Source organism: Cervus canadensis, chromosome 10 (assembly GCF_019320065.1).
Source record: "Cervus canadensis isolate Bull #8, Minnesota chromosome 10, ASM1932006v1, whole genome shotgun sequence".
Classification (NCBI taxonomy): domain Eukaryota; kingdom Metazoa; phylum Chordata; class Mammalia; order Artiodactyla; family Cervidae; genus Cervus; species Cervus canadensis.
The window spans coordinates 63,128,084-63,234,286 of record NC_057395.1 but is presented as its reverse complement, the minus strand read 5'-3'; the positions used below and the strand labels follow the sequence as shown (position 1 = coordinate 63,234,286).

Here is a 106,203-nt window from a genome sequence, read left to right as displayed (position 1 = left end):
AAGTATACAGATGGCCAACAAGCACTTGAAAAGATATTAATATCATTAGTCGTTAAGGAAATGCAAATCAAAACCACAATGAGATACCACTTCATGCCCACTAGGACATGGTGTCTTAGTCTGTTTGGGCTGCTATAACAAGATACCACAAACTAATTTGAAGTTAGTTATGAATGAAAGTGTGGGAGAATTTTATTCATTTTTGGCAACATTGCCATGACTTTCAACTGAGTTTTGGTTAGGAATTTGCAGTGTGGTTTTTTCAGACGGTTCATAATCAGGAATGTCTTGAACGTGTGAAAAATGTAGCATTTTTATTGAAATAGTTCAAATTGTCCTTAAATGGACTGTTTTCATGCTACAAAAATTGGGAATGAGAAGGTGAAAATATAGGAAGAATGAATAGTGATATTGGGGGAAGTACTTAACATTAATTAGCAGACAATGGCTTTATTTGTGCCTCATTAAGAAGAACGGATTGGAGAAGGAAATGGCAACCCACTCCAGTATTCTTGCCTGGAGAATCCCAGGGATAGCAGAGCCTGGTGGGCTGCCGTCTATGGGATCGCATAGAGTTGGACACGACTGCAGTGACTTAGCAGCTGCAGCAGCAGCAAGAAGAAAGGGTAGGGACTTCCGTGGTGGCTCAGTGGTAAACAGTCCACTTGCCAGTGCAGGAGACGTGGATTGGATCCCTGGTCTGAGAAGATCCCACATGCCTTGGAGCAACTAAACCTGTGTGCCACAACTATTGAACCTGTGCTCTGGAGCCGGGAAGCTGCAACTACTGAGCCCTTGCGCCACAACCACTGAAGCCCGCATGCCCTAGAGCCGGTGCTCCACAAGAGAAGCCACTGCAATAAGAAGCCCTTTCACCGCATCTAGAGAGTAGCCCCCACTCTCTGCAGCTAGAGAAAAGCCCACACTTCAAGCAAGACCCAGCACAGCCAAAAAAAAAGGATAAGCTTAGTAAGACAGTGTTTTAAAAGACTATCAAATGTGCAAAACCAAAAGTGACATATACTAATGCATTATTTGTAATGATACTCTTGCCAATGAAAGCATCAATAAGCCAGCAATATTAAAAAGATACTTGGAAACATGACATGTTGAATCAGTCCCTTGAATATTTTCAAAAAAAGAAAAGTATATATAATATGATGGGACAGATTTTTCTAAGCCATGATGTAGCTATCAATGAGAAATCCTTATTATCATTGTATTGGATTGTATATTTGGTGCCAAAAGGGAAAACTGCTCACAAGGCTCCTGAAAAAATAAGAAACTGTTCTTCTGGTATATATATATTTTGCTTTTGTTTTTCTTCCAGTTTTATTGAGATATAAATTGACACACATGTAAATAATGATTTGATTTACATAACATTATGAAATGATTTTCACAGTAAGTTTAGTGAACATCCATCATCTCATATAGATACAAAATTAAATAGAAAAAAATGTTTCCTCATGATGAGAACTCTTATGATTTATTCTCTTAACTTTCATATATATAGCAGTATTATATTTATTATGTTGTACATTAAATCCCTAGTATCTATTTACCTTATAACTGAAAGTTAATACCTCTTGACTACTTTCATCCAATTCTCAGTCCCCTCCCCCTGCCTCTAGTAACCATATATCTGATCTCTTTTTCTGAATTTCTTTTTGAAGTACAACTGACCTGTGTACACTGTGTTAGTTTCTGTTACACAACATAGTAATTCGATATTTTTAGACATTGCAAAATGATTACCTCAATAAGTCTAGTTACAGTCTGTCCCTGTAAGAGACCTTACATAATTATTTATTTTATTAAAGAACTTACTTTGGCCTTGCTGCGCAGCATGCGGGCTCTTAGTTCCCGGACCAGGGATTGAACCTGTGTCTCCTGCATTTGAAGCACAACGTCTTAACCACTGGACTGCTGGGCAAGTCCCCGTAATTATTGGCTATATTCCCCACACTGGACATTTCATACCCTTGACTCATTTCTTTTGTAACTTGAATTCTGTAACTCTCAATCTCCTTCATCTCTTTACTCCCCCCATCCCTGAGTCTGCAACCACCTGTTTGTTCTCCATATCTATCATTGTTTCTGTTTTGTTATGTTCCTTTGTTTTGGTTTTTAGATTCCACATATAAGTAAAATCATAGAGCATTTTTCTTTCTCTGACTTACTTCACTTAGCATAATACCTTCTAGGTATTCATCCAAGTTGTCACAAATGGCAATATTTCATTCTTTTTTGTGGCTGAGTAATATATATTTGGGAAATTGATACCATAATTATATCGTATCTATAGTGTTTTCCATAGTGGCTGCACCAACTCACATTTCCACCAGTAGTGCAACAGGGTTCTCTTTTCACCACATCTTCACCTACGTTTGTTATCTGTTGTCTTTTTGATAATAGCCATCTGACAGGTGAGAGGTGATATCTCATTGTGGTTTTGATTTGTGTTTCCCTGTTGATCAGTGATGTTGAGCATCTTTTCATGTGCCTGTTGGCCATCTGTATGTCTTCTTTGGGAAAATGTCTATTTGGATCCTCTGCCTGTTTTTTTAATTGGGTTACTTAGGTTTTTTGTTTGTTTGTTTGTTTTGTTTTTGATGTTAAGTTGTGTAAATTCTTTGTCTCTTTTGGATATTAACCTCTTACTAGATATGAAATTTGCAAATACCTTCTCCCACTCAGTAGGTAGCCTTTTCGTTTTGTTGATGCTTTCCTTCCCTGTGCTAAAGGTTTTTAGTCTTCTGGTATATTTTTTGGTGTGTACTGTTTTTATGGTAAATCAATAAACATAGTCTTAGCAATAATATGATTTCTCCTTGAGTCTTTGCAGAATTTTAGAAGTAGTTAATTATGGTATCAATTTGGTGATCTAACTTGAGAAAGACAAGTTGGATATTGCACAATGCTTAGTTTATGCCTGAGATGAGTGGTAAGGCCATTTTAAGGAGGGTCTTGTTATGTATTTAGTTATTCTCCTCACACAAAACTGGATTAAAAATGTTTACAAAATTGACAAGTGCAATTTGGGTCAATATAAATTAGTCTGGAAAAGTTAAAATATGACAAAGGTATTTTAAAAATGTTAGCAGCATCTGAAAACAATGTTACTTGGCATACTCTTATAGGTTGTAAATCTTTGGAAAACAAATTTTGCTGAAATTCATGTGTATGTTGGGCAGAAACAGTGGAAGTTATTCATTTTATTAAAGGAAGTCAACAAAATAGCCAATTTTTGGAAAAAAATTCTTCAGGGATTAGAGGTGACCTACCACTTATTTTATCATATCAGAGTTAGTTGGTGGTCTTAAGGGAAAGTCCAAAGCACATTACAAGAATACAAGAATAAAATGCCTATTTTTCTGGCCAAAAAGCAATCTCATTTGGAAAATCTCTTCAAAGTTGTTTTTCTGGAATAACAATGTTGGCCTATTTGACTGATATATTTTTTAACGTTCTTAGTGAATTGAATTAGAAAGTTCTTGGGAAACCCAGTCCAACATTTCAAGCCTATCCAAGCATTTCAAATGATATTACTGCAATGGCAAGCAAAATTTCAATATATTAGGTTGGTGCAAAGGTAATTGCGGTTTTGCACTTTTGAACTTTGCTGTTTGGTATTAGAATACATTCTTAAATGTGGTTATGTTATACATCATTTTAATTGCATTTCTCACTTTATGTTTTTTTGCTAATGACATTACTTGCTGTTTATTTTATATTTATTTTGGACTATATAAATGATGTTAGACAAAAAGCAAATTTGAGCAATCTTTTTTATTCGAGTTCAAAATGGGTCATAAAGCAGTGGAGACAACTCGCTACATCAACAGTGGATTTGGCCCAGAAACTGCTAACAACTGTACAGTGCAGTGGTGGTTCAAGAAGTTTTGCAAAGGAGACAAGAGCCTTAAAGCTGAGGAGCGTGGTGGCCAGTCGTTGGAAATTGAGAACGACCAACTGACAGCAATCATTGAAGCTGATCCTCGTTATAATGATTTAAAATTCATGGTCTGAAACTGCAATTACTTCTGTACCAACCTAATACTTGCCACTGGTTCCATGGTTTTCAAGTGTGGCCCCTGGTGCAGAAGCAGCAGCATCACCAGATAACTTGTTACAAACGCAAACCCCTGGGCTCCACCCCAGAACTTCTGATTCAGAAAAGGGAGGGCCAGCAGTATGTTTTAACAAGCCTTCCAGCTGATTCCCAGGTGGTGCTAGTGGTAAAGAACCTGCCTACCAATACAGGAGAGGTAAGAGTTTGATCCCTGATTTGGGAATATCCTGGGCTTCCCTGGTGGCTCAGAGGTTAAAGCATCTGCCTCCAATGCTGGAGACCTAGGTTCGATCCCTGGGCTGGGAAGATCCCCTGGAGAAGGAAGAATCCCATTCCCCTATGGACGGAGGAGCCTGGTAGGCTACAGTCCACAGGGTCTCAAAAAGTCAGACACGACTGAGTGACTTCACTTTCTTTCTTTCTGGAGGAGGAAACGGCAACCCACTCCAGTAGTCTTGCCTGGAGAATCCCATGGACAGAAGAGCCTGGTGGGCTACAGTCCATAGGGTCACAAAGAAGTGGACACAACTGAAGCAACTTGGCCAGGTGATTCTGGTGTAAGCTTACGTTTCAGAACCAGGGTATTCGATGTCCCCATCATTGTTGCAACAAATCGATGAAACCTTATTAATGAAAGCAGCTCAAATTAAGTGAAATAAAATTAGAGATTTTCATTGCCCCTTATCTCTTATGGTTGGTATTAGTGTTATGCTGGCCTCACAATAACAGGGAATATTACTTCTTTATCTGGCTTTTGGAAGAAATTATATATTACTGGTATTATTTCTTCCTTAAAAGGTTGGTAGATTTCATAGCCATTTGGGGCTGAAGTTTTTGTGTGTGTGTGTGGTAAGGTTTTTAAATTATAGATTCAATTTCTTTAATAGTTATGGGGTTATTCCAATTTTCTATTACTTCTTGTGTCCATTTAGGTATAGATTTTTTTCCTAGGAATTCTATTCCATCTAAATTTTCAAATGTCTAGGCATCAAATTGTAATTATATCCTCTTATGAGTTTCTGAATGCTGAAGAATCTTTCAATTTTTGACACTAATTCCTGGTGGGAATTGATTCTGTTTTCTTCATAGGGGCTCTTCTAATTTGATTGATTGCTTTCTAGGATTGCAGCACAACAGTCAATCTGGGACTTCTTTTCCTTGTACTGAAGCTTTAAAAAAACAAACAGAAAAATGATGGGTTATGTAAGATGTAAATATTGGAGAAAGATGAGATATGGGTGTAAGGGAACTGTTTGTACTATTCTTGCAACTCTTTTTGTAAATCTAAAATTATTCCAAATTAAAATAATTTTTTTAAAGAACAGAAAAAAATGGTATTAATCGTCCACTATTCATCATTTCACTCAAGGACTTTGGGCTGTTTCTGAGACTCGAATTCACCAGAGAAGTCAAATTTGTCGCCTGTCAAGAAGTTCCCAAGAATTATAGGAAAGACTCAGAGGCAGTGGTTTTTACTTAGATTTTTTTCTTTCTTTCCAAAAGAGACCTTTTTTTTTTTTATTCTTTCCAAAAAGGAGTTTCAAAAAGGGATAATTATACAATTGCAGGAAATAAGGTTTTGAATGTCTTTTGAACTATATGTATGTTAGGAGGAGGGGAAGTAATCTTGTTACTTTATCCTTCTGTCAGATGCAGCCTACCAGGAAGTTGAAAGAAACCACAAGAACTAAGTATAGAACAATAGTAAAAATGTTGGTGAGCAAGGGTTAGGTTGTGAGAGTCTGACCAGAAATGCTTCCGGAGTTCTGAAAAGAGTAGGAACTTAGTCTTAAAGAAAATGTGGGATTTGCAGGAGTTGGGTCTTCTCATCCTTAGTAGGACAGGAGGTCTCTAAGGATCCGAGTCTGCCTGGAACATGGAGGGGATGTGGAAGAATGGTGGGAAACAGGGTGGGGTGGGGTGTGTGTGTGTGTGTGTGTGTGTGTGTGTGTGTGGCTCAGCTGTGTCAGACTCTTTGGAAGAATGATGGGAATCAGGGGTGTATGTGTATGTGTGTGTTACTGGCTCAGTTGTGTATGACTCTTTGCAACCCCATGGACTGCAGCCCACCAGGCTCCCCTGTCCATGGAACTCTCCAAGCAAGAATACTGGAGTAGGTTGCCATTTCCTTCTCCAGGAGATCTTCCGAACCCAGGGATGGATCCCGGGTCTCCCGCATTGCAGGTGGATTCTTTACCAGCTGAGCCACAAGGGAAGCCCCTTTGACAACAGAGGAAAGGTTAATTACTATCATCCTAGGGAAAAGGTTGGGCTTCCCAGGTGGCTCAGTGGTAAAGAATCCACCTGCCAGTGCAGGAGATGTGGGTTCGATCCCTAGGTTGCAAAGATCCCCTGGCGGAGAAAATGGCAACCCGCTCCAGTATTCTTGCCTGGGAAATCCCATGGACAGAGGAGCCTGGCAGGCTACAATCCACGGGGTCTCAAAAGAGTCAGACATGACTTAGCAATTAAAACAACAAGTTGGTGGGGGGAACAAGATAGCTTCAGTCTTAAGGCCACATATTACTTACTAATTACAAAGGTAAAAAAATCTACCTTTCCAATAAGATACTTGGCAAATACCACTTAGGCCAAGAGATCGACCTTGGCATCATTAATAATGGGATAAATTTATATTATTTCATCCTGATGTGAAGCAGTGGGAAAGATACCATCAACTATATAGTATTCTTGCTAGAAAATCTGAACCCTAATCAAGAAATCCAGATAGTAGGGCATTCAGCAAAATTGGCCCAGACCCTTAAAAACTGTCAGTGTCATGAAGACAGAACAAATGAGAGGACTCTTAGATATTAAAAGACACTAAAGAGACATGATATTCAAAAACAAGGCATGATCCTTGATTGAATCCTGTTGGGGGGTGGAGGGGGGAAGAGCCTATAGGACATCTTGGGGGCAATTGCAGACAATTGAATAGAAGGTGATATTATACAACATTAAATTTCTTAGATGTGATGGCGTCATAGTTATTAGAAGCAGGTCCGTATTCTTGGGAGATAATATGCTAAAGTATTGAGGTGTAGTATCATGATATCTATAATTTACTTTCAAATGGTTTGGGACAAGTGTGATGTGTATATGTGTGTGTGTGTGTATATATATATGTATATATATATATATGCAGATAGAGAAAAATAAAGATAAAATAATGTTAAAATTGATGAGTTTAAGCAAGCATATCTGAGTATTCATAGTGTTATTCTTTCAACTTTTCTGAAGATTTGAAAATTTCCCCCAAAAAACTGGAGGGAAAATAAAATACTGCAAATAAACTGCTTGGCCAATGGTAAATGCCCGCCCCGCCCCCCCCCCCCCCGAAAAGAAAAGGGTGGGTCTTACATAAGCATATAAGCTCCATAAGGGCAGAGACTTTGTTTCTTTTTTTTTTTTTTTTCATTTATTTTTATTAGTTGGAGGCTAATTACTTTACAATATTGTAGTGGTTTTTGTGATACATTGACTTGAATTAGCCATGGATTTACATGTGTTCCCCATCCCGATCCCCCCTCCCACCTCCCTCTCTACCCGCTCCCTCTGGGGCTTCCCAGTGCACCAGGCCCGAGCACTTGTCTCATGCATCCAACCTGGGCTGGTGATCGGTTTCACCCTAGATAATATACACGTTTCGATGCTCTTCTCTTGAAACATCCCACTGTTTCTTTTATTTAGCACTGTATCCCGAGCACCTATAATAGTGCCTGGCAAGTGAAACTACCCAGCAAACATTTTTTGAAACAAATCCTTGAAAAGTTGTACATTAGAAATGTAACGTGTAAAATATAATCATTGGAAATAACAGCAAAGGACGATAATATGAACAGCTGTTTCTATGGTCTGAATATAACAGTGCCAGTTGCTTTGATTAAAATGACTTTTCTATGTTGAAAAATTTTAAAAATTGCCCCAGAAAATCCATCTGTCCAGTTGAGTAATTCATTTACAAGAAGTGATAGTCTCTGAGTAGTATCAGCATGTTTGGTTCAACCATTTGGGATTAATGTGGGGGAGGGGTGGAAATTAGCCTGTTAAGAAGCTTCAGTTTTTCTAACACTGGCCCAAATTGACATCAACTGGGCTCTTTTGGAAGGGGTGGTAAAAGCCCCTCTGGTGGGATGGTGGGGCCCTCTGGTGGTGAAAGCCACTTGTCTGGTTTCTATGGAAAAGGCCAGCAGAAAAGAGATGAAGTGGAAGGAGTGCCTTTACCCAGAGGCTTCTGGAAACCTGGGGGTTCAATCTCTGGGTGGGAAGATTCCCCTGGAGGAGGAAATGGCAACACACTCCAGTACTCTTGCCTGGAAAATTTCCATCGACTAAGGAGCCTGGTAGGCTACCAGCGGTTCGCAAAGAGTTGAACAGGACTGAGCGACTTCACTTTCACTTTCTGGAAACCTATCTCCTTATTTCCTAGTTGGTAGTGACCTTGGGACTGAACTTGAAGTGATCATTTTTGACTCCGTGAATAGACACATTTGGGGAATGCCTGGGCCAGGCTGGGCTGAGGAATGTACAAATTTAGGAATGGACAGTGACATTTGTGGTTGGGTCACAGCTGAGATGGGAAGACTTGCCTCCAGCACGATGAGTGCCAAGGGAAACCTGAAGGGCCATTTGAACTGTAAGATCTGTCAGGATCCTGTCTCCCAGTTGTGACAAAGATGAGAGTATAGTCCACCATACCTATTGTTTGGTTTTCCTTGATTTTTGTAGGTGTTAATGCATCTGTTCATTAATTTACTGAGCCAATAAACATATTTGATCACCTACTACGTGTGAAGTTCTATTCTCTGTGCTGGGGATATAAATGCAGCAATGAGCAAAGACCAGAATTATCCTCTAGGCAGGGGTAGGGGTGCAGAAAGTGAAAAACCATGTCAGATCAAACAAGGCAGGTAATAAGATGCAGAGCCTAAGTAAGGAGTGCAAGTGCTGTTTTTATATGGATGTTAGGGAAGGTCTCTCCTTGAACAGAAACCTGGAGTACTTGAGAAAGCAAGCCATTCAGAAAGCTTCCTGGGGATGAGGAGTTTTGGCTGAGAGCACACTGTAAGTTCCTCACACTTTCTGGATACAGACTGTTCCTCAGAATATTCCTTGCCTTTTATGGTTGTTTATGCTGTCTTATGGGCTTCCCTGGTGGCCCAGAGGTTAAAGCGTCTGCCTGCAGTGCAGGAGACCCAGGTTCGATGCCTGAGGCGGGAAAATCCCCTGAAGAAGGAAATGGCAACCCACTCCAGTATTCTTGCCTGGAGAATCCCATGGACAGAGGAGCCTGGCAGCCAACAGTCCAAAGGGTCGAAAAGAGTTGGACACAAATGAGCGATTAACACTATAGTGTCTTATACAGAAGGCTTTAATGTTCTTACGGTCAAACTTGTCAACCTTTTCCTCATGTCAAACCCATGACTTCTGGGTTTTATGATTGAGAAGAACATTTTTACCCCCAAATCATAAAAGTAGTCCCATAGATTCACTTCTACTGTTTTTATACTTTGATTTTTAACATATATAATTTACATATCATAAATTTATGAGGTTTATAATTTACATACCAAAAAACTCACCCACTTTGAATGTACAGTCTAATGATTTGTAGCCAACTTATGGTTGTATAACCATTAGCACAATCCAGCTTTAAAACTGTACTTTGATTTCTTTACATACAGCTTTTAGTATGTCTGAGATTCATTTTAGCTTTTGGTGTAAAGTTCAACACCTAACTTTTTTTTTTTTCTTTCCCCATTGATTTGAAATGTTTCCCTTACCACATGCTAAACTTCCATGTATACCTGAATCTGATCTTGATCTCCTTGTTTCAGAGGTCACAAATAGGGTTTTATTTGGTCCATGGAGTTTTCAAAATTGGGTAATTTCACATAAAAATTCAGACTTTTGGCCTTTCTGGAAAAAACCAGACAATTTGGCAGCAACCTGCTGGAGGTGAGTAGAGCCCACTCCCTGCAGATGGGAATGAGGATGGTGACCACAATTCCAGTTTACCAGAAACAGTCTCTTTATATGCCTACTGTCCTATTGTAATTAATAGCTCCCTTTCATTCTTAAAAACGTTCTGGTCTGGGCAATAAATTATGAGTTACAATCTCCACCATTCCTTATTGCACCACACCCAGCATTCCTCTTTCATTTATGTTATTAATACAAGACCCCCTCCCAGGAAGAAAAAAGGCAAGGAGACGCCACGATCCTACCACAGAAGTTTGCCAAAACCATGATTATGTGGGCTCAGAGTAGAGTAAGAACATACTGGTGGGGAGAAATCAGGTTAAGTTTCCTCTGACAGTGAATATGATGTCGCAATTTAGCAACCATTTTCCCTTCCATTATTTCATTTAACTTCACAGCAACCTACCAAGTTACACAACTTACCCTACTGTGCGTCTGAGTAGGGATGTGCTGTCTTCCCCTGTAACTCGCATTCCAAACAGGGACCTAGGTATCTTCTCCGCTCACCACTGCTTTTCCAGGGACCGCTCGGTGCTGAGCGCAGAGCTGGCTCCAAGGAACTATGTGTTGGCTGAACAGGCTCCCAGGAACTACCGATTGAATGAACTCGGGAAAATGAGGCTCAGGGAGGTCCGTGGCGAGTCCCAGCAGAAAGAAGCAGGTGGGAATCAGAACAGGCGGCCTGATTCCTGGTCTGGAACCCAAGATCTTTTCCTAGTCATTTGATTGTAACCTCCCCAAATTGGCTAGAAATGAGAGACTGCGCACGCAGGGACTTGTCTTCGACCTCGAGGGACCTCAGTGAAATGCTGGACCGAGGGGCCAGGAGGACAAGTGGCGCAAGAAACGCCCCATCGCTCTCTCTCATCTGCCCGCCTGAGAGCAAGACTACATTTCCCAGCAGCCCCAGCGGCACGCACAGCCCCTGCCACGCGGCCTGCGCCTCCGCCGTCGGCCCACTGGGGGCGCTGCGGCGACCCCTCTGCCGCCCCGTAGAAATCTCCGCGGCCCCGGGGCCGCTTGCTTCCTGTTTGTCGGACGAGGAGACATGGCGGCGGCGCCGGCGGCTGCTGGGTCTGGGGCCGGCCGAGGGCGACGGGCGGCGGCAACGGTGGCGGCTTGGGGCGGATGGGGCGGCCGGCCACGGCCGGGTAACATTCTGCTGCAGCTGCGGCAGGGCCAGCTGACCGGCCGGGGCCTGGCCCGGGCCGTGCAGGTATGAAGCCGGCCCGGAGGGGCGGGGCGGGGTGGACCGGGCGGGAGCTGGCGGGGGGCCGGGGAAGAGGCCTTTCCAGGCCGCCGCAGTACGGGCCTGACCCCTCTTGGCCGGTCGCGGGGCCTCTCTGTAGGCTGTCCCGACGCTGTCAGCCGCGGAAGGGCAATGGGCAGCGGCAGGCTAGAGGCTCCGGGTTAGGGGCCGAGCCGGGCTGGGCTGCATCGGGCACTGATGGCGTGTACGAGTCCTGGGCCCAGCTCCTGGATCCTCCCTTCCTTGCGCCACGTCTGCACGTCTGGGGGACCCTGGGCGAGTTTGCTTTAGCCTCTACGGGCCGCGAGTTTCTCCGCGATGAACTGGGCGGTGGGTCATCTTTGCAGCCACCAAACGGTTCCCAAGTCATCATAAATGTCATTCTCTCGGAGAGGCCTTTCCTTGACATAACGCCTCCCCCCCTTCTAAAGTAGGTCCCCATTGTTAGTCAGTTACAGCCCGGAATTCGTTTCGTTCACATTACTTTCTTAGTCTCTAATTACATATTTCTTTGTTGTCTACTCTTTTTCTCGCCTGTATCTTACATTACGCTGAGCTCCAACGGGTGCAGGGACTGTATCTGTGTTGCGTGTGTAAAGCGTCATGGTTAACAACTAGGGTTCCGGAGTCAGGCCTGGATTCAGAACCCTGCTGTCTCTTGGTTGGGCAAGTTTACCTTTCTGTGCCTCAGTTTCCTCTTTTGTGAAATGGAGATGATAATTAGTAACCAACATGTTAAGGTGTTGTGAGGATCAAAGACAATTGTGTAAAGCGTTAAATGCGTTTCTGGTGTATAGTAAAAAGCTGAAGGATAATCAGTTAATATTAATGCAGTACTTGTTACCTAGCTTATGCTACGTGCCTATTATATGATTAGTTTTTTTTTTTTTTAATGAATGAAGAACACTGCTTTAGGGTAAATCAGGATGAATAAGACCAAGGTTGCTCGCTCCTCCCCTTCTCCCTCATCTTGTTCCCAGAACGTACCTTGTAAACACACCTGTAAAACATTAGCTTAACTTAAGGACAGCTATTGCATAAAGAAACTTTTTTTTTTGGTCAAATAAAGAAACTTTTAAGTATGTACAGGAAACTAATAAAGTGATTGCTGGAGTGGGAATTGGGTAGATGAGGGAGAGAATGAGAGAGAAATTTTTCATAGTAACTTAGTTTTGAGCCATTTTAATATTATATGGTTAAAAGGACATATATATGTGTGTTTGTATGGGTTACAGATGAAGAAGCAGTTCTGGGTGAGCAGTATTTTCCTTGCCGTAAGATAACCATGGATCAGCAACTTTTTCCCCTTTGCATTCTTCTCTATCTGCCTTAAGATCCTGGAAATACTTGCTCTGTCCTTTAACCCAAAGACTTACTGACCTAGGTAGGTAGGAACGGGCAGAAAGGGAACTCAACTCACCTTTATTGAGTACATACTTTGGATCAAGCATTGTGCAAGTTATACAGTGTCTTTATTTCATTCTCAAGTCTTTTTTTTTTTTTTTTTTTCATTCTCAAGTCTTTTGAATCAAGTGCCAGGACTCATCTCTTAACACCAATGAAGAAACTGAGGCTCAGAAAGATTAGGTAATTTGCTCCTAAGCACTCTTCTTGATAATCTTCGAGAGCAATAGAGAGCCACCAAAGTTCTTTAACTTAATGAATGAAAGAAAATTAAGTTCTTCACATTTAATTTGTACCCAATGCTGGATGACTTGGAATGGAAGGAGACTGGAGAAACTCATCGGATAGAAGGTGCTGGAATGTTCTTGAGCCCCATTTATAGTCTGTGGTAATAATTGATTACCACATTAATTACCGCCAGTAGTATGGTAATCAAGTTGTATACAGACAAGTGTGGGAGCTATTTCAGAGGTTAAGACGGAGGTTCCTTTCCAAAACTATAGTGAGGTGGGGATCTTCATGTTTCCAATGTGTCCCTTCTTAGTAACTTTCTTTGATCTCTTCCTTGCTCCACTGTTTTTCCTCCCCCACATTGCAGAGTAAATTATTTCCTCATGACACAGTGAGTATATTCTCTTATGGCCTGTGGAATACTTGGAAAGACCAGGTTAAAATTTTCTTCTTTGCGTTTTAAACACATGAGGTAAAGTTTACCATCTTATTCATTTTTAAGTGTGCGGTCAGTAAGGATTCACACTGTTGTGAAGCAGATCTCCAGAACTTTTTCATCTTGTAAATCTGAAACTTGAGCCATTAAACTACTCTTTTCCCCTTCTCATAGCCCCTGGTAACCACCGTTCTACTACTTTCTGTTTCCATGAATTTGATTACTTTAAATACCTCACGTAAGTGGAATCATGCTTTGTTTGTCTTTTTGTGCCTGGCTTATTTAACTTAATACAACGTCTTCAAGGTTCATCCGTGTTGTAGTATGTAACAGGAATTACTTGGGAAAAACCAGATTTTGAAGTAAGATGGACCTGTATTGAACCCTAGTTCTGTCATTATTGCTAGATTATATTATATAACCTCTCTTAACCTCAGTTTCATTATTTCTAAAATGGCAATGCTGTTGGGGGAGGAGTAAGTGGAATAATATATCTAAAAAGCTTGCCCAGTGTATGGCATATAGTAGATGCTCAGTAAATAGTTGTCATCAGCTCATAGATCTGAGACTGGGCCTCTTGAAAGACTGTGTTTTATTTTTTTATGTGTCTGCAGAGCCTGAAACAGCACCAGTTGTTTGACCCTCAGGACTAAGGAAATTTTTTGATTTGAAATGCTGTATATGAGAGCTTTGTCTTTCTCAGTGCTGTCTCTTTGTATATCCCACACAGTCCCATGGCTTTAAAGAGTTCTAGAGTCAGATTACTTAGATTTGAATTCCAGCTCTGGTACATACTTGCTGTGTGTCTTTGAACAAGTAGTTTAATCTCTTTTTGCCTCAGTTTCTTCATTTATAAAATAGAGATAATCATGGGCTCTAGCTTGGTAAGGCTGTGGTAAGCACCAAGAGCATTTATACATGTAAAGCACTTAAAATGGTGTCTAAAATATAGTGGGCACGCTATAAAGATTAGCAAGTATTGTTTTTAGCAAAACTATATTCTGATAGATCCTAAATCTGTATGTCCATCCTGGTTTCCCCCTTTAGTTCCAGTTGGATACATCCAAATACTTTCTCAGCATCTCCACACAGACATCTAATAGGCACCTCGAAAACTTAATATGGCAAATACAGCCCACAAACCTGATCTTCCTCAAGTCCCAAATGGAACTTGAGAGGAGCCTGGGCGAAGACTCCGGGCTGAATGATTTAAAATGGGCCTATCCTACTTGGATTTTAGTGTGCCTTATTTTCATCTCTCCCTTTCAGTTTGTCCTCTGTCAAGGTAATAAAATATGCTGGTATAATGCTTTAGTGTTTACAGAGCCTGTCCAGATTTATCAGCACATTTGATCCCTAAAACATATCAGATCTTACAATCTCTTGCCTAAAACCCTCTAGTGGCATCCCATGGCAGTTGGTATCAAATTCAGGTTCCTTCCCTGGGGTGCACAGGACCCTGCATGGTCAGTGGGAATTGCAGGAAAGGGATAGACTAGGCAAGCCAACTCAACAGGTCATGACCCACCACACCTAGAGATACCACTTCAGTTTGGAGATCTGATGACAGGCTGGGTTATGGCATCCTGTTCTGTTTCCCAAATTCCATTCATCACTTCCTTCATGATTATTGGTATATCTAAATTCTACTTGAGTGTTATTTGCTTCATATGTATCTTTTTAGATTGACCCCTCTTTTTAAAAAAAATTGTTTTTTCAGTTGGCACTGCCTCTTTCAGCCTCGTTCTAAGCATTAACATTTGAAATCTTGAGGTTCAAATCAAATACTGTCTTCTTTGCCTGTCAAGGATAATTTGATATTGAAACTCCCCCGGTAGGATAAATTCTTTTAATTAAAAATATGGATAATATTTAAACAGGTTTTTATATTCACAAACCTTAAAATTCACTTTTAATTATATTAAAACATAACAGATTCCATTAAAGTGGATGAAAGCATTCATTGGTTAATATTATCAGAATAATCTAACAATGTCTTTTATCTTCATTAATTAAAGGTATTTAATCTTAATTAATCTTTAAGAAGGCTATTTACTTGCATTTAATTTATTTCGAGGCATTTGATATCTTACACTTAGAACTAAACAAATAAAATACACATTTTATGTTTATGGAATTTAACATTTAATTATTTAAAAAGAAAAGCACTAAAGACAAAAATAAGTCAATAAAAACTGTAAATGTCTGGACGTGTCACATTTACTAAATAGGTTGACAGCTTAGGCAGCATGATGTAAGAGATTATCACTCCTATAAACTGTCAAACCACAAGTACTCCAAGAGAAAAAACCCATACAACACCTGCCAAAAATTCAGCTTTGAAGATGCCTGGATGGTGGCTCTTTTCATCATACTACTCAGATGTTCACAAGGAAAACAAAATCCATATGATTATTTTTAAATGAGAGTAAATGCCTTGTAAGACAAACTGGTAGTAGTAAAAGAAATTCCATGTGAAGTTGAATATTTTGAATATGATTTGGAGAATCTCTGGGTATCATGAACCTTGTAAAAAATAACAGCAGTGCCCCCATTTTTCACCCCAAGTTCCACCCCCTGCCAGGCAGTCACTGTCCACACTGGCTGTTTTCTTTTGCAGGTGAAGAGTCCAGGAAACAGGAAAGCCAATATTCTAAATGACATAAGGCTAATACTTGACTGTACAGTTTTAAAGAGTTCTCTTCCTCTCTTCTCTTCCTTTTGTAGAGGATTAGGGTTTAATTCACAGCACCCTGTGCCACACATTTGGTCTCCGTGATTCTCCTAATGTGGTTATGTCAGTTTTGGCCATTGGTATTTTCATTATGATGATAGTGATAAGATATAATTGTTTATGGCAGAGCCATATGTATGCAACAATTATATTCCATGTAATGTGTTTTTCTTAGTTAAAAGCTGCCCTTTCTTCCCCTACTTTTTCATTTGAGACCTGTGTATAGTAGAATTCACCCTTTCAGTGTATAGTTCTATAACTTTTGACAAACACATGCAGTTGTGTGACCACCACTGTAGTTAAGATTCAGAAAGTTCCCCTGTAGTAGTTGGTCCCTTCCCCACCACCATCCCTTGGCAACTGCTCATCTGTTGTCTATCCTATTATACTGTTTTACTGACTGTCACAGAAATGGAATCGTTCCATATATAGACTTTTGAGTCTGACTTATTTCACTATAATCATCCTTATAAAATTTGCTTTACTTTTTGTTACAATTTACTACCAAATTCTAAAGCTCCTACTTTTTTCTTTTAAAAAGAAATTCTTCTTGGAACCCTCTGGCCCGCTTCAGCTTGGATTAGTTACTTGCTAGAGTAGCTGAATTTTGGGGGTTTCCCTTTACCAAATTCAGGACATTTTATTTCTTTTTCTCATGTTTTGGAGCTCTGTTTTCTGAATCCTGTGTTCCTTTTTCTTGGAGTACATTCTCTAGTAGCCACCTAAGAAAGCATACTTTCTTTTAAGTTTGTATGTCTGAAAATGTCTTTTTTTCCTTGTACTTGAGTATTTAGTTCAGCTGGGTATATAATTCTAAGTTAGAAGTTATTTTCCCTTTAAGTTTTAATGGCATATTATTCCATTATCTTTAAGCATTTGGTGTAACTGTCTAAAGGTTCTGTTGTCATTCTCTGTCCTTTGTGCATGACCTATATTCCCACTCCTTACCTCCTAAGAGCTTTTAGGGTCGTCTCTCTTTCTGGTCTTCTGTAATTTTAGCTGTAATATGCATTGATGAAAGTCTTCTTATTCATTGTGGGTACACTTTGGTAAATGTACATTAAAATGTGTAACAACTGTAATGAAGTCATGTCTATCACCTGACTAAGCCCTCTGCAAAATGATTGCACTAAGTGTTCTCTTAGGATCTTCCTATTTTTAAAAGACATTTTCTCTCCTTTGAAGTTTGGGCTACGATTGCTTTGGAGAACTTCATGGAATAAGTAAGATGTGAGTTGGTTCTGAAGAATGAGTAGACTTTTAACAGTAGCATAGATATTTCTCAGGAACACCATTCAGAAAGTCCTCATAACTGGCCATTAGAAGACAGAACAGAAAGTGAAGTGCTCCTGTGGGAAATCGGTGGGAGATAAGTTTAGATATTTGGGATTAAGGTGGGGAACGTAACTAACATTTATTGAACGTCCACAGTGTGCCATTGTGCATATAGTTGGCTTTTTTTTTTTTTAAGTTTATTGTTAAATATTTGACCTTTAAAAAGCTGTAATAAGCAATACCAGTGTATTATCACAGTAAACATGTACCCATGGCCAAATTTGAGAAGTTATTAATATATTTAATGCCCCTTTCATGTCAGTCCCTCTCTGCCGGAGGTAACATTTGTTTTGAGGAAGTAACATATACACATGTACAAAAGGGAGAAAAGTAAGTCTGCCTCACAGATGGCCTACTACCGCCTCTACTATCAGCCTCCAGTTCTACTCCCAGATGCAACTCTGTTTATTGATTTCTTGTGGATCCCTCTATCTAAGCTTAGTAAACAAATATGTCTCTCTATTCTTCCTTACACAAGTGATACTGTACTATACATACTATTGTGTGGTATGTATACATACTATGTGCTTTTAGCTTTTTTCACTTAAAAATGTATTTTAGAGATCCTTCCATAATCAGTACATAAGATTATTTTATTTTAGGCATTTATAAAACTTTCTGTGTTGAAATGCACAAATAAAAATGCACAAAGATAAATGAACAGCTCAAAATTATCTGCTGTGTAGCAAATACAGCATTACCTCTGTACTCCTTACTAACCTCTCTCTCTGCACTTCTTCCCCTCAAATGAAATCGCTAGTCTAACTTCTAACTTTGCATTTAGTCATACTAGTTTTTATACTTCATACAGATAGCATCAGGGCTTCCCAGGTGGCACAGTGGTAGAGACTCTGCCTGCCAATCCAAGAGATGCAGGATCAATCCATGGGTTGGGAAGATTTCCTGGTGGAGGAAATGGCAACCCACTCTAGTATTCTTGCCTGGAAAATCCCATGGACAGAAGAGCCTGGTAGGCTATAGTCCATGAGGTCGCAAAGAGTTGGACACGCCTGAGCACACACATGCATACGTACATCCATACATAGAATCAAACGGTATGTACTAAGTCTGCCTTCTGCCTTTTTTCAGTCCACATTGTGAGATTCATCCGTGATGACAGGTAAAGCTGTAGTTCATTCATTTTCATTGCTATATAATATTAAACCACAGTTAATTTGTTGTAATTTTGATGAGTATTTGGGATCTTTCCTGTTTTTGGCGGTTTTGAATAATGTTTATGTGAACATTCTTGTACTTGTCTCTTGAAGCGTATCTGTGCAATTTCTTTGGGGTGTACTCTTAGACGTAGAGTTGCTAGGTTATAGGGTGTACATGGGTTTAGCATCAGCAGCTAAACAGTTTCCCAGATGGTTGTACTAATTTACAGTCCCACCAGCAGTGTATGCGAGCGAGTTCCTATTCCATGTTCTGACTAACCTGTGGGGTTGCCAGTCTTTTTAGTTTTAGTCATTCTAGTGTGTGAGAAGTGGCATCTCATGATTTCAGTGTGTTTCCCTCATGACTAGTGAAGTTAAGCATCTTTTCAGGAGTTTATTGGCCATTTGGACTTTCTGTCTTGTGGATTACCTGTCTAAATCTTTTACATATTTTTCTGGTGGGGTTTTTCATTTAAAATAAATTTTTATTTGAAGTTCTTTTTGTTTGCTGGATATGAGCCCTTTGTAGTTATATTTGGCAGATATCTTCTCTTATTTGGTGGCTTGCCTTTCTAGTCTCTCAAAAGATCTTTTGATAAACAGAAGTGCTTAATTTTAATGCCACTATTTTCCCTTATGGTTAGTGCTTTTTGTATTCTGTTTACTGAATCTTTACCTACTCTAAGGTCATGAAGATACTCTGCTTATCTTCTAGAAGCTTTACTGTTTTGCCTTTGCCATTGAAATATATGTTCTGCTTGGAATTTATTTTTGGGTGTGGTGTGAGCTTTTCATAGAGATATCAAGTTGACTAGTTATTTATTGAAAAGTCTTTTTTGCCCCTCCAGTGCTCTGTAGTGTTTGTTTCCACATCTGTTTCATGTCTGTTCTGTTCCTCTGTCTGATTTGTCCATTTACCCTTGTGCTAATATCACATTGTCTTATTTTCTGTAATTTTATGTGCTGATTTTGTTCATAGAATATTGAATCAGAAGAGCAGCTTCTCCTACTTTTCTTCAAGAATTCCTTGGCTTTTCTTGGTCCTTTGCCATTTCCATATACATTTTTGAGTGAGTGTGTACGTTTTTACAACAGAATTTTGATTGGGATTGCTTTCAGTCTGTTCAATGCAGCACACTCATTCTCTCCTTCCCTTACATCTCTTTTTCTCTGATTTAATCTTCCTTAATCTCTCTTGATGATATTTTATAGTTTTCTATGTAGTGGTCTTTGTTAGATTCATTCCTTGGCATTTGACGTGATTTGATGGTATCGTAAATAGCATTTTTAAAATCACGTTTTCTAACTGTAGCTGAAATATAAAAACAAGATTGGTTTGTGTATTGCTGCAGCATTTATATTGCCCTTGTATTTTAATACTTTAGATTATTTTGGATTGTGTATGTGTACAGTCATCTGCAAGTATATCTGCAAATGAAGCTTTTATTTTATCCCTTCCTATCTTACATCTTTTTTTTTCTTACCTAACTGCTGTTTGGGATGCTCCTGCACAGTGAATTGAAGTGGCATGTTACTGATCTAAGAGGTAGAGCCTTCAACATTTAACCATTAAGTATGATGTTTGTTGAATATTTTCCAATAAGAGTATCTGTAGATACTCTTATTAGTTCATTTCTTTTCTGAGTTTCTGTGTTGAATTCCATCAAAATGCTTTTTCTGCGTTGAGATGTTAATATAATTGTTTTCCTTTGTGTTATTAATATGATGAATTACACTGAGTAAACTTTTCAAATATTGAACCAAATCTGAATTTCTGCTTCAGAACGTCATCCTTTTTATAGATTGCTAAATTTGATTCCTAATTTTCTTATTAGGATTTTTTTCCTTCTGTGTTTATGAATGAGAATGGCCTATAATTTTCCTTTCACCAGGTTTTGGTATAAGTTTATCCTGGCCACTAGTCATAGTTTTAGTTGGACCCACAAATTTTGATCTGTAGTATTTTCATTGTCATTTATTTCAGAATATTTTCAAATTTCTCCTTGGATTTCTTCTTTGACCTATGCATTTTTAAGAGGTATATTTTTTAATTTATGAACATCAGGGTTTTATAATCTTTCTGTTACAGGTTTTAGGCTGATTGCACTGCAGTCAGAGAATATAGTTTGTGTTTTGATTCATTTAGATATGTATTGAAATTTGCTCCATGGCCCACCAACTGGGCATTTTGTAAATGTTCTGTGTACTTGCAAAGAATGTAGAGAGTGGCTGTTAAATGTAGTGTCCATTTCTGCAGTGAAGCCGTCTGGAATTTTCGTCAGTTCAGTTCAGTCGCTCAGTTGTGGCCGACTCTTTGGGACCTCATGGACTGCAGCACACCAGGCCTCCCTGTCCATCACCAACTCCTGGAGTTTACTCAGATTCATGTCCGTTGAGTCAGTGATGCCATCCAGCCATCTCATCAATATGGAGAATATTGCCATATTAGAAATATTAAGTCTTCCAGTCTCTGAGCTTGAATGGCTTTCCATTTATTTAGGCATTCTTTACTTTAATTTCTTTCAATGATGTTTTGTGTTTCATTGTACAGATCTTATATTTTGTTAAATTTATTCATAAGTATTCTTTTTGATGCTGTTACAAATGGGATTGTTTTCTTATTTTCACTTTTGGATTGTTGATTGCAGATGCGTAAAAATTCAGGTGATTTTTGTATATTGAAACCTTTTTGTATCCTGAAACCTTGCCAAGCTCATTTATTAGCTCTAAGTCTGTGTGTTGGTCTCCTTTGAAAAAAATGTCTGTTTAGGTCTTATGCCTGTTTTTAAATTGGATTGTTTACTATTTTTTCCTCTATTTTTTCTGTTGAAGTATAGTTGATTTATAACATCCTTAATGTTATGCTAATTTGTGCTAATTAGTTTTTTGTAGTTTTGATTTGAGTTGTGTGAGCTGTTTATATATTTTAGATATTAATCCCTTATTAGTTACATCATTTGCAAATATTTTCTATAATTCAGTAGGTTCTGCCTTTTCATTTTGTTGATGGCTTCCTTTGCTGTGCAAAGGCTTTTAAGTTTAATCAGGTCCCACTTGTTTTTGTTTCTTTTGCCTGAGGAGGCAGATACAGAAAACATACTGCTGTGATTTATGTCAGTGTTCTGCCTCTCTTCTCTTCTAAGAGTTTTTTGGTTTCTGGTCTTACATTTAGGTCTTCAATCTATTTTGAGTTTATTTTTTATATTGTGTGAAAAAATGTTCAAATTTCTTTTTTAAAAAATTTATTTAATTGAAGTATAGTTGATTTACAATGTTGTGTTACACATTTCATTGTTTTACATATAGCTGTACAGTTTTCCCAACACTGCTTATTAAAGAGGCTGTCTTTTCACTGTTTTTTTTGTTTTTGTTTTTTTTTTTAATATTTATTCATTTATTTGGCTGCACCAGGTCTTAGTTGCAGCATGTGGGATCTAGTTCCCTGACCAGGGATCAAACCTGGGCCCCCTGCATTGGGAGCTCAGAGTCTTAACCACTGGGCCAGCAGGGAAGTTCCTGTCTTTTCACTATTGTATATTCTTGTTGGTTTTGTTGTAAATTAATTGACCATAAGTGGTGGATTTATTTCTGGTCTTTCTGTTTTGTTCCATTGATCTATGTGTCTGCATCCATGTGCCAGTACTGTGCAGTTTTGGTTCCTGTAGTTCTGTAGTATAGTCTGAATCAGGGAGCGTGATACCACCAGCTTTGTTCTTTTTTTTTTCAGGATGGTTGTGGCAGTTCTGGATCTTTTGTGGTTCCATATACATTTTAGGAATTTGTTCTAGTTCTGTGAAAAATGCCATGGATATTTTGATAGGGATTGCATTAAATCTGTAGATTGCTTTGAGGGTATGGATGTTTTAACTAGTCTTCTAATACAAGACACAGGATATCTTTCCATTTCTATGTATCATCCTTAATTACTTCATTGTTTTACAGTTTTCAGAGTTTTACAGTTTCAGGAGGTTTTCACCTCCTTGATTAAGTTTATTTCTAGGTATTCTTTTAATGTCTTTGGTTTTGGTATCAGGGTAATACTAGCCTCATAGAATGAGTTGAGAAGTGTTCCTTCTTCTGTTTTTGGAAGAATTTATGAAGTATTTGCCGATTTCTCTTTAAATGTTCAATAGAGTTTACTAGTGAAGCATCTGAACTTGGGCTTCTCTTTATGGGTTGCTTCCTTCCTTCATCCCTCCCTCTTTTTCTTCCTTTTGTATTAAATCACTAATTTGATCTCTCTAATTGTTGTAGGTATATCACATTTTCTGTTTCTTCTTAAGTTAGTTTCTGTTATTTGTGTCCTTCTGAGAATTTATATGTTTCATCTAATTTATGTAAGTTTGTTGGCATACAGTTGCTCCTAGTATTTCCATGTAATCCTTTTTATCTCCTTAAAATTGGTAGTTGTTTCCTCTTTCATTCCTGAATATATAGTAATTTGAGTCAATGTAAGTTAGTCAGTGTAACTATTTTCAATATTGTTGGTCTTTTCAAAGAACCAAATTTGATTTTGTTGATTTTTTTTTCTGTTATTTTTCTTTTCTCTCTATCACTTATTTTTGCAAGGATCTTTTTAATTTCCTCATGCTTGCTTTGGGTTGGGTTTACTCCATTTCCCCCCTAGTTTCTCATGATAGAAGATAAGATAATCTGAGATTGCTCTCCTTTTTAATATAAATGTTTATAGCTATAAACTTGTAAGCACTGCTTTTGCTGAGTCCCATGAAACCATTGTAGTTTTCTGTCTTTATCCTTTCAAGGAAGGGAAAGGTGTTTTTGTTTTGTTTTGTTTTTTTTCATTGTTTTGGGTTTTGCCTTAATTTGAGTTTGCTTGAAGAGTATAACATTTCTGATAATCATTTAGACCTACAGAAATGGTAATTTCCTACGGCTCACCCTAATACAAATACTCAGAAACATTTCATTATCTTTCGTGACCCTTGAATTATTTTATGTTTACAATCTAAGAAAACGAGCTCAGGAAGAGTAATGGGACTTGTCCAAGATCAGAGTACTGATGTGCATCAGGATAGGCCAAGCTGTTACTGAAGACCTGCACGTCCTTTGTAAGCTGCAGTGAGCTTTTGATCTAATTGAGGGACAAGTCTACATGAAAATAATTCACTCCTGGCACCGATAATGCCATATTCCCAAAATAGACACTGCCATGATTAATGAACCTGTCATTAGACTAGGCTATTGCTCATGCCTTCCAACACTTACTGAGTCCCTGCTCTGTGCCTGGCGCTCTTTGCGAGAAAGAAGGTTTGCATAATAAACACAGCCTGGCACCTACTCTCTAGTGGGGCAGGGGTGGGCGGTGGTTAGGGCAAATGAACCAGCAATTATGGTACAGGATGATCAATGTTAGATAAGGTCCCAGACCCTCTTAGAAAGGAGAGAGAGGAAGTCCTATCAAGGAAATTTTCTGTTTTTTTGACTTGCATTTTGAAGGAGAAAGAACTTTCTAGGTAGAAAAGACAGGGAGCAGGGAAGGAGCTTTCCAGGTAGAAAAGACATCCAAAAATGTTCTGTGGCATAGAGTTCACCCTTGAACAACACAGGGGCTTAGTGCTGACGCTTCACAGTCAAAATTCTTGTATAACTTAAGAATCGGCCCTCTGTACCCACAGTTTCCCTGCACCTGCAGATTCAACCAGACATGGATTGTGTAGTACTGTAGTATTTACTATTGAAAAAGATTTCTCATGTAAGTGGACTCATGCAGTTCAAACCTGTATATATGTGTGTGTAAATTATTACCCCTCTTGCTCCCAACTTAGGTTTATTTTCTCCCCACACAGGTGGCATACCTATATACAGGTACACTAGAGCCATGTACAGGGGAGGAACACGTGCAAAGATGCATAGAGAGAGAACACATACATTTGGAGCCTAGCGTGTGCATTGGGCAAAGAAGAAGTTAAGAGAGGACAGCAGGTCATAGAATAGGAAGGGGGTGTATCATAAACAAGGAGCTGGACTTTGACCTTACAGGCTGTCGGGGAACTTTTGAAGGTTTCTAGAAAGACCTTTGACTTACTTGTCCTGGGTGGGATTGGGAGCCAGCTGCTCTCTTTTGCTGTGTGTGCTAGTGGTTCTTTCCTCACCAGTAATAGTTTCCTCTTTTTTTTTTTTTTTTCCCTTTGGACTTACAGTTCACTGAAACTTTTTTGATGGAACGGGACAAACAGTCCAAATGGAGTGGAATTCCGCAGCTGCTCCTTAAGCTGTATGCGACCAGCCACCTCCACAGTGACTTTGTTGAATGCCAGAACATCCTCAAGGTAACTGTTGGGGGCGTTGGAGGGGCTGCATTCGGGGCCTGCAGGTGATACTAGACATCTGGGTTATTCCCCTTCTTCAGTCTGCTTTTTAAAATAGCCTGTATTGAGTAAGCTGTAGAAAATTTGGGAAGTTAAGAAAAAGCACAAAGAAGAAAATAAAAATCACCTATAATCCCATCACCCAGAGATAATCACCATTAAGTTCCTGGTGTATATACTTCTGGGTTTTATTCACACTTGTTTTGTCCTAGTACTTGCCTAATTAAGCAGGCCTTGCTCTGGGATTGGGATACATTCTTTTTCAATGGGATTTAAAAGATCCCATTTTGGTGAGACTTCAAGGAAGTGGCCTTGTGGTTGTTGATAAGTATGACTGGCATCTGAAGGTGAAGGGACTTGGAAAGAGTGCAGAGACATCCAGGGCAGTTGTTCTCAATCTAAAGTGTGTATCAGAGTCATGTGGAAGCCTTGTTAACGGTGGGCCCTGCCAGTAGAATTTCTGATTTAGTAGGTCAAACTTCATATTGGGAAAGCAGGTCCAACTTTGAATTTAGATTACTGGCTCTAATGTAGCTAAAATCTATGCAAGTTATATTTGATCATAATAAAATATGTTTTTCAGATGTGAAGTTCTGTTTATTATCTTACATAAATCATTTTTTAAATACTAATAGGGCCAAATAAGTTTAATCTTTACCTTTCAGAAGAGATGTTTTATCTACACAACTTTTTTTGTAAATTGAAGATTATTCCCAAATAAAACTTTATAAAAAGATGTTTGTGTTCTTGATTTTCTCACAGTTTGATTTAGGATAGAAATAATTATAGTGTCTTATGCTTGCTTGAAAACATTTTGTGAAGAATTATACATTATTTCATTTGATTCCTGCAAAATCTCTGAGATATGAGGTAGATGAAAGAGGGAAATTAATCTCTGTGAGTGCTTGCTATCATTATTTCTTTATGCATTCAATGAAATTTACCATGGACCAGGCATATTTAATTTTTATGATAAAACTCTGTGAGATGAGTGGTATTAGTGGATTAGTCCAAAATACTTTGATTGCATGTAACAGTAACCCACCCAGATTAGCTAAAAAGATTCTTTATTGTGTCACATCTTCAGAAAGTGCAGATGTGAATTCAGGGGCCAAATAGAGTTAGGCAGTCTGTTTCTTTTCTTGACATCTGTGTGTGGCCTCGTATTCTTTCACAGAAGTAGGGCTGTTACCTGAAGAAGAGGAAAGGAGATACAGAGCAGGAAAATCCAGATGTCTTCTCCATTTCCTTTCTCAGTTGAGAAAACAGACTCAGCATAATCCACCCACCATCATATGGTTATCATTATGATGAGCCCAGATTTGTCCTACTCCTGAAACCAGCTTCCATTGTACTGTGTTGCCAGCAGAATTACATTATAGTTTTATAAATGAGAGAAATGAAACCCAGAGGAAGTAGTTCTCCCACTAATTATGTGACCTTGTACAACTTTGTAATTTTTGTTTTTTAACCTGTACAGTGGGTCAAACTATACTCACTTCATTGAATTATTTTAAGGATTAAATGTACTTAAGTATAGAAATCCGGTGCTTGTCATGTAATAGGTTATCTGTAAGAGAGAGTTCTGCTTTTTCTTAATGAGTGGTACTTGGACCAACATCAACATCACTTGGGTACTTATGATAAATGCACATTCTCAGGCTCCAGCCCAGACCTATTAAATCAGAAACTGCAGGTGGGACCCAGCAGTCTGGGTTTTAACATGTCCTTCAGATGATTGGATGCTCACCACTGTGTGAGAACTGCTGCTCTAATCCGGTGTGTCCCATCCTCCCTTGAGGTTCCTGAGAAGAGAGCATAATGAGCAGGAGTGTATTCTTCCTGCTCTTTCTCCTGTTTGACCCACAATAGGTATGCTTTCTTTTGTAAGCACAGACTCAGGAGCCAGACATCCTAGGTTTAAGTCCTGACTCTATCACATACCCTATTTGACATTGACAACTTCTTTGTGTCTTAGTTTCCTTATCTGTAAAATTGGGCCAATACATTACTGTTACATCACAGAGTTGTGAGGATTAAAAGAGGTAACATATGAAGAACCATGCCTGGTACATAATAAGCATTTAATAAGTTAGCTTCTACTATGATTACAACAACTTTTATCATATCAGCTTTTCTGTAAGTTGGCTTTTTTTTTTTTTTTGGTTCATTGTGGAGGCTGTCTTTGGCCTCATGGGAATTCAATTTGTGACTAAAATGCAAACTGTTCTTTTGGTGTCTGGTTTGTGTTGGATACTAAAACTCAATGTCTCGGTATCCCTTTTCACTAGGAAATTTCTCCTCTTCTCTCCATGGAGGCTATGGCATTTGTTACTGAAGAGAGGAAACTTACCCAAGAAACCACTTATCCAAATACTTATATTTTTGACTTGTTTGGAGGTGTTGATGTAAGTCATTGTTTATTATTACTACTGCTAATTTAATGGCTTGGGAACTTTTGAAATGGGAACTAGGAAGCGTTTTAGAATTTATAGCTAGCATTTCAGAATTTTCTCCTTTAGAAGCTCCATGGGATTCACCTGTGTTGAAGTACCATAGTTTTTACATTGAAAGAGTTTATTTATGTGAATTGATAATAATATCAACTTTTTTAAGGCACAGAGTTAATGTTTCCTAGTTCAGCTGTGATTACTAGTTTTTTTTTTTGTCCTTCCAGAGATGTAATATATATATATATGTGTGTGTGTGTGTAAATAGTTACCCTGACTGTCCCCACCTTAGGATTATATTCTCCCCATATAGAAGTAGCATATCATATATAGGTACCTTGCTTGCTTTTTTCGTGTAATTCTGTAACTTGGAGGTAGATTCATTTTAGTACGTGTAAATCTGCCTCATTATTATTAACAGCTATATAGTATTCCCTGGTATGATTTTACCATTATTTACCCAGGCCTTAGTTGATGGACATTTAGCTTTCTCAGCACCGTTCCTATCAAACAAGGTTGCAGTAAGTTTTTTGTACATGTGTGTACTGTATACTTTTAGGATCAAAGCATATGTCTTTTATTGTTTATAAACTTACCAATTTATGTACCTAAAAGACTTTATCAACTAACATCCCCAGTAACGAAGAAGAGTGTCTTTTTATCCACTCCATCACCAACACAGTGTGTTTATGTGTATTTTTATGGACTTTGTTATCGAGGTATAACCTGCATACAGTGAAGTATGTCAGTAACTACGAGAGGATAAATTCACCTTTGCCAAACCACGAAATAGAACATTACCAACACATAGTAGCCTCTTTCACTAAACAGTATGTTTTACGTATTTTAAATATTTGCTAAGCAGATATGAGAGAAATGATATTTCTTCATAGTTTTTAAAAATTTTATTGAGATATAGTTCACATCATATAATTTAATTATATGTTAGATTATTGAGATATAGTTATTATTAGAAGTTAGATTATTGAGATATAGTTCACATCACCCATTTAAAGTGTACAATTCAGTAGTTTTTAGTGTATTTGTCGATATGTGAAACCACCACCACAGTCACTCTAGAACATTTTTATCACCCAGAAAAGAAACTCCATATGTTTAAGCTATCACTCTCGCACTCCTCCAACCACCAGCCCCATCATAGGCAACTGTTACTCCACTTTGTCTTTATAGATAACCTTGTCTTGGACATTTCATATGAACAGAGTCACATAATATGTGATCTTTTGTTGTTGGTGTGTTTCACTTGGTTTAATGTTTTCAAGGTTCATCCCCATTATATCGTGAATGTTTCAGCACTTTTTTCTATTTTATGGTTGAATAATACTCTACTGTGTGAATATACCACATTTTGTATGTTCATTCGTCAGTGGACACTTGGGCTATTTCTACCTTTTGACTATTACAAATAATGCTGCTCTTAACATTTGTGTACAAGTTTGTGTGTAGAAATACCTTTTCATTAATCTTGGGTATATACCTAAAAGTGGGATAGATGGATCATATAGTAGCTCTTGTATTTAATTCTTTGAGGATTTGTCAGACTGTTTTCCAAAGCAGCCACACCATTTTACATACCCACCAGCAATGCACAAGGGTTCTAATTTTTCCACATCCTCTTCAGCACTGGCTATTCTCTCTGCTTTTGATTACAGCCATCCTACTGAGTGTGAAGTGTTACTTCATTGTGGTTTTGACCTGCATTTTCCTGTTGCCTAATGCTATTGAACATTATTTTATGTGCTTCTAGGTCATTTTTTTGTCTTCTTTGGAAAATATTGTTATTATGAATTCTAAGAATATGAGTTATGAATTATGCATAGTTTTAAAATTTTATATCTTTCTATGAGTGGAATTGAATATCTTTTCATGTGTTTATAAGTAATTCCTTTTTTTTTTTTTCCTATTTATTAAGCCCTTCTCTTATTGATTTTTGTGTTAGTTCAGGCTGCTATAGCAATATTCACAGATTGAGTGGTTTATGAACAACAGATTTATTTCTCAAAGTTCTAGAGGCTGGGAAGTCCAGGATCATGGCACTGGCAGATTTGGTGTCTCGTGAAGATCCTCTTCTGGGTTGCAAACTGCCAGCTTCTCCTGTGTCCACACATGATGAAGGGGCTAGGGAATCTCTCTGGAACCTCGTTCATAAGGTGTAATACCATTCATGGGTGCTCTGCCCTCATAACCTAATCACCACCCAAAGGCCCCACCTCCTAATGGCATCACATTGGGCATTAGGATTTAGCATGACTTTCAGGAGACACTAACGTGCAGATTATAGTAACTTGTAAGTACTCAGTTTTTAAAGATCCTTTGTCATAAGTGTTCTATTTTTTTCCCCTAGTTTAAATATTGAATTTTGACTTTGTTTATGGTACGTTTTAATGTGGAACTTTTTAGGTTTACTAAAAAGTAAAAGTTGTTTACTTTTTAGGTTGTCAAACTGATCAGTCTTTCCTTCCATGGGTTCAGAGTTTTTCTTTTCCCGTTGTTGAATTGTAAACTATGTCTTTATTTCCATCTAATATTTCAAAGTTTTTATCATGTATGATTAATTTTTGCACCACTTGAAATTCATTTTGATGTAATGAGTGAGGGTACTGGAATCCTGCTTCTTTTTTCTCAGATATCTGTCCTTTCCCCTGTCCCTGGGAACATGAGGGAGGCTTTCAGGGTGTTGTGGTTGTGTTGATCTGGGTGTTGATTGTGTTGGAATGAGATTCACTTTGTGAAAACTGGAGCTGTGTGTTTACAATTTATACTGTTAGCTCTGTTAGGTTGTTCAGTTCAGTTCAGTCACTCAGTCGGTTCCGACTCTTTGCGACCCCATGGACTGCAGCACACCAGGCCTCCCTGTCCATTACCAGCTCCCGGAGTTTACTCAAACTCATGTCCATTGAGTCGGTGATGCCATCCAACCATCTCATCCTCTGTCGTTCCCTTCTCCTCCCACCTTCAATCTTTCCCAGCATCAGGGTCTTTTCAAATGAGTCAGTTCTTCACATCAGGTGACTAAAGTATTGGAGTTTCAACTTCAACTTCAGTCCTTCCAATGAATATTCAGTCCTGATTTCCTTTAGGATGGACTGGTTGGATCTCCTTGCAGTCCAAGGGACTCTCAAGGGTCTTCTGCAACACCACAGTTCAAAAGCATCAATTCTTCAGCACTCAGCTTTCTTCATAGTCCAACTCTCACGTGCATACATGACTACTGGAGAAACCATAGCCTTGACTAGACGGACCTTTGTTGGCAAAGTAATGTCTCTGCTTTTTAATATGCTGTCTAGGTTGGTCATAACTTTGCTTCCAAGGAGCATGCGTCTTTTAATTTCATGGCTGCAGTCACCATCTGCAGTGATTTTGGAGCCCCCCAAAATAAAGTCTGCCACCGTTTCCCCATCTGTTTGCTATGAAGTGATGGGACCGGATATCATGATCTTAGTTTTCTGAATGTTGAGCTTTAAGCCAACTTTTCACTCTCCTCTTTCACTTTCATCAAGAGGCTCTTTAGTTCTTCCTCACTTTCTGCCATAAGGGTGGTGTCACCTGCATATCTGAGGTTATTGATATGTCTCCTGGCAGTCTTGATTCCAGCTTGTGCTTCATCTAGCCCAGCGTTTATCATGATGTATACTGCAGGGTGACAATATACAGCCTTGACGTACTCCTTTTCCTATTTGGAACCAGTCTGTTGTTCCATGTCCAGTTCTAACTGTTGCTTCCTGACCTGCATACAGGTTTCTCAAGAGGCAGTTCAGGTGGTCTGGTATTCCCATCTCTTTCAGAATTTTCCAGTTTATTGTGATCCACACAATCAAAGGCTTTGGCACAGTCAGCAAAGCAGAAATAGATGTTTTTCTGGAACTCTCTTGCTTTTTTGATGATCCAGTGGATGTTGGCAATTTCATCTCTGGTTCCTCTGCCTTTTCTAAAACCAGCTTGAAAATCTGGAGGTTCATGGTTCACGTATTGTTGAAGCCTGACTTGAAGAATTTTGAGCTAAAGAATTTGGAGCAAAGAATTACTTTGCTAGCGTGTGAGATGAGTGCAATTGTGTGGTAGTTTGAACATTCTTTGGCATTGCCTTTCTTTGGAACTGGAATGAAAACTGACCTTTTCCAGTCCTGTGGCCACTGCTGAGTTTTCCAAATTTGCTGGCATATTGAGTGCGGCACTTTCATAGCATCATCGTTCAGGATTTGAAATAGGTCAACTGGAATTCCATCACATCCACTAGCTTCGTTCATAGCAATGCTTCCTAAGGCCCACTTGACTTCACATTCCAGGATGTCTGGTTCTAGGTGAGTGATCAAACCATTGTGATTATCTGGGTTGTGAAGATCTTTTTTGTACAGTTCTTCTGTGTATTCTTGCCACCTCTTCTTAATATCTTCTGCTTCTGTTAGGTCCCTACCATTTCTGTCCTTTATTGAGCCCATCTTTGCATGAAATGTTCCCTTGGTATCTCTAATTTTCTTGAAGAGATCTCTAGTCTTTCCCATTCTATTGTTTTCTTATTTCTTTGCACGGATCACTGAAGAAGCCTTTCTTAGCTCTCCTTGCTATTCTTTGGAACTCTGCATTCAAATGGGTGTATCTTTCCTTTTCTCCTTTGCTTTTCACTTGTCTTCTTTTCTCAGCTATTTGTAAGGCCGCCTTACAAATAGACAGCCATTTTGCTTTTTTGCCTTTCTTTTTCTTGGGGATGGCCTCGATCCCAGTCTCCTGTACAATGTCACGAACCTCCGTCCATAGTTTATCAGGCACTCTGTCTATCAGATCTAGTCCCTTAAATCTATTTCTCACTTCCACTGTATAATCATAAAGGATTTGATTTAGGTCATACCTGAATGGTCTAGTAGTTTTACCTACTTTCTTCAATTTAAGTCTGAATTTGGCAATAAGGAGTTCATGATCTGAGCCACAGTAAGCTCCTGGTCTTGTTTTTGCTGACTGTATAGAGCTTCTCCATCTTTGGCTGCAAAGAATATTATCAGTCTGATTTCGATATTGGCCATCTGGTGATGTCTATGTGTAGGGTGTTCTCTTGTGTTGTTGGAAGAGGGTGTTTCCTATCATGTTATTACTTCAATTTGAAGAAACATTTCCTTTCCTTAAAGATGCCATTTTCCCCAAAGCAAAAATTGAGTGTTGAACATTTACATTCATAGCATGAGCCATAGACTGTATTCCTTTAACTGTTGCTCAGCATTCCCTCTTCAGCAATGCCAGTGGTCCTGTTGCATTTACTTACTGGCCAGTTTGAAGGGCCTTCACTTCTGAATCGTTCATCAAAGAATTTGCTTAATAGAAACCAGTGTGTTCCTGGGAGGAAAAATAAGATAGGAGTCTTTAGCCTGGCGTCTTATTTGCAGTGGGAACAAGGCTTTTCTGTTGCAGGTACATGTCCCATCTTAGGACATCTTCGGATCATTAGTTCTTGATTTTGTGGAGTTTTTCTTCCCTGCTTTGAGTTAGGTTAGCTTCTCTAAGAATCTCAGTCGGTTTACAGATAGAGGCTTTTGCTTGGATCATTTTGTTCTTCACTAACCATTATTTGGGTGCATTTCTTCTTGCTGAATTCTCTTGTCATCTTGCTTCTAAAAGTATCTTTCAAAGATCTTTATTTCTTCCTCTGCCAATCCCCAGAAAGGCTCCAAAGTAATTCCCTTTTCAACATGCTGCCTAATGCTTAGCTGAAGTGGAATGGTGGCTAGACCATTCCTCGTCAACTTGAACAAACCCCTAATGGAACTCTGGAAAGTGTATCCTAGAGTTCGTGAAGTTAGACACCTGTGGGATCAAGTAGGCATATAGTGAAACAGGCCCAAAGTAAGATGATCTGCATAAATTAAATGACTGCAGGGACTGAGATGAATTGGGGAGTGCATGCCTGCTTTTATGTGGAAATGACTTCCATTTCTGTTGACCTTTGCCCTCAGGGATGTAGGAAATCTAGATTCTTAAGTAGAATCACAACTTTTCAGAAGATATGAACCACATGAATTATGTCTGTGGGCCAGGTGTAATACATGCTTGGCATTCAGGGACTTTTAATTTGTTCATTGACATAGTACATCATCTATTAGAAGACAGTTTATTTTAAATATAATAATCTATGCAGGATAAGCTCCTCATACTTTGCTGGGATGACTGAAAAGCAGGGCATCTCTTTGAAAAGCTTTTGTGTAATATATCTCAAAATCTTAAAGATCGTTACCGGTTTTGCTCTGTTTGCATTTATGTGAATCTCTTCAGAAGACATAAGTCAAAATGAGATAAAGCTTTGTATACAAAAATGCTTAGTGTGGCATTACATATAATAGTTAAAAATATTCATCAGGAGGAAGGTAGTTTTTGTTTTCCATAAGGTCAGTGGTGATATCGTTGATATTCTCTGTTACTTTCTGTTCTCTGCTAAATTAGTTTCCATTCTAGAATCCTTATTATTTCTTTTCTTTTGCTTGCTTTGGGTTTGGCTTACACCTCTTTTTTCCAGTGAATTGAAGTAAAAGATGAGGCTATTGGTTTGAGATAATTCCTTTTTTTTTCTTTTAAGAGAAATTTTTTGCATTTTTACTGAAGTACAGTTGCTGTACAATGTTCTATAAGTTACAAATGTACAGCATAGTGATTCACAGTTTTTAAAGGTTATGCTCCATTTATAGTTATTATAAAATACTGGCTATCTTCCCCATGTTGTATCATACATTCGTGTAGCCTGTGTTACACTCAGTAGTTTGTACTTCCCCCACCTTTATCTTGCCCTTCCCCACAACTGGTAGCTACTAGTTTGTTCTCTGCATCTGTGAGTTTGCTTCTTTTTTTGCTATAGTCACTATTTTATTTTTTAGATTCCACATACAAGTGATATTCATATAGTATTTGTCTTTCTCTGTTTTATTTCATTTAGCATAATGTCCTCCAAGTCTGTTCATGTCGCTGCAAATGGCAAAATTTCGTTCTTTTTTTATAGATGAGTAGTATTCCTCTGTGTGTGTGTGTGTGTCTGTGTGTGTCTGTGTGTGTGTGTGTCTGTGTGTGTGTGTTCCATGTGTGCTTTAGTAGAACATGTATTTTGCTCTTGCTGGGCAGAATTTTATAGCTATCTGTTAGAGCTTATTGGTTTATCATATTCAGGTCTTCTATTTGGTGATACCTCATTTTCTATCCATTATTGAAGGTGGAGTATTGTATTGTCCAGCTACTGTTTTTGACATGTCTGTTTCCTTCATGTCAGTTTTTGCATCATGTATTTTGAGACTCTGTTATTAGATGCATATATGTTTATTATTGTTATATCTTTTCCAGTGGATTGACCCTTTTATCATTATAAACTCTTTCTTCGTTTCAACAAAATGGGTTTTTTTTTTTTCAGAATGAGTTTTTAAATTCATTTTTATTATAAACAGTTTAAACAGTTATGAAGTGAAAGTGTTAGTCACTCAGTCATGTCTGACTCTTTGTAATGTCATGAACTCCCACCAGGCTCCTTTGTCCATGGGACTCTCTAGGCAAGAATACTGGAGTGGGTCAGTATAAGTGTGGCATTATATAAGAATATAATGTGGCAGTATATAAGAATAATGGGGTGCACCATTCCCTTCTCAGGGGATCTTCCTGACTGAGGGATCAGACTTGGGTCTCCCACATTGCAGGCAGATTCTTTACTCTCTGAGCCACCAGGAAAGCCCTTAAACAGTTATATGTTGTATTAAAAGTATGTAAAATGATAAATGAATGCATATCCTCTCCAGCCCCCTATGGAAATCAGTATTAACAGTTTATGGTGTATATTTTGTGATTCTTTTTTATAAACTTGTGTTTATAAAAGAACATAAATATTCTAAAGCAAGAGTTGTCATTGTTATAATGTTCTACAGCTTTTAAAAAATTGAAGCCATATTGGATCCCAGAGGTTAACTAATCTAACATTCTTATCATTTGAAATGAGAGCTGAGACCACAGTGGGACTCTGACTTGCCCAAGTTGACATGGAGAGTAGGTGACTGAGATGTGACTAGAACCCAGGTTTCCTGACTCTTGGTACAGTGCTCATTTCCCTGAACTTCACTGCCTTCTCCCCGTGTTGGGAACGAAAGGGTCTTGCAGTACCATGACAGATATTTGGGCCATGAATTACCACAGCAAAGTTTATTTTATACGTTGTGCTTTGAATTTTGAAGGTTTTATCCTTTTTTTTTTTTTTAAATAGCTCCTTGTAGAAATTCTTATGAGGCCTACAATCTCTATTCGGGGACAGAAACTAAAAAGTAAGTATACTCGGCAGCCACTGGTGCTCATTTCCTAACCTGCTGTTGTGGTGATCCCCAGGAGTGTCTCTTCTTTCCCTTAACACTGAGGACTTGCCTTACATTCAGCTGTAGAACATTCTCTGCCTAACTGCTCTCTTTATTTTATACTCAGGAGAAAATACAAATCTGGTGCTTTAAAACAAAAAGTGTGAAAACTACTGGACTAAAAGAATTGCATCTTTGTAGTTTCTAACAGTCTTTGGGTTCAGCTTTTATGTTTTCTTTGCAAATTCTTATTTCTCATATCATTAATTGAGAGAGTAAGGAAAAAACTGGCAAGATCATTTATTTTATTTTTTTTAATTATTGTCTTGTTTTTGTTGTTATGAAGTTATTCATGCTCTTTGTAAAAAGTTCCGTTATTACCAGAATGTGAATGGTGAAAAGTCAGAGTGTTAAGGTAGTAGCACATAATTTCTTGAATTGGGTGGTGGGTATGTAGGTATTGTTCTATTATTAGTCTTTATAACTTACACATGTTGCAAATAATATGTTTAGGTAGTCCTTTTATAATTTTTAAAAAATCTGTAAGTACACTTACTTTGACATTAAAAGCCAGAGATCAGTTAACATTTGATGAATGTTTACTACAAACATCAATTTGGTTTTTTTTTAATGAGAAATTTTTCTTCCAAACAAAATCAGCATGACACAGTGTATATAAGGAAGGCCTTGTTTATATGTGCAGTAGCAGTTAAGAGGATTTATACTCATCTTTGATGTCATACCTTTGTATCCTGTCTAAATTGGTTCTTCATGTCCTTGGTCCTCGTAGCAAGTAGCATCTTGTAATTACCTGTTGGTGTACTTATTTATTCTCTGTTCCCCTCTAAATTTATAAGTTCCATGAGGCTTTGTCTTGTTTTTTTCCCTGCTAACCTCTGTATATTCTGTATCTGCTCCAGAGTAGATGCTGAATAAATATTTGATGAATGAGTGAATTCCAATTCCCTTTGAAAATGAAGGTCTAAAAGTACTGAAATACACTGATTTGATGTTCCAGCCTGCTCTGAAGTCATGAAGTAAACCAAAAAGCCCCTTAGGTTGAAAAGTGGTGGTGAGGGATGTAGGACATCTCCATTGTCTCAAGATTATGTCAGTTAGCCCTCTGGTCACTCTAGCTTGGCAGGGCTGGCCACTTGGATTGTGAAGGGAAGTCTAACATTTTAGAGTTTGTGGCAGCATGGGAATGAATGTAAACAGTTTTTAAAAATAAAAAAATGATGCCAAACAAAACACTTTATCTGTGATTCATACTCAGCTGTATTATCTCCTGCTTTTGAGGTCATGAAAATTTATTTTCCTTTTTGTTGTACTCTTCTGTTCCTGCTCACGGAGAGGTAACTAGTTCTTTGTTAGAGTCAGTAGGTTAGGGATTTAAAGCCTTTTATTTAGCACAAATAATAAAACAGAACACTTTGAGTCTGGAGTAAAAATGAATTCCTTGTTTGCTGCTAATAGAATTTTCAACGGAGATTTATAACAACAATTATGGTGCTGATACTTTAGTTTTAGTGGATTCTTATAATTCTGTTTTTGGAAATGTGTTTTAGGGAACCAGTTCAACACAAGCATAAAATTAAGGCTATATGTTACATTATTTATTTCTAGCCTACTTAAATAGCAAAATTTTTTTTAAAAGCTGGATATGATTTTAAGCAAGCTACAAAGGGAACATGGCTTATTAAGTGATAACACCACAACAGGTTAAAATTATGAAGACTGTGGAGCCTAATAAGCATAATAGTATATCAGACCAAAAAGCTGTATACAAATTGGTTAATAGGCTCTGATAGGCATCCTGAAACTCGGATAAATAAGGACTGGAAGGAGGTATGCTGAAAAGAAAAAAATCATTTTGGGATTATGAGGGAATAGTTCTTATGTTCAAAAATTTGATTCTGTTGTACTGTCTTTCCAATGAGAAAAATAACCAGCTGTTCCCCTTTCACTTTCAGTAAGTGATGAAATGTCCAAGGACTGTTTGAGCATCTTGTATAATACCTGTGTCTGTGTAAGTACCCCTGCCACTGGGACCTCATTTATTTCCCTACCACATCTGCAGTGCTTGAGGAAGGGAGATTTGAATGGGGGTGGTAGACATGACAGCTATCTTCACACATTGGAGAATTGGACTTATGGACTCATGTGTGTCTGAGAACCAGAACCAACAGGTAGAAATTGTGGGGTGGCAAAATTTCATAGTAATTGCTAAGAACCATGGCTGATTCAACAGCTACTGAACTCCTCTAGCCCTGGAGGAGTCCAAGCAGAGACTGAACAAATACTTGTTAAATGGATGCAAGCATTGGAAGAGTGTCTATGACCTTTTAGGATTTCTTTAAACTCTACTGTGCCTACTCCTTCATTTTTATTGTTAGAAAACAGAACAAGAACCAGAAGGCCCACCTTGTGTTGAGCAGGACACTCATCTAGGTTGATCACTGAGGGAGAAAAATGGTGACTGGAAGAAGCGGTTTGGTAAAGCGAGCATAGCACTTAGTGCTGGGAGTTTATTCGGGGTTCTGGCTCTTGTCTTCATGCTTATTCATTCTCCCTGTGCTTCAGTTTCATTTCTTAGTAGAGTGTGGCTAGTAATCATACTAATAACACCATAGGGTTATTGTGAGGATTAAATGAAATGATAGATGTGAAAGCACTTTGTAAAGCAATATACAGTGTTAATTTTTGTAAGACACAGTACCTGTCTTTTGGGAGCTTATATGGTAAACTATAAAAAGTGAATCATATACAACAAAAGGAAACAGATGCTGTTGTAGAAGTGAAACCTATATGCAGTGAAAAAGCACAAAGGAATATTTAATTTCATTTCATTGCTTTCCTCATTCAAAGAAAGATTTCAGGCATCTTGTTAGGAGCATGTAAAATGTACCAGGATCATTAATTTAGAAGCAGGTATCCAGGAATTGGGCTCAACATAAAATCATCTTTACCATGGATGGGGTACAAATTTGGGTTTAAGCTTCTTAGCAACCAACACAAATAGGGGAATATGTTTCAGTGCTTAACACAGTTAAGCATCTATTATAACAGTGTTCTGCAATAGAAATATAACACAAAACATTCAGGTTCTTTTTATTTTACCTTTAGGAATAATGTGTTTATTAGTTCAGGATTGATATCCTAAGGTAAAAATCAGCATCCAGAAAGATCTTGACAACATACATGATAGACCATTTGAATAAAAAGAATTAAACAGGGATAAGCTTTGGATATAACTATAAACATACAGGAAATAACAACTGAGGTCCTGAGCAAGAGAGGTATGTCTTAGGGACATACAAATGAAAATTAGTTTAGGAGCCTAATCTGTCAGTAAGTTCAGAGTTCAGAAGGATTCATCAAAGACTACTGTCACCAAAAAAGGCTAAAGCAAGCTTAGTCTACTGATCAGTTGAAATAAAATATTTAAAAGGAGTTACGCTCCTGTGTGTGACTCAGCAGTGGTGCCCTGCTTCCGCGGCCGTGCAGCTCTCCTCTGGGGCACTTCTTGCCAGACGTTTCCTCCCTCCTGTTCCCTCGGGCCATCTCTCTGTGGTAGGCCGCGGTCCTGGGGTCCTGGCCCCGGGACTGCTTTCCAGTCCCCACTCTCCAGCTTCCGGCCACCGTGCCCACCGGTTGACCCGCGTCCCAGTCCACACTTCAGGTGCATCTTAAAGACCATGGGTCCTTGGAAAAGTGATGGAGAAGGAGTACTGTCAGGCCAAAAAGGCACAAAGCAGATTTAAAGCTCCTTTGGGGACAAAGTTTTATGGAGTGAAACATATGTCATGGAAGAAGAAAATATAGTTCATGGAAGAAACTGAGACATTCTGTGACATTTTCCTCATTTGTGCAATAGTGCTCATTCATCCCTTCCAACACAGCAGGCCATCTTTTTATAGAAAAATTAGAATAATAGTATAGTTCAGTGGTACGTATCATTTACTGTTTACCTGGTTACATTTTAGGAACAATAAATTCATCAAAACTCTCAGCTGAATTAAAGTGGTTTTTGTTTTTGTTTTTCTACCCAAGTAACTCTAGAAATGCGGATCAAACTAGTTCATTTTTTCAAAGGGAAAATATGCCTTGTGGTTTATGATTAGCCACCTTAATTGCCTGTTGCATATACATTAGCTTGAACTTAGATATTTACTGTTAGTTATTGTTAGCAACACTTGTCCTTTTGTGAAACCAGTATCAGAAAACTTATACCCTTTAAGACATTCTTTATAAAATGTATAAGTTCTTCAGAAATATTTGAAAAGGAGTGTTACTGCATGCAGATAATCATAATTTTGAGTTTGCCTCTGTAGCCTACGAAAGCAAATTGTTTCATTTATTTTTTTAAATGCCCTTTGATGTTTCAAAACAAAAAGAAATTCTAATTCCATTGACTGACTTTAAAATCAGCCATAATCATTAGTCTTCAAAAGCATTTTGCACAGATTGGATGCCTGGATTCTAGAAGAAGGCATGTGCTGGTGGTGGTCTCCAAGCAGCACACAGCCCTTCCCAATACTCTCTTATTCTGTTTAGAACAATCATATCAGTTTCAGAAAAAAAGTATTCATTGTACATTAACCATTTAGAGGTCATTTAAATAACAAATGTATTGTAAAAGACATGGAGAATTTTAAAACTGAAGGTTCACACCTGTTTTTTCTTTTTTAAAAAGGAGTTATGTAATAAACCTGCACCTAACCTGCATTTTAATTTTTTTTTCCCAATTATTTTTATTAGTTGGAGGCTAATTACTTTACAATATTGTAGTGGTTTTTGCCGTACATTGACATGAATCAGCCATGGATTTACATGTGTTCCCCATCCTGAACCCCCCTCCGACCTCCCTCCCCATCCCATCCTTCTGGGTCATCCCAGTGCACCAGCCCCGAGCACTTGTCTCATGCATCCTGACCTGCCTTTTTAGTCACTGATTAGGCTGCGTATATTTTGTGTTTGCTTCTGTGTACCACATTTTAAAAAGTATAAAAATGTATTATACTGGTCTTTCAAGAATATTAGAGTATAATATAAAAACACTCCAAAAACAGATGAAATAACCCATCACTCAAGCATACTAGGTTGTTTTAAATATCCTCATAGCCAGTTTTTTCGAAAGTAAGAAGTAGGAAGAAATAGTTGAAGTTACTTTTAACAGTGTGTTTTATTTAGTACAGAGTATATCAAGAATACTATTCCAACATATAATCAACATGACTAATTATTAGTGAGATAACATGTAATCAGTATAAGTAATTATTAATGAGACATTCTTTTTTTTTTTCTAACTTTCAAAATCCAGTATGTTTTTTACTCTCACAGCACATCTCAGTTCAGACTAGCCACATTTCAAGTCCTCAGTAGTCACATGTAGCTAGTGGCACAGGTAGGCACAAACAGACCAATAAGATAAAAATAAGCTAATTGTTCAGGTAGTGCACAATTATTCTTATAACTAAAGCCAGTAAGAAATTGTTCTTATTAAAAAAAAGATGATGCATGTATGATGTAAAGACTCCATCATTCACAGCTTCCATGCTGTTAATAGTCTTATGGGGCAGTCTTACGAGAGTGTTTGTTAATAATGATACCTAATGTTAATGATACTCCAGTAGAACACAGTTCAGTTTTAATAAAGGGCAAGGAAGGGGAAGGAAAGACAGGGAAAGAAGGAAGAAAAAAAGAAAAGGAAAGAAAGAAAATGAAACAAAGAAAGGAAAGAGAAGAAAGAAGAAGAAACAAAAGCATAAAGAAGATAGGATGATATGGTCCAACCTTGTGCTGATCTGATTTACATCTAGGTTAGATGGAAACCTAGGGCTTTTAAAGTTGCAAACACCAGTGCCTCCAAGGATGAGGTAGAAAACAAGGTTTGCCTGTTTTGGAGTGGGAACTTGAGACTAACCTGGAGTAAGATTGTCCTGTCTAAAGACTTAAATTCAAAATTTAAAAGGTGCTGCTGGCCAAATAAAACTTGGCCTACTAGGTGCTGGCTTCTAGCGTTTGATTTAAATACTAGGCAGATACTAGGTTAAGAACCTATGATGGATATTATTTAAAAACTCCTCCCCAGAAAAAAATGCATTTGTACACAGTGTTTTATATATAGTTTTAGGAATTTAAGGTCTCAGCCACAATTCCTGGTATAGCATGGAATTGCTTTTCCAGTGTCTGGAGGGGATATTTTGCCCTTCATATTTTATTTTGTGGTTTTAACCTGTTCTGTCTTTTCTTCTCCCTTGATAGACGGAAGGGGTTACAAAGCGTTTGGCAGAAAAGAATGACTTTGTGATCTTCTTGTTTACACTGATGACGAGTAAGAAGACATTCTTACAAACAGCAACCCTCATTGAAGATATTTTGGGTGTTAAAAAGGTGAGCTGGGTTCTCTAACTGGTGCATGACCAGGTGGAGCAGAATGTCTCAGACAGTTGTATTCTTTTTTTTTCCTCCCCCCCGACAGTTGTATTCTTAAACATGAGTAATATACAAGAACTCTTTCAAAGAAGAGTTTTACCATATTCCTTATAAATACTTAAATATATTTATAAATATATAATATTTATTATAATATATGCTAACAGAATATCTTATGTAAACATATAAATACTTAAAGATATTTTAAAATACTTAAGTATATTTAAGTAACACAAAAAAATAATTTTTTTGTGTTACTTAAATATATTTGCTAGGTTATGCTCCTTATAACGGGTCTTAAGTGACTTTAAAACTTAAAACAGATTGAAATCAAACTAATTATAAAACTCAGAAGAACAAATTAATGTGAATTTAATGTGTTAGCTAATGTTACTTTGCTAAAATCAAATTGTCCCTTATTAATTATTATGATGCAGGATCTTTTTAGCATAGCTCTTCTGCTATATGCTGTGCAGGGACTCCGTTTTGCTATCACTTCTCTATATTTGAACTGTTGTGAAGCTTTCTTGTGGTGATGTTTGACTTTCACTTGTTATATTCACTTGTGATTTTTCTCATTAATCTTCAGCAGTTAGTTTTAATTGACACCAACATAGGAAATAACAAATATGAGCACTGAACTCCTGCTACTTTGTCTTAAGATGGACTTTCAAATGATCCAGAATATGCTTTAAAAAAAAAAGGCAAACTGTAATTGAAAGCACTAAATTAAAAACTTGTCATCAAGCACTCACAGACCTCCCCAGAACACATCTGTAGACATGTTAGAGAAGCACTGTGTTAGATTTTTGGCGTAATGCTTATTAGGACCTGGTTTTCTTCCCCCAGTCCGTGTCAGTTACAGTTGGCAGATTTCTTTCTTTTACTGAGGAGGTGGGAGTTAGCATTGCTCTTGGAGTTGCTGTTGCAGTGAAGAGAGCACCGTGTGCATTGTGGAGATCCCCGCTTTCACTCCTGTCATCCTGCTGCACTTTCCCCAGGCTCTGCTTGTCATTGCCCAGGCCAAAGATGCACAAGTGACCCATTGTCTGTAGGAACACACTGGAGATGTGTGCAGGTCCCAGACAGACCCTTTGTGCCCTTTGATGAAAAGGCTTTGTTATTTTTCCAATAATTGTATGTTCCAGTTTGTGAGAAGGGGCTTCCAAGGCGGAAACTCCAAACTCCCTGACAGTCTCAGCATGAGACTCTAGGATTGCTCCTTCATAACTTTGCCCCCTTGTCCGTCATGTGCTCTCGCCCCTCTCGTACTTTTCTGTTTTGCCAGAAATAGTGATGAGTTCTGCTAGATGTTAGTGCAGTTTGAAAGAATAGACACCGTAAAGAGAGTGGGAACACAAGCCACAAACTGGGAAAAGATATTTGCAACTCATTCAACTGACAAAAGATTGGTATTCCGAATTTATCATGAGGAATTCCCTGGTACTCCAGTGGTTGGAGACTCTGAGCTTCCACTTCAGGGGGCATGAGTTCAATGCCTGGTCAGGGAACAGATATCCCACATGCCTCGTGGCATGGCCAAACAACAAAAAAGACCAAAAGCAACAATAGAATTTATCGTGAATTCTTACACGTCAGCAGGGAAGAGACAAATGGCCCAGTAGAAAAATGGGCAGTGACAGGAACAAGCATTTTTCAGAAGAGAGACAAATGATCCATAAATATAAGAGAAGATGCTTAACTTCCATGAGAATGTGTATCACTGCAAACACATTACTGCGAACACCTTTTTGTATCAGTGGAGTAAACCTGTTTTGTTTTCTAGTTGAATATGTGCCTTCCCTGTAACCCAGCACCTACGGAAGCATTTCCTAGAGGACTGAGGCATTAGTATCGTGGCCTAGATCACCTGTAACGTATGTCCAGGCACACTTGTGGGGAAGCTTAATTCCAGGACAGTGATTCTTTTATTTATTTATTTTTGGCTACGCTAGGCCTTCATTGCTGTGCAGGCTTTCTCTAGTTGCAACGAGCAGGAGCTCCCCTGTAGTTGCAGTGCACAGGCTTCTCGTTGCATTGGCTTCTCGTTCTTGGAGCGTGGGCTCTAGGGCACACAGGCTTCAGTCGTTGCGGCACGTGGGCTCAGTAGTTGTGGCACAGGGGCTTAGTGCTCCATGGCATGTGGAATCTTCCTGGACCAGGGATCAAACCCATATCCCTCACATTGGCAGGGGGATTCTTAACCACTGGACCACTAGGGAAGTCCCCAGAACAGTGATTCCTAGAATTAAAATCACTAAATTGAAGCCACGAGGGTGTGAAATCAATTCAGTGGATCTACCAGCTAATAGAAAAGATCAAAATGTATTCTGTAAGGGTACTAAGTTTTTGTTTCATGTTTATACACATATTTATGCATTCACCTATGTATGTTTGCTAGGTTGTGATGGAAAATTTACTTTTTACTCTTGTATATTGTCAGAATGGTTTGGAAGCCACTGCTCCAGAAAAACTTCTGCACCTGTGCATCAAGAAACACATAAGAATGTTTATAGCATTATTGATTAAGAGCCTGAAATCAGGTTTCTCTGATCCATCAACAGGAAAATGGATAAATGTCCTCTATTCCCACAATGGGATATTATACAATGAATATTGCTATGAGCAGCAACATAGCCAAATCATAGAAATTATTAATAGAAGTCAGTCAAAAAAGATTGTCTATAGTATATCATTTTTACAAAGCTCAAAAATAGGCAAACTCAAATTATAGAAAACTTTTTTCACTGAAAAAACAATGAAATTCAGGATAGTGGCTACCTGTGGTAGAGAGACAGGGAAATGTGATAGGGAAGGCACACATAGCTGTTCACTTTGTTTTACTTTGTAGCATATATTATACCAAGTATTAAATAAAAATTAGAACCTAACCCAAAGAAGTGCAGCTGAAGAGTGGGAGGGCCTGGGGTGTAACCCACACCCTGAGTTAGCCAGCTCCAAGCTGAGAGCTGTGAGTCCCAGTTTTCAGTAACAATAGCCAACATTTATTGTTACTGTTGTTACTGAGAAGCAAAGGTGGAAGAAGTTGTTCCCAAATACCCCTCCACAGACAACCAGAAGTGGGAGTAGGATTCAGGAAGGCTTCTAGGAGTCATCCACTTGTTCAGTACATATTTATTGAGACCATCACTACCAGGTTCTATGCACTGAAGCTCTGGAAAGAAGGTGAGACACACCTCGCCTTCAAGACAGTGTCAGTTTATTTGGGAAATTAGATGCAAGAATAGAAAACTTCAAGTTCATGTGATACGTGCAGTGATAGAGAAATACCCAATCCAGTGAAAGATGAGTACATTTATGGGATGAGGGGTAACAGGTGTTATCTGAGGAATGTCAGAATGCTTCAAGGAGAGAAACTCGTGTGATGTATGTGCAACATTTCTGGCTATTAAGAAAGAAAAGAAATGAGAATATAACCAAATAACAAAAAGCATTTCATTAAACTCAGTACTCAATTCATGAGAAAAGCTAGGAGTAGAAAGAAAATTCCTTAACGTGATATTGACTATCTGTTAAAATTTACAGTAGACATCAAACTGAACCTGAAACTTTGGGAATACTTCTATTACAGGAAAAGGGGAGAATGTCTATCATTTACTCTTGATAATTGGTTACATAGGCAGGTACACAAGGAGACACCTGTGGGAATGTTCATTGCAAATTTAATAGTGAAAAATTATAGTCCAGTTTAACATACAAATATTTTAAAAGGAGAAAGATTGAATAAATTATAGGGTAAAACAGTGAGAAATGAATAAACCAGACTTACTTGTATCAATAAAGTTAAATTACATTGTTGACTGTGAAAAATAGGGTATAATATGTCAATCACACCGCATGCAGAACAAAATCATATATTTTTGTTTATTGAGGTATAATTATATTAGTTTCAGGTATACAGCTTAGTGATTCAAAATTTTTAAAAATTATACTCCGTTATAATTTATTTTAAGAATTTATTTGGCTGCATCCGGTCTTAGTTTTGGCACATGGGATCTTTTGTTGTGGCACGTGGACTCTCTGTGGCATGTAGGCTCAATGGTTGGCGGCATGCAGACTTAGTGACTCCTAGGCATGTGGGATCTTAGTTCCCTGACCAGGGATCAAACCCTCATCCCCTACATTGCAAGGAAGATTTTTAACCACTGGACCACCAGGAAAGTCCTTAGGTTATACTCCATTTAAAATTATAAAATACTGGCTGCATTCCCTGTGCTATATGATACAGCTTTGTAGCTTATTTTATACCTAGTAGGTTGTGAACAATAACATTTTTGTGGAAATATTTGTAAGTGTGAACATGTGTAGAAATAATAAATAGAGTTCAAAGTAATGGTTACCTTTGAGGGGAGAGAAGTGAAGGCAACTGGATAGGGACACACAGGGGCCTTCAGCTATATTTAAAATATTTTATGTCTTAAAAAGAGAACATCTGTGGCAGTTTCTCATTCATAAAACTTGAATGGTAGACTTTTTTTTTTTTTAAGCCAAAATGGGACATATGAGCAAAGGTAGAGAATACAAATAGTGGCGCTCAAAGGGTTTGATCCTCAAACCAAACCTGTGAGGTAGATTAGTTCCGTTTGACAAATGAGAAAACAAAGACTTAAGTTCCGTGACTTACTTAAGGTTGCACAGCTGCAAATTGCGGAGCTGGGATTTGAACCTAAGTGGTCTAGATACCAAGCTCCATTCTTGGGGGAATGCAGTGGAGCGGCACATTCAATCTCAAATGAACTGAGCATGGGAATTGTTTTGTTTGTGTCTTTTGTAGGAAATGATCCGACTAGATGAAGTCCCCAATCTGAGTTCCTTAGTATCCAATTTTGATCAGCAACAGCTTGCTAATTTCTGCCGGATTCTGGCTGTCACCATTTCAGAGATGGATACAGGGAATGATGACAAGCATACGCTTCTTGCCAAAAATGCTCAGCAGAAGAAGAGCTTGAGCTTGGGGCCTTCTGCAGCTGAAATTAACCAAGGTGAACTCTCTAAGTTGTCGGAATTTTTACATTGTAGCACTGAGATCCCTTCCTAAATCTTCTCTTTAAGTATTTCTAGAGATTTGACTCCCATGTGAGGGCTCCTTGGGTCCACTTAGAGTATGTAAAATTTGTGTGTATCTGTTCATTATTTTGGGAGACCAAGTCCATAGGCATCAGATTTTTTAATAGATCCAGAATTTCAAAAAAGTGAAGCACCATTATTTATCAAAATTAAAAGTACATATATCTTTTGTTCTGCTACACCTTTTCTGAGTCTTTATGCTATATGCAAAAAATCTTTGGTCATTACTTTGCTGACAAAGGTCTGTCTAGTCAAAGCTATGGTTTTTCAAGTAGTCATGTACGCGTGTGAGAGTTGGAGTATAAAGAAAGCTGAGCACCGAAGAAATGATGCTTTTGAACTGTGGTGTTGGTGAAGACTCTTGAGAGTCTCTTGGACTTCAAGGAGATCAAACCAGCCCATCCTAAAGGAAATCAGTCCTGAATATTCATTGGAAGGACTGATGCTAAAGCTGAAACTCCAATACTGCGGCCACCTGATGCAAAGAACTGACTCATTGGAAAAGACCCTGATGCTGGGAAAGACTGAAGGCAGGAGGAGAAGGGGTCGACAGAGGATGAGATGGTTAGATGGCATCACCGACTCAATGGACATGAGTTTGAGCAAGCTTTGGGAGTTGATGATGAACAGGGAAGCCTGGCATGCTACAGTCCATGGGGTCGCAAAGAGTCGGATATGATTGAGCAACTGAACTGATCCTGACTGATGCTATATGCTTCGTGTGTGTATATATATGTGTGTGTGTATGTGTCAGGGGAAGATCCCCTGGAGGAGGGCACAGCAGCCCACTCCAGTATTCTTGCCTGGAGAATCCCCAAGGACAGAGGAGCCTGGCGAGTCCATGGGGACTGTACACACACACACACACACACACACACACACACACAATCCCCATGGGCAGAGGAGCCTGGCGAGGAGCCTGACTGTACACACACACACACACACACACACACACACACACACACACACACACACACACACACACACACACACACAATCCCCATGGGCAGAGGAGCCTGGCGAGGAGCCTGACTGTACACACACACACACAATCAATCCCATGGGCAGAGGAGCCTGGCGAGGAGCCTGACTGTACACACACACACACACACACACACACACACACACACACACACACAACACAATCCCCATGGGCAGAGGAGGCCTGGCGAGGAGCCTGGACTGTACACAATCCCATGGGCGAGCGAAGCCTGACTGTACACACACACACACACACACACACACCACACACACACACAATCCCCATGGGCAGAGGAGCCTGGCGAGGAGCCTGACTGTACCACACACACACACACACCACAACACACCACCACACAACACACACACAATCCCCATGGGCAGAGGAGCCTGGCGAGGAGCCTGACTGTACACACCACACACACAACACACACACACACACAATCCCCATGGGCAGAGGAGCCTGGCGAGGAGCCTGACTGTACACACACACACACACACCACACACACACACACACACACACACACACACACACACACACACACACACAATCCCCATGGGCAGAGGAGCCTGGCGAGGAGCCTGACTGTACACACACACACACACACACACACACACACACACACACACACACACAATCCCCATGGGCAGAGGAGCCTGGCGAGGAGCCTGACTGTACACACACACACACACACACAAAGATATATACAGTCATACATTAGAGAGACTGGAAGTTCTCCAGTATCTGCAGCACTGTGATAAAACATACTGCAATAGAGTCACACAAACTTTTTAGTTTCCCAGTGCATATAAGGTTATGTTTACACTATACTTAGTTTACTAAGTGTGTAATAATAGCACTATATCTAAAAAAAAGTACATACTTTAAAATATTGCTTAAAGTGCTAGCCATCATCTGAGCCTTCAGAGAGTTATAATCTCTTTGCCTCAGTGTTGAGGGCTGCTAACTGATCAGGGTGGTGGTTGCTGAAGCTTGGGTAGCTGTGGCAGTTTCTTAAAATAAGACAGCAGTTTGCCACATGGATTGACTCTTTCATGAATGATTTCTCTGTAGCAGGCAAGGCTGTTTGTTAGCATTTGACTCATAGTAGAACTTACTTCAAAATTGGAGTCAGTCTTCTCAAACCCTGCTGTTGTTTTATGAACTAAGTTTATGTAATATTCTTAAATCCTTTGTCATTTCAGCAGTCTCTTTTTTTACTGAAGTATAGTTGATATACAATGTGTTAGTTTCTGCTTACAGCAAAGTGAATCGGTTATACATATACATACATCCACTTTTTTAAGAAATTCTTTCCCATATTGGTCATCACAGAATACTGAATAGCGTTCCCTGTGCTGTACAGAAGTTTCTCACTAGTTACCTATTTTATGTATAGCAGTGTGTGTATATCAATTCCAGTCTTCCAGTTTATCCCTCCCCCCCTTCCTCTTAGTAACTGTAAGTTTGTTTTCTCCATATATGACTCTATTTCTGTTTTGTAAATAAGTTTATTTGTACCTTTTTTTCCCCTTTAGATTCCACATATAAGGGGTATTATATGGCATTTATCTTTCTCTGGCTTACTTCACTCAGTATGACAATCTGTAGGTCCTTCTGTGTTGCTGCAAGTGGCATTATTTCATTTTCTATGGCTGAGTAATACTCCATTGTGTATATGTACCACATCTTTATCCATTCATCCATCAATGGACATTTGGGTTGCTTCCGTGTTCTGGCTATTATAAATAGTGCTGCGATGAATGTTGTGGTGTATGTATCTTTTTGAATGACGGTATTCTCCAGGTATATGCAGGGCTTCCCTTGTAGCTCAGTTGGTTAAGAATCTGCCTGTAGGGCAGGAGACCCGGGTTTGAATCCTGGGTTGGGAAGATACCCTGGAGAAGAAAATGGCAACCCTTTCCAGTATTCTTGCCTGGAGAATCCCATGGACAGAGGAGCCTGGCAGGCTACGGTCTGTGGGGTAGCAAGAGTTGAATAAGACTTAGTGACTAAGCCACCAGATATATGCCCAGGAGTGGGATTGCAGGATCCAACTGGTAGCTCTGTTTTTAGTTTCTTAAGGAAATAGAGGTATACATAATAGTCCACTTTGGCTACCATAACAGGATAGCACAGACTGAGGGGCTTGAACAACAGAAATGAGTTTTTCACAGTTTTGGAGGCTATAGGTCCAAGATGCAAGTACCATCAGCAGTGGTTTTGGTGAGGCCTCTCTTCCTGACTTGCAGATGGCCACCTTCTCAAGGTGTCCTCACTGTGACCTTCTCTCTGCACATGCACAGAGAGCTCTGGTGTCTCACCTTCTTAAATAAGGATACCATTCCTGTCAGATTAGGACCTCATTTTATGACCTCATTTAATTACCTCCCTAAAGACTCTGTCTCCAGATACAGTCATATTGTGGAGTAGGGCTTCAACACAAGAATTTGGGAGGGGGGGGGGGGGATACAGTTCATTCCGCTATAGTATGGAAGGCTAAAGTATGTAGGATGTTGCCAGAAAGTTTTTGTTTTGTTTCTAATCAACTGTGTCTGTGAAACAGTTTTCTTGACCAGCAAAATGATGATTATGCTATCTTCCTGCCCCTCAGTTAATAAAAATGTTAGAGCATTTTATAGGCTGCTCAGAAACTACCAATTATCTCTTCTGTTGATTCAGATGGGAACAAATGGATCCATCTGTGGGGGAAAAAAGTCTTTCAAATTTTAGTCAGATGTAAAGAAAGCCACAGGCCTGGCAATTATCAATTTATAGGTGACACCAAGATGAGAAGGGATAATTTACACAGCATACACGCTAGAATGGAATTCAGAATCCTCTCAGAGATCTGGAAAGCAGGGCCTCAACTGCAGCAGAAAAATTTACAGGAATATTTGGGAAATACTGATGTTTTAACAAATAGGAGAAACGAGGTTCTGTTTTTGCAGAAATTATTGGAAGTTGTGGATGTTTTAATTTTCAACTGGTTTAACATTAGCCAACAGTGTGTGTGGTAGCTACTGGTAAAGCTGTGAGAAGTACAAAGATTGTACAGTGCTGGGGTGCCAGTCCCCTGAGATTGTGATAAGTTGGTGAGTAAAATTAGGCCAGTGAGTTTTTTCTGAGAAGAGAATCCATAACTTGGATCAGCTTTCATCATCAGAGAATCCATAACATTCATCAAAGATGAGTGACTAGCAAAAGCTCAGGACCCTGTGGGGTGGGAATCAGTCTCAGAATCCTAAATACTGGGCAGGTCACATCTGAATAGCTGTGTTTAGTGTTCAGGGTGTATTTAGGAACTGCCTTCTGAGGAACAGCTAGGAAAACTGGAGCTGTTTACCTAGAGAAAGAAGGTGTGACTAAAAAATCCAGTGTTTTTGAAAATTTTCAAAATTAGAAGTTTTTAGAATTCAAACTCTTCCTTTTTTATTTTTTGTGGGGTGATATCTACAGTTTTGTCTTTGTTTTGTTTTTATTCACAAACTACAAGAGGAATAGCAGATATACAGCAGAAAGTTAGTTCTCCTCCCAGTGGTGACGTATTACCAGTTTCTCATCTGTCCCTCCAGAGAGAATCTGTGCTTGCCCAGTCACGGGGGTAGAGGAGGAAATGAAAGAAGACTGGCTCCTTCCTGTTTGTACTGATGATGATGTAAAATAAGCACCGTTCTGTCTCTGACTCTTTTCAGATAACTTTATCTTGCAAAGCATCCCATTCCAGTACATGTAGAATTACCTGATTCCTTCTTACAAGTGGATAGCCAGTGTATGGGCATACCATAATTTATTTAACTAGTCCCCTGTTGATGGAAATTTGGTTTCCCTCATCTTTGTTCCTAGGAATAACAGCCTTTTGTATAGAGTTTAATGTGCTGGATATTTGCCTTTTAAATGTTGATAGATGTTAGCAGATTTACCTTCCATGGAAATTACTAGTTCATCTTCCCACCCTGTATACCCTTCCCAGTATAGGGCTATTTTAAACTTCTTGATATTTGTCAAACTTGATAAGTAAGAGATGATATCTCAAAAAAACAAATGTAAAAACAAAACCAAAAAATTAGTCCCAGTATATTTTTGTTACTTGAGGTGAAAGTCACATTGAAAAACTAACCACTTAATTCAGTGACTTACAGTACATTTGCAGTTTGTGCAGCCGCCACCTCCATGAGGAAAAGTTATTTTAAATGTAGTTTTATTTCATCTTTATTAATGAATATTAATTCATATTTATTAATTCATCTTCATTAATAATGATTTATTATTTCATCTTTATTAAACTTATTAATAATTAACCTCATTATTATTAAAGTCTATTAAAGTCTGACTATTTTATAGTCAGTCACTAATTTGTAGAGGATGGAAAGGGGGCTAAGATTTGCCAATTTTTGCTGGGGCTAAATTCATATGACGTCTTACAATCCTCCTAACTAGTTACTTTGATTTTATTTATTTTATTTTTAAAGAATTTTCTTTAAAGTTGTATTCTTTTAGGATTTATTTAAAATTTTTTTGTTATGGGAATCTTGACACATATAAAAGTAGAGACATAACAGTATAATGATCCCTATTTACATATTACCTACTTTCAACAGTTATCAATTGATGGCCTGTCCTTGTCTCTACCCTCCTTTACTCCTCCCTTCCTCACTTTGGATATTTGGAAGCAGATCCCACACGTTATAAGATTTCACCTGCATATATTTCAGTGTTTCTATAAGATAGTGATTCTTGAAACATAACTCTTAATACCATATTATACTCTCCCAAAGTAATATTAATATCTTGATATTTTGAAATATCTATTTGTTAATTTTTGATTAGATGTTACATTTTCATGGTTCAGAAAATTTACAAATTTCAGAAAGGTGTTCACTGAAAACTTCCCCTCACACTATTCCCAATGGCCATATTCTCTTTGCCTTTGGCAACCACTCTTTTCTGTCCTTCCAAGATTTAGTACATCCACAAGCAAGTAGGCACAGACATTAGCTTTATTTTAAAGAGGGTTAAATTTTGGAGCCAAGATTTGAACCTGAATTCCCTGCCTTCAAAGTTTATTATGTTGCTTATGCTGACCAGAATTTCTGTCTTACTCATCATTGTGAGTAAAATGGAACTGGTGGAAATAGGAGTTGGGTGATTAAGTTTCTTTCTTTACCTTAAAAAAAAATAGAAGGACTATCATTTTTTCTTCCTGGTGTGTATGTTATAGGAAAATCAGATAGTTAAGTAATTTTATTTATTTTATTTATTTATTTATTTTGATAGTTAAGTAATTTTAAAAGAAGTATTTGTATCCTCTCCTACTCAGGAACAGCCACAATAAATACTTTGGTATATATTCTTCCATTCTTCGTGTGTGTGTGTGTGTGTGTATAGTGCATATTTTAAAGAAGAAAACTTTAAAATTTAAAGAAAATGGGCTTAAGCCAATACTGTTTAATAATTTACTTACTTAAAAATAAATTAAACACCTCTTTAGAGTTGTGTATAAAGACATAAGTGTCATTGTTTTTAGTATCTGTGTTTTGTGTTGCACTGCATGGATGTATTGTATTTAATCGGTATGCTATTAATGAACATAGAGTCATCTGTGACTTTTGCTGTTATAGAAACACCAGTGAACCTCTCTGTACAGATACCTATCTATCTATCTATATGTAGTTAATTATTTCTTCATGGTGAATTCACAGAAATGGACCTCTAGTTCAGAGACATAGAGATACAAGACCTAAAGGTTATTCCAATTTATATTCCCACCAATTGATATGAGAGAGCCTGAATCCCCGCACCTGCTAAAATGGCTCTTATTTCTCTACCTTTATTAATATTTTATCTTGAGTGGGCATTTCATTTTAAAAGGAAATTCTAACTGCTGTCAGCTTAAGAGTCATTCCTCTGGGTGGGATGCAGGGAGTGGGAGGGAGGCTCAAGAGGGAGGGGATGTATGTATACATAGAGCTGATTCAGGTTGTACGGCAGAAGCTAACACAACATTGTAAAGTAATTGTATTCCAATTAAAAAATAAAAGAAAAAAACAGAATTTTCACTTAAAAAGAAAGATCACTCCTCTCCTGCAGGTGAGGATCTGGTTGTCTGTGGAGAGCTGTAGCACTGGTCTCTGTGGTCACGTTTCCTCTCTTGTTTTTCCCCGGCAGCGGCCCTCCTCAGCATCCCTGGCTTTGTCGAGCGGCTTTGCAAGCTGGCAACTCGAAAGGTGTCAGAGTCAACGGGCACAGCCAGCTTCCTGCAGGAGTTGGAAGAGTGGTACACGTGGCTGGACAATGCTTTGGTGCTAGATGCCCTGATGCGGGTGGCTAATGAAGAATCTGAGCACAATCAAGGTACCCAGGGCAGGTCTCCTGAGAGGTGGGGAGTGTTCCTGTGGGTTCCTAGAGCCATTCTTGACCTCTTTTCCAAGGAGAATGAGTTGAAATTGACTCAAAAAAGAATCTCCCTCAGGGTGGTCCTGAATCATGATTGTTCAGAGTTTAATAGCAAATGACAGAATTTCTTGGAGCTCCCTTAAAGCAGACCTGATTTCAGGAACAGGACCTTTATTACAGAACCCAAGGGACCAACTGGAAAACTTACCAGAACATTCTTAGCAACCCAGAGGTTCTTTCTCTGTCCCTGCTTCTTTCTACACATTTCTTTAATCTTCTCCGTTCTCTGTTCTGATGGGCATGCTGCCTGGAAATGTGTGGACTCCTAGTCTCAGCTTTAGCTTCTCAGTGAACTGCTCTGTTTTGGATGAGATGCTCAACCCAAAGCATTTGACTCTGGGGTCAAATTGTACAAACACAGGAATTCCCACTGAAATCATGCAGGTAAAAGTGAAGGGAGGAGTTTCATTCCTGGGATACACAACAGCAGCAGCAACAGACATCCATGTAAAGTCTGTGCAAGTTGTTCTCAGAGCATATAGCGAGCAGGGAAACATTTCTTCCAGAAGAATCTACTAAAATTCAGTGGGAAGCTTGAGAGCTTGTGACGCTGGAATTTCTGCTTGATGCAAGTTCCACTCTGGGCAGGTGTGGCCAGAAAGACAGGGCTCCCTCAGCTCCCGGATAAGGATACAGAATCTCACTGGGAGGGACAGGCTCTCATTCCTTCTAGCTCCAAGTGGAAGAGGCTGAATTCTTGATAAATATAGCCAAGAGGGCAGGGACTCCTTTCCCTCTCCCTTTTCCCTTCCCATTGTACAATGTGTTGCTTTCATACATTTATGTATTGTAAAATGATTACCACTGTAACCTTAGCTGACACCTCTATCCCATCAGATAATTAACATTTCTTTTTTTCTGGTGAGAATATTTAAGATCTACTGTATTAGCAACATTCAGGTATATGATAATGGTATTATTAGCTATAATCACCATCTTCTCTATTGGACACCCAGAACTTATTAATCTTATAACTGGAACTTTGTGTTTTTTAACCAATAATTTCTCATTTTCCCGACTCCTAACCACTAGTAACCACCACTCTGTTTTTCTGAGTTCAGCTTTTTTTTTAGATTCTACATATAATTAGTATTATACAGTATCTGTCTTTCTCTGACTTATTTTATTTAGCATAATGCCAGGGGCTCCTTCCTTCCATCCACCTCTGTACCGTACTTATAGCTCAGAAGCTTGGCCCAGCAGGCCAAGAATTCTGTGGCCCTTATCACCTTGACCCAGTTCACTTGTGGAACAGAGGTTCCACCACATAGAGAGAGGCAAGCTGAGAAGACAGTGGAGGCTCTCAATCCTGCTCAGAGTAGTAGCACTGAGATTTTGCTAGGTGGAGAGGTAATAGGTAAAAACAGAATGTTGGGAAGTTTGAGCTCAAGGTCATTCTCAGAAACAATGTAAATTTTTTAAGAAAATAAAAGGACTTATTTTTAATTGCGAATTAAAAGTCAAACCATATGCCAGCTAGTTCCCCAGAGAACCAGGGAAAGAGGTGGCTGAGAAGAGCTTAAAGCTGAGGTCACAAGAAACCTCAGTCTCAAAAACTACCTCTGCCTGAATTTAATTGAATGAGACTCTGGAGCAATTTATGCCTCAAGGCTTTGTCAAAAACAGTAGAGCGGTCAGCTGGCAATTAGTGGAGCCTGACAGCTGAGTTTCACATCAGATGAGGCAGAAAGTTTAACAGAGAGATGAGGGAAAGATCTAGACAAAGAGAGCCTTGCTAAAACACTGTCATCCAGGGACACATGCCCAAGGCTGGCAGAGGGGATTATCAGTCCTCAGAGAAGTAGACTTGACCACAAGTGGCTAGGCAGGTCACTAAACAGGAAAACAACAAATCAGTCCTCAGAGAAATAAACTTTACCCCAAGTAGCTGGACAAGTCACTAAACAAATAACAAGAAAACAACAAATCAGTCCTCAGAGAAATAGACTTTACCACAAGTGGCTAGGCAGGTCATTGAACAAACAAGAAAACAACTGCATGCCCTGAAAGGAGGAAGGGGAATTAGCCTCCAGAGTTGCTGTAATATTTACCTAAAATGTCCAGTGTTTAACAAAAATTGAGACATGGAAAGAAATAGGAAAATATGACCCATACATAGGAGAAAGCAGGCAAAAGAAATTGCCTGTGAAAGAGCTCAGACGTTAGAATTAACAGAGACGTCATGGTCAAAGAGCTAAAGGTAACTATGCTCAAAGAAGCTCAATAAGTCATCAGAGAATATTAATAACCAAATAAAAGCTATAAAAAGTCAAAAGTTCCAGAGATGAAAAATACAGTAACTGGAATGAAAAGTTCACTGAGAGAAAGGAACAGAAAAAAATATTCAAAGAAGTAATAGCTGAAAACTCCCCAAATTTGATCAGTGTACACATCCAAGAAGTTCAAAGAACTACAGGCAAATAAACTCAAAAGAATTACACCCAGGCGCATCATAATGAAAATGCTGGAAGACAGAGAAAATCTTGAAAATAGCAAGAAAGAAATGACTCATCATGCCCAAGATTATCTCAATAAAATCAGCAGAAATGATAGTAGCCAGAAGGGAGTGAAATGACATACTCAAAGTGCTGGGAAAAAAACTCAGCCAAGAATTGTATCCAGTAAAACCTTCTTTCAGAAATGAAGGTGAATCCCTCAAGATAATAAAAATAAAAACAAAAGAGACCTAATTGACTTACAAGCTTTTGCTTAGCAAAGGAAACCATAAACAACAACAACAACAATGAAAAGACAACCTATGGAATGGGAGAAAATACTTGCAAATGATGCGACAGACAAGGGCTTAATCTCCAAAATACACAAACAGCTCATACAACTTAACAACAACAACAACAAAACCCAATCAAACAATGGGCAGAAGACTTTAATAGACATTTCTCCAAAGAAGACATGACAGATAGCCAGTAGGCCCATGAAAAGATGCTCAACCTCACTAATTATTAAGGAAATGCAAATCAGAAGTTCAGTGAGGTCCCACCTCATACTGGTCAGAATGGCAATCATTAAAAAGCCTATGAATAACAAATGCTTTAGAGGTTGTGAAGGAAAGGGAACTCCCCTACACTGTTGGTAGGAATGTAAGTTGGCGCAGCCACTGTTGAAAACACGGTGGAGGTTCCTCAGGAAACTAAGAATTACCATATGATCTAGCAATCCTATTCCAGGTGTATAACCAGATGAAACTATAATTCAAAAAGATACATGTGCCCCTGTTCACAATAGACAAAAACATGGAAATAACCCAAATATCCATCAGCATATTAATGGATAAAGAAGATGTGGTATGTACATATAATGGAATACTACTCAGTCATAAAAAGGAGCAAATAATGCCATTTGCAGCAACATGGATGCAACTAGAGATTATCCTACTGAGTGCAGTAAGGCAGAAAGTGAAAGGCAAATACCATATGATATCACTTAATATGTGAAATCTAAAATATGGCACAAATGAACCTATCTACAAAACAGAAACAGACTCATACAGAGAACAGACTTGTGGTTGTCAAGGTTGGGGGGAAGAAGGACTGGGAGTTTGGGATTAACAGATGTAAACTATTATATACAGGATGAATAAACAAAAAGTTCCTACTATATAGCACATGGAACTATATTCAATATCCTGTAATAAACCATAATGGAAAAGAATATTTTAAAGAAGAATGTCTATACATGTATAACTGAGTCACTTTGCTGTATAGCAGAGATGGGCACAACAATGTAAATGAACTATGCTTCAATTAAATTTTTCTTTTAATGAAGGTGAAATAAACAGCTAGATAAAGAAGAACTTAGGGAATTTGCTGCTAGCAGATCTCTCTCATGAGAAATATTAGCTGAAAGCAAGTGACCTCAGCCAGTAATTCAGATTCACACACCAAAAAAAATGCAGCATCAGTCAAGGTAATTATATATAATTATAAAAGACAATATAAGTGCATATTTTTCCTTAACTAATTTCAAAAGCAGTTGTGTAAAACTATGTTTATAATTATATTATTGCACCTATAACGAATAGAAAAGTAATATATTTGACAATAACAGATCAAAGAAAGTGGGTGGGACCAAAGTTGTGTTGGAGTAAGGAAATAGTTACAAGATAGTAACTCAGGAATTGACAGGAATCTGAAGAAAATCAAAATGGTAAATAAAGAGGGTCGTTATAGAAAATTATAAATATTTATTCTCCTTTCTTTTCTTAGCTTCTTTAATGGACATACAATTTTATGAAATAATTACACAATGTTGTATAACATTGTATTGTATAGTACATTGTATTGTTTGGTTTTCAGCATATGTAGATATAGTGTGCATAATAATAATAGCACAAAAAGGGAGACGAGGGACCTATAAGAGCCTTGGAGTTAGTTTAAATCTAAAACAGAGTCTGTCAAGTTAAGATGTATATGGCAAGCAAGCCCTGTAGTATCTGCTGACATAGTAACTTTAGAAATATAGTTAAAGGAATTGCATTGTTACACTAGAAAATATTTAGGTAATACAAAAAGTGTTAAAGAAGACCTAGGGGAATACAAGTGAGCTTTAACAAGACAAAAAGTAAAAGGCAGAAGTACATTCAACTTTGTCAGTAATAACAGTAAATGTGAATAGATGAAACAATTCATTCAAAAAACATATTGCCATGTTGGGTTTTTTAAAATGATCCATTATATGCATCCTACAGGATACATACTTTCTATTCAAAGATAGAAGCAGGTTGAAAGAAACGATAGAAGTGTATCATGCAGAAGGTAACCATAAAAAACTGTAATGGCTGTACTGTAAGAGAGACTTTAAAAACAAAAAAATGTTATCAGATTTATAAGTAGATTTTATAGTAAATCTATCGAGATTTAGCAGTTATAATCACGTGTGTATCTAACAACAGAGCCAAAAATAAGTAAATGAAGCAAAAACTAACAGATTCTAAGAGGAAATAGTTTAACATAATAGTTGGAAACTTTAATAACCCAGTTTCAATAATGGATAACTATATAGAAGACCAACAAGGAAATAGAAGACTTGAGCAACACAGTAAGCCAACTAGACTAAATGTGTATATATATATATATATATATATATATATATATATATATATGCACTAAGCCCTAAAAAAAATTCAGGAAACTTAAAAAAGGATTAAAATTGTACGGAGTATATACTTCAGTCACAACGGAGTCACATTAGAAATTAATAGTAGAAAGAAATTTGGGAAATTCACAAATGTGTGGGAGTTAAGCAGTCCACTTCTAAATAATTGATGGTTCAAAGATAAAATCATGAAGAAAACTAGAAGATACTTTGAGATGAATGAGATGAAATGAAAATGATGATACAACATTCCAAAATTTACAGAATTTCAACTAAAGCATGCTTAGAAATTTATAGCTGTAAATGCCTACATTTAATAAGATCTCAAAAAAAAATAACCTAAGTTTCTGCTTTAAGTCATTGAACAAAGAAGAGCAAACCACATTCCCAAAGCAGACAGATGGGAAGAAATAATAGGATTGAATTGGAAAATAATAGAGAATAGAAAAACAGTAGAGAAAATCCACAAAACCAAGAGTTGGTTCTTTGAAAATATCAGCAAAATTGACAAATCTTTAGCTGTAATGATGAAGCAAAAAGAGACAAGATTCAAATTACTAAAATCAGGAATGAAAGAGGATATATTATAACCAACCTTACAAAGATAAAAGGACTGTAAGAGACTATTATAGTAACTGTATGCTAATAAATTAGATATCCCAGCTGAAATGGAAAAATTATAAGAAAGACACAAACTCCTGCAGTTGACTCAAGAAGAAATAGGAAATCTGAACAGACCTATAACAAGAGATTGAATTAGTGATGAAAAACTATCCCTAGAACAAGTCCTGGCTCAAAAGGTTTCACTGGTTAATTCTACCAACCATTTAAAGAAGAAGTAATGCCTGTACATCACAGACTCTTCCATAAAGTAGAAGAGGAAAGAACATTTCTTAATTCATTCTGTGAAACTGTATTACCCTGATATCAAAACCAGAGACATCACAAGGAAATTACAGACTAACGTAACTTACAAACGTATATGCAAAACGCCTCAACAAAACACTAGCAAACCAAATATAGCAACAAAAGGATTATATACCTGATCAAGTATGTATACATGACTAAATGGAATTTATGCAAGGTTGACTCAGTATATGAAAGTCAATATAATATGATGGAAAAGGGATGAAAACTACATGATTATTTCTGTAGATTCTGAAAAAGCATTTGACAGAATCCATCTTTAAGGTAAGAACATTCCAAGTGGGAATGGGAAAGAATTCCTCAACCTGTTAAAAGGCATCTAAGAAAACCCACAGCCAACATTATAACACTTAATGGCCAAAGACTGATAACTTTTCCCTCACTAAGATCAGAACAAGACAAAGATGTCTGCTCTCAACACTTCTGTCCAACATTGTACTGGAAGTTCTGGCTAGGTAGTTAGGCAAGAAAAAGAAATTAAAGGAAGAAGTAAAACTGTCTCTAGTCACAAATGACATGATCTCTTATATAGAAAAACCTAAGGATCCACTAAAAAAACTGCTAAACCAATAGACAAGTTGTTTCAACAGTTACAGCATACAAGATAGGTATACAGAAATCAGTTGTATTTCTGTACAGTAGCAATGAACAAACCAAAAACGAAATTAAAACAATTTCATTTAAAAGAGCATTAAAAAAGAATAAAATACTTAGTGACATATTTAACAAAGAAAAGAAAACTTACACTCTGAAAATTACAAAACATAATTGTTACTGAAAAAAAGAAAACCTAAAAAATTGTAAAGAAAGCATTTGTTGCTGAATCAGAAGAGTTGATATTATTAAGGTAGCAGTAATTCACGCCTTGATCTCCAGGTCTGTCTAAAGATTCAACACAGTCCTTGTTACAATCCCTACTGACTTCTTTGCAGAAATGAACTAGTTAGTAGGCCCTCAAATTCATTTGGAAATGCAAGAGACCTCAAAGAGCTATGGCAGCCTTGAAAAACAAAGTGAAGGACTTAGATTGCCTGATTTTTCAACTTAGTACAAAGATGTAATATTCAAGACATTGTGCTACTGGCCTCGAGAGATATACAACAGTGAAATAGAATTGAGAATTCAGAAATAAATGCTCACTTATATGGTCAGTTGATTTTCAGCAAGAGTGCCGAGACTATTTGGTTGGGGAAACAAATAGAGTGTAGTCTTTTCAGCAGATGGTACTGAGACCATTAGATATCCACTTGCAAAAGAATGAAGCTGGACCTCCCTCCTCTGCCACCTCACATCGTATATAAAAATGAGCTCAAAAAGATCAAAGACCTAAATGTAAGAACTAATCCTTGAGAACACTTAGAAGAAAACAAGGATAACTCTTTAGGACTTTGGATTTGGTCGTGGTTTCTTTGTTGCTGTTGTTCAGTCATGTCCGACCCCTTGTGACCCTGTGGACTGTAGTCCACCAGGCTCCTCTGTCTGTGGGATTTTCTTGGCCAGAATACTGGAGTGGGTTGCCATTTCCTTCCACAGGGGATCCTCCTGACCCAGAGATCGAACCTACATCTCCTGCAATGGCAGGTGGGTTCTTTACCACTGAGCCACCAGGGAAACCCTAGTGGTTTCTTAGATGATGCCTAATACAGGGGGGAGGAGCCAAGATGGCAGAGGAATAGGACGGGGAGACCACTTTCTCCCCTACAAATTCACTGAAAGAACAATTGAACGCTGAGCAAACTTCACAAAACAACTCCTGATCACTAGCAGAGGACATCAGGCACCCAGAAAAGCAGCCCATTGTCTTCGAAAGGAGGTAGGACAAAATATAAAAGATAAAAAGAGAGACAATAGAGTTAGGGACGGAGACCCGTCCCGGGAAGGGAGTCTTAATAGAGGAAGTTTCCAAACACCAGGAAACGCTCGCACTGGCGGGTCTGGAGGAAGTTTTCGAATTTCGGAGGCCAATCTAACTGGGAGGAAAAATAAATAAAATCCACAGATCACCTGCCTAAAAGCAATTCCCAGCAGAAAAGTACCCCAGACGCCCGCATCTGCCACCAGCAAGTGGGGACGGAACGGAGAGGAGCGGGCCCGAATGCCCTGAGAGCAATCGGAGGGAGCTAACGTGAGATGCCTAATACAGGCAACCAGATGAGAACTAGGTAAATAGGACTTCATTCAAATGAAAATATTTTGTGCTTCAAAAAGCAACATCAAGACAGGGAAAAGCCGGAATGGCTGAACACTTTTGGAGGGTAGAAGAGAACATTTTTGCAAACCATATATCGAATAAGGGACTTGTATCTAGAAGATATAAAGAACTCCTACAGCTCAACCTACAGCTCAATAATGAAAAGACACCCATTTCAAATTATATTCAAAATATCTGAATAGACTTTTTCCAGAGATGATACAAGAGTAGCCAGCAAGCACATGAGAACATTCTCAACATCATTAGCCATCAGGGAAATGCAAATCCCATCCAACAATCAGATATCCCTTCACACCCACTGGAATGACTATCACCAAAAAGACAGGTAGCAGGTGTCCAACTTAAGGAGATGGAAAAATCAGAACCCTCATTCTCTGTTGGTAGGCATGCAAACTGGTGCAGCCACTGTGGAAAACAGTCTGGCAGTTACTCAAAAAGTTAAACATAGTTTTTGTATGACCTAGAAATTCCACTTCTAGGTATACACCCAGGATACATGAAAATATATGTTTACACAAAAACTTGCACATGGATGTTCTTAGTAGCAGATTTATTATAACCAAAATACAGAAACAACTCAAATATCTATCAACTGATGAATGGATAACAAAATTGATATATTTTATATAATAGAATATTATTCAGTAGTTTAAAAAATGAAATACTGATACATACTGCAGCCTGAATAAACCTTGAAAACATTGTGCTGGAAACAAAAAATGACAAGTTATATGATTCCATCTGTAGAAAGAGACAGAACATGGTCTAATGGATGCCTGGGTTTCTAGGGGCTTGGTGAGAAATGGGGAGTGGCTGCTAAAGCAAATAGGATTTCTTTGTGGGGTGATAAAAGTGCTCTAATGTTGATTGTGAACTGCACAATTCTGTGAATATATTAAAGACCAGTGAGTTATATCCTTGAAAGGGATGAATTGTATGGTATGTGAATTATAGCTCAAAGCTATTTTTAAGTTAGTGTGCTTCAGGGTACAGTACAGATGTATGGAGGGTCATACCCACTTTAATCAGTATTGTGGAACTGAAAAGATTTGGAGGGAAGGCCAGGCCTCTTAAACTAGTTTTCCTATCCTTGGGAATTGTCCTGTTCCTGCACACTGGCTATTGCTTTGAGGCGTGTGTTTGTTGAAAATATTTATCCCAGAGAGTTTCTTAGGAGGCCTTTGCAAACCAGGCAGCAAAAGTTGGCAGTGACTCAGAAGAGTCCAAGCTGCCTGCGTCTCTTCACGCACGTTCATTACTGAGGAGGGCTCGTGTGCCAGCCACCGCACCTGCCCTCCCCTCACAGGTCCCCCCGACCCCTGGTCTAGGTGACGAGGACACTGAGGCACCAGGGGCTGCACGGCACCCGGCAGGTGTGCAGCGGAGCTGTGGTTCTGCGTGATGACGCATCAGATTCTCTGTACCAACCAGTTGACTCTGAAACTGTTCTGGGAGCTGGGCCAAGGAGTCCCAAGACATAAAATTGAGTAATTATGTTTTTTCTCCCAACATGCAAGAAAATATATGTCAATAAATAGCATTTTTCTCAATTAGATTTTCTTGAGTAAATTTTTCTTTGCCCACTGCCACTTTAGTTGCCATTAAGAGCTTGCAGATTACAAGAAGGAAAACAAGTAGCAAGCAAGCATTAACTGAAAATCCCAGAGTTAGTTTTTTACTTCTGTTTGACACACACTTGTAATGTAGGGTACATGTGCTTGGCAATTCTTAGAAGCACTTTTAACATATTAAGTCATTTAATCTTTGCAACATTGGTAATAGATAGATACTGTTGCCATTTTAAGTCATTTAACCTTTGCAACATTGGTAATAGATAGATACTGTTGCCATCAAGCTTCCCTGGTGTCACAATATTAAAGAATCCTCATGCCAATGCAAGAGACACAAGAGAGAAGATGCAGGAGACGTGGGTTCAATCCCTGGGATAGGAGGATCCCCTGGAGCAGGAAATGGCAACCTGCTCCAGTATTCTTGCCTGGAAAATTCCATGGACAGAGGAGCCTGGCGGGCTGCAGTCCAGGAGGTTGCAAAAAGTTGGATGCGACTGAGCAACAGCACCACACACTGTTGCTGCTGCTCCTGTTTTGTCGATGAGGATGGATACTGAAGCATGGACATGTCAGCAGATTTCCCCAAAGCCACCTAACAGTCTGGCTCCAAGTCTTTAGCCCCTGTGCTGCAGTCGTGCTGCTCTCAGCAACTGGTCGTCTTCCAGCTTATGTATTAGTGATGTTTAACATGGCTGGAAAAATAGTTCCAAGTCCACAGGGTGGAGTAAGTTAGGTTCTTGTGGCATGATATCACCATACAGAAATCATAAGTGTGAGTGCCTCACTTGAGTATATCTTATCACCACTGCTTTGTAACACACAGATTTTCTGGCCTTTTCAAAAGGCCTCCAGGGCAGCAGTTCCAGTGGGAGTATGAAGGACCTCAGTATTTATTGATTTATCCTTTCACCTTAAAGATGAGAAAAACTAAAGGGAAGTAAATCCTAAGGTCTCCTGGCTCTGCGTATGTAAAATAATAGGGACCTAAGAGTGAGACTGGGGCTTCCCAGGTCACTCAGTGGTAAAGAATCCACATGCCAATGCAAGAGATGTAGGTTAGATCCCTGGGTCTAGAAGATCCCCTGGAGAAGGAAATGACCATTCACTTCAGAATTCTTGCCTGAGAAATTCCATGGACAGAGAGCCTGGCGGGCTACAGTCTTGGGGGTTGCGAAGAGTCGGACACGACTGAGCACAGCACAGCAAGAGTGAGGCCTCCCAGGAATCAGGTTCCGGGCTTTCTCGTGTCCTCCTTCACTCTGCACAGGATCTCTAGCTGACCGCTGCAGCACTCCTGTCCTCCCATTTACAGAACCCTTGAAAGCCTGACGAGGAGGGGACACACCCAGGGTCCCACAGCCAGCAGGTTGTCGTTCCACGGCCCTCAGTCTTCATCCCTTTGCTCTGCCACGCTCCTGAGAGTACCCTGCACTGTGTGACTCACTGAGACTGTTTTGTTAATGAGGTAGTGGGGTAAATGGTTTATCTAAAGCCCAGAACACAGTGCTTGACACACTTCGTGTCCCATAGGTGCTACATAGCTGTTGCTGTCATTGCTAATATTGAAATCGGGGGAAATGAAAATCTGCTAGTAGGTTCATCTCCATCTCTAGTATCGATTGTGACGCCTCGTCTGCCTTAGGAAACTTCCCGTGGCTGCTGTTTGAGCAATAGGAGGAAAAAAGTCTTTCAAAAAGATCCCTTTTAGTCCTTCGGCGGTGCCCCCTTGTGGAATCTCGGCAGAATGACCAAATATTCAGAGTCATTTGTGACCTGAAGAGAATTTGACACAATTTCCTGCTGGTCATCTGTCTGGGTGCCTTCTGGGCGTGGAGGTGGGATGAGGGGTCCAGATGAGGGCAGAGAATGGGTTAGGGTTCTGCGTGGGCTGTGTCAGAGTATTTTTACTGTGTGTTAAAAGCTGATGGGGTAGAATTGCAGAGTCCGTATTTCCTACATGTCTAAGCTTCCCTGACCCCTGGTGGCCTGACTTTCAGAGTCTCTGTCACAGACTTGGGGCCCAGTCTAATGGCTGTCACCTCAAGTCTGTTCAGAGCAGGTTTGAGGGGCAGAAACGTGTTTCCTCACAAGCAGTGACTGAAGCCTCTCTCCTGGTGGCTGTCTCAGCCTCCATTGTGTTCCCTCCTCCAGGGGCTTCTGAGGAGAATGGCCTGCCTCACACTTCAACTAGGACTCAGCTGCCTCAGTCAATGAAGATCATGCATGAGATCATGTACAAACTGGAAGTGCTCTATGTGCTCTGCGTGCTGTTGATGGGGCGTCAGCGAAACCAGGTCAGTCCCTCCCCACATCTCAGAACAGGAGGAGCCAGGAGCAAACGCTTCCCGGGCGCTTGTGGTGTGCCGGGTATCCTGTTCAGCAGCCTCTCACAACGGCTGTGTCCCTAGCCCAGCAAAGCAAGGAGTTGGGTTCCTTAGCCCTGCTTCACAGGTCAGGAAGCCAGTCTGATTCCAGAGCCCATAGTCTTTCCATTGTACCTTACTGGGGCAACATTTCTAGATAGAGCTCTGGTGCCCCAGGCAGAAGTGGGTGGCTTAACCATGTTACCCGACCTTTTTAATACACAGAGTAAAGGTGGGTGTCTGCCCTGCAGATGCACTGGAGGAGTTGCCAGTCTGATGGGGGCTTGGAGTGCTGGGCCAGAACTAAGTCAAGTTATGACAGCTGGGCAGCTACCAGGGGTCCAGCCGTGTGGAGGTTCCCTGAGTCTTGAAGCAGTTCCAGGAGGGAGGGCTGGGGGTGGGGTGCTCTGGAAGTACACCCCACTCCACTCCTCCCCAGGATGGACAAGTGGCCCCCTCCTGTTCCCTCTACCGCTTAGCGATGTAGCGAGGCCTGAGGGGAGCTGGGAGCTCGGCAGTTGCTGAGCACCTTTTTGAGTCAGAGACTATTCTGTCACACACCTCTCTGTGAGATGGATGCGGTTATCACAAGTTTGCAAGTGAGGAAATTTTAGAGAAGGTAGAAGGGGAAAGACTGGCTGAAAAGATGACATCCGGCCTGGCAGTGTCCTGAAGAAAGCGAGGGAGCTGGGCATGCTGACCACTTCGCCCGAGGTGGCCTACTAGGTCAAGGAAGCAGGCCCTAATGGTCACCGGCCTGGTGGTTTAGTGGAACAGTAGAAAGCTGGGGGTGGACTGGAACCAGCAGTCAGGAGAGGCAGGCTGAGGAGTCGCAGGGGGCCAGGTTGCCTCTGGCTTTCATAGGCCATTTAAGGACTCTGGCATTCACCCTGAGTGAAATGGAAAACCATCCTCCAGCTGCTGTGTGCAAGAGCTGACAGTAGCTAGGACCCACGTGTTGATGGCAGGGGTGGTGAGCAGTGTTTTTGTTCTGGATCTGTTTTGAAGGTAGAACAGGTAAGATTTGCTGAGAAGTTAGGTATGGACTTAAGTGGAGAGAGGAAGTAAAGATGACTTCGTGACCTCTTTCCAAGCAGGTGGGAGGAGTGGTTTGCTGTTTATTGAGATGGTTAAGACTAGTGGGTAAGGAGTGGAGGGGCAGACGTCTGTAGGGAGGAAGGGGCAGGCTTCAGTTTGAACAGGTTAAGTTTAGGTATCTATTAGAATTGGCACTGGTGTTACCTGCACCTGAGTTAGGGGTGAGATGGGGCCTGAAGGTATAACTTTGGGGGTTGTCAACCTGTGGTTGGTGTTTAAAACCAGGAGACACTGGATGAGATCCTGCCATGACATCCACAGCACTGGGGCTCCTTCCTTCCATGTGGTATATATTTCATATAAAAAACATTAGTCATGATGTCTTACCTGTGTTGAGTGCTTTTTCTTTTTTGAGACACTTCTGTAATCATATTTGAATTTGCGGGTACTTGGTAAGTTACACAGCAGATGATGGCCTCCATCCCACTTGATGTTTGTGAAAACCAGGACCCATATAAGGGCCATGTTCTCAGTCTCCAGGCATTGTCAGAACAGGACTTAAACCCTGCTGCTTTGACTTTTCTTTCTGTCCCTTCACCGTGGCAGTTCCCCTGCTCCCTTAGTCTCCCCGGTACCAAGTTTCTATGAATCTTTGTGGTCTTTGGTTAAACTGATCACAGCTGCCTCTTCCAGCTGGCCTCAACCCTGTCTTCCTGAGAGCCAGCGTGATGCTGGTGTGTCCTCATTTGCACAGTCAGCATTTACTGAGTTCCTACTGTGTGCCAGGTACTACCGGGACATGGATTATTTTAATAGGTCAGTAATTTACATAGTTCTGTATTGAGGTATAAATAAGTATCAATGAAGCCTTTCACCCCTCTGATCCTGAACATTCAAGGTTCTTCCATGAGGCATCTAATTGTACCAATTATTAATGTCTCTAGAGAGTGTGAAAGTGTATTGATGCATAGTGAGAATAAGTGTAGATGTTTTCTTTAAAGCTCAGTATTGCTTTCTTTGTCCTGAAGGCTTCTTGTACATATACGCCTGGGCTTTTGATAGACCTTCACTGCACATGTGTCTTCATGCTTTTTTGCCTTCCTGCCCCTCCAGGTTCACAGAATGATTGCGGAGTTCAAGCTGATCCCTGGGCTGAATAATCTGTTTGACAAACTGATCTGGAGGAAGCATTCAGCATCTGCCCTCGTGCTTCATGGTCACAACCAGAACTGTGACTGTAGCCCGGTGAGCAGGGACCCTGACAGCAGATGCCAGGAGTGGTTGTTTCAAGACCTGCTGTTGGCCCTTTGAAATCTCCTTCTTTGAGGGTAGAGCAGAAACTAAACATCACAGCCCATGTACTCCCATAATTGGAAGCCACCTTGGGGAAGGATCTGACCCCCACCCTCCACCTACCCAGGAATCCCTTTGGGGACCCTCCACCAGCCTCCCATTGTTCATTCACCTCCGGGCATGGCCACCCACTCCACTCCAGAGCAGCAGGTTTTTCCTCGTTCTGTTCTCTTACCTCATTCTAATCAACATCCTTAATATGAGGTTTGCCTCCCAGAACCATGCCAGTGGTTGGCCTCCAAGAGGACTTTAGGAAGTTTTTTTTTTAAGGGTTGAGGGCTCATGTCTACCTGGTTTTCCTCACAGTGCCCTAAAGAGCCCTGAACAGGGAGTCTAGATCATCGGCCGTCAGCACCACATCAGTGCCACACGGCTGTCGGGACCCAGTGCATGGGTCCTGCTTGGTCTCTCCTCTGCATTCTGGGGACTTTCCTCAGTGCTGTGTCTTCCAGTTTGCTGTTTTTCTCCTTGGCTTTGTCAGATTTACCTTTCAACAGATCCATTTGAGTTCATGTGTTTTGCGTTTCTAGACATTTTGTCTGGATCTTTGTTAAAAAGTATTTCGTCTTTTATTCATTATGTTAAATATTTTCTTCTTCTGTTGCATTTTCTGTCTTTAATTTCATCTCTTTAATTATTCATACCATACTTCTTTATGGTCTGTTTTTGGATTGTTCACAGAGTGCTAATACTTGTGTCTGCATCTTCAGACTCAGCTTGGGGTGGAGTGTTGCCTTGTGTTTTGTACCATTTATAGAAGATCACCTTCAGGGGGGCTTGTTTTCCTTGGGGATACTGGAAGTAGTCCCATAGAACATTTGGCTTTTGTCTGCCAGGTGCTTTAGGGAGCACCAGGGCGAGTTTTCACATTGAGCATCTGCCCTCCCCCTCTGGACGTGTGAGCACCTGCAGACAGGATTCTTTGCCAGCTCCCTGGGCTGGTAGGTGGGGTTTTTCTAACCCTTTTTTCACTAAATGTATCAGCTCCACAGGCTTTACTAGGCCCAAGGTCCTGTCTGGTCCCTGCAGAGCATTGAAACCCAACCCCTAGCCCAAATAAGTCTCATCTGCACTTCTCTGCCAGCCATCAGTCTTGTGCTCACTGCTCTGAACTCAGTCCTTCCTTCATTTCTAATTCTAATGGAATTTCCTTTCTTTCCTATGTACTTAGCCTCACATTGAAAATAATTTCAGTTATTTTGTATCCAGTATCTTGGAGTGTTTTTAACAGAAAGGTTCTGCCTTAGCTTAATCCACTGCTGGCCAGATGCGGACAAAAGGTTTTCTGACTAAAGAGGAGTCCTCCCTGTGCGCCAGGACAGGGACTCAGAGAAGCAGCAGGATGCCCAGGCTCTCACCAGAGCCTTTTGTTTTCTTTTGGAACATTGTGACTGTGGTCTTAACATCGAGGATGCACGTGTATTTTAGGACATCACCTTGAAGATCCAGTTTTTGAGGCTCCTCCAGAGTTTCAGCGACCACCACGAGTAAGTACAAGCTGTCCCCAAGAGGAGACTTGGTTCGCTGTCTCTGTTCTCCCTTTGTCTCGTCACTGACCTCAGCTGAGGAGGACGCGGGAGCCGTGAGAGCCAGTGTCACCTCAGTGTGACCATGAGGCTGCACTTCCATAAGAGCTGCCGTTTGTCCAGCCCTTCCTTTATGCCAGCACTACCTGAGCTTCCCCTGGACCCCCACAGCCACCTCGGAAGTGAGTGCGGAAGCTGCTGTCCCCATAACACCCCTGGAGTCAATGCAGCTCTCGGCTCTCTGTCCCTCTGAGCCAGGAGTAGACAGCTTGGCTATTCGCAGGGGCCTGTAGGAACCTCGGATGGGCAGAGTGGGCTGAGTATTTGTATGTTGAACAGATGGGATATTCTTTGCCTGTACGAGGAGATGTACTGTCTCCCATTTTCCTTGGAACACATTCTGCCCTCTCATTTTTTATTCTTCAGCCTTTGATGGAGGATGTGTAGGAGAATGATTCTCTGCTATGAGGAAACAGTGCAGGCAGGGGAGGAGTAAATGGCAGCTGACCCTTGACCTTGACACTGGGAAGACGTTGGTGAGCTGGCAGACAGAAGCAGGTGCTACTCAGCTCTTACCACCTGTTGGGTACAGGAAACAGGGCCCACTCTTATGTAGTTTCTGAATTTTTCCCCCAAGAAAAGCCAGAAATGAAGATTTCTGTGCAAGGTCCTGATTTTTAGGTGCTGGTTTAGATTCTTTGTGTAAGCTAACAGAACATGCCTGAGGACCCAGGTGGCCTCAGGGGCCTTCACTTTGAAGCTTTTGTGTGGGTGGTGTGGATCATCCTCTCCGAGAGGTTCTCTGTTTGAAGGCCTTAAGCCCCAGGAAGTATGTCAACTCTCTGAAAAATGGCACCAGTATGTCCTGAATGTATCCTTTTTTTCCTGAGGAACTGGGTCCCTCGCTTTCATCATTTGATGGGTCACATTTGCAGGCTTGGATTGTGTATATTCTAAAGCAGCAGGAAAAGGGGGGAGTGCTTTTCATGGGAGTGGCAGGATCAGGTTCCAGTTTTCCGAAGATCATTCTGGGTGCTGTGTGTGGGATTGATTCCTGTGGGAGACCGTTTAGGAAGCTGGTTCTGTCCACATGATTTGGGTGACGAGAGGCTTAGGTGTGAAGGGGGAAGGAAGAGTGTCACATTCGGGCCTTCTGGTGGGTGAGCTGGAATAGGGCCAGGCTTGAGTAAAGTGATGAGCATCTGGGCATCATGGAGTTGGAAGTGCCTTTGAGAAATTAAATAGAAATGTTCAGTGGCAAAAGAAAGGCCTTAGACATACTAAGGAAAGGGGCCTTGTTAGTGAACATGCAGGCAGAGGGTGGGCGTTGGGGCCAGGGAGACTCCCTCAGCTGAATAGCAGTGGGCTCCATGCCCTCCCCCAGAATGCTGCCTTGGGGTGAGTGGTTTTCAGGGCAGCTACCGGGGGCTTCTTAACAGAAGTGGGCAGCAAGAGACTGGCCCAGTGTGGATGCGGAAGCCCCAGTTCCTGTCCATTATCACCTCCAACACATCTGTTTCAGGAACAAATATCTACTGCTCAACAACCAAGAGCTGAATGAACTCAGCGCCATCTCTCTCAAGGCCAACATCCCTGAGGTGGAAGCCGTCCTCAACACTGACAGGTGAGCATGCGTGGGGTGCAGCTGAGGCCCACAGCCCGCCTGGCTGCCTGCATGTCCCGGGGCTCACAGACAGGTGCACCCAGGTCTGCATACTTGTCCTTTCTCATCCACGTGTAACTGGTGTGCCAAGGGCTCTTGTGTACCAGGCTCTGTCCTCCCGCTACCTGCATTGTCTCATTGGAGCCCCTTGGCAGCCTCGGAGGGAAGTGCCATTGTCACCCACTTTACAGACTGGGGAGCAGGGGCTCAGCGAGGTCACCTGCCAAAGGTCATAAATGCTCTGCCCCCTCCCTGGTCACTCAGCTTCGTTGACCTCCTCCTTTCCTGCCCTCTGCCAAAACCCATTAGCTGAGTAATGCCTCACTTTCTGGAGCCAAGCAGGGAGGGCTCAGGCTCACAGGGGTCAGGGCAGGGAGGACTGTGAGCAGCAACAGGAGTCGTAATTCTCTGGTCTTTTGTTGTTATTTTTGGTTTAAAAGCAGCAGAAATCTTTGTTCAAATGAAATTGAATGTAGTCCCACATCTGTCTGCAGTGCAGGAGACCCGGGTTCGATCCTTGAGTTGGGAAGATCCCCTGGAGGAGGGCACGGCAACTCCCTTCAATATTCTTGCCTGGAGAATCCCCATGGACAGAGGAGCCTGGTGGGCTACAGTCCATGGGGTCATAAAGAGTCAGACACGACTGAGCAATCAAGCACACAGCCCAAGGCCTGTAGTAGATGAATAGTAGAACTGCTCTATTTAAAGGGAAAGTTTAAGGGCCTAGACTCACTGCCTGCTTTGTCCTCTCTCCTCCATAATGCAGCCTGAGTCCCTTTCTCATTTACTGTCTTTGCTTCCTAGACCAGGAAGCAGAGGCCCAGAAACTTGGGTTTGTGTCCATGGCCACCTGAAGCTGAACCTGGGGCCCAGGGTGCTCCCTGCCTTACTTACCCTGTCAGTGGCACAGACTTTGCCCCATGTCTCAGACTCTGTCATGGTGGTTCAAACCCACTTTTGTCACAAGCAGCCCTCCCTCCAGCAGTTCCGAGTCCCATATGACTCTGGATGTGTTTTTGGCCTCTGGTCACTTGTCAGCGAGCCTGGGCAGGGAAGGCTGCCCTGAGATGTGAGAATGCATTTGGCTTTTTATTTCTGAGACTGCAGGAGTCCTTAGGGTGCTCTGAACCCAGGTGGAGCAGGAGGACATTCTGTAGGTTTAGAAATGACTTCATGTTTTGTTTTGTTTTGCTTTTTACCCACCTATGTCAGCAAAGACACCCAGCCCCAGGGTCTCAAGACATAATTCTTGTGCCATATGGAATTTGGCCTCTGTCAGCCTCTCAAATCTGCCATCAAGATTTTTGTCTGTTTTCTTTCAGGAGTTTGGTATGTGATGGGAAGAGGGGCTTATTAACACGTCTGCTGCAGGTTATGAAGAAGGAACCAGCTGAGTCATCTTTCAGGTAGGTCTGGATACACACCTCCCACTTCTGAGGGTGTGTTTAAGCTGTTAGAAATGCCTTCTGTCATCACCAGCTTCCACCCCACTTAGCTGGTTACTGTCAGGGAGAGGGAATCTGCCGGCTCCCTGGTGTTGACTCAGCACATACTAGCTTCTGCTCTGTGCTGGCAGTGTGTTTCAGGAATTGAGCCAGCGTTCAGCAAGCACCTATTCTGTGCTGACGCTGGACAGGCAGGGAAAATGGGAGCTACAATCCCTACCCATATGGAGGTCCCTGGGTTGCAGGAAATAAGCATGGGAAGACTGCTATGCGGGGGATGCGGTGTGGAAGGGCTCAGAGCCAGGACCTGCCCTGCGGACGGTGGGAGCGAAGGAAGCGCTTGTGGGAGGGTGTCCCAGTTCCTTAGACTCATCCATGTTGTCTTAGAGGCTGTGGACAGGACAGTGGCTGAGGGAGGCATTCCATCAGCGTGGGTGTGAACTGTGAGCAGGCTCCACGCCCAAGGGTCCCCTATCAGCTCAGCCTACCTTGTCCCTCCATCCCCTCATGGATCCAAGCATTGCCCTCTGGGGCCACTCAGTCAATATCAGCCTCCTCTTCTCTAGGAAAGCCCATCAGAAGTGAGTTCAGTGACCCATCCACATGCCTATCTGGTCCCTCATGCATTTCTGACCTCTTCCATGTTCTCCTGTTCCTCTGAAGGAGCGGAGCCTAGAGTATGTTTTCACACGTGACTCCTGGGGCAGTCCTCTGAGCCCACATGCTCCTTCCAGACGAACTACAGAGGACTGTTCCCCACTGAGCCATCAGCTCCCTAAGGATGGGGACTCGCCATGTGTTCCCAGTGCCCTGTATGAGGCCCAAGGACTGATAGATGTTCAGTAAACATGTACCAGTGTTCAGGGTGTTGGATCAGTGAAAAGGGCAATAGACATCTCCCAGCCCCTCGGTGAATGGAACGTGGGCCAAAAGAGGGCAGCCTTAGCCACCTGGGCCAGGGGTCAACATTTGGGTCGCAGGTTTTGGCAAGCCCGGGCTGTGGAGAGTTTCCTCCGAGGGACCACCTCCTATGCAGACCAGATGTTCCTGCTGAAGCGAGGCCTTCTAGAGGTAATGGCCTGGAGGAGCCAGGGTGTCGGGTGTCCCCTTCTCCCCCAGCCCCATACATTGCTTTCCTGCCCTGAGACCTAGAGAGCTGGCAGAAGCAGACCATACTCTCTATCTTCAAATGCCTGAACATCTCTCTGGTATTTCCCCTGAGCTTTCAGCTCTGGGTTCCCCGTGGGTGCTTACCAGGTGATTGAGGGATCTGAGGGGTGGCCATGGAGGATTATAGGAGTCTGTGAAGTTGCTCAGCAAGGCCTTTTGACCCCAAGGATACTTTGCTGCTGACTATTTAATTTCCCTTTATTGAAAAATGGCCCCCAGAAAAAGCAAAATTTACAAAAGGAGGTAGAGCAAAATGTCTAAAGCTACAGTTGGTTTAAAAAAAAAAAGATACAAATAAGAAACTGACCCATGAATTGTAATAAAATTCATAAGGTAAAGAATTCATCCAAATCAGTATATATGACCTCAAGAAAATGAAAAGGAAGCACTATAACTGTCTTGTAAAAATTCACTCATTGTAAACTTTTCCATTTATTAACATGAACCATGGGGTCAAAATGTGTCTCCTGTCCTTAAACCCCATGCTTCACTTGAATGGCCTCAGTGCTCAGGCCAGGGCTGTATTACCTCTGGAGACAGCTCCCTCCCTGTGAGCTGGAGAGTTTGGCCATCATGAAAAGACTTAGCTCAGACCTGGGCAAGCAAGAGAGGTGGTAGCTACATACCCCAACCTACCCTCACCCCTACCCGCCCCACTTCCTGGTTAGGTGTGTCAGGCCTGGCCCTGCCCTTGGAGCCACCAGCATCCTCCGATGAAAATCTAGACAGGGGAGCAGATTCTATCAACCTGGATGCTTGCTCGAAGCTAACACAACATGGGCTGAGCTGTGTATCAGGGCTGGGGGAGGCAGGCGATGGGCAGCTCAGATGAGCACAGCCTGGGGGCTCCAGGGACCAGCCACCTTTTCCTGCCTTCATTGTGTCCTCTCCCACCCCCAGCACATCCTCTACTGCATCGTGGACAGTGAATGCAAGTCACGGGATGTGCTGCAGAGTTACTTTGACCTCCTGGGGGAGCTGATGAAGTTTAATGTTGATGCATTCAAGAGGTTCAATAAGTACATCAATACTGATGCAAAGGTTAGTCTAAGCCAGGGCTTCATGAGTTCACTGTCTTGTCCAGAAGTTATGTCAGAGCCCTGGTCCTTGCCAGTCTTCAGTTGCTGGTTTTATACTGGAGAGTCCTGGGGTCAGCGGGCAGATGTCAGTAAGCATTCATTAACCCTTGCTCTGCACTAGACCATGGGTATGCATGGGATGAAAGTCTCACCTGCTTGTGGGCAGGTGGGAGCAGGTGAGCTTGGAACTGACTCTGATGCAGTGTGCCAGGTGCCATGATGGGCCCCGGAAGGGCAGGACTGGGCCTGATGTATTAAGCTTTCAGGGTGTATGTGGTAGAAACCCAGCCCAGACTAATAAAAATGACAGCAGTCCCTTCGGTGCAGAAAACACTGGACATGGTGTCTGAAGATCTGGTTCAGCTCTTGCTGGAGCTGCTTATTAGGTGGGGAGGGCAGGGCACCGAGTTCCTCTGAGCTTTGATCTTTCTGTTGAAAATAGCTGGGCCAGGGTAGGTGGGTGCCCCCTGCAGTGACCGCGCACCCTGGCCTTGGCCATCTTTAGCCGAGAGCCCACCACCCCCGTCAGCCTGGCCCCCGCTCCAGTTCCAGGTGTTCCTGAAGCAGATCAACAGCTCGCTGGTGGACTCCAACATGCTGGTGCGCTGTGTCACTCTGTCACTGGACCGATTCGAAAACCAGGTGGACATGAAAGGTAAGAAAAGGCTAAATGCTGACGTGAGTCAGTCCATTGTGGCTGCACTGGTATCAAACACCCAGCCTCTTGCAAGGTGACAGAAATTTCTGAAAGTCACTACACCAAACACCCACTTGGTTGGGGTCAGGGCAGTGGCACTCTGGGTGATTTTCATGATTTTTCTCTATCATCCATGCTTCCTCTGATGGGCATGTGTGACATTTTAATAAAGGTTTGGAAAAAAAAAAAGACATTGTTGCCAGCAAAATGCAAAAACAACACACAGCCTTCCTCTCCTGGCCTGGAATTGCCTGGATGAGAAGGATTCAAGTGGTGAAGCCTGGGGAGGGCCTCAGGGAGGCACGGCCCCAGAATGGGACTGAATGACAAGGTGAAGGTGTGCTCCTGGCTGGGTTCTCAGGGGAATGCAGACCTGGCCATGGTGGCAGAGCAGCTGGAGCTTTGTTTCCGGCTGCAGCCCAGCTTTTCTGTAGTCATTTTGACAGTGGGGGCTCCCAGCTTCAGAGTCGGGACCCGGGGGGGACTTGACTAGAAGCCTGGGTGTCGGGCCCCGGAGCCACAGAGCATTCTCTGCACCTGCTGCTCACGCCTCTGCCTGCCTGTCTGCAGTCGCGGAGGTCCTGTCCGAGTGCCGCCTGCTCGCCTACATATCCCAGGTGCCCACGCAGATGTCCTTCCTCTTCCGTCTCATCAATATCATTCACGTGCAGACGCTGACCCAGGTGAGAGACCTACAGACCTGCCCCCCGGGAACGGGGGGATCGGAAACAGTTACCCTCATCCTGGGGCCACCTTCACCCTAGAGGTACCTCTCCTGTCACCCACCCCTTCATTCCTAGGAGACCCTCCCAGCTATTCTGAGGACTTGTTCCAGTAAGGGATCAGCTCCCCATTTTACAGAAGGGGCCTGGGGAAGGAGCAAGGCTCCGAGGTCACAAGTGGTTTGGGCAGAGTCTGGGTGGGCAGTGAGTTCCGACTCCCTGTTAAGTGCTCTCCAGGCCCCGCCTGCAGCACAGACCTGGGGCTGGACCTGATGTTGACACCCATCTCTTTCAACAAATAACTGTGCAGCTGCCCTCCTCCAAGCTTCACACCCTCTTTTCTAAAATGGGGTGATACTCAGAGGTTTTCTTTTGTTCCTTCATCTAACAAACATTTATTAAGGCAAGACCGTGGGCTGGGGATGCACAGTGAATAAACAGACCAAGACGCTTCCTTTGCAGAGCTGTGCCAGTCTAGTGCTGAGTGAGAGAGATGCATGCGCCCAGCTGCCCCAGGGACTGAGGCTCCCAGGAAGAAGCCGTGCCTGAGCTGATTCTGGAGGAGGCATGGACTGACTAGACTAATAATGCCATTCCCCCCAACTCTGGGGTGGGCGAGGGGGGCAGTGAGGGCCAGGAAGGCACTGGGGGCAGGACCCTCGTCGTTCTCTCCGCAGTCCTCTGTTGGCTTTATGCAGGGGCCCCACCGTGTGAGGCCCATGGACACCTCCACCCTGCCCACTACACCCCCTCACCCCCGGCCCCGGTCCACCAGGGCCCCTGGGCTGCCGGCACACACCTGACCCACACAGCCCGATCCTTGCAGGAGAACGTCAGCTGCCTCAACACCAGCCTGGTGATCCTGATGCTGGCCCGACGGAAAGAGCGGCTGCCCCTCTACCTGCGGCTGCTGCAGCGGATGGAGCACAGCAAGAAGTACCCTGGCTTCCTGCTCAACAACTTCCATAACCTGCTGCGCTTCTGGCAGCAGCACTACCTGCACAAGGACAAGGACAGCACCTGCCTGGAGAACGTGAGTGCCCCGCCCCTGAGGGCTGGCAGGCAGGCTGCGGGCACGGCGGCCCAGGCTCCTTGGAGGGGCAGGTGTCCGGGCTCCTGATTCCCACCGGGCCCTGTGGAAGGCAGCTCTCTACCCCTTACCAGGGCCCTTCCCGTGGCCCCTCTCTCTGTGCACAGAGCTCCTGCATCAGCTTCTCATACTGGAAAGAGACCGTGTCCATCCTGTTGAACCCGGACCGCCAGTCTCCCTCTGCCCTTGTCAGCTACATTGAGGAGCCCTACATGGACATAGACAGGGACTTCACCGAGGAGTGAACTTGGGCCAGGCCTCGGGTGGCTGCTGGGCCAGCGCGGGTGAGCGGGGTACGCGTGCCTCACGCCCTGCCCTGCCCCCACCCTTCCCTGCCTCCCTGCTGCTCCACCTGCCCCGGGTCTTCAGGTACAGGCTGGGTGGGAGGGAGCATCTAGAAGCCCTTGGCCCCTGAGGCTCCGGGTCATTGGGGCGCCTCAATTCCCTCAAGATCGCCATGATGAGGACAGGGGTGCTGTGCCCACCCTTCGTTCAGAACTCTGGGGCCCTGGCCCACCTAGAGCTAAGGGGACTTTTAAAAACAGCTCTGTCTGAGCTCCCGCCCAGTCTCTTGACTGTCAGTCCTGGCGTGGGGAGGGAGATGTGGGCCCTCTCCCCCAATCTGTGAGCCGAGCTTGCCCTGGCCTTTGGACCCAGGCAGAGGCTTCTGAGCCCCTGGGCAGGGGTGGGGGATACCAGAGAATGCTTCTTTCCCCCAGGCCTGCCCATCTGTCCTTCCCTTCCTCCCTCCCTTGTTTTCCTTTAGCTCCTCTGGTTCTGTTTGCTCATTGGCCGCTGTGTTCATCCCAGGGGTTTCCCCCAGAAGTGGGGGGGGCTTTCTCCTTCAATCCCCTGGGGCACAGGGTGGCTGTGCCCCACCCACCCCCAGGCAGCGTCTCCTGCCTGAGCCTGCCCGCAAGGGAGCCTGCCTGGGAGCACACCCCCGGCCCCTTCTTGTGTTGCCAATTTATTAACAACAAATAAACCAATTAAATGGAGACTATTAAAGAATTTATTTTAAATGACTGATGTGGGCCTGACTTTTGTCTGTGAGACCATGTGCTCCCTTCCCCTCCTGAACCCCAAAGAATGAGCAGGAACCCGGTCAGAGCTGCAGCCGCAGGGTTTATCCAGGGTGGAGCAGAGCTTGGGGTGGCAAGGCTCCAGCCGGTGTGAATGAAGAGAGGCTGGGATTGGGGGGACAGAGAGCAGGCGTGAATGAAGAGAGGCCAGGATCGGGGCGGGCAGACAGCAGGTGTCCCTCTTCAGAGCCCAGGGCTCCAGCAGGTGTGAATGAAGAGAGGCTGGGATCGGGGGGCAGAGAGCAGGTGTCCCTCTTCAGAGCCCAGGGCTCCAGCCTCACTGCTTGTGCTAAGGGGAGAGGGGTGCCTGAGTGGGCAGCCCCCAGGCAGAGGGCAGGGAGGGTACCCCACACACCCCTCACCTTGGGGCCCAGGGCATCCCGGGTGCGTGCCCGCAGCTTGTTGGCCTGGGTTTCCGCCATGTCTGCCCGCTCCTCTGCGTCGTCCAGCTCATGCTGGGCCTTTCGATACTTGGCCAGGTTAGTGTTGGCCTGCTGCTCCTGCGGGCACAGGCAGGCCTGCTCATTCTCTGGTCACTGAGAGGGTCAGCTGCCCCAGAAGGGGCCAGCTTCTCCTGGCCCGCTAGTCTGCTTCACCACCACTGCCCGTGGCCCTCCCCACCCCTCCCCAGTCCCCACGGCAGGAAGGAAGGGCACGGAGCCACTTGTTCCAGAGGTGCCCGGGTGCCAGATCTGCCTGGAAGGGGAAAGCAGAGGGGTCCACCCAGAGACAGAGCTAGGTCTTGTGTCTTGCTGGAGCTGTTAGAAACTTGTCTTTCTTCCCACTGGGCAGTGGGGTCACTGTCCCAGCTGACACAAAGCCACCGCGGGGAAACCACAGCCCAGAGGTGGAACAGGTCTGACCGTTGCTGGCATCCCCACTGACTGGGGCCAGCTGTAGAAGTGGGGTGACCACTGGCATCCTGACTGGTACTGGGCCCCAAAGACCCAGATCCCCGTGCACTCACCGCCTCTTCAAACTGACGTTTGTAGCTTTTGACCTTGCTCTGCAGCTTGTCCACCAGGTCCTGCATGCGAGCCAGGTTCTTCCTGTCCTCCTCGGCCTGGGCAGGCAAAGGGGATTCATGTCTTGTCCAAAGCAGGCCAGCTCCAGGGCCTCCCTCGAGGTGGTCCTGGTCACCCACCTGGTACGCGAGCTCCTTGACCCGGCGTTCATGCTTCCGCACCCCTTTGAGGGCCTCTGCGTGCTTCTTCTGCTCTGCGTCCAGCTCGGCCTCCAGCTCCCGCACCTGCAAGCAGCCAGCTGGTGGGCCTGGAGCCCCTGGCCTGCCCTCCCGGGGGCTGACCCACCCGCCAGGGCAGCAGACTGGGAGGCAGGCCGCACACACCTTGGCCTCCAGCTTCTGCACCTGCTTCTTCCCGCCCCGGAGGGCGGCTTGTTCTGCCTCCTCCAGCCGGGCCTGCAGCTCCCGCACCGTCTGCTCCAGAGTCTTCTTCATCCGTTCCAGGTGTGTGCTTGTGTCCTGCTCCTTCTTCAGCTCCTCCGCCATCATGGCCGCCTGCGGGGTATGCGGCAGCCTGGTCAGGAGGTGACGGTCCCTTTGGACTCTGCTCTGGGCACCCACAGCCCCGGCCCAGCCTCACATCAGTGATGGCCTTTTTGGCCTTCTCCTCAGCTTCCCGCCTTTCCTGGGCGGCCTCCTCCACCTCCCCACTCAGCTGGGCCAAATCCACCTCCAGCTTCTTTTTCTGGTTCAGGAGACCTGTGTTCTGCAGGGAAGCAGAGCTTTAGAGTCGGGCCTTGCAGGCCCCCGCCCCGCACGCTCTGGTGACCCGCTCTGTGCCCACCTGGGAATGCAGGAGGTTGAGGCGCTCGGTGGCTTCCAGCAGCTCTTGCTCCGCCAGCCGCCGGCTGCGCTCGCCCTGCTCCAGGGCGGCCCGCAGCTCTTCCAGCTCCGCGGCCAGCAGGGCGGCCCGCCGCTCCAGGGCCTGGGCCTGCTCGCGGAGCTCGGCCGCCAGCCGCTGCTCCTCGTCCCGCCCCGCCTGCTCCTCCTTGAGCTGGGCCTGCAGCAGCCGCGTGGCGGCCTGAGCCTCCGTGGCCTGGCGGGTGGCATGGCCCAGCTGCAGCTCCAGGTCGTTGAGGTCGCCCTCCATCTTCTTCTTGAGCCGCAGCGCCTCGTTGCGGGCCCGAGTCTCTGCATCCAGGGAGGCCTGCAGGGATTCCACTGCCCGCTGGTGGTTGCGCCTGTGGTCGGGAGGGACAGAAAGAGGCATGGTGACCTGCGAGGAGCAGGGGCCAGGGCACCACACCTGCTGACAGACGCAAAAGGAACGCTGGAGACGTAAACCCGTTGCGGACTAAGGGACCCGTCCCTCCCTGGTTTCAAGCCCTTCATGCCTGCCTGTCGCCCATCAGAGCAACTTCACAGACAAGAGTGAGGCTCTGGAGCAGACAGACACGGACTGAACGCTGGCTCTGCCTCCACTGTGTAACCTTGGGCAAGTCCTCTGGCCTCTCCTAGGTTCACCTCTGAACTGTGGACAATAATCCCCCCGCCGAGAAAGTCCTGGGGAGGGAGGACTAGGTGTCACGCCAGTCTGTGTGCACGCTGGGACTCAGCCAACACCTCCTGCCCTCTGCTCTTATGCAGTTGGGATGGGAGAGGCTGTCAGCCTGGAGAGGAGGGCCAGCCCCCTCCCCGCACCTCAGGTTAGTACACTCCTCGTCTTTCTCTGCCAGCTTCCGGTCCACCTCAGCCTTGACCTGGGAAAGCTCCAGCTGGATCCGCAGAGTCTTGGTCTCCTCCAGCTCCAGGGCCCCCTGGGGTACGGAGCAAGCCATTGAGCCAGGGGGTCCGTGAACATGTGTTGAGGGGGGAGGCTGGGGAAGCCAGTGGGTCAGCGTCTGCCCCGACCCTGACCTCGGCCTCCTCCAGCGCCGCCTGGAGCTCACTCTTCTCTCCTTCCAGCGCCTTCTTGGCTTTCTCCAGCTCCTGGACGCTCTTCCCACTGAGGCCGACCTGGTCTGTGAGGTCACTGATCTCCTCTGCAGAGAGAACAGGGCACCGCGGGGCCACCCCACTGCTCATGCTGCAGCCACATCACTTCACCCCCCCGTAATTCCAGGCTGCCCCTGCAAGGGCATCCTGCCCTTGTGACTCGGAGGGAACTCCCAGTGAGCCCCAGGGCGGCGCTGGCCCCGGGCCGGGCCATACCCTGCAGGTTCTTGTTCTCCCGCCGGAGCGTTTCCAGGGCCTCCAGGGCCTCCTCGTGGCTGTGCCTCAGCCGGAAGAGCTCGGTGCCCAGGCTGCGGGCCTCCCTCTGGGCCGCCTCCAGCTCCCGCTGCATCTCCTCCTCCTGCCGCCGCCGCTCCTCCAGCGCCCGCTCCAAGTGCCGCTGCTTCTTGTCCAGCGCCGCGGCCGCCGAGGTCGCCCGCTCCAGCTCCAGGGTCACGTCCTCCGACTCAGTCTGCAGCCGCAGCTTGGCCTTCTCCAGCGATGAGCACTTGGCGTGAGCGGCCTCAACCCCCTCCTCTGCCTCCTGCAGTCGCAGCGCCAGCTTCTTTCTGGGCCCCGGGAGCAGATGGGATGTGGGCGCATAGCTGAGCCCCGCATCCCCCACCCCACCCTGCCCTGCCCCCTCCCCCCAGGTGGTGCTGGCCGGGCCAGCAGGGTACTCACTTGGCCTCCTCCAGTTCCTCAGTCCTCTGGATGGCATCCGCCTCATACTTGCTCCTCCACTGGGCCACCTCGGCGTTGGCCTTGGACAGCAGCCTCTGCAGCTCTGCCTGGGCCTCGGCCTCCTCCTCGTGTTGCTCCCGCAGGAGGTCACAGTCGTGCCGCAAAGCCTGCACAGCGTGAGCCAGCGCACTCTTGGCCTGCAGAGAGCCCAGTGACCTCAGCGTGGGGCTGCCCTGTGGCCCCGCCCCCGCCATTCCGTGGCTGCCCACGGCCAGCCCACCTTGCTCTCTTCCTCCAGCTGCCGCCGCAGTTCCTCCAGGCTCTGGGTGGCCAAGGCCTTCCCGCGGCTCAGCTGGCTAATCAGAGACTCCTTCTCTTCCAGCAGGCGGCTCAGCTCCCCTGCAGGCCAAAGGGGAGCCAGCAAGTCAGGGGAAGGCAGGTGGGCAGCACGGAGGCCCCGTCGTGGCCCAGCCGAGCCCGGCGCCTCACCACTCTCGGTTTGCAGCCGCCCACGCTGGGTGCTCGCATCTGCCAGCTGCCGCTGTAGCTCCTCCACCTTGATCTTGGCCTCGCTCAGCTGATCCTCATATGCCCGGCACAGCTTCTCTGCACTGGCCTGGGAGCCGGGGTCAGAGATCAGAACAAGTCAGCCACAAGGCAAGATCTAGGGCCGCCAATCAGACTGGAGCCCAGAACTGGAAAGCTAGGTGTGTGCCAAGGAATCAAAGGGAGAACAGAACCCCAAGTTCAGGGTCACAGGTTCTAGTGCTGGACTATGGCTTAAAACGTGGGTGTCAGAAGTGAGTGGGCTGAACCAGTCCTAAGGCCAGTGGGTCAAGGTGAGGTTAGGATACCAGAGTCTGAAGTCAGCAGGGGACAGCGGTCACAGGTCAGTTGTTAAGATTAGGTGGTGCAAAGGTCAAGGGTCAGGGTTGGGTGCTGGGATTCAGGACACGTCTGTGTTATTTGCTCAGTCATGTCCGATTCTTTGCGACCCCATGGACTGTAGCCCACCAGGCTCCTCTGTCCACGGCGATTCTTCAGGCAAGAATACTGGACTGGGTTGCTATTCCATCCTCCAAGGGATCTTCCCGACCCAGGGATCAAACCCAGGTCTCCTGCATTGCGTGCAGATTATTTACCATCTGAGCCACCAGGGAAGCCAAAACAGGATAGGGATGAGGTCAGAATTCAGAGGTCAAAGACTGAGAAGTTGAAACTGGATGCTGGGTCAAAATCCTCTGGCATCAAGGCGGGACCTTGATGGGGGGTTTCGGGCTGGTGCTCGGTGAATGGGCCGGGGATCAGGATCGGGTACAGGGTCAGCACTAGTGTGGTGTCAGATAGGCAGGGGGTGCTCGGGGCTCAGAGGGTGGGGTCAGCTGTTGCAGTCAGGAGGGGTTTGGTGAGGGTGGGCTGCTAGTGGCGGGTCAGAGGTCGGAGTCAGGAAGGAGGCTGACACCTTGCCGCGGGCCAGGGTCTCCACGTTGGCGCTCAGATCATCCACCTCCATTCGGAGCTCGCTCTTCTCCTTTTCCAGCTTCTGCCGCACCCGCTGCAGGCTGTCCACCTGCTCGCCCAGCTCGGCCGTGCTGTCTGCCTGCTTGCGCCGCAGGGCCGCCACCGTGGCCTCATGCCGCAGGGCTGCCTCCTCCAGCTCCCGCCGCAGCCGGCCCAGCTCGGCCTCGCGCTTCCGGCAGCCCTCGCGCTGCCCAGCCGACGCACCGCCCGCCTCCTCCAGCCGTTCGCTCAGCTCCTCCAGCTCCCGGGCCGCCTCTGCCCGCTGCTTCTCCACGCGGGCCCGGGCCGCCCGCTCGGCCTCCAGCTCCTCTTCCAGCTCCTCGGCCCGAGCCTGGGGATGGGCAGGCGGCAGGGTCACCTCCGTGGGCCCCTGACCCGGGTCCCTGCCTGACCCCATCCCTCACACACCTGCAGCTCCTTGATCTTCTTCTGCAGCTGGGCTCCAAGGAGCTGCTCATCCTCCACCCGCAGGTTCAGCTGACTCAGCTCCGAGTCCTTCCTGGAAGAGAGGGTGGGCATGAGCCGGCCCAGGTCCTAACTGCCGCCAACCTGCCGGGGGCACCTGGGTACCACCCCCAGCACACACGCTATCCTGTGAGGCATGCTGCCAGGAGTAGCCCTGGAGACCTCCCCTATGTTCCCTCTCAAGCGCTGGCCCTAGAGCCTGGCCCTAGGTGACCCCTCTTCACCCTACGGTTCAAGCTCTGCTGTGATGCAACACTGACTGGAGTCCTGGGGGCTACGAGAAGCGGGCTGCAGGCTCAGGAGGCCCTCGGGGCCAGGAGGTCCGGGCTGGGCCCTCCCCACTCTTACTTCTTGAGCTTCTCCTCCAGCTGTTGCTTGTCCTGGGCAGCATCTGCCACTGACTCCTGCGTCAGCTTCAGGTCCCCCTCGAGCTTGCGTTTGGCCCGCTCCGTGTCCATGCGCAGCTTCTTCTCTTGCTCCAGGGAGCACTCCAGCTGCGGGGCAGGACAGGGTGTGTGGGCTCCTCCCCTGTCCTGGCTGGCCCAGCCCCTCTGTGCAGCCCCCTGCTGTGGCCCCAACTCACGTCTTCCACCTGCTGCTCCAGCCGGACCTTGGCCTTGGCCAGCGCACTCACACGATCCTCCTCAGCCTGCAGGTCACCCAGGGCCTGCTGGTGGGCCTCCTGCAAGGCCTTCTTCTCCTTGGTCAGCCGGACCACAGACTCGTCCAGCGCCGCCATCTCCTCCGTCAAGTTCTTCACCTGTGTCGGGCCAAGGTCACCGTGGGGCTGCCTCCCCCAACTCTGGCCTGAGCAGCTGCCCTTTCCAGCCAGAGAACCTTAGGCGAGTCAGTTCATCCTGAGCCTCAATTTCTTCATCCTTAAGGGATGGTTGTAGCGTCCTCCTCAAGGGATTACTGAGCCCTTCCCCAGTGTCTGGCCAGCACTGAGAGATCAACAGATGCCAGCTATTTGGGGATTCACGGGTGTTTAAGCAGCTGTTCCCTAGTCCTGGCTTCCTCAGGGAGCACCTGTGAGAACCTGAATAAGAAGCTCACCCTCCCCCAGAGCCTCACTATCCCCTCCTGTATAATGGAGTCAGTTCCCCCAGAGTGTGAACCACACGGGCTCTTGGGAGGGTTCAGTGAGGGAAGGCACCTGGGGCACATGGAGCACATGGAGCTGGTGGATGACAATCACTAGCATCTGCTGAGCACCTACTACGTGCGAGGCTAGGTGGCGAATGCTCGCACACTGAATCCTCACCCGCCCTAATTAGGGAAGTGCTGCTATTAGCCTCATTTGACAGAGGAGGAAACTGAGGCTCACAGAGTGGATGAGACCTGCCCAGGGCCACACAGGTGTGGGACTTGCAGGTGCCTGGCCCCACAGCTCTGCCCCACCCCAGCCCAGCCCAGCCCACACCCACACCAGCCCACACCCACACCTTATTCTCCGTGGCTTGCTTCTCCTTCTCGGCCTTGGCCAGCGTCAGCTCCAGGTCATCGATGTCCTTCTTGAGCTCCGTGCATTCGTCCTCCAGCTTGCGGCGGCGGGCAGCCAGGTCTGCGTTCACTTCCTCCTCATCCTCCAGCCGCTCGCTCAGCTCCTTCACCTTCGCCTCCAGCTGCACCTTGGACTTGATGAGCAAGTGGCAGCGCTCCTCGGCATCCGCCAGGTTTTCCTGCTCCTGGAGGGGGACATGGGAATCAGAGTCAGGACAGCTGAGAGACCCCAGGCCAGGTCCTGGACAGAAAGCTCATTTCTCCGTGCCAAGGCCTGACACAAGCTCAGTTGGGTTCTGGGACCAAGGAATGCCATGCTGATGACCTTGGCCCTGAAGGCAATCAGGTGTGGTGGGATGAGGGCGCAAGCGGAGGGGTGAACCTGGGGAGGCAAGAGGGGAACCTTAAGCTGGGGGGCGACCCAGAGAAAGGCCCAAACAAGGGCTCAAGGAGAGAAGCCAATGGTCACGTCCGCCCTCACTGAAGTCGGGGTGGGGAGGGTCCTGTGCGGCCAGAGGGTCAGATTCTTGGCCACCGTGCTGTTTCCTCACCACCTGACCAGATAACCATCTCCTGCTCTAGCAGGTGGGTTTGTGAGCACTGGTCTGTCTGTCTTCCTAGCAATGTGTCTCCAGAGCTTCTGTGGGGCCTGACACTCAAGGTGTTTGCCGAAGGAAGGAACAGCTCTAGGACTTGGGGGAAGATCGGGACCCTTGATCTCTGCCCTCTGGTTGTTACTGTTACCTGCTGCCTGGGTTCCTGTGACCCTTAACCAGAGAAGGGAGCCTGGCACTGTCTCAGGGAGGGAGAGGAGGAGAGAGCTGGGGAGATGGGGCTCCATGGAGGCTTTAGCAGGAAGCCATGGGGGCCCAGGGTGTGGGAGCACTGGGGCACGTGCGCAGACTGGGCGGGGAGGTTGGGTACTAGGAGGCCGCATGCAGGTGTGAGCCCATGAGCCTCCAGAAGAGCAAGAAGGACCCAGGTGAAGCCTGAGCACGCAGCACATGCCAGGTCGGCCTTGGCCGGGGTGGGGGTGGGTTCTGCTTGTGCTATTTCCTCAGAGCGGCCTGGGGTTCCCTGAGGATGCCCGGGGGTGGGGGCACCAGGTTGTAGAAAGAAAGCCCGCCCCTCCCCGCCTCACCGCCTGCAGCTGCAGGGCCAGGTCGTTCTTCTCCTGGGTGACGCTGACGTGTGTCTCCTCCAGCTCCTGGCGCTTGGCCTCGGCGGTGGCCAGGGCCCCCCGCAGCCCCCGCAGCTCTGCCCGCAAGGCTGCCAGCTCCTCCTCAGCCTGCGCCGAGCGGAGCAGCGGCTTCATCTTGAAAAAGAGCTTCATCCATGACCAATTCTTGACAGCGTTGAAGGCACGGATGTTCCACTGGATGGTGAACAGGGCATCCCTGGGGAGGGGTGGCCGCAGGCTCACAGCTGCCCCTTCGTACAGCCCCGAAGCTCCCTAGTACCTCCCCTGGGCCGGACATTGCACTAAACACTTCAGTGTGTGGTCGATCACGTTAACCTTTCCAACAGCCTCTCAAATAGGTCCTAATCCTCTGCTTTATAGACGAGGTTTAGGGAGAGACCCAGGGCATGCAGGACTGCCTCCAGGGCTGGAGCTCACAAACTCTGAGTGGTCTGGTGGTCCCTGCAAGGGTCCTGAAGACAGGACACCAGGGATGGTTAAGCCACCGACTGTCATATAAGGTCAGACAGCCTAGGCTCCCATCCCAGCCTACCACCTCCCCGCATGAGCCAGCTGATGCCTCTCTCTCTGCTCAGACACCCCCTCTGGTGAGCAGAGACGGTCATCTGCCTCTTAGGACTGTCCTGTACTTTGCATGTGTGCTCAGTTGATTCCAACTCTTTGTGACCCCATGGACTGTGGCCCACAAGGCTCTTCTGTCCATGGGATTCTCTAGGCAAGAATACTGGAGTGGGTTGCCATTTCCTTCTCCAGGGGATCTTCCCAACCCAGGGACCAAACCCGTGTCTCCTGCATCTCCTGCATTGGCAGGCAGATTCTTTACCAGAGGCACGTGAGAAGCCCATCCTGTACCTTAACTAAGATAAATTCAAACAAAATATCTCTCCCAGGGCTTGGCACATAACACTCTTCAAAAACACTAGTTGCCTTTATTCCCACTCAGGACCACACTCTGGGATGGCCTGGCATAGAGACGGACTCTCTTTCCCCACCTTCTGAGGGGAGGAAGTGGTAGGTAGCTGGGGGCTGAAGGGCACAGAGCAGACAGAGCCTTGCCCCTTCAGAGACACTCAACCAGCCATACGCAAAATCTGACCTCTAGGACAGTACGACCAGGTTCAGAGAGCCTAGAGGTTCTGTGAGCTGGGGGACAAGTGGCTGTACCCCGACCCTGTGTCCCACTCCTCTCCTCGCACCCACCTGCCTCCAAGCAGGCGCTGGTACTCCAGGCGCATCAGGCGGCCCCGGCTCCGTGCCTGCAGCAGCGTCAGGACCTTGGCCAGACGCTGGTCGCGAAGCTCCTCCAAGACGCCTAGGAGCCCAGCCTTGAAGAACACCTGGGGTGGGCACGGTAGGTATAACCTTCAATCATCTGCATGAGCCCTTGCAGAGCACCTGCTCACACCACGTCAGGACCCTAACTCCCTAGTGCCCCGACCTTGGTGTGGCCAAACTGGTACTGGGTGTGGTCGATGTCCAGCGAGCCCAGCAGCTTCTCTGTAGCCTTCCTGCTGTCCATGAAGGTGTCGTCCGGGATGGCACTGGGGTTCAGGATGCGGTACCTGAGCAGGTGGGGAAGGGTTGGTAAGGAGGGTGCTAGGCGGGGAGAAGAGGACTGGAGAGGCTGGCGTCTCGGAGGCTAGAGTGGAGGCTCCACGGAACAAGCTGGCGAGTGACACTTGACAATCTCGTGATGCTGGGAAAGTGGGCACACTCTGCTTTAAAAGCTCAGGTAATGTTTAAATGGCTTCAGTAGTTCTTTAGGAGGCGGCAATATTTACAGAAGGCCTATGGCACTGTTAAAAGTTTTAACATAATTTTTAATAATTTATCAGTTTTTTGAGACGGCAAAAAAAAAAATAAAGAAGGTGATGCGTTACAGCATATCACAAACTGAAGAAGCATTGGGAGAGAATTGTGATCAACAAGAGCAAGGGTTCCAGCACACCCACTTCTAAAGGAACATGCTTGCACGTGTGTACAGGGCCGTGTGGGTCAGGTTGCAGTGACCACACTGTGAAGGCAAAACCCGGGAAACACAAAAGGCCCCTCACTAAGGGACTGATGAACAAAGCACAGGTCACTAGATTACAGAATACTTCACTCCATAACAAAATGGATGATGCTACATGTCATTACATTTATCCGGAGTCCTAGAAGGCACAATACCGAGAGTGGACGGTGATGGTGACTATAGACAGTGATTACGAGGCCACCGTAACAGATGCCCCGCTCTGGTGGGTTCACTGATAATGGGGGGGGGGGGCTGCGCATGTGCGGGGGCAGCGGGTCTGTGGCAATGTTCTGTATCTTCCCCTCAATTCTGCTGCAAACCTTAAACTGCTGTTAAAAAAAATCTTAATTTTTTTAAAAAAGGGTGATGATGCAGACTGATGTCTATTAATAAGGAACAATCCCCAAGACATATGGTTACAGGGAAAAAACAGAGAGAACACATGTGTGTGTGTTCTCATATGTGTGTGTGCGCATGTGTGTGTGTGCACCCATGTGCAAAGTATTTCTACAAACACACATGTATAATGGTCAGCATGGATGGCCCCAATTACTTCTGAAGGGGGAGGGGCCCATGGACAATTGCAGCCAGACAAAAACCAAACCTATAAAGGGAAGGCAGAGAGGCTACAGCACTGACCGAGCGCTCGTTGCCAGGCATTACATAAAGCCTAGTCCATGTGAACCCTCATTCAACTCCCAAATCCACACCTGGCTCTGCCTGCCCGACTTCCCTCCTGGGCTTCCTGCCGGAGACATTTCAAATCTGACATGTTCCAAGGAGAGTTCAACCCACTGTCCACCTACCTCCCCCTACCAAAAGTTTAAAGATCTATCTTGGTTTCTTAGTACATCTACCACCAACTCCCCAGTTGATAGGCCAAACACCTGGAAGTCACCTCTGTCTTTTTCATTCTCTTTCCACTTCTAGTACATTAGCAAACCCTGCTGGCTGCACCTGCAATATTTACCCCGAGCCTGTTCACTTCTTCCCCAGCCCATTCCCTCAGGTCTCACCAACTAGCATATCCCACTGGGATGCCCCCCAGCCCCCTCCCCACCCCACTGCATCCTCCTCGGTGCCCTTCCCACCCCCAGCCAGCCTTCAGCCTCCACCTGGGAGGAAGGTAAGAGGGAAGGTGGCTGGCGGGGGAGCTGAGGAGAAGCCAAGGCTGGGTCCCAGAGATACCCACCGCTGCCGGAAGTCAGTGTAGAGCAGCCTGTTGGGGAACCCCTGTCGGCAGATCCGGATCCCCTCCAGCACCCCATTGCAGCGCAACTGGTGCAGCACCAGGAAGGCGTCCATGACCCCTGGGCACGGTGGAGGTTAAAGGAAAAGACTAGCGGTCAGGGGACACACCTTCATGAATTCGAGGCCATGCAGGCCCTGTGGAGAGGGATGACCCAGCTTCTGGTCCACCCCATCCCCTCCCTCCCATGTCCCCCCATGGGGAAGCAGCCTCCACCCTGGGGTGACTACCTGGGGTCTTGTTCTCATTGGGGACGATGCAACGGACAAAATGGGGCTGCGTGGCCCGCAGATTGGTCATCAGCTTGTTGAGGTTCTCCTGGGGGAGGGAGAGGGGAGAAAGCACAAGAGGGCAGAGAAGCAGGATTGGAAGCCGCAGTGGACCAGCCCGCCAAGGATGGACTAGCCCGCCAAGGATGGACCAGCCCACCAAAGATGGACCAGCCTGCTAAGAACTGGGCACCTCAGTGCTAGGTCTCTGCAGCGCCACCCTTTGACTCTCCTTGTGACCCTTGGCCCTCTTCCATTTGACCAGGCGGGTCCCCCAACCGATCCTCAGCCCTCCCACAGGCCCCGTGGCTCCCACCCCATCCCCCCTAAACCCTGCCCAGGCAGCGTGGGGACGGGAAGCAGCACAGACTTGCTGTGATGTTCACGTGGAGAGGAGTTAAACATCACTGCAAGTCTTAACGGCCGCCCGCCCCGGGTGCAGGGGACAGAGCAAGGAGCCAGGACCGGGTGAAGGCAGCAGGGTAGGGGCCTGCACGGGGCCTAGACGGGGCCTCACCTTGTGCAGCTGGGACACCGTCTGGAATGATGCTGCCTTCTTACGCTTCTCTTTCACCCCGGACTTGGGGGGCTCAGCTAGGATAGACATGGAGCTAGTCACTCACTGCAGAGAACATCCCTCCATGAGTTCCCTGCAGATCTGCACTGCTTGGTACTCACTAGAGCAGGAGCCAGCGTAGTTCTCATACAGAGTAGCCAAGAGCTTGTTCTGCGACTTCTGGAAGATGGGGACCACCGTCTCATTCAGCGGATCCTTGTTTTTCTCCAGCCAGCCCACGATGCTGTAAGGCACCTGCCAGAGACCAGACAGGTGCTGACCTGAGGGGTGGGGGAACCCCAGGAACGGGGGAGAGAGGTCAAGAGCAGGGCTTTCAACAGGCACTTACCACGCCTGCATAGTGGACCACCTCAAAGTGGGCCTGGTACTTGCGCTTCTTGTCAGGCCGTGGCTGCTGGAAATTGGGCGACTTCCCCGCATGGTTATCATAGAGCTTGGCCCGGAAGCTGGCATCTGAGGCCTTGGGGAACATGCACTCCTCCTCCAGGATGGACAGGATGCCCAGCGGCTGGGGACAGGGCACAAGCGTGAAGGGTCTCCATCAAGCCAGTCCATCCAGGCTGGGCTGGACCCCCACTTCCTGGAGCCCCTCTCTCTGGGAGCTTCCCCACACCCCCCAACCTCAGCCACCATCTGCCCAGAGGGAGGCAGAATGGATCTGCAACCAGGAGCCCTGTCTTCTAAGAAAGAAAGTTTGTGGCTTGGCTTTCAACCCGCTTCTGACCAATTCGCAGCTCTGAGTTGTTCTCTTTGCTTATAAGAAGTGTGCAAATTCAAACCAGCACCCCTGCACCCACACACCCCCGACGTTTGTGGTCTCACACTCTCCCACATGGTGCAGTCAAAAAAATGCAGTTGATGTCAAACTCTGGCTTCCTCACTGAGTGGTTATGGGGCCCTTAGACCTCTCTAAGCCTCAGTTTTCTAACCTGCAAAATGGGGACACAAATACTTTCATTGCTGCCATAACAGCAAAGAATTGTTGACCACCTGAATGTTCACAGGTAGGAGATTACAGAAATGCATGGACATCATCTGCTGTGTGAACCACTGTGCCCTCTTCAACAAAGTACCACACCCAGAATACACTTTCAGAGAAAAGGTAGGATGAGAAGTCAGTCTGTGTACATTAGAGAAAAGAGATGCCAAGGATAAAGGATGGAAAGGATACACGCTGTAGTAGGATTGGGGGAAATATTTTTCCCCTCTATTTCTGATTTGTCCATTTTTCTTTGATTTTTCTTTCCTTCTAGTCTTTGTACCATAGGGAAATATGTGTAATGTCTTATAAACAAATAAACAAACACACCCTACCCTGCCCTGTAGTTCTGGACAGTTTTGAGGGTCCAATGAAACTGTGGCTGCAATAGGGCTTATTGTCAGCAGTGCAACAGGGATGCATGTTCACACATGCGCCCTGCTCACCAACACACACATGCACCCTGCTCATACACCTAGTCACACACCGGCACACATTTCTGTTCATATACACATTACACACACACGCTCACAGCCATGCTCATATACCCATGCTCACTTCAATGCACACGCACATGCATGCCTGCACATGCTCAATCACACACAAGCACACAGGCACTCCCTTCCTGGAGTGACCTGGCCCCAGGCCCCACCTTCTCGATGAGGTCAATGCAGGGCTGCAGGTCCAGGCCGAAGTCAATGAAGACCCAGTCAATGCCTTCCCGCTTGTACTCCTCCTGCTCCAGCACAAACATGTGCTGGTTGAAGAACTGCTGCAGCTTCTCATTGGTGAAGTTGATACACAGCTGTTCGAAGCTGTTAAACTGTAGAGAGCAGCGCCCAGCTCAGCTGGCCTCCTTATAGACTGGGACAGGGAGGCCCACAGAGAACAGGGATGTGCAGGACTTCACCCCGCTTCCAGGCAAACCCCCAGGGTTCCTGCACCCACCCCCATGGTCCTCCACCCCAGAGAGAACAGAGCCTAGGGGCGTGGGCCTGCCCGCACCTCAAAGATCTCAAAACCTGCAATGTCCAGGACGCCGATGAAGAACTGACGCGGCAGCTTGGTGTCCAGAGTCTGGTTGATCCGAGACACCAGCCAGCGGAACAGCCGGTCGTAGGTGGCCTTGGCCAGAGCCCCCACAGCAAACACCACCTGGAGTTGTGGGGAGGCTGGGCTGGGACCCGGCAAGAAGCCGACCCTGTCCCGGCCATCCCCAGGTGGGCCCCAGCCTGCCAGCAGCTCACCTGCTCCACGCTCTGACCCTTGGTCACATACTCATTCCCCACACGCACTCGGGGGTGCAGAAGGCCTTTGAGGAGGTCCCCGCTGCTGACTCCCATCAGGTAGGCAGCCTTGTCAGCACCTGGCAGGACACACAGGTGAGATGAGGAGGGGGCCAAGAATAGGGGTTCTTGGGGGTTCTACTGGTCTCAACTTAGGGTTAGGAGAGGGAGGTTGGCCGAGGTCAAGTTCAAGGTCAGCAAACTGTACAGCTTAGAAGGGTGAGGGTCTGGAGAAGTTACGCTTTACAATCAGGGCCAGACTGAGGTCAAAGGTTGTGGACAAGGCTTAGGGATAATGGTCACGGACTGGAGGTTGGGATCAGGGTCAAGAGAATGACTGGGTCAGGTCAGGTCAGGGTCAGGGGGCCTCACTCTCAGTGCCGTCGGCCTCAGCCTGCTCCTCCCGCTGCTTCTGCTTGAATTTCATGTTGCCGAAGTGCAGGAGGGCCCCCACGATCTTATAGCAGGCGCACTTCTCCTCCACGCTGAAGCCCAGGATGTCCATGGCGTGCTGTGGGGGAGGGGAAGACTCAGAGAACTCTGGGCTCCTCAGGGTCCAGTGGAGCCAAGGGATCTGCTCCCCTCGCACCAGACGTACATCAGTGGCCATGAGCTCCTCCCCGTCATCCATGTTGTCCACGGTGATGACGCCCTGGCTGCAGAAGTGGTAGTCGTAGGGGTTCATAGACAGAAGCAGCATGTCTGGGGGACACGGGCCGAGAAGGGGGGGGTCGGCTGAGTTCACCAGCTCTCCTCCTTCCCCTGATCCCAGTGTGGTGGGTCCTGGGGGCTCGTCCAGCAGGAGACTCTAGAGACCTCTCTAGACTTTGTACCTGGAGTTTCTCTCCTCCACTCCTATGCCCAAGGCTTCTCTTTCTTTATGAGTCTGGGGAAAGAGCCATGGTCCCTACATCTCACTCACCTTTTGACCCTTGCTCACAGCCACCTCTCTGACCCAGACCCCGTGCTGGGTGCTCGGGTCCAGGGAGGATCAGATTCTGCCCTCCAGGGGCTTGACAGAGAGGTGAGCCAGGCCCAGATGGAGCCCTTGCTCCCCGCTTGGTGCTGGGGAGAACCTCTCTAATCTCAGGACAGCAGGAGAGACAACCTAGCCAGGGCAGTGGTGCTGAGGGGCCCGTTCTCCAGCACGAGGAGGAGCGGGCTTGGCAGGAACCAGAAATCTCAGGAACGGGGTGGGTGGATAGAAGGAATGCTGGGTCTCCAGGGAAGAAGGGATGTCACAGACCCCAGAGGAGTGGGGGAACAGGCAGCCCAGGGCCTGGTCTGAGGGGGCCCGGGACAGGGCGGGGCAGCCCCACTGCCACCCAGACCTGTGCGCTCTGGCTCCCACCCCACTGGGCTGCTGGGCCTCACCCTGCAGCTCTGGCTTCTTCCCTGAAAGGATCTGGTAGTAGACGTGGTAGCCTCGCTCGCCGGGCAGCTGGAAGATCACCCGTGACTTCTCCAGGAGATCTGGGGGAAAGGGAGGAGCTGGCCTACTGTCCTGAGTGAGTCACCCCACTAGGGCTGAGGAGCAGGGGAAGGGGCCGGCCGGGGGCAAGGGTGTCTGCACACACCCCGGCATGTGCTGCAGGAGGTCTCCCCATTGGCACATGTGCCACAGTGTGGGAATGTGTGTGTCTGTACACCAGTGCGTGTGTATTAATGTGGGTGTCTGTGTAGGGGTCTCCTTTCTGGCCACGTGACTTGTGGGATTTTAGCTCCCTGACCAGGGACTGAACCCGGGCCCTTGGCACCGAGTGCCACGTCTTCACTGTCCTAACTGGACCGCCAGGGAATGCCCTGTGTGTGGATCTTGGTTTGTTCTTTCATCTAGACTGTCATTCCTCCACCCACAGACCGCTCCTTCCCCCCAGAGCAGTGCTGGTGTGTCACTGTGTGCAGAGAGCAGAGCCTCCGTGTGTTTGCACACGGGCCCGTCAGGGTGTAAATGACGATGTTTCCTCCCATCACCACCTGCCTATGCTTGTCCGTCAGGATCTGGCCCTGCATCCCAAGATGGGGAGCAGTCAATGTCGGGGGGTCCCTCTGTGCATGTGACCTGGGCACCCAGTGTCTGCATAGCAGGGCTGGGTCAGGAGGGATGGGTGATGACCCCAGAGACACACTGGGGGAGACCTTCCTGGAAGGACAGGGTTTCAAGGTGCACAGAGATGAGACCGGGCAGGAGGGGCACAGGTCCACCAGACGGAGGGCCAGAGAAAAGACTGGGGTCATCGTGGGGTGAGGGTGGGGGTCTCCATCTTAAGATGATGGGATCTGGAGAAGGTTTTTAGGCAGGAATGAGAAGTGGTCAGATTAGTAGCCAAAAAAAGATCACTTTGGCTGAAAGAAGATCAGGCAGAGGAATGGAGGTTGGGAGACCGCGTGGAGGCAGTGGGTAAGTTCCAGGTGAGAGGTGAGGTGGCATGAGTTGGGCAGTGGCCTGGGCACGAAGAGCAGCATCTGGGACAGGTGGGAGCCCCAAGGACTTGATGAAATTTGCTCAATCCGAGTGGGAAGGTGCAGGCCTGGGCCTCTCCCCATCCTCCTCCTTCCCCACCCTCTCTCCTGGACTCACAGCTGTCAATATCCGCGGATGCCAGCTTCCCAGAGGGACCAAAGTGAATGCGGATGAACTTGCCCTGTGGGCAGAGAAGCAGCCTCAGTCAGGGGCCCGGGCAGTGCTGCTCCATCCACCCAGGGCTCCCCAGACCTTGTGTCTCCCCGCCTCCCTGCCCTCCTGCCCCAACCCCACCTGGTCTCCCACCGCAGCCACTCACAAAGCGGGACGAGTTGTCATTGCGCAGGGTCTTGGCATTGCCGAAAGCCTCCATGGCAGGGTTAGCCTCGATGATCTGATCCTCGAGGGTGCCCTGGTGGCAGGATGAGGGGTCTCTCACCCAGTGGTCCTGGGTCTTAGCCCATCCCAGACCACCTCTGCTTGGGAAGGGGAAGGGGAGGGAGGGTCCCCAGGACTTCATAATTATTGCCTGCCCCACTCACACCAGCCCCATACCTACCCCAGTCTTCGTGGCCAGAAATTGCTGGGAGGAGAAGGAAGACAATGTTAGAGGATGTGAGGTCTCACCAGGAAGGGGTGTGGAGGTGGGGGAGTGGGGTGAGTTAGCAGGACATTGAATGTTAGTCACCCACTCCCTATGCCTGACCCTCCAGGGACTGTTAGATGGAGAAATGCAAGAAATGGAGCAGGCAGAGCTCTAGTCAGGGAGGTGCTTGAGGCAGGGGCTGCGTCTGGGTGTCTCCTACCCACAGTGCCCCAAAGCTGTCTCTGGCCTCCTCCATATCCCTTCATTTCCCACACCCCCGGAATTGACCCTGTTCCAAGTCCCAGAAGTTCCTGACTACAGTCTACTCCCCTTTAGAGCCCAACTCAAAAGCCCCCTCCTCTAGGAAGTCTTCTCTGATTCTCTGAGGCTGGAAGAGACTCTTCCTGCCCAAACCTTCTGACCTTTCACCTCCCTCTGTGACGGCCCTTCTTCACATTTCTTTGTATTGTGATTGGGTGCATTTTCACTGTACAACTGTACATCGAGTATTATTCAAAATAGCCCCACCAGGTGCATATTATTAGCCCTACTTTGCAAATGAGGAACCTAAGACTCAGAGCTGGAAAGTGATCTGCTCAAGATGACACAATAAATCAGGGGCAGGGCAGATGCTGAGTCCAGGCATCCTGCTTCCCACGACACCCAAAGCCACCTGTTTCATTTAGAGGGACTTGCTGAACTGAAGGACTCTTCCCCACTTGCTCTCCTAGCCTCATCTTCCCTCCATCTCCCTTTCTATCTCTTCCCTGCCATGGATCCCAGCAGCCTGGGGAAAAAAGAGGGGGAAAGGAAGGCATGGATTCTGGAGTGACAGGTGCCATGCCATCTGTCCCATGCCACGAGATTTTGGTGATTCACTCACCTCCAGGGAGCCCAAGACTTAAAAATCCCCCTGAGCTATTGCTGGAGAGACAGGAACAAGAGGAAGATGGCAGGAGCCCTCCCCTGAGCTCCGCCCCACACATTCAGCTCCAGGGCTTTTAAAGAGGGCTCCCTCTGATAGATGTGGTCAAATTTGGGGCAGAGGGGAGGCAGGTTGATAAGTTCTTTAAGCTACAACACCCAGGGCCCCTGTGGACCAGCCTTTCTCTCTACCTCCCTTGCCTGACAGCTCCCCCAAACCTCAAATCCACAATACAGGGCTCCTTTCTGCCCAAGTGCCCCCTAGTCCCACCCATTCTGGCTGCATCCCCATCAGCTCCCGCCCTCCATTTCTATTTCTGGACCAAGCCCCAACTTTCTGTAGCATCCTCAGAGACATTTTGGGAGTTGGGAAAATGAGGTGGAGGGGAGGGAGGAAAGTATCAAAAAAGTCAACAGCAAAAACAAAACCAAACAAGAAAAACAACCACCACAACAAAAAACCAAAACTGAAATTAAAAAAAACAAAAAAAAACAAGAAAATCAAATGGGAAAACAGGAAAAGGCAAAAAGAAAAAGAAAAAAAACTTTAAATGGAAAAAAAAGATAAGAAAAAGAAGAAAGAAAAATGCCCCAGAATAAAAGCAAGGCTCAACAAGACCAGGAGTGAGGGCTGGGTGGGTGGAGGCCTTAGGCTTCTGGAAAGAAAAGTCAATCCATTTGGTGGTGGGTGTGGGGTGCCCACACATCTCTAAACATCTGGCCATAGGGCTAGGAAGGAAAACTGTACCTCGAAAACAAATTTAAAAAACCCCCAAAATACTGGTCCCCTGTTGTTTCAGAAAATTTCAAAAACCATAAAGAAATCATAGGGTATAAAACTGACCCATAATCTTGGCTGTTGAGAAGGCCAAGTGCCCTTGGCTCTGGCTGAACCTGCCTTGTTTGATTGACAGCAGGTAACTGGAGCATGAAAACCAAGAAACCGATTATTACTCCTTGGTAAAAGCAGCCTGCTTGGTAAACTTCTAAAATATGAAGGTCGTGAAAATATGAAAGGGAAAAATTACATGAAATGTTGAGGACTAGCAATGTGGTCCCGCCCCTCTGTGTTAGGGGTGGGAGCAGTGAGACAAGCCTGGAACTACGTCACATGGCAGAGAATGGCCGCAGCCTCTCTGGTCAAGCCTTGCTCGGGCCAGAGTCTGCCACCAGGGTGGGAGGCTCAGGCAGGGCTAGAGGCTCTGGGGAATCAACTTTAAAAAAAGAAGAAGAAGAAGAAAAGGAGAAAAAAAAAAGAAAAGAAAAACAGTGAGAAGCAGCAGGGAGCAGTGCCCGCATGGGCAAGTCTTACGGCCTTCTTGCCCGGCCCGTCTCCCAGGGCAGCGACGATGGCAAAGTACTGAATGACCCGCTTGGTGTTAACGGTCTTACCGGCCCCCGATTCTCCCCTTGGACGACACAAACATGAGTCACCAATGTCCATCTGGCTACTCTAATTCCTCCCACCCCCCAGCACCCTACTTCTCCAGCAGGGTGCCTCTGCCCTCCCCACACCCAGGTCCCATCTCAGGAGCCCCTCAACCCAAAACTCCTCAGAGATGGGTCAACTCCCAGAGGCGTTGAATTGTTTACAAAACAAACCAGCATAGATCATCCCAGTGAGATGAGAAAACAGATGATGCCATTGTTTACTGAGCTCTAACTTACTGCCAGGCCCTGGGCCAAGTGCTTCACCTGAACTGGTTCATTGAGGCCTCAGGAACCCTGTAAGGCAGGTGCCATCATCACCCTCTTTTGATAGAGAAGGGGATGTGGCTCAGAGAGGTCATGTAGCTGTTTCTGCTGGGTGCCAGATGCAAACATTCACCAGCTGACTCCTATAGCTCTGCGGTAGGTAAGCAGGACTGTCCTGTTTTTACTGATGAGATTCAGAGGACCAAGGGCACCACCAGGAAGTGGACCCATGAGAACTTGAATCCAGGTCTTTCTGGTTTCAAAGGCCTTACTCTTAACCAGCAGGCTGCACACTCACACACATACACACACTCACGCGCAACCGATGTCCATATTGGCTTGGCTGGACCTAAACTTGGTATGTAAGAATTCTACCACTTTCCCAAGGAGGCAAACAAAGGGTTATAAATAAGATTCAGAAATAAGAAGCTGGTAATAAAAAGGAAAGGTTTCCTTGGTGGCTCAGTGGTAAAGAAGACTCCTGCAGTGCAAGAGATAGGGGTTCAATCCCTGGGTCAGGAAAACCTCCTGCAGGAGGAAATGGAAACCCACTGTAGTATTCTTGCCTGGGAAATCCTATGGACTGAGGAGCGTGGTGGGCTACAGTCCATGGGGTCGCAGAATCAGACATGACCGAGCGACCTAACAATAACAACAATAAAGAGGAAAGGGAAGGGGATCTCCTCCTCCCTCCTTGAGCCAGAATCAGAACTCCCAAAAGATCAAGGTGAAAGATTCCAGGCCCTAGGAACAGGGGATATGAGGGCTGGCGATCAGTCTGGCATCCTTTTTCTGCCTATCTGCTCAGAACAGGGGCAGAGAAGACGCTATAATTTAGCTTCACCTGGGACACTGGCTCTAGGTGGTAAAACCCCTGCCCTTAGCACTTTGTATTCAATTATTCAATCTCGGGAAATGATTTTAGTTCCCTCCCTCCCTGCCAAATGTCCAGCATTTCCCACCCCCTCCTCAGAGCCCCACACTCACGTGATCAGCATGGACTGGTTCTCTCGGTCTGGAAGAAAGGGGAGGAGACAGAGAAGTTAGCCAAAGTGAGGGACCAGCCACAGGTGGAACACCTGGGGTATCCTTGGCGCTGGGACAGCCCCTCCGCCCAGGGCCAGAAATGGGAAGGACCAGGTGGGAACCTTCAGACTGCAGGCCAGCTCCCACTTGAAGAGACAGAACGACTATGTTTCAATGTCCAGCGGGATCGAAAAGAGGGCAGTGCGAGTGGATGCAAGGGGATCCGGGAGCCGGGGGAGGGGTCTCAGGAGGGAGAGAGGACTCAGGAAGGGGAGAGGAGTCAAGGCAGCCCTTACTGCGCAGCATGTCATTGTAGGCGTTATCCGCCACCGCGTATATGTGGGGCGGGGCCTCCGAGCGGCGCTTTCCCTTGTAAGCGGCTACCACGGAGGCTGTATAGACCGGGAGCCATTTGTAGGGGTTGATGGTGACACAGAAGAGGCCCGAGTATGTCTGGGGAGAGAGAGTATAGATGGGTTATTGGAGGCCAAGTTCCCATCCTCAAGCTCTAGCCCTCGCAAAACTATGATCTTTGCAAAAATTCCCCAAAAGGAGCTGCCTAAGGTGCGACGCCACACCTCTGTGGCCGTCCTGGCCCCACCCTAGCCCTCACTCCTGCCCTCAGCCCGTGGCCCCACCTCCACAGCCCATTGCCCAGCGACTCGGAGGCTGCCGGTCCGCCCCTACAGTCCCGTAACCAAACCTCCAGCCCCGCCCACCAGCCGGTGGCCCCGCCCCTCAGCCCCATGACGTCACCCTACCTTACCTCTAGCCCTGCTCCCCCACCGCACACAGCCCCGCCCCCTCCCCACGGTCCCAACCCCGCCGAGCTGTGGCTCTCGCTCTAGCCCCGCCCCTGATGCTACGGCCCCGCCCCCACCACGCACGGCCTCATCCCACCCTTGGCCCCTCCTCGGTCCCGGGCTCACATAGATCATCCAGCGAGCATAACGCTGGCGCAGGTTGTGCAGTACGGATGCCTCGTTGAGGTGCGTCATCATGGCCATGTCCTCCAGCAAGTCGAAGCGGGGCGGGTTCATGGGCTGCAGCTCAGCCTCGCGAACCGTCAGCACCTGCCAGGAAGGCCATATCGTGGGGGCAGGAACCAAGTGACCTCAGTCTCTCACCCCTGTACGCCCCCAGACCCCCTTTCATACAGAGCATGCCGTCCAGGAGCTACACCTCGGGGAGGCAGAGGAGCTAATTCCAGGAAAAGGGGGGAGTCAAACCTTCTGGTCTTTGGTCTCCACGTTGACTCTGCCCCCAGTGGCTTCCGACTTGACCTCAGCCTCCACGTACGCATCCTGTTCATCAGGTACCCAGACCCGCTTCTTCCCTGGGTTTCCGGGAGAGCATTGGGGCTTTGAAAGAGGCTGATGCATCCAGGGGTTGGGGGCCCAGCTGGGTTCCCCTGTCTTGTCCCTAGAGCTATGTACCTTCCAGGAGCCCCTCTATCAGGACACAGGAGTACCCAGGAAAGATCCCTCCAGATCCTGTTTCCTGGAAAGGCAGCACTGGGAGGTTTCCCTAGAGATCTCCTCAAAGGATCCTCTGACTGAAGTAAGGGTCCCCCACAGCCCTGGATTACACACTTCGGTTCAGATCCATGCTTCTCTTGTATTTGCCCTGCAACCTGTGGAAAATCCCTCATTCTCTCTGGGCCTGTCCCTTAAAGGCAAAACATTGTGAGCATCTCCTTAGTTCTCCTCTGGAGCAACACTCAGAGTCAGGCACTTAATATTAGTGGGTTCTGTCTTCCCTATTTCACCCAAGACTCAAGCCCTGCATCTTGTATGTCTGTCTTATGCTCCTTCCTCCCCGGGCAGCTGGTCCCAGAGCTCCAGGGAGCCCATATTTCATGGTAGTTAAAGGCATCATGAAAGTTAAAGACTCAGGTATCCTGTCACCTACTAGCCAAGTGCCTTAGGACCAACTACATAACTTTCAGGCTCCAATGTTAAAATGCAAGTCCTCTTGTTAAGAAATCATTTAAAATTTCAAGATGGTGATAGCAAAGAGTTAAAGGCCCCCAGGGCAGCTGCAGAGGTCACACACCCACAAAGCTGGCCCTGGCCCTGGTCACCACCTCCCCAGGTTGTTGCAATGATGCATGGAAAGTCATCTGCTCTGGGCCTGGCGCACAATAAGCGCTTGATACACATTGCCTATTGTTATTATTGTCCTATGAGCAAACCGGGTCATAAATAGTTGCCTTTATTCCTGTCCCTAATAAACAGAGGGTTTGGCTCTAGGGAAAGCACTAAAAATAACTCCAGCACAGGTTTTATGGACACGTGGAGGCAGCCTGCACACACACCAGTCACTCTCATCTCAGAAGCCTCAGGCTCCGGCCACAGACTGCAGTCACAGGAGGCAGGTGATGCTGTCCCATTTTACAGAGGAGCAAACCAAGGCTTGCTCACAGGCACACAAGTGAGGTGTACTAGGTCCCTGGGATTTTCTTTCTGGGGCTAAAGCTGTCAGGCCAGAGTGCTCCTTCAGACCCGAGCGGAGTGCCGCCCCTCCCCACTCCTGTTCTGAGTCCATAAGGGCCTCTCTGTGGCTCTGCCCACCTCTGCCCTCACTTACCATCCCACAGGACGGTGTGCACCTTCATCTGCTCGTGGTAGCCCTGGCGGAGGTAGCGTGCAGACTCCCCAAGTTCACTCACATCCATCATGGTAGTGGCACTGAGAGGCAGAGGATGCAGCAGCAGAGATCTTGGAGGTTCAAGGCGGTCCAAGGCAGCAGGCACTGGAAGTTGGCCCGGAGAGGGGACTGGAGGCAGGGGCCCCAAACTGGGGTGTGATCAACCAACCCCCAAGACCTAATAGTAGGTCCTTCTTTGGAGTCCCCCCTCAGGCTCCCTGGTGAGCCCCCAACACACGCACACACCCTCTCAGACACCAGAGCATCCTCTCCCACAGAAATGGAGAGACTTGTGCCAACCCACAAGCACCCTCACCCACCAGCCTGGCTGCCCTCCCTTGGGCTCCCACTCCAGCCCTGATCACCCACCTCGGCACCACGGTGAGGGCTGGGAGCTGGGCTCCCCCTTTTATTGCCGCCGTCAAGGTCAGCGGAGGAGAGCTATGTCAGCAATCTCCACGTGTCACAGCCCCCCCAGCCTGGCCACAGGACACAAAAGGCAAATTCCCTTTTATCTCCACCAGCTCGGCCCCTGGGCTATTTTTACCTCCCATTGTCAAGGGATCACAAAGGCGGAGAGAGACACTCACTCCACTCAGAGACTGGGAGGTTGAGATTCAGACTGACAGGGGCAGGGGCAAGGCAGGGGGAGATTTGGAAGACAGAGGTGCTGGGGGAGAGAAACCAAGTCTCAGGGAGTCTGGTGTACCCAGAAATATGTCCACACGCTCAGAAATGAAGAGCAAGGAAACTCAGAGAGCGGGAACCACAGGATGCACTCTGGGACTATTTGGTCCAACCTTCTCTGTACATCCAGAAAACTGAGGCCCAGGGAAAGGAAAGCACTCGTCAAGTCTCACCAAAAAGCAGTGGCCGAGACCAAGTCAAAAAGAGAAGCGGGAACTTCCCTGGGCGGGAGCGGAGGTCCAATGGTTAAGACTCCATGCTTTCAATGCAGGGGCCACGGGATTGATCCCTGGTTGGGAAACTAAGATCCCACATGTCACGCAGCATGGCCAAAAGATTAAAAAATATAAAGAAAGAAAAAAAGAGAAGCAGAGAGAGTGAGACATCCCTCTCCAAGCACCTGGATGTTGTCGTTTCCCCTTTCTGCTCCCCTCTATCCCCAGTTCTCCCAGGTCCCCTGGGGAAATCACACAAGAAGAAAAGCAGAACCACAGGTGAAAAGGAATAACCTAGCTGAAGAGGAAGAAAATAGAGGAAATGTAGACTAGTTAGGAGCCTCCTTCATCCTGGCATTGAAGATTCACAGGAAGCCAACTTCCCACCTTAGCCCTCTCTTGCACCCTCTACTCTCATCAGGGGAGGAGGGTGCTGACACTCCAGCTGCCTTCAGCACTTTCGGGCTCTCCTTGTGTATCACCCCATTCAGGCTCTGGTGCTGCCACAGAATTTTAGAGTCAGAAAATCAAAGGATCCTGAAACCTCCGACACTGGACACAAAGAGGTCCAGAGCCAGGATTCTTGCCAGGTGTCTCGGGCTGAGCTCACAAAGAGAAATCTTCCATACCAACAAGCTACCAGCACCAAATATATAGACATATCTATAGTCTATAAAATACACAGAAATAATTTCAAAGATACTTTTTCAACTGTATATTGTTCAAAACAGGCAAAGCTAACTAATGATGATAAAAGTGAAAGAGTGGTCCTTTGAGGGAAAGTAAGGATGGGAGGAGGCACAGGAGAAGCTTCTGAAATGCAGGAAATGCTCTATAAACTGAGTTGGGCTGTGGCTACACAGGTGTGTTCTCTCTGAAACTAATCATGCTGTAAGCTTAAGATATATGCACTTTATGGTATGTGTGTTACACAAAAATTTAGTTTAAAATGCATTGCCAAGGACTCCCCTGGCAGCCCAGTGGTTAAGACTTTGCGGTTCCAAAGCAGAGAGTGTAGGTTGGATCCCTGGTTGGGGAACTGAGGTCCCACATGCCATACATGGCCAAAAAAAAAAAAAAATGCATGGCCAACGTTGGCAATGTCTATCAAATTACAATCACCCAGACCCTGTTGGTAATTCATCCTGCAGATATTTCCCCATGTTACAAAATGATAAGGTGGACATTTAGATTGTTCTCTTTTTGCCATTACAGTCAGTGCTGTGGTGAATATTCTTGAACAGTCTGATGAATTTTCCCAAAATAAACACATCCTGTTCAAGAACCCAAAATTACCAGCACCCCCCCAAATTACCATCATCCCCCTCAAACCTCTTTCAGTTATCACTCCTTCACCTACTACTCTTCTAAATATCATAGATTGTTTTGAAATTTATATGTATTGCTTTCTTCTTTCTCTCCACATATTTGTGAGAATATCATCATTTTATTTTATTTTATTTTTGTAATTTGGCTGTATTTGGTCTTAGTTGCAGCACATGGGATCTTCAATCTTTGTTGAGGCACCTGTGATCTTT

The 106,203-nt window shown here is 45.0% G+C and overlaps 2 protein-coding genes and 1 non-coding gene across 6 annotated transcripts; 2 read left to right on the top strand and 1 right to left on the bottom strand.

Moving 5' to 3' along the window:
- Positions 1-4,309: 4,309 nt before the first annotated feature.
- On the top strand, positions 4,310-4,381 carry TRNAW-CCA. The gene has a single exon. It is a non-coding gene; the product is annotated as a tRNA-Trp (tRNA).
- Positions 4,382-11,066: 6,685 nt separating this feature from the next.
- On the top strand, positions 11,067-79,658 carry LOC122447897 (transient receptor potential cation channel subfamily C member 4 associated protein). 2 transcript variants are annotated; one of them, XM_043478630.1, is made up of 19 exons: positions 11,067-11,273; positions 24,765-24,893; positions 27,224-27,340; positions 35,619-35,676; positions 37,677-37,732; positions 41,971-42,099; positions 46,937-47,144; positions 54,378-54,563; positions 66,639-66,781; positions 69,002-69,133; positions 70,670-70,728; positions 72,290-72,391; positions 73,753-73,836; positions 74,856-74,946; positions 75,946-76,086; positions 76,671-76,779; positions 77,392-77,504; positions 78,370-78,576; positions 78,741-79,658. In XM_043478630.1, the coding sequence occupies exons 1-19, from the start codon at positions 11,106-11,108 to the stop codon at positions 78,876-78,878; spliced, it is 2,370 nt and encodes a 789-aa protein (XP_043334565.1). In that variant the 5' UTR covers positions 11,067-11,105; the 3' UTR covers positions 78,879-79,658. The 2 variants fall into 2 exon arrangements, with proteins under 2 accessions (XP_043334565.1, XP_043334564.1); XM_043478629.1 differs by having other exon boundaries at positions 11,068-11,273; positions 66,615-66,781.
- Positions 79,659-79,669: 11 nt separating this feature from the next.
- MYH7B (myosin heavy chain 7B) lies at positions 79,670-104,131 on the bottom strand. 3 transcript variants are annotated; one of them, XM_043478625.1, is made up of 41 exons: positions 103,704-104,131; positions 102,344-102,450; positions 102,044-102,187; positions 101,411-101,567; positions 101,076-101,103; positions 99,706-99,802; positions 97,443-97,466; positions 97,203-97,295; positions 97,001-97,064; positions 95,794-95,892; positions 95,018-95,121; positions 94,792-94,930; positions 94,381-94,499; positions 94,139-94,288; positions 93,786-93,956; positions 92,483-92,662; positions 92,256-92,388; positions 92,095-92,171; positions 91,539-91,626; positions 91,252-91,369; positions 89,484-89,607; positions 89,246-89,382; positions 87,986-88,241; positions 86,787-87,029; positions 85,925-86,101; positions 85,690-85,835; positions 85,285-85,375; positions 84,818-85,207; positions 83,845-83,971; positions 83,636-83,754; positions 83,356-83,552; positions 82,891-83,240; positions 82,597-82,721; positions 82,381-82,496; positions 81,524-81,920; positions 81,320-81,445; positions 81,064-81,234; positions 80,860-80,964; positions 80,683-80,778; positions 80,078-80,215; positions 79,670-80,004 (listed from the first exon to the last, which is right to left on the bottom strand). In XM_043478625.1, exons 1-41 carry the CDS (start codon positions 103,792-103,794, stop codon positions 79,993-79,995), a joined length of 5,826 nt encoding a protein of 1,941 aa, XP_043334560.1. In that variant the 5' UTR covers positions 103,795-104,131; the 3' UTR covers positions 79,670-79,992. The 3 variants fall into 3 exon arrangements, with proteins under 3 accessions (XP_043334560.1, XP_043334561.1, XP_043334562.1); XM_043478626.1 differs by lacking the exons at positions 99,706-99,802; positions 102,044-102,187; positions 102,344-102,450; positions 103,704-104,131 and having other exon boundaries at positions 101,411-101,499; XM_043478627.1 differs by lacking the exons at positions 99,706-99,802; positions 101,411-101,567; positions 102,044-102,187; positions 102,344-102,450; positions 103,704-104,131 and adding an exon at positions 101,237-101,385.
- Between the last annotated feature and the right edge of the window lie 2,072 nt (positions 104,132-106,203).

Excerpts from the sequence above, each read along its gene's own strand:
- LOC122447897 (XM_043478629.1), top strand. The coding sequence starts at position 11,106 with ATGGCGGCGGCGCCGGCGGCTGCTGGGTCTGGGGCCGGCCGAGGGCGA. Across the intron at positions 27,341-35,618 it reads ACTTGTTTGGAGGTGTTGAT|CTCCTTGTAGAAATTCTTAT; the intron begins GTAAGTCATTGT and ends TTTTTTAAATAG. Across the intron at positions 77,505-78,369 it reads ACGTGCAGACGCTGACCCAG|GAGAACGTCAGCTGCCTCAA; the intron begins GTGAGAGACCTA and ends CGATCCTTGCAG.
- MYH7B (XM_043478625.1), bottom strand. The coding sequence starts at position 103,794 with ATGATGGATGTGAGTGAACTTGGGGAGTCTGCACGCTACCTCCGCCAG. Across the intron at positions 92,172-92,255 it reads CTACGCTGGCTCCTGCTCTA|CTGAGCCCCCCAAGTCCGGG; the intron begins GTGAGTACCAAG and ends TGTCTATCCTAG. Across the intron at positions 81,446-81,523 it reads TCAACCTCCTGCATTCCCAG|AACACAGGTCTCCTGAACCA; the intron begins GTGGGCACAGAG and ends GCTTCCCTGCAG.